The 120,864-nt window shown below is 32.6% G+C and overlaps 11 protein-coding genes, 1 long non-coding RNA gene and 2 other non-coding genes across 28 annotated transcripts; 7 read left to right on the forward strand and 7 right to left on the reverse strand.

The window, feature by feature from the left end:
- The first annotated feature begins 16,640 nt into the window (after nucleotides 1–16,640).
- Nucleotides 16,641–16,759, forward strand: LOC123689894. The gene has a single exon (XR_006750761.1). It is a non-coding gene; the product is annotated as a 5S ribosomal RNA (ribosomal RNA).
- A 3,711-nt stretch (nucleotides 16,760–20,470) lies between these two features.
- On the reverse strand, nucleotides 20,471–20,589 carry LOC123689893. The gene has a single exon (XR_006750760.1). It is a non-coding gene; the product is annotated as a 5S ribosomal RNA (ribosomal RNA).
- Nucleotides 20,590–23,465: 2,876 nt separating this feature from the next.
- Nucleotides 23,466–27,548, forward strand: LOC111000570 (E3 ubiquitin-protein ligase Hakai). Of its 2 annotated transcripts, none has more exons than XM_022270058.2 (8): nucleotides 23,466–23,955; nucleotides 24,183–24,370; nucleotides 24,524–24,598; nucleotides 24,706–24,807; nucleotides 25,397–25,495; nucleotides 25,753–25,893; nucleotides 26,053–26,179; nucleotides 26,902–27,548. In XM_022270058.2, the coding sequence occupies exons 1-8, from the start codon at nucleotides 23,748–23,750 to the stop codon at nucleotides 27,042–27,044; spliced, it is 1,083 nt and encodes a 360-aa protein (XP_022125750.2). In that variant the 5' UTR covers nucleotides 23,466–23,747; the 3' UTR covers nucleotides 27,045–27,548. The 2 variants fall into 2 exon arrangements, with proteins under 2 accessions (XP_022125750.2, XP_022125749.2); XM_022270057.2 differs by having other exon boundaries at nucleotides 23,467–23,955; nucleotides 26,050–26,179.
- Nucleotides 27,321–29,574, reverse strand: LOC111000569 (transmembrane protein 115). The gene is made up of 4 exons (XM_022270056.2): nucleotides 29,037–29,574; nucleotides 28,766–28,961; nucleotides 28,478–28,654; nucleotides 27,321–28,356 (listed from the first exon to the last, which is right to left on the reverse strand). Exons 1-4 carry the CDS (start codon nucleotides 29,545–29,547, stop codon nucleotides 28,134–28,136), a joined length of 1,107 nt encoding a protein of 368 aa, XP_022125748.2. The 5' UTR covers nucleotides 29,548–29,574; the 3' UTR covers nucleotides 27,321–28,133.
- A 165-nt stretch (nucleotides 29,575–29,739) lies between these two features.
- On the forward strand, nucleotides 29,740–31,522 carry LOC111000574 (NAD(P)H-hydrate epimerase). 4 transcript variants are annotated; one of them, XM_022270064.2, is made up of 4 exons: nucleotides 29,740–29,885; nucleotides 30,416–30,627; nucleotides 30,715–31,038; nucleotides 31,222–31,522. In XM_022270064.2, exons 2-4 carry the CDS (start codon nucleotides 30,449–30,451, stop codon nucleotides 31,451–31,453), a joined length of 735 nt encoding a protein of 244 aa, XP_022125756.2. In that variant the 5' UTR covers nucleotides 29,740–29,885; nucleotides 30,416–30,448; the 3' UTR covers nucleotides 31,454–31,522. The 4 variants fall into 4 exon arrangements, with proteins under 4 accessions (XP_022125756.2, XP_022125757.2, XP_022125755.2 ...); XM_022270065.2 differs by lacking the exon at nucleotides 29,740–29,885 and adding an exon at nucleotides 30,034–30,104; XM_022270063.2 differs by lacking the exon at nucleotides 29,740–29,885 and adding an exon at nucleotides 30,050–30,217.
- Nucleotides 31,523–32,127: 605 nt separating this feature from the next.
- Nucleotides 32,128–35,858, forward strand: LOC111000581 (protein tramtrack, beta isoform). 3 transcript variants are annotated; one of them, XM_022270086.2, is made up of 7 exons: nucleotides 32,128–32,592; nucleotides 32,806–32,970; nucleotides 33,305–33,430; nucleotides 33,740–33,909; nucleotides 34,076–34,204; nucleotides 34,675–34,786; nucleotides 35,148–35,858. In XM_022270086.2, exons 1-7 carry the CDS (start codon nucleotides 32,301–32,303, stop codon nucleotides 35,426–35,428), a joined length of 1,275 nt encoding a protein of 424 aa, XP_022125778.2. In that variant the 5' UTR covers nucleotides 32,128–32,300; the 3' UTR covers nucleotides 35,429–35,858. The 3 variants fall into 3 exon arrangements, with proteins under 3 accessions (XP_022125778.2, XP_022125776.2, XP_022125777.2); XM_022270084.2 differs by having other exon boundaries at nucleotides 32,129–32,592; nucleotides 33,248–33,430; XM_022270085.2 differs by having other exon boundaries at nucleotides 32,132–32,592; nucleotides 33,248–33,430; nucleotides 35,154–35,857.
- A 3,020-nt stretch (nucleotides 35,859–38,878) lies between these two features.
- Nucleotides 38,879–41,520, forward strand: LOC111000576 (proliferating cell nuclear antigen). Its single transcript, XM_022270067.2, has 7 exons — nucleotides 38,879–39,034; nucleotides 39,177–39,297; nucleotides 39,532–39,638; nucleotides 40,105–40,262; nucleotides 40,374–40,490; nucleotides 40,643–40,818; nucleotides 41,217–41,520. Exons 2-7 carry the CDS (start codon nucleotides 39,184–39,186, stop codon nucleotides 41,325–41,327), a joined length of 783 nt encoding a protein of 260 aa, XP_022125759.1. The 5' UTR covers nucleotides 38,879–39,034; nucleotides 39,177–39,183; the 3' UTR covers nucleotides 41,328–41,520.
- Nucleotides 41,519–54,671, reverse strand: LOC111000580 (zinc finger and BTB domain-containing protein 17). 9 transcript variants are annotated; one of them, XM_022270077.2, is made up of 12 exons: nucleotides 54,359–54,671; nucleotides 52,147–52,234; nucleotides 51,650–51,972; nucleotides 51,223–51,466; nucleotides 50,712–51,028; nucleotides 50,202–50,371; nucleotides 49,674–49,802; nucleotides 48,906–49,017; nucleotides 48,286–48,426; nucleotides 46,085–46,330; nucleotides 42,935–43,102; nucleotides 41,519–42,392 (listed from the first exon to the last, which is right to left on the reverse strand). In XM_022270077.2, exons 2-11 carry the CDS (start codon nucleotides 52,179–52,181, stop codon nucleotides 42,954–42,956), a joined length of 1,866 nt encoding a protein of 621 aa, XP_022125769.2. In that variant the 5' UTR covers nucleotides 52,182–52,234; nucleotides 54,359–54,671; the 3' UTR covers nucleotides 41,519–42,392; nucleotides 42,935–42,953. The 9 variants fall into 9 exon arrangements, with proteins under 9 accessions (XP_022125769.2, XP_022125765.2, XP_022125766.2 ...); XM_022270073.2 differs by lacking the exon at nucleotides 54,359–54,671 and adding an exon at nucleotides 52,819–53,217; XM_022270074.2 differs by lacking the exon at nucleotides 54,359–54,671 and adding an exon at nucleotides 52,819–53,216 and having other exon boundaries at nucleotides 48,286–48,372.
- Nucleotides 54,672–59,369: 4,698 nt separating this feature from the next.
- LOC111000577 (integrator complex subunit 5) lies at nucleotides 59,370–70,162 on the forward strand. The gene is made up of 17 exons (XM_022270068.2): nucleotides 59,370–59,687; nucleotides 59,884–60,031; nucleotides 60,239–60,349; nucleotides 60,890–61,062; nucleotides 61,321–61,441; nucleotides 61,638–61,814; nucleotides 62,213–62,371; nucleotides 63,250–63,562; nucleotides 64,966–65,143; nucleotides 65,408–65,522; nucleotides 66,032–66,255; nucleotides 67,015–67,170; nucleotides 68,009–68,125; nucleotides 68,581–68,749; nucleotides 69,277–69,416; nucleotides 69,660–69,744; nucleotides 69,974–70,162. Exons 1-17 carry the CDS (start codon nucleotides 59,472–59,474, stop codon nucleotides 70,120–70,122), a joined length of 2,751 nt encoding a protein of 916 aa, XP_022125760.1. The 5' UTR covers nucleotides 59,370–59,471; the 3' UTR covers nucleotides 70,123–70,162.
- A 4,888-nt stretch (nucleotides 70,163–75,050) lies between these two features.
- On the reverse strand, nucleotides 75,051–76,068 carry LOC123689875. Its single transcript, XR_006750746.1, has 3 exons — nucleotides 75,762–76,068; nucleotides 75,229–75,366; nucleotides 75,051–75,067 (listed from the first exon to the last, which is right to left on the reverse strand). It is a non-coding gene; the product is annotated as an uncharacterized LOC123689875 (long non-coding RNA).
- A 189-nt stretch (nucleotides 76,069–76,257) lies between these two features.
- On the forward strand, nucleotides 76,258–79,501 carry LOC111000572 (GPN-loop GTPase 1). Its single transcript, XM_022270061.2, has 9 exons — nucleotides 76,258–76,417; nucleotides 76,490–76,615; nucleotides 76,947–77,114; nucleotides 77,301–77,497; nucleotides 77,846–78,037; nucleotides 78,222–78,274; nucleotides 78,487–78,575; nucleotides 78,833–78,970; nucleotides 79,389–79,501. Exons 1-9 carry the CDS (start codon nucleotides 76,375–76,377, stop codon nucleotides 79,469–79,471), a joined length of 1,089 nt encoding a protein of 362 aa, XP_022125753.1. The 5' UTR covers nucleotides 76,258–76,374; the 3' UTR covers nucleotides 79,472–79,501.
- LOC111000573 (FAD synthase-like) lies at nucleotides 79,493–87,297 on the reverse strand. Its single transcript, XM_022270062.2, has 5 exons — nucleotides 87,116–87,297; nucleotides 84,386–84,460; nucleotides 83,475–83,831; nucleotides 82,795–82,916; nucleotides 79,493–82,306 (listed from the first exon to the last, which is right to left on the reverse strand). Exons 2-5 carry the CDS (start codon nucleotides 84,452–84,454, stop codon nucleotides 82,057–82,059), a joined length of 798 nt encoding a protein of 265 aa, XP_022125754.2. The 5' UTR covers nucleotides 84,455–84,460; nucleotides 87,116–87,297; the 3' UTR covers nucleotides 79,493–82,056.
- Nucleotides 85,700–87,120, reverse strand: LOC111000571 (tRNA (guanine(37)-N1)-methyltransferase). Its single transcript, XM_022270059.2, has one exon. The coding sequence runs from the start codon at nucleotides 87,084–87,086 to the stop codon at nucleotides 85,737–85,739; it is 1,350 nt and encodes a 449-aa protein (XP_022125751.2). The 5' UTR covers nucleotides 87,087–87,120; the 3' UTR covers nucleotides 85,700–85,736.
- Nucleotides 87,298–109,374: 22,077 nt separating the features above from the next.
- On the reverse strand, nucleotides 109,375–119,852 carry LOC111000578 (leucine-rich repeat-containing protein 74A-like). The gene is made up of 10 exons (XM_045631763.1): nucleotides 119,540–119,852; nucleotides 118,905–119,026; nucleotides 117,691–117,866; nucleotides 116,989–117,132; nucleotides 116,000–116,121; nucleotides 114,574–114,718; nucleotides 113,444–113,636; nucleotides 112,298–112,461; nucleotides 110,883–111,052; nucleotides 109,375–109,487 (listed from the first exon to the last, which is right to left on the reverse strand). Exons 1-10 carry the CDS (start codon nucleotides 119,826–119,828, stop codon nucleotides 109,375–109,377), a joined length of 1,638 nt encoding a protein of 545 aa, XP_045487719.1. The 5' UTR covers nucleotides 119,829–119,852.
- Nucleotides 119,853–120,864: the final 1,012 nt, after the last annotated feature.

Here is a 120,864-nt window from a genome sequence, read left to right on the forward strand (position 1 = left end):
TGCATTCCGTTTAAGTTTATTCGCGCGGATGCGGTGACTACTTTATTAAATTTTACTGTCTTGTGAACAGGTAACCATTACAGTTACACATCAAAAGGGTGCATATTGAAAAGATCATGGGAAACCGTTCAAAACCCTAACGGTTTTAATTATGACTTGGAAATAATTGCTTAATACTGTCAGCTGTTTTTATATTTATAAGTCATTAAAAACTTAAAAAACATTTACCGGAAATCAAACGGCAAATAATTGTTATATACTTGCACTACGTACTCAATAATTTTTTTAGAAGGAAGATTGGCAGGAGGCTCATCCGATGTTAAGTGTTACTACCGCCCATGGACACTCTCAATGCCTTTTAGCATTGAGATTGTGTGTAAGTGGGTTGCAGCGTGCTGCCAGCCTTTTAAGAATTGGCACGTTCTTTTCATGAAGGATCTTTAGACGTATTGATTTGGGCAGCCAGTGATCAGTGGGCAGCTAGTTCCACATACGCAAACTTCAAATTTCGAAAAAAGAAATGTTAGTTCAATATTTTTTTGCCGTTTTACGCATCGGACTTATCATTAATATTGAAGTCCCAAATTAGAAATGGTTTAATGACATTTCTAAGAAATTTGTAGTAGTGTGTTGACTCTTCGCCCACGGGCATGTCTGGCGTGAGTCGTGCCCATTAGCCACGTCATAGACCATATTTTTCCTTCCGTGATTTTATTAACACTTACAAACCATGAGGTACACTTTTTTCTGGAATATGTAAACAATATTATATTTCTGATATATTTAGGGCCAGTTTCACAATGTATAGATAAAGTGCCAAATAGCTATGCAACACATAAATTATTCGAAAGATAAAAGTTCCAAATAAGATACTTCGAAATTCATGACGTATAGCGCTATCTGACAGTCGTGAAACACAAAAATACTATTTATAATACCAATAAGTAACAAATAGCTTATTTGGAACTTATCCGGACATTGTGAAACAGGCCCTTAATGTCAAGTTTGCAAGTAGGTATACAAAAGACTAGTGCTGCTAAGGGCAGCGTTTCCTTGCATTATCGACATCTCAAGCTTGTACTACGAATGGTTAGAGCTATGGTAGAGTGTATCTTGTCTTATTGGGCTCTGTATGAAACTTAATACATACTATATTTTATTAGAGCGCAGTCTCTGTCTATTAGTATATAGTTTTCGAGTTTACATCACACCAGATCAATAATATACAAGTCTTTCGCACAAGCTTAGCCTTCTAAAGAAAGAAACAAAGAAAAATCTTCATTATACATAATACAAATAATATTTAGGTTAAAAGAAAGTGCAGTAGCCCCCACACGGGATTCCCTGTGTCATGGGCAGCAATCTCTTCCTTTTCACATGCTAAAAATGGATAAACAAAAAATTCTGTTTGTGTTAGTATAACGATTGTCTGATTATTTACATACTAATGGTTCCGTATCTTGGCATTTTAAGGGAAGCTATGTACTTTAGTACAAAAAGATATTTATCTGTATTATTAATCCGATAATGAAGTTGACGTCTAAAAAGTTCTTTGACCGATGTCTTGCGTCAGCGCAGCCGCAAATAGTCGTGTGTGACTTTGGCAACCATTTTCGTTGCAGGAGAGGTAACTTTCATTTTAGGTACTAAATTTATTTATACGTTTCTCTGTGTTACACGATTTTAGTAAGTAGGTATAATAGTCTACGACTCAAATTCCATTGTAAAAGAGAAACATAGATTTATAGTTGATAGTTCAGCTGCTTACGCGCATACATTCTGTAGGTACTGTAAAAGATATTCTAGTGGATGCAGTGTGGGATTTCCATCCCTGACATCGCAGGTTGAAACCGCTGTGCACCAGACACTCGCTTGTGACATACTTGACTTAAAGTCAATTGGGCAGAGGGTATCCAGCGTAGTTTTCCAGCTTGATCGGTCCTAGGCAAGTCCTGGTCCTCTTAATTAAAACACGATTAGATTGAGATAATGATTAAATGATGAACATGATTTAAAAGTTTTTAACAGTCATGAAATTTTTTAAATGTTATGAGTCTTGAAAATATCCTAATCTAAAAATTGATTATTTTAGTAATATGAATCAAAGACAAAAAAAAACATTTTTCATTGCCACACTGCAAAAAGTAACAATTAACGAACATCCTAATTCTTTAATAGAAATGGCTGACATATGAATAAAGATTATTAATAAAAATACTGTTATAAATATGAGCCGCAGATAAAAAAGATAGTGATTTACAAAACTACTGAAATTGTACGACACTGATAAACCATAATCCTTTCTCTTGACCCAGATTCTGTAATAAAACAAATATCAGTTTTATAGAAATTTCTTGAACATGGCAACATCTATGTTGCCATAGACTAGTTTCCTCCATTAAAAAGTCAATTACGAAGTCGTTGATCCAGTGGCTGTTTGCCAAACGTTACTGGAAATCGCAGGAAATAGTTGCGGTCTTACATGTGCGTATGAAATCTACCATTTTGAGATTTTGGCAAAGATTTTAAAACATTGTTCGCCAGGTTGGCTTTTTTCATATTCTACAATTATAGGTTACGTGCTTCAAACGAGATCTCTTAAATACATTTATGCTTTTATTAGTGTTGCCAGCAATGATGTGTCTCTTTGAAATAGTGACGTTAATCATGTTCCACGCATATTTAAGATTTTTTATATTCAATTTAGAAAAAACATACTATCAATTATTTCAACCACACAAATATACAGTATTTACAATAGTCATAAATAAAACGGTTGCTCCCTGTGGCAATTTACCTTTAATGCTGGCAGCATTTCGTCGCTGTATTGCGAATTGCGTTACTTAGGTACTTACTTCGTTGAGAGAGAAAAGCATCAGCTAGGATCACCGTTAATGTTACCGGTGAACGTTTAATGAATACAAATATGAGGGGTTCTTTACAGAAATTAATTAATACATTCATAATAATTAATACATAATTAGGTATATATATGTATAATGTATATACCTAATTACGTATATATATACCTACGTTATTATATATATATAAGAACCTAGATGTATATATTTAATAAGTAGAATGTTAGAAACTTTGGCTTGACATAAAATCCAGTTTCTGTAAAGCTGTCTACTTTCTTCTCCTAATTGATGAAAAACCACGTGGCTCAATAAACACGGCAAATCGATAATTTGGATGAATCCCAACGAATAGATCTAAAAATATTATTCTTCGCCGAATCCGTGGGTATTCAAAACAAGATATAAACACTATTTTTACAAACAGACTACTTGGAAACTAATACAAACTTTAAACAGTATCCTATTAAGATTTATATATATAAGTACATATGTAACTGACAACGAACTAGAGAGTATACTCCTTATGTCCTTATGTCCAATGTATTTAAAAACTCAGAGAAACTTCTCAATGTAAGGTACGACCTTAAGTCGTCAAGACATATTATGGTACAAGACCATTATTCATACATTTATATTTATTTATAAATGTATGAATGGATTAAAATCCTTAAATTAACAAATATAAAAATCTATAATTAACCTAAACAAGTTACACACAAAAAGTACAAGTAAGTTTTGCACTAAAACGTTCCATAATTATGATCTTTTTGATATAGATTTATGAATAATCAAAGTAGGTAAACTAAGTATATAAACATATTAATTAATTTATAGTACATATAGTTATACCTATTATGAACTTTATGCATAATCATTTCAATAAACAAACGGGTTTTGACAGTTGTAAATACAACTGCAAAAAGTAACAACAAAATGGCGGACTGTACCGCCATTTTGTTGACAGGTGGCTTAGACAGTGGTTTTGGAAATAAATCTTATTTATTTTTGTGACCTGACGGGAGCTATATCGCATCCGTATACAAATATTGTATTTGACGCAATTCATGATTACTTGGGCACAAATCCAAGCTGAAAAGCGTATTCGTACGATAGGCGTCTGGATAAATATCAATTTATTAATTGATTTTCGTGCCTACACAGAACAGACCCTTTAGAAGGCTTAAAGTTTCTCCCTACGTTACCATCATATAGTTACTATATATAAACTAATTACTATATTTTCGAAAACCTAGACCCTTACTTACGAGGTGAGTCGTTTTTGAATATTGAATGCCAGTACACGAGTACCAATTATGATTTAGGCAAAGTGAGATGAGAAGCCGATAGAAATAAAATAATTAACAATGAGGATTGCCTAAATAATTTGTTTAAATACACCTTTATGACTTGTTTTTGTATATAGAGTATTTAACACCTGTTAATTTTTTATTTTTATTTACCAGGATTTTTTTGTCAGTTAGCATTATCAGAACGTTAACTTTATAACAATATATGCAATATGAATACTTAAAATAAAGTTAAAGGCAAATCTACATGTCTTGAACGTTTCCAAAATAAAAAATAAAACGGATCCTACTTCGATCTAATCTTTGTTAAAAATGTTTCTTTAAAAACATCATTAAAACCTCTTTATTCCGAAGCATACATAATAGCAAGATACATAAAATACATTTCAATTTTGGCAAGAATCTTCCTCACACTGTGTTATCGTCATTCAATCCGAAAACAAACGTGTCCTGAATTCCAGACCTTGTGCTGCTGAAAGACGAAGCCAAAAAGGTTGTGTTTATACTTATTATCTACCTTGTAATTAACTTGAAGTAAACATTTAATCAAATAACTAAGAATATATCTTGAAAACAATCTGAAAGGAATTCTTCTTGTATGGGCCCACCTTTATATATCTCTTTTCTTTTTTTATTACTTCCCGTTTTGTGATATTTATTTATCAATGACTCGCAGTTTTACTCGCGTAGATCTCGTGCTATTGGAAAGTCTCCTAATTTAGTTTTTCAGATACTCACTTACATTCATAATCTTATTATTATACAGATTTTACGTACCAACGAATATATAAAAATTTACATTCTACGTAAATAAAATTGTGGACTTTTTAATAGTAAAAGACTGTTCACCGAACAAGCGATGCACACATAGAAAGTTATTATTTCACTACCGAGAATCGAACCTGTGGTCTGAGACCTCATACATAGTATAATTGATAGAAATAGTAAAAGCATGTCCGAAAAGAATATCACGAACACTTCATAACATGTATGGTGTTTAATGCAAATCATATCCTCTTCGTCTCTCATTACCTTGTTCCTCGTATGGTATTTTCCACGTATATTTTGTGTTTTGTAATTGTGGATATTGATAAATAGCCAACTATACGTGTTGGCACAGTAGTAAATTGTTCAACAAATCGTTTGCAAACTGATGATAAAGATACAACAGTCTTTCTTTTCGCTTTGCACCAGTTTATCGAAGCGCGCATCGGTCGTTGTACGCATACTTTATTTTATCTATTGTATACAAAATCCTATTTAGAAAAGAAGTTGGCGTGGTGGAAACACAAACTGAACACAGTTTTTCTGTCCACCAGGATGTCCAACATATTCAAATAATTAAATTATATACCAGCCATATACACTATAACATTATAACCATTAAACCATTAAGTAAATTGCAGGTAAAACGTCACAAAACAATTGAAACATTGACGCTCCATAGATGCAAGAAACCTGTTCTTGTCGAGAATACTCATTCTAATACAGGATGTATTCCTTTCGAATAAAAATTAAATGAAGATGTCTGATTAGCATAATTTTTATTATGCATAATTTATAATTATTTGATTTATGTATTCATTTTTTAATTTAAATTTAATATTGTTTCTTGTTATATTAGTAATCACAAAACAATGAAACCCCACTGCAAAATTAATTAAATATTATTAGCTTTGGGTTCAGTTCATTCACAAATAAAACCTGAATACATAAAAACGTATTTTATTATATTAAACAATTATTAAAGTAGCATGATTAAATTTAACATCTTTGTCAAGAAATCAACTACGTATTCTACACTCGTTTTAGGAAAAGGCGAGTGAAGTATTTCTAAATATAGAGTTACACCTTCCTAGAAATTGTACGAACATAGTTTTGCAATTCTTAAAAGACCAGCAACACACTTGCGAACCTTCTGACAATTATTTAATTTCTAATATAATTGATAATGACTCTGTCGCCAACAATCTCAATCAGTGATGCCCAAATAAAGGGGGTATCAAGATGTCTCGAGGTATTATTGGGTATATTTATTAACGGGATACTTTATGGAATAAATAATTATTTTTTCTTAACAGAAGCCCGATTTTATAAATTTATATGTCGCCTAGTACCCAACGAAAAAACTAAATCAAATATCTGTTTTTATACTGTTTGAATGTATTTTTCATACATATTTCACATCTCAAACCGACAGTACAACAAAAACTTTAGAGGTTTTCAATTAATGTTTAAAGGTAATTTAAGTCGTAGGCAACACTCTGTGGTCGATCACACGAGCGTTTTCGTTTGTCCATTTAAATTATCACCCCCTTGATACCACAGCTTCCTAGAACTGTTGTTGGCTTTTTAAGAACGCTATTTATATGCCCCGATTCTGCATAGCAAATGAATAAAGACAAACAATTGATGTTGAATGTAATTTTCATTTGCATTGTTTTATCGTTATTAAGATTTATCAATACACACGGCCATTCTGGGACATTGCCAGGCATGTAAAGGATATAAATCAAACTCTAACTCATGTTTCCAAACAAACAAAATATACACAGATAACCTAAATCACCTCTGATACCTTGTTTTGCAATAACGTCCTGAATTTAAATAAAATTAACATATGTTTACGTGAAGTTTAGCTCCTTGAACTTCAAAGAAGAATAATAAAATTGATTTTACATATTTACTGACTAAAAGTGAGTATATTTCTTCAAGTTCATTGTCAGAAGCTTGACTTACTTAGTAGGTTGATAAGTTCAGTGGTATGTTCAAGCCGCCTTGGTCTACAGGGCTCTGAAGCTTAGTACAGTTTGAGTTCCTGACTTTGATCTCTGACGAAAGAGTAATTTTCTGTTAGTTAGACTGCAACGTTTTCTAACCTTTTTTGTGCGATGTCCCACCTTACCTTGCTTAAGAAACCTAAGTAATTGGTATAAGGAGGAAATTACTAGGAAATTGTTAACGAAACACGGTAAGTCTTTAAAAAAATCCATTAAACTTTGGTAAACACCATCAAAGTGGTTTGCCGACACTATACCTAGGTAATTAACACTGAAAATGTTTAGAAAATGAAAAACGGCTCAATTTTCCAATACTTTTATTGAATTTTCAAAGTTATGTTTTTGGTCAACTGGCTCAATATCTTTCAAGCTGCTAGTTAAAGAGTTAAGAGGCTAGTCGCTACATTTGTCTTCGTTATAGCTCCAAGCTCATTGGACGATATCGTGATCCGACAGTAGACCCAACAGCTAGCAAATGACTTTGGATCGAACACGTTTCATTACATGCCTAGCCTGTTGATTTTTTATTTAAATTTAGTTCCACTTTCTGTCACCAAATTTTCAAACTGGTGCGGATTTGAGAACGGATTAAAAAACTACAGTAAAACGTGCAAATAGCAGACATAAACATTGCAAAAAACGAGGGAACACGCGATCTCTATCACGTATATAAAATTCGAAATAGAATTGGCTAGGCGCCGTGTGCGTTTAGACAATGTTTGAAATTGGGTCGTGCTGCGTGCATGTGTTACTGTGTCAAAAATGTGCGCACACCATTTTGAATCGTTCATTCTTAATTCTTAGGTCACCATTCAACATTTTTGTTTGAAGATTCTATCGCCTGGTAACTACAGTCTGTGTTTAAAAGAATTTACATATCAAAATGTCTTCTTAAATTTTAAAGTTTATTAATTGAACTAAAAACTGCGTATTATGTTGCTGGATTATCCGGCGTATAGGGCATCCAGGTACGTACTAGAGCAGAAAAAAAAACGTAGCTCTGACAAAAGCTTCATAGCCTTAATAATGACACACCTTGAACACTCTGGAGGATCTATGCGAACGGATAGTTCAGCAACTTCAGGAAATCAATAAAAATTTAATACTTTTGCATTCTGCGACACCGGGTGGTTAAGCATCCGATGAAATATATATATATATATATATATATGCCCAGAAAATGAAAGTAAATACATGTCTATAGTAAAGTCTCTTCTGTGTTAGGGAAGAGGTATAAGCAAATTGATAAAAAATAAAAATTGGACTAAAAATGGAGGGAAATGTTAACCATAGATAAAACAACTAAGCAACAAAAAACAAAAGGACACAGGACGACAATCACGTATTGACTTCATTGCAGAGAAGAATTTTAAAAAATGTTATCGCTAAGAAAATCCTTATACGTATAAAAAAACTGTTTTTGTAATTAATAATGATTCGTATTTTATTACTGTTTTGTTTGTCAACATATAATTTAAATAAACAGCGAATCCGGTAGTAAACGGTACGTATTTTGTCGTTATCTGCTTCCTTTAATCGAAAATGTTTATTACCTACAATGTCCAAAACGAAAATGTTGCAGGAATTCCTGAAGACAAATGAATCTTTGACACTCGCGACCTATTTCCGCGTAATTGAGGCCACTGGCGAGAATTTATATGTCGGCTCTTGTATATCGAGAAATGAAGGTATTTTCTTTCGTGATTGAAATATTTGTATTAAGCAAATTGGATAATATAAAACCTCTGTACAGATAGCATGCGCAAGGATTTCACTAAATTAAAATAAAAAAGTAATAATATGAAAGATCTTTATTAAAGTTTTTTAGAGTTTAAAGTTTAGTTGTTAGTGTGAGAGTAAAGTTTTCCTTGTGATTTCTTCTCCTCATTAATGAATATCACTTAAGTTTCTTAAGTAAGATGGTATTGGCACCGAAAAGGTTGGGAAACTGGAAATTCGTACTAACCTCTGGCCTTGTTTACGACTTAAAAAACATCGGGTCTTGTCGTACATACTTGTACCAAATCCAGGAAGTGCTCGAAAAGGGCCAGAGCAAAAGTACAAATACTTCAAGAAACTGCTCGGTGAATGTCATGATTAAGTGGATGAAGCAAGAGAGGTATGTCAGGATCGCAGCAGGAAATCCGTCGTATCTGCCTTTCCCTTCGTGATAAAGGTGTGATTATTTAAATAAATAAGCAACTATACGATAAACTTCCTCAGTAATATGATAAAATATTTTATAGATTAAGAAACTTTAGTTTTGGAAACGATGTAACCATCACAATTTAATTAATTCTTCAAAAGAGCTTTAGAAAAAATGGAATTGCGTACAAATATCTCTTGTACGACAGATATTTATTTTCCATCAAGACAAATACATATAAAACCCTTAATTGGAATATATGTTAATATTTATAATGTGCCTCACAGCATAAAATGTTGACTATACTATATAAGGGTTACGTTAGGTTTCATCATCTTTGTAAGCAAACAACAATTTTCAACCAGTTTTATGACAAAAGCAAATTCAAAGGTAATATTTGATTCTATGTATTTTTTTTGTTTTGTACCTATTCAGAAAGATAGAAGAATATACATACCTATACATATCCCTTGTATTTAATTTTTTTTTTTCACCAAGTTTTGTCTACCAAAAACCAAACTAGGATTTAAGGCAATCTTCGAAATCTTCGCGAATAAAACAAAATAAATACTAGATACTTTAAAAAAGCATTGTTAGGTGCCTATCTGATACCAAATCTACTGTTATATTTTGCAACATTTATGTTTACCGTAATTGTCATGTATTTTAAAAATGATAGCTTCTAACATATACTTCTACATTTAACATTGTATGTGATGTGGTAAACTTTCATATATACATAAATCAATTGTGCCCTATATCTTTGTGTCACTTACTGAGTCACCAATGGAGTTTACCATAACCGTCATAACAAACTGATGCAATATAACATAAATTTATACATTGTAAAATACATCGTCATATGCAACAGTATAGATGCTATTACAATTGTAGAGAACATAGAAGAAGACTTAATCTTGGGAAGCGCAGACCATAGAGCATAGAACATATTGTCAAGCTGACACAACGATGTCAGATTTTCCCTCCAACTAGAAATCATTATGCAATTAATTCGTCAATGAATAATGATTAATTAGGCCGATATTACAATGACTTACGTTTGTGGTAACAGAACATTGTCGTTACATTGCCGTTGTATTTTCGTGACAAAACACTGCACGTATATAATTTTATTAAAGATGAAAGTTGTCTATGTAATCATCAAAAACCTATTAAAAATACCTAATTCATTTTGTTTTAGGTTAGCTAAGCGCACGGGTAACCAGCAATTACAAAATCTACTAAAATTAAATAAACTACGGGTGCCACAACCTTATTAGGTCTAGACCTCAAATTTGTGTAGGTTTTATGACCCGTTGTCAATCTAACTAGACAATTAGATCATCAGCCTGTGCGTGACAAACGCCGTCAACTTTGGGTCTATGGCATGGTTTAATTACGATGTTTTTTCTTTACCGTTAATGTTAAATGCCCACATAGACAGAAAGTCTATCATTGTACAGCGGGCTCGAACCTTGACCTGAGGGATGAGAGTCGCGCGCTAAAGCCATCAGGCCAACACTCCTCGTTAACAAAGTATCCACTAAAATTACAAAAGTATTTAAACGAAAAAAAATTTACGAAAACGAATTGTTCCCGATGACAGTCGTCGACGAGAAGACTCTAATAACTCTAAATACCGAGAATAAACGCGGAATTACAATTATTTTTTGTGCCAATATTTTGCGAGGCAATATATTTTCACGCCCGTCCTCGAAATCGAAATTTGTAGCTAATGTTTGACGCGTGAAAATAAATCCGCGTTTTGCGTAGTTCCAAAAATCCATTAGAAAAGATTTGTTTAGTTTCCGTAATCGCTACGAAGACTTAAAAGATTTCATTATTATAAATACCGTCAAACATCTTGAACAAATGTCCTTGCCTGCGCAGAAGCGATTTTTAAGTAGTAGTAAGTTTTTTTAGTCAGTGTCGATCGCGTGATTGGTAAATAAGTTGACGTTTGTGACTTGTGTCCCGCGCTGTGTCCACGATCTTTGCCTCTTAGAGCCCGAACCCAATAATTAATCTACAACCTCAGATTGTAAACAATCTGAGATCAGACCGTGACAGTCGATCGATCTCCTCCATCCGGATAAAATGCAAACTCTTCAATGACTTTTTTCTGGCCTCAGATTTCTGTATCTGCTTCATGATGATTAGTCAATCTTCCAGCCGTTCGAACATTTGCGCACATAAAAAGAAAGTCTATTGCTGCATAAACGGGGTTCGAACCTACGACCTCAGGGACGAGAATCGCACGCCACTAAACCAATACTGGTGTATGCAATACACAAAAAATTAAAAAAACTGTATACAGTTTAGTTACAATCGATATTTCCAAGATTCGATATCCGACTTGATTGAAAAAAATTGCTATGACGACTACAAACGACGCAGAATTATTAATAAAAACATATTATGATGTAGCTACCGTAAATAGGACGCCTTTTAAATTTAATATATAAATAAATTGTCTTTGTAATGAAGGCGTGCCGGAAATCGTTAATTTGCCCATAATTGCGCAGCTGAATATATGAATTACTTACGCAAACAAGTTTTGAATTATGTGAATTTTTCGCTTTTCTGCTATCATGGTTCATTTATATTCATAAAATAGATATGCCTCGAGAGTTTTAAGAGGTTATTATAAACGTTGTTTGCGCATCATAATGGGCTAAAAGGCAAAAACTATTAGTAAATAATAATAATTATATGCGAGGAAATCAGCTTCGTATATACTTAACATTGTTACATATTCTGGACAATGTTGATATAGAGATCGCTAGTAGAAATGATTTGTTGCCCTACTGACCGTATTATCGAGCAACAAAGTGTAATTAATTGATTATTTCAATAATTATTATTTATTATTTTGTGTACAAAAATATGATGGTACAATCTAAACTTCGGATATTCTGTATTTGTCTTACATAATTAAAATATCGAATTTTATATAATAGTTACATATTATATTATTGTGTAGTATCGTGCCTAATACCGTGCCTTACGTATGCTTGCCAAACATAGAAATTTAACAAAAAAACAAAAGATGAAATAATTACATGTCAGCGAGATATAGAACGTGGTATGCTAAATATTAGAAAGATACAAAAAATAAGGCACGCCAAAGTTAGTATACTTGCCTTGGTTATATGGTTATATAACCAAGGCAAGAGATGGAGTAGAACACGCTCAGTCACTAAAATGGAGGTGGGCCGGACAAGTGGCGCGGATACGTGACAAGAGATGGACGAAAACGGTAACCATATGGGCGGGTCCACAGGGAAAATTAAAGAGAGGTGGCCTGTGGCTAGCTGGGAAGACGAAATAAAAAAACAGCTGGTCCCAACTGGATCCAAGTAGCCCAATCAAGAGAGGACTAGCTATCTTTGGAGGAGGCTTTCACCTACACAGGAGTTTTTACAGAAGAATAATAGTTTAAAAGTAGGAAAAACTAACACAACTAAATTTAGGATACAAATTTAATTAGAATGTTTCACTTCAAGAATCATTAATAGCACATTTCTTTATAATAATATTGATATGTTCTGCTATTAAGTAGTACACTTTTTAGAACGTATGGCAAACAAAAGACTTGATTAGATTAGCTTCATTTGAATAACCCGTTAAAAATAGTCACTAGTCAAGTATTTTTAATAAATTAGAATCGTAGAATGTTGTAGAAGTATGTTTTCAAAAACTTTTCGCCAACTACGCAATACAAAGTAATTAAGATAATCTGTTTGTAAAATATTTTCAATGAATTATTAAATTGCCAATTATTTTTACGATTCGTGAAACTTTACATACGTTTTTATCATATATTCTTGGTATGCAAAAAAAATTATATTTATCCTGCATATTTACTACACCTAAACAACGTATGGTGGCAATAATATGGTAGTTAATAACAAACCACAATGACATTCCAAGGCCTTCATCTTTGACACACTTGAACTAAAATTTTGTCAACTAAGGTTTTCTTGAATACTAGCTGTCGTATAAAATGTAATGTAATGTAGCAGTAAATGTCATCCCCAAGCAAAATTTGTTTGTTTGTCTTTGTTTTAGCGTTTTAAGTTAAAGGACACATTAATTAATATATTTTCAAAAGAAAAACGGAGTTTTTATTGCTTTATCACGTAATTTATAACGTAATGATAACAGAATAGTAATTCATGGTAACAGAGGTGTTTTACATAAAAGGCAAGTTGAGTTGTTTTTGCCAGCGTGGCATCTGTTTTTTGTATGTTCCCAAAATCTATTATCCATTAAATGATACGATTGAAGAATCCAAAAACAGTAATTCCACTACTTTAGCGAATACAAAGTATATATGTATTAATTGAGTGGAACAAGAAATCTATTTACAATATCGTATACAGTTTTATCTCGGAATCAGATGATGATAAACCTTTAACTGAATTAAAATATAAAGTTTTAGATTAATTGTCTTGTGCAGCGTTTTGTCAAAGAACAGGCAGAGAGCTATTGAGACCGATTGAGTGAGTGAAAAGTGAAAAACTATCTTAACTATTTTTAAGTCTCGAAAATCTAAAGTTTTAGATTTGTATTAATATGAACAAGACAATTAGTTAGTCAAACTACGTAGTAACGCACTTTTTTTCTCAACCTTAACCTTGAATAACTTATTTTTCGACAAAGATGAAATCAGCAAAGAATTATTTTTGCTTGATCCAAATAAAGGTCCTGGTCCAGATCAAATTAGACCAGTTTTTCTTAAGCGTACATATCGGTCATTATGTGCCCCCTTACAGATTATTTTCAATAAGTGTATGTCCAGTGGCACATTCCCTGACTGCTGGAAATTATCTTACATAACGCCTATCTTTAAGGGTGGTGAAAGGAGCGATGTCGAAAATTACCGACCGATTTCAATACTCTCTGCAATCCCTAAAGTTCCTCCCTAAAGTGGAAAGATTAGTTCACCAACGCATTTATTCCAGTCTAAGGCATGTTATTATAGACCAACAGCACGGATTCGCAGCTGGTAAATCTACTCTCTCAAACCTCCTTGTTTTCAGTAATTATATTTTTAACGGTTTAGATAATAACCACCAGATAGACACAATCTACACAGACTTTCAGAAGGCATTTGATAAAGTTGACCATATGATGCTTTTACAAAAGCTGTCTTTTAATGGTATTAAGGGCAATCTTTTAAGATGGTTTACAGCATATCTACATAATCGTGTTCAATCGGTGGTTATAAATGGGTTTACTTCTTCTCAAATAGTAGTGACATCCGGCGTCCCCCAGGGCTCCATTCTTGGGCCGTTGCTCTTTTCCTTATATATTAATGACATATCCAAATGTTTCTTACACTGCAATTACTTGCTCTACGCAGACGATTTAAAGTTATACAGAAAGGTAGTTACACTTTCTGACGTGAAACTTATCCAGGAGGATCTCGATAGGCTTGATGACTACTGCCAAATAAACAAATTATTCTTGAAATATAGTAAGTGTCAGCATATCGTGTTTACAAGAAAAACACATAACACAATCACCGCCAACTTCACACTTGGATACCATGCCCTCGAACGTGTGCGGTCTGTAAGGGATCTTGGTGTCCTTTTTGACTCCAAATTAACCCTAGATAAGCACATAGGCTTAATTATTAATAAAGCCTACCGCATGTTAGGTTTCATAACACGAGTCACCAGACCCTTCAAAGACAAAACCACATACATCCACCTTTATAAGACGCTCGTGCAATCCCAGTTGGAGTACGCCTGTCCCATCTGGAATCCGCATTACGCTATATATGTCGCACAACTGGAGGCTGTACAAAAGAAATTTTTACGCATTTTAAATTATCGGATGAATAGTAGTAGGGCTAATTACAAGGAACTTTTAAAAAAAATATAAACTACCTTCTCTGAGTACTAGGCGTAATCTAATAGATTGTGTCACAGTGAGAAAAATATGCGTAAATGAAATAAGTTGTTCAGATCTCCTTGAACTCATACCATTTAATGTTCCTGCCAGGTCTCTACGCTTACATAGAACTTTTAATTTTCAGACTCCCAGAACCAACATTGGGTTCCGCGAGCCTCTTCACAGGATGTGTTCTTCTCTAGATTCAATTAAAAACATTGACCCTTTTTCGCACTCCACTACTGCTTTGTTTAAGAATAAAATAAAGCAGCTCTTAATGTCAGTCTCTTAAGTCTCTGTCTAATTATGTGTGTTGTTGTCATGTATTATTTTTATGGTTGTATAAGTGTAACCTGTTGTGGATGCATCCAATGTGTTTGTATTGTGTTTTATTTTTGACTTTGTTTTTATTATAAGGATGTATCTGTTTGGTTTCCCAATAAATAAATAAATAAATAAATAAACCATTATTATTATTTTTCATTTTATTTTATTTACTTTACTTTTCCACCAGACTTCATTACTGACACTGCAAAATTTTACTATTTTTTTTTCTTCTAACCATAGTATTATTACATACTCATTCTTTTTATGCGACTGAGGCGCAAACTAGCTGCTGAGGCAGAATGATCTTTACTGCGCACACACATATTACACACTTGAAACGTACCTTGTCCTTAAAAAAAATTATATATCATTCTTTTTTATTATTATTTTTTTATTTTTTTCTGTGTGTGTTTTGTTAGTACTAAATGTTATGTCTGTCTATGTCTTAATGGTTTACGCGCCATCAGAGAAAGTGTCATACGTTAAGACTACGCTATAAATACATTTTAGTCCCATGAGATTGACTAGTCACATAAGACAGTCATATAACAGAGTTTTTTTAAGTTGAAACGACAAAATATATAAATTCTGAAATCAAACACATGTTTAAAATATTCCAAAGTGGTAAAGTTTAAACTTTGTGTCTTAAAACTCCGCAATATTGGAAAATTAAAAAGCTTTCACAGATTAGATAGAGATATGTCAAACAGAAGGCGTAGTGTAAAAGCTTGTTCAATGTCAAGTGTCGATACAAAAAAAAATAACATATTCTTATTTTAAATTCACGTGAGACATAACTCGTGGCTAGAACGGTCGGGATTGAAGTTTATGGCTTCAGTTAAATACCAGTGCGTAATGCCCATCACTCGGTTAACAGGTCAAGGAAGACCAGGTTTAATTTAGAACCAAGGTTTAAACAGCACTATATTACGGCTCCAATTTAGTCTGAATAGAAATCCAACCAATATTGGTAATATGTTAGGGCTAATTTTATATACGTTCTGCATAGGAATTCTAAAAATGGTGGTTATGTAAAATTTAAAAACAAATTTGTTGTGTAATGATTGTTAAGTAATACAAATATTTATTTATATACAATTAAAAACAAAAAGATAACATTACACAGCGTTCCCAGGCCACCCAGCCAATTATGTACCTACTGACTGCGCCCTACGTTGCTTAACTTTGGTGATCGCACGATGACGTGGTATGGACGTAAACGACCTTCATTTGTATGTAAGGTATTATAAATGCGTCGAAAATGAAAATTGCTGATAAAAAAAAGTAGAAGCTATTTATAAATTTCAAAGTTTAAGTCGCCAACGTCCATACCACGTTGAATACACCGGTTCTCGTCCGATCACCGAAGTTAAGCAACGTCGGGCGCGGTCAGTACTTGGATGGGTGACCGCCTGGGAACACCGCGTGATGTTGGCACTTTTATATATTTTTAATTGTTAGGATAATAATCGTAATCGTTATACGACACTCTACATCATTTTAAAACAATTTAAGGTAAACGACAATGTTATTCAATAATGTTTATTTGTCGATGCACTATTGCGTCGCTACGTTTGTCACTAACCTATCTTTATCTTAATAGCCAAGAATAATACACTATGCAAATTGCAAACGTAAATAAATATTGCGTCAGAATAGAGAAATATAGAAAAGGTCAGAAGCACTCCGGATAACATCTCATTATAATATACCTACTATTGTAACGTTTACTTTAACCCTAAAGTATCCTTGAAAAAAACAATAGTTTTTTTATATTTTGTTTATTCAAGCATACTAGTACTTGCACAAATAAATAACATGGTCAAATACAAGTTCTCGTTAAACAAAATACCTACAATCATTTTTAATAAGTTCTTAGGTTCTACATCAGTTTAGAATAGCAGCTTTCTTTCGATAATTTTTTTTGTTCATGTGACACCCACAAGCCAAAATGTAATATAAAATAAATATATAATATATATAATATAAAATAAATAAATAATAATGCTTCAAGCAGCGTTATAATTGCACCATACTTATATATCTTTCTCATCTCTTTGTTTCAGGCGAGAAGTGCTGTGCTTAATATTTATAGGGAGATGCTTTTGTATTAGATAACTCTTCCTGTGGTATTCCAGTTATCTGCTTTTACCCACCGAATCCACTTGAACGGGAATGTTACCTGTGTTATGTACCTCCCTGTACCATAGTACAACCTTGGTACAGATAAAAGATCACAAAAAAACACAAATAAGTCAAACTGCAAAATTTCCGTTCCCAGATTAAGAACACTATATATTTGCATAACTACTATGAATGACCTTATATTGTATTAATAGACATAATTGATTGTTTTTCAATGTTTTTCCTCGAAGAAAACGTCATATATTTGTTAGTCGAGTCGTGTCACCTTAGATAGGGAATTTTAATTGCAGCCAATCTAATGACTGCTAATTTTGATGTTTTTGGTTATGCAATCTTTCTTTTTGCAATAAAAAATCTTGTTAAGATACAACAACACAAATACATATATAATATATTCTTCAGTTTTTAAGAGGGCTAAATACTTAATATTTTTGAAGTGAAACTTCATTGCGCATGAGGGTAAAATTTTTACGTATGATACGCAATAATAATAATATTAGCGTCACGAAGATGTGCAGCGTTTTTGTCGAAGGGTGAGAGCGTTTGAGACCGACTGAGAGAGAGTGAGAAAAATCTCCATGGAGCGAGAGTAGGTATCTAGTCTATCTAGTAGATGCTATCTGTGAGAAAGATCGAGAGAGGGAGTGAGTTTAATTTAAATATTAGAACTTTAGATGACAATTCTGTCGCATAACGTCTGGTGTAGTAAACCCAGATTGTTTATTTATTTATTTTTATTATCACTAGCACGTATACAGAGTGTAAACAGTGTGAATATAGAAATACATAGAGTGATCATATACTGGTCCATGATCATCTATTGGGGCTTTTAGCTTAGTAATAATTAATTTACAAAGAAATGTCACTTCTGACATGTGTACTTTGTACACACGCACTTTTTTTATACAGCAGGAGGAACAGCAGGAGCTTACATGATGATAAGTGATAACCCCGGCTATGAATACTGACACTGCCGGAGGGCACGCAACTTCCTTGCCGGCCTTAATATATTATGTACCTATCTATCCTATATTATCATGATTTTTATTTGTAATGGGTACAAATAAAATAAAATTTCTCTTATTTTAAGATTTATATCTTAGATAAATTTTTATCATCTTTTATTAGGATTTAGGAAATAAAATTACAACAGTGTAATCGGCAAGACATCGTTTTCAAAACAGGAGTGAGAAAAATTAAACAACAAATAAAAGTTGCTTGTGATACAGAATTCTTAAAGCTACGTACACCGTTCTAAAATCAGTGGCGATATCGGGACGGATAATAAAAAATAATAAAATTAGGGTACGATTTGTACACATAAGGCAACCTAGGGTGCTTCCCCCGATATTGCCTCTGATTGGCCGTGTCGACTCGATAGACGTTTCTATCTAGTTTCGGCTCATAAAAAGTTTTTTATAAAGCCTTTGATTTACTCAAACTAGCTTCACGCTTTAAAATTTGCCAACCAGCGTTTTGAAGCTGTCTGGAGGGCGTGTTAAAATGATCTAGACACTCAGGCATTGTTTGAACCCCATTATGACCTAGACAGGAACTTTTTTGGCTTTTATAATGTTTCAGGCGCTTCAGGGCGTCTTTTATACAAAGTTTCATTTGAACTTTTGTATCTAGTATATATAGCCTTCTCAAACTCTTAAGTACATACTGTATGTTACAGTTGAGCCGCTCGGTTCAAAGATACTTTATTACTCAAATAATTACATTCACTTAGCGAGAAAATTTGGAGTTGGTTAGTTATGTACATGTGTTATGAAATTATTTGAAGCTATGTAAAATAAAAATATTAGTTTCTAACAATATGTACATTATTATTTACAAAAGTGCAGGTAGCTCGCATTAATGTTACAACATGCATTTTGTGGCTATAAATAAATGCTAGAAAGGCCTTTATGATGTATTGTAAAAACATTAATAAATATGTTAGTATAACATACATTGATATATGTATGTATTTTAATACTGCCATTTTATAGGTATGTTGTCAATGATATTTACTTTTAAAAGCTTTTTCTTTTAAACTGGATGAAAATGTATTAATTATTTGTGCGCCTTGATACATAATACTTAGTTTTCCATTATTAGTTCTTGGTCGTATTAAATATAATTTATGAATATTTCTAAATTAATATTTTATATCTGATTTCTCTGTAAAGAATAGATTTATATGAATCAATTTGTTAATAATTTTGTGTATTAAAACCTTGATGAATAAAACCGTTTAAAAATATAATGACTTGACACGAATCGTATTATTCTTACTAAAACAACTTTAAATTTCGTTTGTTTGTTTGTAAACTTCTACGTTCCTATCATATCCTCTTCAAACAAGTGATTTTTACTTTCTGTCTTGAATCGTATATTATGATATTAATTGTGATTCCTTTTATATTCTCTTGTTTCAGTTAAGTAATTTAACATTATTGTATTGTATCATTGCACTAGTATCGCATTTCGTGCACTGCCTTCTCCCTTCTAAGATTCTGAAACGAGACTCGTTTGTGAAGTACCCGCAGCGATAAACCTAATAATAATAGACAATAATCGAGTTACAGAGACACTGGATTAATAATAATTAACTGATAGAATGCTCCGTAAACTAATCCGTGATTCTTTAATGAAAACATCGATTTTGATGAAATGTTGAAAAAAAATCAATGGTTTTCCTTTCCATTTCACAAAGTTACACATTACAATGAACCAATAATATTGACTTATTGGCGCCAATATTCTAAAACATCCGCATAACAGTTTTACAAAATTATAAACTGATTAATTTACAGTTAGTGGTTTACTAATTTATTGGTACAGATTCAATTAAGCATTATCAATATTTACAATCCTAGTAGTGTTCCAACTACATAATATAAACTGTATTATCTACTGATTTTGAAAATGTATTGAGGATCATGAAGTTGCAACGTTTTCCGATACGAAGCTGAACTTATGTCAGATTTTTAGTGATAACTACAAAAGTTAAAAAAAAGCCAACATCACGCGGTGTTCCCAGGCGGTCACCCATCCAAGTACTGACCGCGCCCGACGTTGCTTAACTTCGGTGATCGGACGAGAACCGGTGTATTCAACGTGGTATGGACGTTGGCAATTAGAAATGCAAAATTGTCTATCATGTTTTGTTTTATTGTATGTTGAACATAATTATTATTTATGAAAGTTCATTCAATAAAACTGTGTACCTATAGAAATATGTATTTGATTTTGACATCCTTAGTGATAGACCTTATAATATTACCTATAAAACGTATAACGCCTTTAAGAGTTACAAGGGCACTGGATTATTATTAATATGCCATTTTTTACCATTATTAACGGATGGAAACCTCGGTCGGTGACGATCGAAGACCATCAATAGATCGTAAAAAAAATGTATGATTAAGTAATATCCTTACTTCAAATATTGTAAATATTTATTATACTATGTACCATAATTGTACTCCATTTATTTAGTGTTTACTTTAGTTGAACGATTTCGTTAAACATGTAAATAATAATACAAATAATATATAATACATAATACAAAAACATACTTATTTAAAGTCTCACTTTACGGTTAGTCTTTAGACAGTCACAAAACACGCATGTTTTACTAAACACTGACCCCAATGAACTCGGTTACTTCTGAGGAACTGAGCGCATCAGAATATTAATAGTTTTGGCACACGTACATAGTACATTTACACTACTTTTTGACGTTGTACTTTTACAACATTTACAATTATATAGCAAACTAGCTGACATGGCAAACGTGTTATTGCCATCTATATCATTTATAATAAAAAAAGGGGTTGATCGTAGAGGGTTGAAATTTAACAAAAATTAATCTAAAAATTAAAAAATATATACTTAGAGGTGGACTACCCTTAAAATTTAGGGGGATGAAAAATAGATGTTGTCGGATTCTCAGACATACCCAATATGCACACAAAATTTCATAAGAATCGTTCAAGCCGTTTCGGAGGAGTTTAACCACGAACACCGCGACACGAGAATTTTATATATAAGATTTACACATGCTACTCTGTGTCAAGCCAAAGAAATTCTAAACAAATGTTGACATAAAGCGTTATATGTTATGCCACATGATGATTATGTACAGTCCAAACCCGACTTAATCCCCTTTCTCCATTATACGCAATCCACTAAATAATTTTTTAGAGGCATTCTTTAACTAACATGTAACATAATTTTCGGATTCAATTAACCGATCACGAAGTATAAAACGATAGAATTATTATGTTAATAAATTATATATAGCCAGTCATTCGATAAAAACCGTAATTATTAAACGAAGAAAGCAATCGATAGCTCTTGCGCAAGTAGATATGTTCCTCAATCACGTTGTAACTGCTTAATGATTCTGCAAGTGATCGCAGAACACACAATTGATTAAAGACTAAAAATAGATATTTTCCTAAACAAATTTACTCGTAGGTACAATCTATAACTAAAATAGATATTATAATATTCGATACTATCATTTCACGTGAGTTATTTAATAGCATCATCGCGAATGTTCTTTGCTTCAAGGAAGCAAAAGTTTGCCAAAATTTATTTTTATTTTTAACTCGTTATCGGTTATTCATTCCGAACTTTTTAACAACTTCCCGGTTAACTTACGGTTGAAAAATTTATAGTACTTACGACTAGCCCATGCGACTTTAATATAAAAAGAAGATAATCGCAAACTATCCTTCCTGATTGGTTTTAATATGTGAGTATTAAAATCATAACACTCTAAACCGCTCTGGTTTCCCCAAACTTTTTTGTGTCGTAGACCCTTTGCCATGTTTTTCCGTGTTTGGTAGATCCCCTACTTACCTAATATTGATTTCCTCTAAATTTCTAACTGTAATGAAGTTTATTGTTAAAATCTCAAAGTAAAAGCACATGTTCATTTTTACATTTATTAATTATTTTTTTTTGATTTTACAAGTTCAAAATGTATTGCGACCACAAAGCGAATACTTACCAACATCCTACAACTTACACAATTTTATAAACATATATAATATTTTTTTTACTTCATAGGTACTTTTATAAACAATGTATTTGTTTTATAAGATAGTATGATGTAAGTAAATAGGTACTATCAGTGTATGTGTTGAGATCCACTATCCTGGACCCCCATTTTCATTTCATGGACTCCCAATTTTTTTTTTCGCTGACGTAGACCCCTAGGGGTCGATATAGACCACTTTGTGAATCGCTGCTCTAAACAGTATCTGTGTTATAGAATAAATGCAAAACAACACAAATTAACAGATTTGCATACTGCTGTTTTTTTATTTGGCGTCTTAAAGGTTTAGTTGAAACGATTTTAATTAATTCCATTCAAAACTAAAAAAATAATGCCTTACTATATGCAAACTAATATGTCAGGTACTAGTTCATCACGTATAATTAATAACAATTCACATTACCAGCTTGCAGTTTTAGAGCGTCAACCGGCCATGACCGCTTTGTGGTCGCCATCGCCCATCGACCTCTCGCACATCGAACTCTTACGTAACCAATAAAAACAATCATTAATATGAACCTATGCATTCACATCCTCAGTCATAAAAATATATTCCTTATGTGGAAAGTTTATAGTATATAACTTGAGAAAAATATCTATATATTATGCAATAAAACATCAAAAAACTGGATTTTAGCTTACATTTTCTATAGGAGGGAAAACAATAATTTTAATTATTTAAATAGTTCTAAATAACGTCATCTAGCGGCATAAACCAATATTATTATTTTAATTGGTTTCCTTAATCTGTTTATTTAATATTCATTCATTTTCTTTAGTTTCAATCATAATTTTAGAGTATGTAATTACGAACCTTAGAACAACTTTCATAAATATTTACATTTTCCTTTATTTTTTCAGTTTCTGTATCATCATTTTCTTTAATATTCGTCATCTGTCAACAAAGTGAGATGCAAGAATCTGTCAATTGTCAATACCATATATATTCCTTATACTTATGCTAGAGATTAAACATAATATATCTATTTCAAAAAGTATTTTTGTGTTTGTACAAGCTAAAGCAATTCATTATAAATTAATCCTTCTCTTGATTGGATATGAGAATCTACAATCGACATTACTTATTTGAGAACTGATAAAGTCACAACTGTGGTACTATTGACATTACTGTAAACCGGTATAAAAGATAGTTCTTGTCTTTTCGACTTAAGTGTTGTCAATAGTGAGGATATTATCATTCATCGGATTGGACATAAGTCTTAAATGAATAGTGAAAAGAGAAATGCCCGCGGTCGCGGTCGTGGTCGCGGCCGGGGAAGAGGTCGTGGCCGTGGACGAGGTAGAGGGAAAAAGGTACCAAAAGTGATGTCGTCTGATGAAGAAGATTGCTCCATGGAAGAAACTGCACAAGACCAAGAAGAACCAGCACCTGAAGATAGTAAAGATAATGAGGAAAATGAACCTGCTAAATGTAAGTTTCATATTGTAGTTGAATTGTCTCTGAGGTCCTTCAAATTGTAATAAAAATATTGATATAACTTATAGTTAGTATAAATATTCATGTTGTATGTACTGGTACATTTATGTTTAAAATATACAATAAGGTTTTGTTTTAATTCTAAATACAGTCTACATTTTACTATTAACTAAAATACTTAATTTACCTGTGCTTAAGACTAATAATCTAATTTTTTACAGTGGAGGTGCCCTCAGACATATCACAGTTGGAAGCGCCAGTGTTCACTACAATACAGCGAGGACCACCAGAGCCCATGTTGCGACTGGAATGGAATCATAGAGCTAATCTCATTGGGGAGAAAGTTTTGAATCCTATGATATACTGTTGTGATACATGCTCGAAACCTATTCTGATTTATGGAAGAATGGTAATTGCTATCTTACTTTAAATCAATTATTGTAAACTTCAGTGCTTAAACAATTTATAAATAAAATTAGGATATAAGAAGATAAAGCTTTATTTTATTACTTTGATAAAAATAATAAATTATATTTAAAATAACTACATATCTGGATTTCAGATACCATGTAAGCATGTTTTTTGCTTATCCTGCGCCAGAGCAGAACACACTCATTGTCCTCGCTGTAAAGAAAAGGTAATTGTTAATAGTTTTTATCTTTTCTATCATGAAATAGTACAGTAAACAGTTTTCATTGAAAATTGCTTGTTAATTGTCCATTTCTGTATTCAACATTTTTTCAGGTTTTACGAGTTGAACAGACTGGCTTGGGAACAGTTTTTATGTGTACACATTCTGGATCAAGATATGGCAATACTGGATGTAGAAGAACATATTTGTCACAGGTACTGAAATTTTAACGATCATTATTCCTAATTTGTGTAATATAAAATTAATGTTAAACCATAAACAACTGCATAGCTGGCATTGGATTATGTGTCTAGTGTCATCAAACTGTCCTTTTGTTTCGTCCTGAAAAATATGAATATAATGTACACCCACATAATAAAAGAAATACAAATTTGTATTAAAACTTATCAAAATAAAGCCATATTTACAACTTTCATAACTTACATAGTAATAAGAATAATAATAAATAGAAGACTAAAACAAATTAAAAGTTTGGTCCCCGAGGCAGTGTATCTTCAATGCTGGCAGCAGCCAGGAGGTTGGCTTTACTTGCTAAATTGTGATATTTATTACTTAGGCAGGGAAAGAATAAGCTTTTATAAAATAATACAATTTACATATACATATTTAAATCAAATCTCTTTTTGGTGGAAGTGACTTGATATGAATATATACATTTTGAATACTGATTAGATTTTGTCATTATTAAATAATACCATTGACTGATGTATCTATGACTTTAATAACTCTATTGAACCACGCTGTTGCCATTTCTGTACCTCAAATTACATAATATGTTTTCAGAGAGATCTACAGGCCCATATAAACCACCGGCATGTATCAAGTGGAGGTGATGCCAAGCCGGAACCTGAACCTCCTGTTACTATTGTAAAACCTTTATCGGTATGAGCATTTTATTTCGATTTAAAAAGTTATTGTTAAAACTTTTTTACCAAGCAATTCAAACAACCGTGTTGTATTTATTATTGCTATACATTGTTAAATGGCAAACTCGATATTGGAAAAAAAATTCCCTTCATAGTGAAAAATGATTTTTTTCAAAGCTGTAAAATATATAATTCATTATTTTAGATTTTTGTAAATAAAATATTATTCACTCTTATGTATAAATTATTAACTTAGGCTCTTATTTATTGCAGGTACCAAGTAAAGCGGGTGATCCTAGAGCCCATACCACTGCGCATACGCACACAGCAGAACGTCCAAGAGCGTCTCGTGCAAATCTTATAGCAGTTCCAATACATGATCATACTGAACATACATACTATCCATATTATCAAGTGAGTTCCCAAATATTATTTGATACCCACCAACATCACTTAACATTATTATTTTTAGGATGAGTCTGGGTTTCAACAAACATTCCTTTTATGTCAAATATATAAAAGAACATATTTTTGGCTCAACTTTCTTTTAATTTACGAAAAATTTATCAGCAGAGTCCCCAGCCAGTCCCAGCCCCAGCAGTGCCAGTGTCGACTGTGAATGTCTTAACTCACAACATGGCTGTTCCACCTCCATACTATCCCGCTGCGTATACTGGGCCTGCGCCATATGTTGGACCTGGTGAGTTATTTTCCTTATATCATGACCCACATACACACCATCACGTACACACACACACCATTACACAACACAACCAATTTAGGTTTAATTAATTAAATTTAATCAGTTAATTGTATTAAATACCTTGTTTGTTTGTTCCCTTTTTTAAATCTTTTTATTATAATGTATCATGTATTCCGTTTGTGGCTATGTTCTTGGTGTATTTGTTTGTTATTATATGTATTTTGTGTTAGCTGTAGGAGTACTATATAAATAAATAAATAAATAAAGTATTTGATCAATACATATTACATCCTGCCTTTAGGATATAAAGTATGCTAAATAAATAGACAAAAGAATCTGCGTACACTTAGGTTTAAGTACTTGGGAAGCTATTAAAGTATTAAATCTTATCTGCTTTTTGCAATAACAGGTGTGTAGGCAAGTCCCTTGATATAAGAGGTGTCCAGTTATATATTTAACACATTGTTGTAATATACAAAATATCAGTGATAGGTTGTAATATAATAAATGTTGACAAATTGAAAAAAAAATTGAAATTTACTGTTTCAATTGACCAGAATAAACTGTTTATTAAGATTTAAACAATGACGATTAATTTTTATTTGTAAAACATAATATAGAATACAGGGATGTGGGATGTATGTTTTGTCTCATTGTTTTTACTTAGCTTGCATGTGTACTGTACTAAACCGTTAAAAAAATTTATTTCTCATACTCAGGAACAACTATGAGCGCTAATGTAACACCACCAATGGGAACTCCAGTACCATTACCACCCAGTACTCTTGGAGACACAACAAGATGGCCAGAGACTTATCAGCCGCCCACACAACAGTGGCCTCAAAGTCACTATTACAGATAGTATTAGCAAGTATAATATGTCCATGAAATGCCTTATGCCTGTTAGCAGAATATAAATTTTTGCATGGCTGTAGACCAGTTTAAACCAATGTATATAAAATAAAATTAAATCAGGAAATAAAACTACATAGTACATATGGTACAATAACTAATTGAAATAGAAGTGTATAAATATAAATTGCTCTAAGACCTTATTATATGAAACAGACCAATAATTCTTTATTGACAACCTTCATTCAGAATTTAAATGACAAACTACACAAAATAAAAAATAAAATTAATCAATAATTAGTTATTTATTTAACACTATTACATAATATTTACAAACATACCGCACATTTACCATTAACATACACAACTGACAACAATTGAAAAAATATAAGTTTAATACCAGAAATATAAATACATTGAAAGTAATTAAAAAGTAGCAATGTAGGACTTTCTGTGCTCTATTATTTTTATTTCAAAATAAAGTATGTCATGCAGAATCAATTCCCGACTTTTTTAAAAATAACTGTATAGCTTTGTTCAAAGGTTTCTTAACCTATCAGTCCCTATTCACGTCACTGCCAAACATTTTTATCCTACACTGAAACTGAAGAATCTTGAAACAATATATCTAACTTAGAAATAGTATTGTTTTTTATCAACTTTGTGAAGGTTAGCTAATAACAAATAACCTTTTTATATACATTTTCATATAGAAAACAATCTATGGATTTCAATCTTTAACTTTGTTAAAGTGACTAATAACAGAGATAAAGATAATTATTAGCTATAGATAATTTGTGTTGTGTAACAAACCATTTTCAGGAATATGTAGTACTACCAAATCTTTTGATTATGATTTAAGAAAATCTGTATTACATTATTGTGTACTACAATCAAATATTCAATTCATGAGACAAATAATCTGGAAATTGATAATTTTTCTTTGGTTTTGGACAAAACATGTTGTACCAAATTTACTTATATGCAGTACTAGTTATAAAGAACAAAATGAAATGGTATTGACACAGAACTATTGACATTAAAATCAATCAAATTCTGCAAAAAACATGTCTAGTGGATCCAAGACAAGTGACAAAGATCATGAAGTCTTAGTTGTTGGTGGTGCATCAGTGCCAATGTCCACTAAAGTAGCTTCTGCAGGTGATGAACTACTTTCTGGTTCAGTCGGAAACTGCGGAATCACATGAGAGGACTGCATTTTCCTCACAGCATCTATGTTAACTTTTGTAGATAAGTTCTTTTGCCTTGTTTGTTCAGATGTTTTAGATAACCTTTCACTCAAGGCTTTAAGCGCAATTTGCCTAGAAGCAAAAGATTTATGATTAACTTTAGTGCACAGTGGTTTTAAATACTTTGTAATATTGTACATAACTTCATGTTTTATTATTGATTCTTCTAATAAATGTAATTAAAATAACATACCGCCTTCTCTCCATATCCTGTGGTTCAACACCTGGCATTGTGATTGTTACCCCACGAGGACTAAGTGCGAGATGAACTCTCCTCTGACTAGGTGAGCATAAACCTAATCTTACAAAGCAACGATGAATTGGACTTAAAATTCCTCTTAAAACAGGCTGGAGAACAGTAGGGAAGAAGCTGAAATGAGGAAAAGTCTTGATTTAATGTCTAACATTCTATAATGTTAAAAATTGGCTTAAGTAAAAAAAAGTTGAGCTTAGAATTCTTATCTTCCATTTTAATACTCACTTATCAAAACTGAAATTATCAGCCATATCACCTCTGGAACCATTACTATGACGCTGCCAGAATCTTAGATATATCCATGAAAGCAATGTACCACTACCCCACATACAGGGGTAAGTTCCTTCTAAGGCACCCACAGCCCAAAATATAATTGCTAGTATTAGAATCAAGAGTGGAAGTGATCGGTTTGTAAGTTTACCTGAAAGACTCCACAAATTAGAACCGAGGCTGAATTCACTGTATAACAATTATTTAACATAAAAATAATTAATACCTAAAGGGGTTTTAATCAATAAATGGTCTGGAAGTATTTGTTTCACAGCTACACTCACTGCTGCTAAATATCCTGCGAGTCCGTGTACGTGTATATCGAAGAGATACGATGTTTCTTGGGTCCACATAAATATCATCAGATAATAAAACGTCGTCAGGAATGCTACACCAATATTTGTTAACATAAAAAACTTCATCATCTCTATTTGACCCCATAACGGTTCGATCAGTTTTCCGCACAAACCTACCGTTATTACATCTATAATCACCTCCCACAAATGTATTTCAAGAAACCAAAAGGTAAAAGTGGACCATAATTGAAATGAGGGAGGTAATAAATAACCAGGGGTAACGCTGAGCACATTGATGACATCCTCGGAAAATGATAATATGTAACCTATTACTACTACAACACAAATAAATTTAACTGAAGGCGATGTATTTCCTAATAATGCTGAAAATTGTTGGCGTAAATATGGTATATTACGACTAAACGCTCGCAGCGTAGCCATTTTTATAACAAATCATATTTGACACTGACAGTCCATGTCCTACGTTGCATCAAGTTAAAGTAGATACAGATTAAATGATAAATTATCAATTGAGGAGAAAACTGCCAAACCTTGCCGCTAGTATCGCTGGTATCGCTTGTTACTTGACTTTACAAATGTAAACAAAGGTCAAATCCCCTACTTTTTTATTTAAAAAAAGATAAACATGATTCCGTCGTTGGTATAAGTTTTTACATATGTTAAGGATTTCATTAATTAGTATTTTCTATTTTTCTCGTAGTGTAATGAATATAAGCTAACTTATTCTATTGGTAGTGGTAAATAAATCACCTAACAACGTAAGTTATTTTGATTTATTTATTATAAAAAATATACCAAGGTAAAAACAAAAAAAAACCAAAACAAATATATATATAGGTATTAGTAAAGTAAACAAGTACACTTATGAACGTCAAAAAATTAATCTCTCTCTATTTTATCAACTTTACTTCTACATACTTGATCTGTGCAATACTAAAAAGTAAAACCAAACAAACTATGAGCAGAGTGCATACCAGGTCATAAAATTATAATAAAATAAATATTAAAAACACAGAACTCAAAAGTTATTTGTCATTCTTGTGTACTAATCTCAATGTTATTTAATAAATTAATTAGACCCGTTTTATTGGTACGGAGATTTGTTTATTGAATACTTAAATATTATATTATTTATTATTGTAGGACAATTATTAGATTTCAGACAAGAAGAATAACAAGGTTCTCACTATTGTAACCAATTTAAGATTAGCATGTTTACTTGTTCATAAACATTTATTGCATGTGAATTTCAAAACCGTATATGGAATTAAATTGTATATTATTCTAGGTAAGGATTGCAAATACTTGGAGCTACACCAAAATGGCTTGTACTGGAGAAACATGTAACCTTACAAGAAATATGTCTTATTTAAGTCAAGAAGATGCTGCAGCTTTAGATCAAGACTTATTCAATGAATATAAGTTTAGTGTAGATCAACTTATGGAATTAGCTGGATTAAGTGTTGCAACAGCAGTAGCCAAAGTTTATCCAGTGACTTCGTAAGATACTATATTAAGAACCATTACTTTTTTTTAAATCAACTGCAATAATTTAACCTATTTATTAGCATTTATATCTTTTTACAGTTGTAATACGGCACTAATTGTTTGTGGACCAGGCAATAATGGTGGTGATGGGTTGGTAGCTGCTCGACACTTGACATTATTTGGCTATTCTGTAGCAGTATACTATCCAAAAAGAACTCCTAAACCCTTATATGATAATTTGTTATGGCAATGTGAGAAGTTTGGGGTTAATATTGTAGAAAACCTGCCTCCATCTAATGAATTAAAGAATCATTACAAACTGGTTGTAGATGCATTATTTGGATTTAGTTTTAAACCACCTGTGAGAGATGCATTAAAACCAGCTTTAGATGCCTTAATTTACTGTGGATTACCCGTTTGTAGGTATGTTTGTAGTTTAGAGTTTACAACTGTAAAACCCTTTTTTATAAGCTGAATTGAACAATACTTAACATCAATTAAGTTATTTAAATAAGACTAAGAATGTAACATTTAAAAAGTATAAAGCTATTAGGATTTTGCTATAATTAAACATTTAGATGTTAAAAAATTTTCTTTGTATTTTAGTGTGGATATCCCAAGTGGATGGGATGTAGAAACGGGTCCTGATTCAGATGCTGCATTGAAGCCAACATTAATTATTTCCCTATCTGCCCCAAAGAAATGTGCGAAGCCGGAATTTATCAAAGGTGCTAGACATTTTTTAGGTGGCAGGTTCCTTCCTCCTGGTATTATACAAAAATATAACTTAATTCTCCCTCTATACTCTAATCAAAATCAAGTTGTTGAATTAAGCTAACATATTATGAAATTATCTGAAAAGTAATCATGAGCCAATACAAGATCATATTAAACTTTTTAATACAAACATGTAAAATTTAATTTATCACCTTGATGGCTGGAAATCTTCCACAGTCCGTTTTACAAGGCATTTTATTTTGCGAACTAGCGAACTGTGGATAGATTCCCGGTCTTCCCTGAGAAATACGACATTCAAAATTCGAGCGTGCTGCTTTCTCAGAGGCTGGAAACGCACCCACGAAAAATGGGTGTCTATGGGCATCGATGACTGCGCTGTAACTTTCGATTGGGTCAACCAATTATGAATTTTGATGATTCAAAGGTCCAGTTCTGACAACTAAAAAGCGGTTTAGTTTATTACGGTATATACGGTATAAAACGTATATTTACAGTATTAAAAATACAATTATTTAATAGATACCTATTTGTGACGTTTATATTTGGTCGGATTCGTGCTAAAAACATGTACGATTTCAATTTACCAGAAAGTAATAATGAATATATTAAAAAACCCTCTTCACTCTTAAAAAAAGTACGGAAATCTACGAATTTTTCTTATAAAATTTATATGTACTAAATCAAATTTCTAATCTGGCCTACGTAATTTTCAAATTCCGGGTTGGCAACACTGCCGAAATGTGCACAGGCAATCTTCATAGTGTTCATAGTTCATAGACTTCGTAGTTCGTTCATACTTCATAGTCAGTTCACGGCTTTACGCGCATCAGAAAGCGCGTACCTATTGTACACGCAGTATGAGTATGCGCGCAGAAAAATACGCTAGACTTTAACCGCCCTATAAATCATTTACGGATACAGTAAACTAGACAAGGAAACCTTATAAAATGACATCGACTGACACATATCAGTTAAAATGGAATTCTCACAGCTCCCATTTAAATGGTTTCCTAGCATCGTTGCTATGTTCGGAGCGATTCACGGATGTGGTCCTTTGTACCATGGATGGGTCTCAGATACCGACCCACAAATTCATCCTCAGTTCATGCAGCGTCTACTTCAGCGGTCTTTTCGAAGGACAACGTTCAGTGACGCGTATGGGGGAAATACTATACGTAGTACTCCCGTCGGAAATATCTACAAAAGCCTTGAAGATTCTCGTAGAGTACATGTACAAAGGTATGTAAATTTATCCTTATTTTTAAAAAGAAAAATTAAAAATAGAATGCTGAAAAATTTAAATAATAACCTACCGTTTTAGTTGTAAATTAATAAACAATCAGGATCTGCTATAGTTTTTCTTATTTAAGCTTCACCAAGTATATTAATTTAATATAATAATTTATTTTTTTATTAACATTTGCTGGTTTAATTATAAATTAATATTTGCAGGTGAAACCACAGTCTCTAATGGAGTGTTAGACATGGTATTAAAAGCAGGAGAAGTGCTAAAAATTAGGGGATTATGCCGACAGACAGATGAGATTGGAGGTGATTCTACATCTGCTGAGAAGACTACTAGCCCATCATCTAAGCAAACTGAAAAAACAAAAGAAGGTTTCAAAACATTTAATCCAATACAGGGTCAGGGTGGGAGGTGTGTCATTTTTGTATGAACTTGTATCTGTTTGTTGTCTGTTCTGTTTATATCTGTTTAATGTTATATGACATAAACAAGTACATTATTAATATAAATAAATAATGTGTACTAAATAAATAAATATTATAATAGTTTTAGTTGATGTTATTTTTATAACTAAGTTTTGTAAGATAGACTTAAAAATCATGATATATCTGGTACACATAGTAAGAAATGAACCTTGTGCAATTGCAGTAGAAACCACTACATCCACTATCACAATGCCCACACCAACTATCAGATTGGCTTTAGATGATACCGAAGAAGGACTTCCAGCTAGGATTGTAAAAATAAATGTTGTAGAAAAAAAATATGGAAAGAAACAAAAGATGGAGACTTCTGAAGAAAGTAAGGAAGATGCTGGCTCTCATAGTTCAAGTAAGCTCTATTCATAATGTAAATAAGGCTTATAATAGAGGTCTTTATATGTTAGTTCAACAGGGCAACCGGGGCTACATCCCTGAGGCCCCATAAAATAGAGACTGTTTTTTTTAAATTTCTTTTGTACATACTTTAGGGCCACCGGGGTCTGCACTCCTTTGTTGCCCGGACCCCTCCAGACCTATTAATGCAGATCTGTGAATGACTCCAGTATGTCAAAAATGGAGTTTAACATCTCATAGCTTTAATAATGATTCATATTTTTATACACTACATATTCAATTGAAAATTTAAAAATATTTAAAGAGAAATCAAGTCAACGTAACCCGGTTGTGGAAGTCCATGTGAAAGGAGAGCCAGAATGGGATGCAAGCAGCATGGAGGAAGAAGAGAGTTCCATCGCAGAGATGTGCCTAGCTGAGATGAGTATCAAGTCGGAGCCATCTGATGGTGTAGATGTAGAGGAAGAGCGACAGGTAGGATTTTCTATAATGTAATATTTTTACTCATATGGTCTACTATACTCGGCACGGCCTATATAGGCTTTAAAGACCCAAGACCAGTTAGTTTGTATTTGATAAATAATGAATAAAACAGGCCCAGAATGTATCCCTTGCATTAGGAAGTCTTATTTAATTTCAGCTCTACAGACCACTGTCATGTGAGCTTTGCGCTGAAGTGTTCTCGGTTCCCGCTGCATGGGTCAGGCATGTGCAGCATCATGCGGAAAATGATCATCATCATGCTCGGAAAAGGAAGCGACGATCAGATGTTAGTGAGAGTTGTTTATGATTTAATGTTTCAAGCTAAAGATGTATGTTTGATCCCGTGTATCTCAAGAGATGATATAAAAATTTAATAATTTTTTTTTTGAGATTTGTTTTTATAGAAACACTGTAACATGTAATTTTTGAAGTTAAACTTCTCTAGGCGCGTGACGGTAAAATTTTTACGGACCGAAGAGGTAGCGTTTTTCTGGAAGATAATGGAGAGAGCGATATATAAGTAGTAGTAAATATAAGGAAAATCGCATAACGTTTTGTGCAGTAAACGCAGATTTTTATTTATTTATCTTATGGATATAGATTAACAAATAAGGTCATAAGGTACATTATCATCTATTGGGGCTTTTACCTTACTAATAATTAATTTACAAAGAAGTTTAACTTTTGACAAGTGTATGTTGAATTACTATACGATATTTAATTGAAATTTAAGTCAAAACGAAAAATAAATTTCAGAGTGACGACACAGAAGAAACGACAGCTTTACTCCGCTGTGACCTTTGCCAGAAACATTTCCCGAACCCAGCCGAATGGGTGAGACACGTACAAAGCTCGCACACTGAGACAGGTAATTATAAAAACATATATTTTTTACGATTTACCTATGGAATATCATAATATGGCAACGTTCTTTTTTTTTCAATTTACTTTAACCTTTTCCTAGCAAGGAAGAGACTTTATTATATACTACTATGTACTTTAATTTGCTGGAACTATATTCCATGGGATGCTTTTTGCATTTTCTGCCTTGGAACATAAATTTTCTTAAGTGCCCGTTCTTTTGTAAAATAGCCAAATAGATGAATTTCTCATACCGAGATGATCATTGTTAACTTCTAAAAAAATATTTTCGGTATATTATAATATAATATTCCTTAAAAAATTAATCAGTCTATGCCGTTTTAACTTAACAACTCTCTTTTCATCACCGATAGATCGATCGAAGGTACTGGAGAGGCTTCTTCCTGATCCTAATGAAGTCAATCGATGCAGTGTTTTGAAAGTGAAGCATGAACTCACCAAAATAGAAAAGACCCGAACGAGGCAAAAGAAAGTTGGAAATATCATGAAGGAATACACCGAAGTGGCAAGAAAGGAATGCAAAGGCTGCAAAGCCCTGAAAAAGAGAGTGCAGACGATTTATGAATGTAAGCAATGTGAAGGTTCTCCAGGCTTTTGTACAAAATGTTTCTGTCAGGCACACTCATAAGTTTTTTATTGTAATCTAACTTATATCTACATCTATATATATATACTATAAAAAATTACTTCATTAGGAGCATGAAGGTATTTTTTTACGGATGAAACGAAATAATAATATTGGCGTCACGCCGGTGTGCAGCGTTTTTGTTGAAAAGGGAGAGAGCGATTGAGAGTAAAAAGGGCAAAGGCATTCATTAATGCATTCATGCTACCTTTGCCCTTTCTCACTCTCAATGAAATTGCTTCAGAAAAGAGTCATGGAGCGTTAGTAGGGAGTAAGTAAGTGAGAAAGATCGAGAGAGAGAGAGAGAGCGAGAGGTGGAAGAAAGTGAGACAGGAGATCGATAAAAAATACACGCTATTGATAGATGTATTTGTTTAGTTACGTATTATAACTTTAGATGACAATTCTATTATATAACATTGTGCAGTAAACGCAGATTTTTTTATTTATTTATATTACCAATAGCGGGTATACAGTGTGTAAACAGTCTCAATATAGATTTATAAATACATGAAGTGATCATATACTGGTACATGATCATCTATTGGAGCTTTAACTTTTGTAATATTTAATTTTCGTACTTTTTTGTGTAGCTAACTCACCGTCATTCAGAGATACATTTTTCAGTTAAACTTATAATTAAGTATAATGTTTTTGATTTCATTTTCGATAATGTTGATGGTAATGCTACTTTGTATAGATTGTTTTATATCTTCTTAAATAAATAATTCTCCAGATGCATATATTTTATTTACTTACTATTTAATTTTAAGTCACCAGATGATGAATATTATGACATTAGCACGCAAACCTCTCTCGCGGAACAAATATCTATAATACTGCCATCCCTAGCTCTCGTATCCGGCACCCGGCGTTGTATGCCGACCGCGGGATCCGAAAAATGTTTTTTGATACTTATGAACGTCAAAATAAGAAATATACATTAAATGCTTCTAATTTTCCATTTACTGCCAGTTAGTTCTCAAGTCAAGGGCGAAGAATAGAATAGAAGAACTGGCAATAAACTTTCCACCACTCTTTTTAATCGCCAAGTTTTTTTCTTTTACACAACGTTTGTAAGGAGATGCAACCTTACATTACACCATGTTCCATATACATCTTGAGTAATAAAGATTTATAAAATAAAATAGAAACAAAGATTTGTCCACTTTCAGCAGGAGGATCACACACTTACATTCTCTCGTGTACCCCCTTGCAGGTATCTAATTTGAAGCATCCATAAAGTTATTCTTATCTGTTTTTTACTTTTTACTACAAATCATGGAGTTTCACTCCATCATCAACTTATGTTAACATTACGTTCCTCAAAATATTCGATATTAAAGATAAGTACAATAAACATAATGATAGCGTTCTGAAGAAGCTGAAAAAAAGTTCAGAGGGTGCAACCTGGATACCATCCATCATCAGTCATCTGGTTAGGGGTGTTCTATTACGGGCCAACTGAGGTTCATTTTTACGAAAAGGGGGTCAAAACCAGTGCAGAAGGGTACCAAGATCGGATCTGCTTATTTTGATAAGCAGATCCGATCTTGGTACGGTAATTAAACAAAGACCTGTACGGTAATTGCGGGACATCACTTCGTGTTCCAGAAGGTCTCTGCGCCTACACACAAAGCCAAGACCACCCAGGCCTATTTACTATACCCATATAACATAATGGAATATTAAGGAAAAAAACAACATTTATTTCAATAGATTCTTACATTACTAAAATATGTTTGAAACCCTACAAAATAAACTATACTATGCTAATGAATAATATTGTCTACAAACAATTACGTCCTTAACTTTTTAAAATCTAATTTAAATTTTCAAACTTCAATACCAGTTTTTCATAAGTCAAACTAAGTTTTTTATTTCTTAATACGAAATGTTTGCTGTTTTAATTTAAATGAATTATTTAATGAAATAATATTCTATATAAAATAGCACAATGCTTCTTAATATAGCAATGGGCTGTCAGAAAATGAAACGTTCCATTCCTTTAAGGTACTAAAATCATATTATAACAAAAAAACATAAATTATCATATTTATTCATTTGGATCGAGAACTGTAACGTTTTTATTATTAAATACAAATAAAAATATTTGTTACTATACAGTGTCTTAATTTTTTGATTTTTTGCAATCTTTAAGTATGCTTGAACAAACATATTGCACGTACGAAACGCGGTCGAGAGTGGAGGATCACGAAAAATATTACTTGCAAACTTTCGTCGAATAAACAGTCGGATAGCAGATTTTTTAATATTGGTATGAAGATTGTATATCGAACTTTAGATATTTATTTTTATTTATTTCAGAAATACACACCTTACAGCCTATGCTAATACGATGTCGAGAAACATTTAATAAAATATAATAAAGTACATAAAAATGAAACACAAAATATACACAATATCGCTACTGTGAATTCACTCTGCGAACATACAAATATGTCGATAGTGTCGGAACCAGCATTCAGTAGGCGCAACGTCCTGGATAACGGGGATCTGTGCAACAGACTGGTTCTTGCCTCTGGTATCGCAAATAATCTAGGCCTTCGCCGTCGCACATATCCCATAGGTACTAATAAACCCAGTTCTTTGAGTACACTCGGGTTGCACACTACACCCCTCAAGACTTTCAGTAGTTAGTAAGTCCCGTCTGGTTTACAATTTATTGTACCCCACCATTCATATGGATCAAACCAAGATTGATTCCGCAGCAGCCGCACACAATTTGAGGCTCGCAAGCGGTGGTTGCGCGCAGTCACGCTGTAAACCAGTGAAGATTTGAATAAATGTTACACCTATTGATTTTTTTAAACTAGCTAAATCAGCTAGATCTTCAATAAAACTTTTTTTTCCATTACAATTATATCTATTTATGTCGTATTTATACACACATTTATATAAATACCATTGTGTCTAATTAAATGTATACATTTTTTAAAGACGTTTTACATCTAATATATGTATAACATATATTATGTTGAAAAGAAGCGAACTAAGCTTGAAGAATAAGCGAACTATTGTTAATCGTAAGATTGTGCCGTTAAGCCCAGATTTTGAACCAATACAATTTTCGCTGTATTGGTGTTTGGCATTTCGTAAATCCAAAAATTTACGACCTGTATAAGGTATAAAAATATCAAAAATACATATCGCAAAGAGATGAAGCAGAGGTGTAGTGCTTTTGTATTATTGGTACTTATTGCAAAATAAGATTGTTGACAGCGATGTAATATGTGGATAATATGCAATGCAATTTATATTTATATTTAGTGTGTTTTTAGCCGGGTTAAAATTAAAAAAAAAACACAACAACTTTTACGGTTGATGTTATTTGTTTGAGGCTATGGGGTGCCGTAAAGTAGCATATTTTTAATCAATCAAATAGCTAATGACAGTGACATATTTGATTATCTGTCAATTTATGATTTTCGCGGTATTTTTTTCCCGCTGTCAGCAAAATCCGGCATCTTGGCTCTTGCACATTTCTGGCATTCGTTTTGTAATTTGTAAGCGACCAGCGACTCTAGTTGGAATTATTCATTCTCAGTAGCTATTGATATTTTAAGATTATAAAGTTTAACAATAGACGTAAGTATTTGTTAAAAGTGGTTTATAGTGTAGTGGTAAAAAACTTTTACCAAACTTTCTTGCATTTTCCGTTACGCCTTTAGTTACACGTCCATTACCGCGTTGTGAAATTACGACTTAAACAACATTTCTTCTATTACAGAAACAAAATGTTCGAAGCACGCTTACTTAAAAGCTCTATTTTGAAGAAAGTCTTAGAAGCAATCAAAGATCTTCTCACTCAGGCGACATTTGACTGCGATGACAATGGAATCCAATTGCAGGTATGCACCGGTTTAAAATATGTACAATCAAATTAATCTTAAGATTTAAATACATAATCTACAAATTTTAGAAGCGCCATCTAATGTGGTTGTTTAATTTTTACTATTTATTTATTAGCCATTTATGGCTAAAATAGTGGTTAGATGTTTGTATTCCTATACAAATTGCAAGCAACAAAGTTAAGTTGCCTTTGAAGCAAATATTTTATTTGCATAATCATTGTTATTTTACAGGCAATGGACAACTCTCATGTCGCATTAGTATCACTATTATTAAGGGCAGATGGATTCGACAAGTACCGGTGTGATAGAAATGTAACAATGGGCATGAATCTTGGCAGGTATGTTTAACAAAATATTTTTAGAATGTATGCATTTACGTTTTTTACTTTTAAATGAAGCTCATAATTGATGAAGATTTTATTTACATTTAAAATATAGCAACTGGCCCTGAAATAGAATAAAAGTTCTTAAATATAAGAAATTGGTATATGTAATTGTTTGTAAACATTACAACTTAACTAGTATATTTAAGTGTTGCTTAACGGGCAGCACATTTTATTGCAAAATAGAGATTTGTAGGTAAGTTTATGAAAAGACAAAACATAACATTTCTTTTCATAATCAGAGTTTCTTAAAGTAATTAAAGGGATTAAATAAATCAAGTAACTTCTTTATTCCCTAACATTGTAATAAAATGATATTCTTTATGCCCTCATTATCTAACAAGGATCTCAATCTTTTTAAGTGTATTTAAAATTGTGTTTGGCATATACATAATATGTATAAATAAATATTATGTTGCAGTATGACAAAGATCTTAAAATGTGCTGGGGACAAAGATACAGTTACTATGAAGGCCCAAGACAATGCTGACACAGTTACATTTGTCTTTGAAAGTCCAAACCAAGAAAAAGTTTCTGACTATGAAATGAAACTAATGAATCTGGATCTAGAGCATTTAGGTATATTTGTTTTGCTTTAAATATGTATATACATATAAGAGGGAAATATCCTTTCAGTACATTTGCACAGCTTTGGTATAATTAATTGTTTTTTAAATTATTTTTCTACAGGTATACCTGAGACAGAATATAGTTGCACAATTCGTATGCCCAGTGCAGAGTTTGCACGCATGTGTCGAGATCTCTCACAGTTTGGAGAATCCATTGTTATCTCATGCACCAAAGAAGGTTTGTAAAATGTTTTTATGATTTATCAACATGTATAATATTCTTATATTGAGCCAATATGCTGTATAAAGTTTAAGCAAGAGTTCTGCGTTTTTTTAATGGCAAATTGGTGGTCAAGCCTTAGTACTTAACAAAATTTATTTTATTTACAGGTGTAAAGTTCTCAACAAGTGGTGACATTGGTTCTGCTAACATAAAGTTAGCTCAGACAGCATCCATAGACAAGGAAGACGAAGCTGTCATTATAGAAATGGATGAGCCTGTCACACTTACCTTTGCTTGTCAATACCTCAATTATTTCACAAAGGCTACTTCACTCAGTCCTCAGGTAACTATGTTAATTAAGTATCTACTCAAAGGAGAAAAGTCCTCTTTAAATCCTTCAATGGATAGGGTTGTCACATTGATCTTTTAAGACAAACAGGTTATTCAAATTATACAGCTATAAGTGGAATTCTATACACAGTATAGACATTAATGAGTCTTAGGGTGACATTCAGAAATGTGACTTAGCACTAAGGATGACTTATAATCCAATATTATCTGCTTAAGTTGCCTGTTTCCTTACAATATTTGATTTTGTTTTGTACTCTTATAGCAATTCCATTGCTCCACAGGTGTGATTTACACACAATTATAAGGTTGAAAGTAAAAAAAAAGAATGCTTATTTCACTACACACTGCTGTGAATAAAATTTAGTATGAATTTTTATTATTTCCTTACAGGTACAACTATCAATGTCAGCCGATGTACCCTTAGTTGTGGAATACCGTATCCCAGATATTGGACATATCCGTTACTACTTAGCTCCTAAGATTGAGGAAGATGATAACTAGACGACCATCATGTTCAAGGCTGATAACGCTGTCATTCCACTTCTAATACAAATCATATAATTCACAAAGTTAATTCATATTAAATGAAAACTGATTTCCTCTTTTATAATCTACTTTGTGAACCTGATTCAATAGTACTAAGATATCAATACCGCAGTGCCTATTGTCTATGATAATAAAACAATTTTTGTAATATCTGACTTTTATTTCTCTTCGCTATTTTATAAAATAGTACAAATACATGTTAAACATGAGTATTAAATTAAGTACCACACATAGGAATGTAAGAACATAAAATAAGTTTCTTCAATAAAATTAATGTCCCTATGACGAAATTAAAATCTAAATGTCACTTATCACTTAAAATATTATGCAATTGTCTCATAAATTTAAAAAAACAGTTGACATTCGTTCAACAACAAAACAATTCTTTGGATATTATATTAAAACCAATGTTTACCTAAAACTATATTCAAATGACTACTTGTCAAAGAAATGAGATCTAGTAGACTAGATATAAAAATAATTTACTCTTAAAATTAAAAGGGAGGAGGGGCAGTTAATTCCCGCTTTTACCTTGAGACACTCACGATTAAGTACAGTACAATTAAAAATCGTTTCGATTTTACCAAAGTGCATTATTTGCTTTAAAATTCTCAGTATGTATTGTATCCTAAATGGATTAAAAAAAACATTACAGTACTCATAAAAAGTTGATACACAATCTATTAATTCAATTAATAGTGTCACATCATCAGATGCAATCACAGATATGAATAAGACAGTTTTTCTTGAAGTTGTGAATAAATTTAAATGGAGTTGAATAAGCATACTTTGACTATGATTAGTAGTTTAATTTAAAACAAAATATTAATGTACGAAATGAAATGAGCGTCTCACGGTACTAGCGGTGCTATTTCCACTTCTTGGCGGAGAAGAGAACGGCTCGCTGCTTGAGGAAGAGCGAGTAGCTCTGCTTGCGAAGTGCGCCGGCGTCGCCTCGGCCCACGCCGCCTTTGCGGCCTGAGCTCAGCGCCGAACGCGGCGGACGTCCGCGACCTCTGCCTGTCATACGCGTGTTTATTAACCGACTTCAACACAAAAGAGGAGGTTATCAATTCGAAATTTATTATCGATTCAAATGGAGCATTATTTTACTGAATGACCAATATGATTATTATATATTTTAAATCTCCCAACAATTTTATTAATATTTTTTTTATATTACACTAGCTGACCCGGCAAACGTTGTTTTGCCATGTTTTTGTGCCAAAAAATTAAAGTTTATAATTAACAAAAAAAAACATAAGGGATGATTGTAGAGGGGTGAAAATTTAGGGTTGCATGTATTTTTGTATGGTGTATCGTAAAAAAATAAAAACGAAAAAAATTGTCTAAAAAATAAAATAAAAAAATTTAGGGGTGGACCACCCTTAACATTTAGGGGGATGAAAAATAGATGTTGTTCGATTCTCAGACCTACCCAATAGGCACACAAAATTTCATGAGAATCGGTCAAGCCGTTTCGGAGGAGTTCGGTTACTAACCAAACAAGAATTTTATATATAAGATATAAAAAGATGTTTAAGACCATAATGTTAATTTACCTGCCCCTCCTCCCCTGGCTCAGGTCTCCTTCTTCAGCTCTGAAGGTCCAGCTTCATCGAGCTGAGTGGGGCTCACCACTTGGTCGTGTAATGTACGCAGGTGACGCAACAGGTTGGATTTCACGTTGAAGCCTTTGTTGCAGAGCCCGCATACGAATGGGCGTTCACCTGTCAAATTTTAAATTTATTTTATTAAATACATTTTATTATAATAAATCAGTATAATTGGCCTTTTATAGAAAGTTGTTTCATCTCTTTCTGTGAAATTGTGGTTTTGCTATGATGAAAAGAAAGAAGTAAGTTAAACCGGGAAAGACTGATTTTTTAAGCTGATACAGCAGCAGCTTTTAAGGATTTTTTTTTAAATTTATTAATTAATTAATACATACTAAAAAAGTTTTTATGTTATAAATTAAGTCCAAAATTTAAGATGTTTCTATGCATAATGCGTTTTAATATATTAACACAAGTAATACAATAATTAAATAGAGTGTGTGTACTTATGTACATGCGTTAGAAGTCATTCTTCTTTGGCGTATGGAAAAAATAACTAAAATGCACTAGTGATTAACGAAATATTAAAATTAATCAAAAAGATTTTTTTTAAATAAAAATGGTTTTATTAACGTAAAAATAACAACACAGTAAAAATTTACAATAATTAAGGCAATGAATCAAATACATTAATAAATATTTCAAATAAACTATTTTATGTTCGTCGATTCTTCTCGTAGTACCTTCATAGGCACGTGAGTAACAAAAGGTTTGTAAAAACTGTAGATAAGTATCTTGTAAATAATAGTGTATTTAATGTACACGTGTATTTTATGTAATACTGCCGTTGCCATGCAGTGTCGTTGAAACTGAATTGGTTTATTCAGTTTATGGTAGGTTTGGCATCGACAATCGCAAGCATGTAAACCGGGCGTTTGGCTTGGCTTGCGTGGGCTTGTGCCGGCTTGCTTCCGATCCAGTCGAGTGTCGGTTTTTTAACGCAGATCAAAGGGCGTTTGCGGCAAGCGCTTGCGATGCATTTACAAGTTGGTCCGCGTTTAGAAGCCATTGTGATCTATTTATTTTATTTTATTTTAATGAGGAGAGTCTTTCGTTTCTGGAACATTACCAAATGGAACCATGTATCTGGAATCCCATGTAAAAAAAGATCATATCATAATATGATATTATGGTTTGATGATGTTTCAAAGTACGTTAAACCAAATGTAATAGCCGTCACAAGTTCGGTGTCCGCCATGCTTGGATGTATATTGCAGACTGACGCATTCACAAGCGTGTAAACGCCATCCAAACGCCAAACGAGATTTGTGGAGGCTTGGCACAGTTTGCAGTTTGCCAAGGCTTGGCAAGCGTGTAAACCTACCATTAGATGCGACTTAGGGCAGCTTATGAATGTCAAAAACGTTTACAAAATTCGCGAAAGAACAAGACTACACGACTGCAGTTGAAGATTCGTCCATGAAAAAATATTTTATCATTGTCTCTTGTATCGTGATAAAGCGACATAAACTAATAATGAGGGATGTTTTTTAACATTTTCATAGACAATTTCAGGGTATGTACTCCTTTGCGACTTATGAATACCACACCATCACGTGCATACCCTCACTTCTACACCATCACAAAAAACAGCCAAATTAGGCTTAGTTAAATGTATTGAATACTTTTCGTTTGTTCCCTTTTGTAAATCTTTGAGCATTTTTGCAGTAAAATGTATGATGTATTCCATGTTTGGTTATATTTTGTGTATTTGTTTGTAATTTTATATATAATTTATGTTAGCTGTAGGATTACGAAATAAATAAATAGGTAGGCAAATAGGCACTGCTGTATTACTAATTTGATGCGCAGCTACTTTTCAAGGGACTTCTCTTCGATTTTTTTGACCAATCTTCAATGAGTTCGTCTCTATCATCATTATATTCTAATGCTATCCTACCAACAGCCCCTTTTGCTAAGCCATCAGACATGTCTATATTTGTTGTTCATGTAGTGACGATTACCACGAATACAGTTTCGTAAAATAACCCTCCAGTATTAAATTCTGACATTTTGTGTAGTTTTTGACGGAAAGAAATATTTTGCTCTGCCGAAGTAAAACCCGTGAATACTTCTCGCTATTGAGATCGTCTTTTCTCGTGGAAGATTTAAAATTTTACTATTATATCTTGTTACTGTTTCTTTTATTTCAATCGGATCCCATGTGGACATTTACTTTCAACTAAGAATAGTTACAAAACGTGATTCTAATAAGTTTAACTCGACATCGTGAAGTTGTTCACCATTTCCAATTTTAGTTAAAACTTTAGAGAACTGTTGATTTGCTTATCTCATTACTTCCTCGAGTTCATAACATTTCATTCGACGCCACAATACAGGTACAACAATACCAAAGTTGGGGTAGTTCTAACAGGTGGTAACTGACGTAAATCTTCAATTATTATGACATCTATACTTCCAAAGTTAATATTAAAATTGCCTGTAATCTGTTTTAAACGACTTCACCTTGCACAGTAATGCAGTCGTGAGTGTTGTGTAGTGGACGACGTTGAATCTAGAAGTGAGTGAAAATTATGATCAACGTACTTCTCCATATTATAAGTGGTATTGTATTGTAATATTTTTAATAATCAATATTATATTAAATAATTAAATGTAACATAATTAAACTAAATTCAGAAAATTAGAATTGAAAAATTTAATTGAAGTTATACGTCTTTTGGCGCAATGGAGAAAAATTATGAGAATGTGAATTCTTACGATGCGCGCCCACACCAACACCTAAATTCGACATCGTAAAGTTAGGTCTAGGTGGAAATCGATAACAATGTTCAAGTTGTATATTCTGGAATTTTTAATTTTAGAACACGTGTTTCGTAACAGTAAGTACAATTAAACAGTGTGAATAAATAAATATTATTTTAGTGTTTTTAAATAAATTTCATAAGACGGTATAGCATTTACTAAAAAATAAATTTATTTAAATAAACTCTTTTTCATTAATTTTAATATTTATCGTTAATCTCTACTGCATCTTATTTATTTTTTCCATACGCCAAAGAATTATAACTTCTAACACCTGTACATACACACACTCTTTTTTATAATTATATAATTATTTTTTATTTATTTTACCTGTGGTAATAAGCTGAGGTTCTAACGTCATTTGCAAACTTGAGTTTGATGGTATATAAATAGCTTCGTTATTTGATTGTACTTGTTGTGCAAGCAATTTTTTTCGTTGTCTATACTGTCGACACTTTTCAGAGTTAGTTTTTTTTATTACTACCCTCTGATTTGGATTTGCAGATTTTTTTCGTAAACGATATTTTTTACAGTTTCGTGCATTTCTTTTAGTAATATCTTCACACATCTCGGAAACTAAAACAGAAATTGAAATTTAATTATGTAGTAAGTATTATTAGTTTCAAAGAAACCTGAGAAAGATCATAGAAAGATACGAATTAGAATAGAAAATTATTTATATGTTCTATTTAAGTTTTTTTGAATTTTAAATTTATTTATTAAATATTTATTTAAGTTTATTTATCAGAATTTGTTTTTGATTATTTCAACTACTACTTTAATAAATTGAAAATATATGTTTATGTAGGTAAATAGCATGTTAAGCCGAGTGCTCGTTGTTTTTAGAGTTATTTAATAAAATTTGTTTTTTATAACAAGAGTATGAAAAATAGTTAAAATATCAATAAATCAAATTTTAACTAATAATTGAGATCAAAGATGGTTTAAACACTCAAATTAATTATTATTTTTTATAAAATACATAAAATTTGTCCAGATTTCTCTGTTTGCATACCAGAAATAAAACAAAACGTTTATTTTTAGATAATAATGTAATAATTTTTAATTAACGATGTAAATGAAATATACATACCGACAATTAACCTCAAATCTATAAATGCACTCAAAACAGTTTATTCAAATCAGGTAAATGTATTCATTTTATCACTTATATTCAATATATATAGATATACTAATAAATTATTAGTAAATACTATCACCGTCGTATATGAAGTTGATTTAATAAAAACACCAAAATAATATTTATTTATTCACACTGTTTAATTGTACTGTTACAAAACACGAGTTCTAAAAATAAAAATACTAGAATTTACAACTTGAACATAGTTATCGATTTTCATGCCACCTAGAACTTTACGATGTAAAATTCAGGTGTCGGTGTGCGCGCGGATCGTGAAAATTCACTCTCATCATTTTTTCCATCGCGCCAAAAGAAGTATAACTTCAATTATAACAATGTTTTAGTTGACGTTAAGTCAAAATATCGCATTTAAAATAAAAATACGGAAAAAACAGCGGAATTATTTTTTATAATGTTTATAATAAATCTTTAATCTGATTTTGAATCGCGTAGAATTCTGACAACTATCATTTTATGACCTGTCAGATATTGCAAACCTTTTTGGCCGGACACATTTTTCAATTTCAATGCGAGTCTGAACATATACTATACGTACATTATATTTCTAAATGAATGTATCCAATCACCATTCGTTTTAGGGCGAGTGATAATTACGTCCTTTTTCTTCACAAACAGTAAAAACGCAGAAGTAAAGATAAATTCCTTTTTTTTAAGGTTTACTTAAACCGGAATTAGTAGGCAGTCATGCCAGCTAAATAATAGAATAAAGTAATTAAAGTTAATTCAATAAATTGTTTGTATTCACCTTGTATTCAGTTGTTTGTGGTCCCTGAGTAAGTAAATTTTTATATTTACCTTTTTATAAATCATAAAAAAATACGTAGGATTTTATTTTTTATAGCCCACATTTGTCCAAAATTTGTTTTTCGGTGGAAAACTTTTTTAGTAACAACACTTATATTGCTATGAAATTTCAGAATTCTACGGAATTAAAAATGATACTTCAGAAGTGCGAAGATATCGTTTGAATTTATACTATAGTATTATTTATAAATATACTATAGCACAAATTTCTCATACCGACGTGATGTAAGAAATTCCAGTACACGTGAACGTGTTTATAAGTTTGTTTGTTAAAGAATTATAAAGTTTATTAGTAATGTTATATTTATTGAAGACTTATTTTATATAGTAATATTAAAAACAACAGCAATTTCTTACATTAAAATAATAATATAGTCTATTTTACAAAGGGACGGGAACTTAAGAAAATTTATGTTCCAAGGCAGAAAATGCAAAAAGCATCCCATGGAATATAGTCCCAGCATATTAAAGTACATACATGTACATAATAAAGTCTCTTCCGTGCCAGGAAAAGGTTAAGTAAATTGAAAAAAAAAGATAATGAATGAATAATAAATATACGAACCCGTGTGCGTGCGCAAGTGTATGAGCATGGAGGCATGCGACGGGAACATCTTGTTGCATTGTTCGCATTTCTTGTTTTGCTCGCCGTCTGTGAAACGATTGTGACGTTTTGGTGGTTCACTGTTGTTTGATAAGGCCAATTCTGGACAACCCAACATCCGACGCTTTAGGACCACTCGGGCCAGTGTTGCCATCTTATTCATTACTAGCAGTATTCAGTGTAATATGGCAACACTGGGAGATGTTACCGTTTACGAAAATTAATTACATTAATCAATGTAAAATGGCAACACTAACTGATTTTGCTATCTTATTAATTATATTACCATTTAATTTATTACGGACAAAAATAAATGTAAGGTGGCAACACATGTTAAACATAACTGAAGTGATTATCATTAGTGTCAAGAATTGGCCACATAACAATCAGATTTCAGCCATGTTGTATTAAATTATTAATATATTGTTTTTTGATAAAGCTAGCCATAGTTTCTACATATTTAAATAACAATTAACTTTTTTATTTGTGCTTTTACACTTTTAGAATATTGTATATAAAAACGTTGCCATATTATGATATTCCATAGGTAAATCGTAAAAAATATATGATTTTATAATCACCTGTCTCAGTGTGCGAGCTTTGTACGTGTCTCACCCATTCGGCTGGGTTCGGGAAATGTTTCTGGCAAAGGTCACAGCGGAGTAAAGCTGTCGTTTCTTCTGTGTCGTCGCTCTGAAATTTATTTTTCGTTTTGAGTTTGATTTCAAACCTTTAAAAAAAAGTACTCTTATTATATGCGCGTTTTTCACTGTTTGTGATGAAAAGGGACGTAATTATTGCTCACCGTGAAACCTCTTTTAATGTGGAGCACAATAAAATGGAGACATTAGCAAATAAAATGTATGTATAGACGCAGATGTTCAGACTCATATTGAAATTGAAAAATGTGCCCAGCCAAGAAGGTTTGTAATCTCTGACATGTCAAAAAATGATAGCTGTCAGAATTCTATGGAATTAAAAATCAGAGTATAGTCATAATCTGATGTGTTCTCTCTTTATGGATTATACTGCATGGCTCTGGCTAATGTTCCAATGAACATCATGCCTGATTCAATCACAAGTCCAACGTTAGAAATTATTTTCTTCAAGTCTAATTACATCTTCTCTTCTCTAAACGTCTATTAAGTATTTTTTTAAATCTATGTTTTGTTAGACCTTTCGTGTTCGAAATTAAAAAAATTTTTTTTTTCAAATTAAATTTTGGCTCTTCCTTCTCTTCTTCTCTTCGTTCCTATTGTTGCTTAATTAATGTTAAAGCAGATAAATGGATTACATATATCATAAGCATTTCAAATTAAAGTATTAAATCATAATAAAATCTCACTAACATCTGATTGTCGCTTCCTTTTCCGAGCATGATGATGATCATTGTCTGCATGATGCTGCACATGCCTGACCCATGCAGCGGGAACCGAGAACACTTCAGCGCAAAGCTCACATGACAGTGGACTGTAGAGCTGAAATTAATTTTTTTTTAAGTCTTTGCAAGAGACATATTCTGGACCTGTTTTATTCATTAAATTATTAAATACAAAATAACTCGTGTTTGATTTCTAAAGCCTACGAGAAGCGATAGGAGAAAAAAAAATTCAGTATAGAAAATTTGTTTATGCACCGAGAATCATAGGTTTGGAATTGTCTATGTATGCATGTTAAATGACATTGTATTATGATGATCACCTACTTTCCTATTAGAAATAATAAACGTTCAAGAAACTGGTGCCTAGACATAAAAAGTAGTTAGGTTTTTTTCTGTATGAAAAAACATTAGAAATTTAGTTATTTAGTTAGAAACACTATTTTTATTTATATATTTCAAAAAAGTTATGAAATACGGTAATAATAAATAATCCTACCAGTCCCTCTTCCTCAACATCTACATCATCACATGGCTCCGACTTTACACTCATCTCGGCTTGGAACATCTCTGCTATGGACCTCTCTTCTTCCTCAATGCTGCTTGCATCCCATTCTGGCTCTTCTTTCACATGGACTTCTACAGCCGAATTACTTTGACTTGATTTCTCTGTAAATATTTTTAAATTTGGTCATTGAAAAATAAAATTGAATTATTTGTATTGCATAAAAATATAAAACATCATTATAGGTCTGAAATATTTTAAACTTGAAGATGTCAAATAAGAAAAAATTCAGTCAAGTTTTTCAATCATTGTTAAACTAAGATTATTTACTTATTAAGAAACATATAAAATATTCCAAAGGAAAAGTTGTTTACTATTCGGAATTAAAAAGAAATTTTAAGTCACTTTTATAGCGGCCTCTTTTGTTGGTGGCCTCAAAGGTGCCTTGGTTACCCTCCGCTAATGAAGTAACCCGGTCTTATTAACATTTTAAAAAGAGCTTACTTGAAGTAACAGAGCCTGCATCATCATCCTTAATTTCTTCCAAAGGCTCCACCTTTTGTTTCTTTCCATATTTCTTTTCTGCCACATTTCTTTTTACAACCCTAGCTGGAATTCCTTCTTCGGCATCATCTATAGCCAAACTGATAGTTGGTGTGGGCATTGTGATTGTGGATGTAGTGGTTTCCGTGTTAGCTGGAGCTGGGGTCACAAGTATAGTCTGACCTTTGGTTCCTGGTACGCCAGGTCTTATAGCTGCTTGAGTAGTCCCATCACTTGTTTTGATGAAAACCAACTTTGGGGGGCCAATAAACATTGGTCTGAAAATTATTGCACAAGGTATATTTCTTACTGTTTGTAGCAGATATATCATGATTTTTTTCAATATAACAAAAATAAGTTATTAAATATTACAAAGCAACTAAAACTATATAATAATGTATTATAAATGTACTTTTTCAAGTTATGTAACAATATAAAGATATATATTATAGTACATAAAAAAATTACACACCTCCCACCCTGGCCCTGTATTGGATTAAACGTTTTGAGAATTTTATCATCTTTTTTTAAGGCTATTTTGGAAACTTCTTTTGTTTTCTCAGTTTGCTTAGCAGATGATGGGCTAGTGGTGGTCTTCTCAGCAGGTGTAGAATCACCTCCAATCTCATCTGTCTGACGCCATAATCCCCTAATTTTGAGTACTTCTCCTGCTTTTAATACTATGTCTAACACTTCATTAGAGACTGTGGTTTCACCTGCAAATATTAATATTAAAAATAGATAATTATATTAAATTAATATATTTTATGAAGTTTAAATTAGTAAAACTATTGTAGATCCTGATTGTGTTTATTAATTTACAAGTATTTGTTCTGCAATTCATTTATTATTTTTTTTCTAATTATTAATTAAACAAACATTAAAATAAAATTATATACCTTTATACATGTACTCTACGAGAATCTTTAAGGCTTTTGTGGATATCTCTGATGGCAGTACTACATACAGTATTCCCCCCATACGCGTCACAGAACGTTGTCCTTCGAAGAGATTACTGAAGTAGACGCTGCATGAGCTGAGGATGAATTTGTGGGCCGGTATCTGAGACCCATCCATGGTACAAAGTACAACGTCCGTAAAACGCTCCGAGCGTAGCAACGATGCCACTGAACCATTTAAATGGGAGCTGTGAGAATGCCATTTTAACTGATATGTGTCAGTCGATGTCATATTTAATGTTTCTTTCTCTAGTTCACTGCATCTGCAAAAGATTAAGAATATTTTTTTATTTACAACAAATGTTAATCACCAACATCCTAAGAGATATACAGTTCGAAGAGGTAGAAGACACAATAAAAAACTTCACAAGAATATCGACAGATGATTTTTATTACTTGAAAAACTGGATAAAGCCAATGGTGAAAAGAATGGGTACCCGGCTTCAACACTTGGTGTACACTTGTCTTGCATAAAACTGAAGTCGTCATAACCAAACCATTTTGATACGTAAATACTGTCCCGACCTGTGAACAATCAACCAATAAAATATTAATAAATTAACTGGAAAAAGAACTTTACAAGAACTAAAAGTAGCTTTTATTTAAGTGACCTAAAAAGATGTAAATCCGCCACATTTGGTTTAATGTGATATCATACTATTTGTAGTATTCTACTTAGTAAGCTTATTTAATATCCATATTCCATATTGCGATTTGCGGTAGTGCAGAAATAAATACCAGTCCGCCGTCTAGGTAATCCGCCATATTGGATTTAGATTTTAGAATAACATAATAACATAGTCATAGATAAACATTGCATTGTCATCTAAACAAAGTGTGTATACAAAATTTCAGCTTAATCGATTGAAGATAACTGGTTCAATATTAAGTTGCAAGATTCCACCCGGATAAAAATACATAGCTTACAAGTTAATAGAAAGCTTGTAATAATGTATATGTGAATTTATATTTATGTTTCGGTTAGAAAACATAAATATAAATTCTATAATCCTACAAATATTTCAAAACAAAAATCAGCTAAATCTAAAAAACCGTCATTTTGAGTTAAGTAACAGTTTTAATTTCAAATCTGTATATCTAATAATTACCAGAACCAGTGATTTGGCTTTTAGATATTCTCCATTTTTCTCTTCTGTACGATGATAGGAGCACAGTCATTTTTTTCTTTAATTCCGGCATAGGGACTCCCATTTCACTACTGATTTCTCTCCAAGCCTCTTCTCTAAGCGATTTATTATGATACGAAGAACTTTTGCTATTCCACAGTAGTTCTTTTGTACCATACAGTCGTATTAATTTTCGGCAACTTTGGTTATCCATAATGGGGAGCGCAACAAACACAAAAAATACGATATATCCGTCACAACTGGCGCGCGTGCCACGACTGATGCAGGGTAAAAAACTCGACACCCGTCGGAACCGACCGCTCCGCGCTCCAGGCGCTCCAACGAACACATTGGCGCGCGTAGCAAACCGTATGTATTCGGTTCTTAGTAACAAGTACGCCATCTAGTACCGAGTAACGAAACGTTACACGCAAATATATTTCGTTACTCGCATTTTTCGTAGTATGAGTAGATCGTATGTTTTGCGCATGCGCGAGCATACTCGATGAATTTAAAAACATACGTTACAAAGAGCTATGTTTGTTTATTATGTGGAGTATAATTTGAAAATTCATCGTCGAAGTTTTTACTGTTTAAAGGTATTGTAACAAAGTTTTAGATTGAAACAGAACGATGGTAAGAAAGTATTTTTTACAAATTATAAATATGTGTTTTTGTTTTTTAATATCACGTATTTTCACGTTTTTTTTTGTTTGTTGTGCACGTTAATTATCAAATATTGTTAGTTGTTTATATTCAATTTATTATTATTTACACATATTATTTTTTCATTTTATATTTTATCATTAGAATGCCTTTCAAGTATTATTATCAATTTCAAATTTTTGTCAATATCATCAAAAATGTCAAGTGTCATCAGTAATTTGATTGACTAACAATATGCCGAAAATGGCAGCCGATGGCCCTATACAATTATAATAGTAACATCAACCGTAAAAGGTTTTTTTGAGAACACACAATACTAATTATTTATAACCAATATATTCTTTCATAAATAACATTGCATACTATCCACATTGTTTATCGCTGCCAACAATCTTATTTTGCATAAGTACAAATAATGCAAATGCGCGACGTTTGTAGCGACAACACTGTTTCATCTATTTGTTTAATATTTATTTGAACTGTACAGGCCGTAAATTTTTGGGTTTACAAAATGCATGAGAGTGCGGTGTAATGTTTCCTTACACCGCACGAGCTTGTATTCATTGCAAATTGAAAAATGTATTGGTGCAAAGTCAGGGCTTAAACGCACGATCTTACGATTACAAATCGTATGCTTAACCACTAAGCAATAATTTTTCATTATTATAAATAAGTATACAATGTCAAAAACCTCTTTGAGTGTAGAAATATTAAAATAAGTAACATTTTTTTAAATGTTTGTTAAAATACATAATATGTATACATTTAATTAGCCACAATAGTATTTAGAACAAAATGTGTGTAAAAGTACGACATTAATACATAAATAGATATTATTGTAATTAAAAAAATTTACCTTTTGAGTTTTAATGAAGATCTAGCTGTAGCTTGTTGAAAAAAATCAATAGATGTATAATAAATTAAAATGTTCACTGATTTACAGCTTGACACAAGTAAACTGCGCGCAACCACCGCTTGCGACCCTCAAATTCCGTGTGCGGCGGCTGCGGCTATGAAAATCGATGAAAATGGTATTGATTTAGCGCATAGAAGCGGGGTTGCGCGTTTATCTTATCGATCGATGGTTAGCGTCGCGATTCGTGTTTATTCGGCAGGGGCAACGCAAAGCGTCGGATGCGCGCGCGTGCGCGTACCATAGGGCACGCCACGCGATCCTCGAAGCGGCAACAGCGCCCGCCTAGCCGCGCCGCGCTGACACGAGTCCATGCGCAAACTCTAGTCTCTATTTAATTTTGAAGTTTAAGATAGGTCACACAATAATATAACTTTTATATTTTTGCCATATTATAATTAAATATATATATTTTATTAAATATAATTTTTTTTTTTTTTTAGAATTGAACCTTTAAATTATTATCATAGTTGATACTTTTTTAATAAAAAAAGTAATTAATGCGTAAAATACAGATAATAGAAATTATAATAGCACGATTTGCCCAATTTTCGATTATTGATTTTTAATGGTTGTAAAACTAATAAAAAGGTCAATGAACTCAAAACGCGCGCGTGATTTCGTTTACGCAGATTTATTATTTATTTTCGTTATGAAAATTTATAACAATAGCATAAAGCCGAAAGCTTAATATTAATCATTAGAATGAATACATACATTTTAATTGAAACGGCTCAGCACTCAGAACACATGTTTTACTAAAAGATACGAGTAAATAAATATAAACGAAAATAACAATTCAACTTACAAAGCAGTTACAGCAGTATCTAGGACTGCATTCATAAACAAAGTTCTAATATTAGTTTTTATTCAATTAGTTTTAATTTAATAATTATTAGCATATTTTTTAGTAAAGTTAATTGGTAAATTTTATTAAAATTTATAAAAGCATATATGATAGAAGCTTAGAAAAAATATTAGTATTAATGTAAACTGGCGCCAAATACAAATAGGTATCATAGGTATCTTATTAAAATTTGATGGCCTTCTTTTTCTTCTTTAAAGCTACTTAATATTAAATTAATTGATGTATTAATATTTAATTAAAATATAAATTTCGTATTTTAATAACCACAAAATTACTTTAATTACGAAGGAAATACAACCAAAACTTGAAAGCACTAAGGCTTATATTTCATATAACCAATTATTGTTCTCGTTTCTGTGCTTGGAAACCATACTATTATGTATATTATGTGTGGGCCGACGCAGTAAAGCGAATATGAACTTTACTTTGATTTTAATAATTTATTACGGCTAACATCGTAAGCATATGGATAATGGAAGTAAAGTTCTTATCAAAGACATTTGTAGATTACTGTGCTCTTAAATTATTTATGACGATCGCTAGCGGTTACTTGACAAACAAATTTCGAGTCGTCATTTTTAATACCTAAGACAATGATCTAATTCTGGGTTCAATGAAACAATTTTCATTCTTATATATCTCAAGATAATAGTAAACGACTATACTATTTTCTATACGTATATATCAAAATAAAATACCTAAAACTGTCACTTGAAGCCTGAAACAGATTAATGAAACAAGTAGTAGATGTAAAAATACGCAGATTTGTATATTTAACTCATTTTAGCATGACATGTGGATTGGAACATTTTTGTATAACTACGACCATTTGTAGATTACTGTGCTCTTAAATTATTTATGACGATCGCTAGCGGTTACTTGACAAACAAATTTCGAGTCGTCATTTTTATTACCTAAGACAATGATCTAATTCTGGGTTCAATGAAACAATTTTCATTCTTATATATCTCAAGATAATAGTAAACGACTATACTATTTTCTATACGTATATATATTCTGCAGTAATGGTGAGGTAGTGGAATCAACGAGGGGGTGCGTTGGTGCTGGGTTGTGCGGTTTGGGGGAAGGGAGTGTAAATCAATAAACTCTGCGCACGCGATTCACGGTGCCGCCTGTGAACTATGAGAACCCTATTGTGAATAAATATATATGTACTGTAGGGGTTTTATATTTTCTAACCGGGATGTCGTGTATAATAATCCTTGCATAACATTTTGAAAAACAATTTTGAGTCTGCTTCATTTAATATTATTTATAAAATAATCAGGCATATTCTTCTACAGATAATCTAAAAAAAACTTAAATAATTCTTTAAAACAAGGGCATATGCCATACCTTGAAAAGGAGGCGTTTGCGTTGTTGTTGCGTTTATAATGTTACGTTTTATAATGTCAAAACCACTTAACCATTTTCAGTGTAACTTGCCGATAAAGTATGTATAACCTTGATTTAAGGTAAGGTAATAATACAAATGTAATTAAGTCAGACTATGTCGTTTATTTTTTAGCGATTATCTAATAGCTATGATTCTGTATTGTCTTTCTAATAAAAAAGTTCGAAGCCTCGTGCGACGCAATAAAAAAAATTATACCATAATTTTTATTTTTCATTGACCAGCACAAACTCGTGGGCGGTAGTCGAAGTCGTCGGATTAATTACGAGTGTCGAACGATTTGTTCCATAAAAATTCTAGTATTTTTCGACAGTCCATAAGAGGCGGTAGTGTCATGCCATACTTCTCTAGTGCGACAGAGCCCGCCATACCGACACGAATGCGTTATGCGAAAGAAAAACTGCATAGTTCGTGATGCTGCTGTTTACGAAAATCAACACTATACTTTTTGGACGGTTCCAAATACCGCCGAAAATGAACAAATTTTTTTGGCATACGTTTTTTAATTTTTTGAAATTATATGATACAATGTGACCATTATATTATATTTGCCTCTAAAAGAGGGAAAATGGGGCGACATACTTGATAAACTTGATTTTTCGATGGGTTTTCAAGGTGCAAGACATAAACCGAATACAATGATGCTATATTGTATTCGGTTCGTTTGGATGAAATTCTACATAAAAACAATTATCCCATACTGTAACCATGGGTCGGAAAATTGTCACACTCGAGCAAGATATAAATTAATAATAAAATTGGCCCGAATTGTTACAGTATCAATAATGTATTTATTTATTCATTTATTAAAGAAATCAAACAGATACATCTCTATACAGTAAAAAAATTAAGTAAAACATAAAATAAATACATTCGACATATCCAAAAGAAGTTTTACTGATAAAAAATATAATACAAAGCCAAACAAAACATGACAGCACAAAATTTATAAATTAGGACAACGATAAATGTACTAGTAGCTATAATAATGAACAAAGTCTTGGAACATTAATATTTTTACATTATTCTTAAATGAAGCAGTAGAGGAGTGCGAAAAACGGTTGATATTAGAGGCAGAATTCAAAGTGGAACACATCCTGTGAAGAGGGTTGTGGAACCCAATGTTGGTTCTAGGAGTCAGAAGGTTCTGTTCGACCGTAGAGATAGACTGACAGGAACATTCAATGTTATCAGTGCAAGAAGATGGTAACAAGTTAGTTCATGTACGCATATTTTTCTAATAGTGTCTCAATCTATTTTAAAAAGTTCCTGGTATTTAGCCCAACCATCATTCATGCGATAATTTAAAATAGGTAAAGAATTATTTTGTACAGAATCCAGTTGTGCGAGATATATAACGTAATGGGGAATCCAGCTTCGACAGGCGTACTCCAACTTGGACTTCACTGTGTCTTATAGGCTTGAATGTTTGTCTTTGAAAGGTCTGGTGACACGCGTTATGAAACCCAACATACGCTTTACTAAAACGTAGGCTTTATAAGCAGACTGGGCCAAGCGTTGCTGTGGCTTAGGTTTTGGTTATAATAGTAGTAGGTAAACTATTCAAGGGAAACGGTAGGAGAACTTACTTGGAAGGAATTGCTTATGTAAAACGTTGGTACTTTTAACACAGCGCTATCTGTTAGAATTGTATCAAATAATAAACAAATATTTGCAATAAAATAAAATTGCGACTATACATAATTAAAGATCTAAGCTATCCTATCTCTTAAGTTGGATCAAACTGCTCACGGTGTGCCAATTTAATTTAAAATCGGTTCGGTAGTTTAGGAGTCCATCTCGAACAAACATCGTGACAGAAGATTTATATATATTATAAGATTAAGCCTATGTGCTTATCTAGGGTTAATTTGGGGACAAGGTGGACATCAATCCCCTACAGAGCACAGACTTTCAAGGGCATGCTAATGTATACAATTAACATCTGGTTATAACACAAGATTGCCGCCACTTAGACCAAACTGGTACAAATCGTTCAAACTACGAAAGAAATCTTACAAAAAGAAAAAATATTGTACACATTCGCCACTTCCCGCAGGAATGGAATTATCAGAATTCTATTTATTATCATACTGGGACTGTTGAAAAAAAATTAAGCTGGTACAAATATTTTGCAAACAAAAAATTTCTGATTTTCAGTGGAATGGCGGCCATTTGAGGCCGTCCTAAAAGTATGGAATGGTATTTTCGTAAATGGCTGCACGACGATGATAAAAATTGGACTTAATTTTTTCTGCAATGATTCGCGTCGGGATGGCTGTCGTAAATCACTAGAATTTTTATAGAAAAAATCGTTTGACACTCATAATTATTGCGACGACTTTGACTAACGCCCACGCGATTGGGACAGGCTTTGGCCATCATTCTTCTTTTTTTCGATAAAATATTCGATAGCAATCAATGAATTATTTGAATGTGGTTTCGACTGCCTCATCAGAGTGAATGTTTACGTAGCTCAAATTCCTAATTTCGATTCATATCGCCATCGGAGTTAAAGAAAAAGTCTATAAATTCTAGGTCATACAGGGTGTATCTCTTGCTTACAACAACAAAAACAACTCTATGTAAAATGTTTAATTATGATAGCCGGTGCTACTCTGTGGTAAAAAAAAAAGTTCGCACCCAAAGACTACTGGCTACAATATGTCAATATAATGAAGGTGTTGACTGGTCGTGTTTGTTTAGATTTTACCTAAGTATTAGAATCTAAATAAATTTAACTTTAAGCACATTTGTTGGACAATTTTTCAATAATGAATAATCCAAGCAAATCAACATGCTTGTCCAGCGATCTGAACAACTTTATTTACGGCGTTTCACGAAGAAATTTTCAAAACTCCCCAGAGTTAACAAAAGTTGCATTATCTTTGTTAAAAACTTTTCCAGCAGCTAGAGATGCTGTGTTAGAGTATTTTGCCATGGTTTTTCACGATGCTGTTAATATTGCGGTTAATCCTTCGGACTATGATGTAAGGAATTTCTTATAAACACTGGCTTATCACGAGATGCTCCTTAAAAAATTTCAACACTGTATTTAAATGCCCATACGACACTAGTATTTGTAAAAATAGTTGGTAAAATATCACTCCATACTGCCACAAAGCTTTGTATTTATATTTATATTTATTTCTTTATGTATATAATAACATTGTAAGTTTAAAACAGGTAGACTCAAGTACAAATGGTTCGTTGGAAGCTGTCAGCATGATTGGTCCAGAGCTTTGTAGCCTTGGTGAAGCATGGGCACCCTTTATAGCTCCATGGTGTATAAAATTGATAATGGATATAGCAATAGACAAAGCCAATTTGCCAAGTTAGTCAATATATTTATTATATAAATTAATTAAAAGTACAGTTTCCAGGGGATATGTTTAAGAAATATTCAATTTATTTTAATTTAAACTTATTTAAATATACACACATACATATTAAATAAATAAATATACTTAAATATTGTTAACTTTCAGTAGTTAAGATATCTCCTAAACTTTATATTTATTCAATTAAATTTGTGTTATAGATGCAACTCTTCAAAACATAGATCCAGTTAGAGTATTGCTTGATATTACTACTCAAAATTTGATGCTCCTCAATGCTGAAGAAAGGGCAAAATGCATTGATATGATGTTAGGTAAGATTTAGCTTTTTTGGTCATAGTGGATATTTAATTTATATGTATAATTACAGAAACCATATATGGTATTTGGTAGACTGCTTGTTTTGTTCTATTAGTTCTCTATAGAATCTGAATAAATTATTTTCAATATATTTGAAAAATTATTGAAACAGGTTAACTAAGGTTGTTAAGTAATTTACATAATAGATACAGATATGCAGTTCCCAAATTCATATTTAATACAAAACTTGCGATTCCAATTGAAATATGTATAACAGAAATAGTAATAAGTGCAAGTGTCACACATTTAACAGAAAAAAACACTATAAAATTGCCATTAAGTGTTGCTCTTTACAAATATTTATTTTATTGTTCTGTAATGAATGTTTTTATTAGAATTAAATGCTTAAACATTTCCTTTACTACCAGAAAAACTCACCCGCTCATTTTTATGGACTAGTTTTATCTTTAACAAGAATTTTTGTAAGTTGCTACAACCACTTCCACTGTATAAGCATTTGTGGAAGGCTCTTTCACACAATTAATTTTTTTTAGGATGTCGTGCCTGCTCATGGGCAGTAGGTTGGGTTGGTAGAGCAGAGCCAGCTTTGGTAGCTCCAAGAGCCCTTGCCTTAGGAGCTGATGCGGCTCGTGCAGTCCTAGCCCATTTAGCCAATCACCCACCGGCATTGCTTCATGTCCGTAGAGCACTTGTGAATTTGTTCCAGGTTAGTAAATTAAACATTAAAAACTCCTATATTAAATTTATTTTTTACATGTAATTTGTGTGTTGTATCTTGCATTGTCATACCTGACTAAAATATAAAGACCATAAGGTTTATATGAATTATTACTTTCTATCAATGTCTCTATGTGTAATCTTTTGTCCCTTTCTGTCAAATTGTGTTTACGTTGTAATGAAAAGAGACAGACTAAAGTGATATAGGTGCATTTAAAAGTAATAAGTTTTTAAATATGTTTTCCAGGAAGCTATTGATGAAGACCTACAGTCTGATAAGAAACGAGATGTTATTCCATATTTGCTTAATCTAGCATCTAAATCTGATATTGTACTCAAAGCATTAATCCAAGACATTGAAGATACATGTAAGTATTATTGATATATTTTAGGGTTTTTTGTCCAGTTTAAAAAAAAATATTATAATATGAAATAGATCATTAAAAGATATCAAAGAAATTTGTTTTATAGATTAATAATTTTAATAGTAATATCTTTGTGAAGATGTGCACAGATTATTATATTTAATGACTGACTTATCAAATGATGTTTTTAAAATTTTAGTGACAGATGAAGTAATGGATCGTCTGAACGTTATATGCTCTATGTATAGACACAGTGGTTCGTGGGAAGGAGTCGGACCGGCTTCCCTAGTGACTTTGTTGTTACGCTCTGATGTTCACTGCTTCCTGTTATTGCTTAAACACGCACAGAAAAATCTCTTTTCTCGACAGTTGCTTGGTAAGTGTTTTAACATATTATGTTCATAATAAAATTATTATAATTTTCATCTATGGTTTAAGATTTCGGTTAGCAGGGTCAAGATTTAAAGGACGCTAAGTATGGCTTTTGTATGTCAAAACGCGTTGGATTTTGACATACGGGGGTACATCTTAACCTACATGTATGCGAGGGTGGATCTTTGTTATTACACTGATTTATTAGTTCTCAGTTTGGAATTTTTGTTTTACCTAATTATCAATTGTAATAAAGTATCTCTATGATTCTTCTGTTTTGGCACTATGTAATAAAAAAAATATTAAGTCGTATAATAGAGACTTGTGCCTCTAGTATGTTAAAGACATAATGAGTTCCAATAAATTATTAATAAAAAATACTTAAATATTAAATATTTTTAGAGTATTTGTTGCAAAAGTTAGAAAATGAAGTGATGTTTCCGGATCGCAGTGTACCGCTTCTGATAAGTACAGGGGAGGAAATTAACATTGTAAGAGAAAAGTTATTGGATGGAAATCAACTAGAGCAGTATTCTATAGCGCGAATATTGATACTAGTATGTGAGTATTTCTTGATATTTTTTTTATTTGACAAGTAAAGTGTTGTTAAAAAAACATAAAAACTCCTTCGGTTTATTTGACGTTAGAAATGGCGGGATCAGTCGCTTAATAATGACTTGACATTTCGATAGGGTTGTGCAGTTTATTATAGAAAAATATATAACAAGGTGGTTTGGTCTATAGACTAGCCCTAACGAATAATAATTACCGTAATTAATAAAAAATATCTCATTAGAATTCTTCGCGATTATAACGGATTAACCAGTATTTATCCGATTGGATATATTAGCTAATGGGATGATACATTTTAAAGATTTGCTGGATTTTTTTGTAACATTTATGTTTATTAAAATGTTCATATATTTTAGAAAATAAAGCTTGTATTATGTACTGTAAATGTCTGTCTTCAATAAAAGTTATTCGCTTAGCGCTTTCATTTCTTAGGCTGTCCTGTAAGAGTAGCCATTATTTATGTTTTTTTATGTTTATTGTTTGCATATCCAATTTCCAAATAATTGGTTCCATTTGATAAAATTCTATACACAAATCCATACTCCACTCCATCTGAATTTGAAATGGCGCGCGTCCTTACAGTAGTTAACGACAAAGTAAGCAAGTGTGAGAGTGGTTGATGCTCTCGCCTCGCGTCCACATGTTCTCTTGTGTCGCAAGTCAAGGGCGTAGAGCGGCAAGAAGAACTGGCAAGAAACTCTCCGCCACTCTCTTTAATCCCTCAGTTTTGAGTAATACAAATTGTTTGAACTAGAGTAAGTCGTAGATTGTAAATAGTCAAATTTATAAAAATATTGATATATTTACGTTTAACGGGGTTAAAACGTAATAAAGATCATGAGTTCGAATAAACCATTTTATTTTAGGTTACAATCAGCCGTCAGAATTCATTAGTACAATCGCCTATCTCCTACTATATTCGAAAACTGATGCTACCCTGGCGTTATTAGTGCGCATTATATCTGGTACGATAACAATGCACACACCGAACGACTCGACCGATATTAATATGGACACAGAGAGATATCAGAATTTCATTAAATCGGGGATCGAATATGCGTTGAGGGATGCAGTGCTGTCGGATCAGCAGATAAAAAAGTGTTTTATAGAGGATAGAGTGCCAGACGGACAGGACACATATATGCATCAGTTTTGTTTGAATATCGTGAAATTGTTGAGGTAAGCAATTATTAACCTAATATTGATAAAGCATTTTTTTAAATTGTTTAGGCGCATGATGGTATTCTTTTACGGATGAAACGTCACGAAGTTGTGCAGCGTTTTTATAGAAAGGGAGAGAGTTATTTAGACCGATTGAGAGAGAGGGAGATAGAGAAAAAATACACGCTATTGGTTGATGTATTCGTTTAGTAGTTGATATTAGATGGCAATTCTGTCGCATAACGTTTTGTGTAGTGAACACAGATTTTTATGTATTTATATCATTAGAACGTGTACAGAGTGTAAAGTGTAAATATAGATGTACAAATACATGGAGTGATCATATACTGGAACATGGTCATATATTGGGGCTTCTACCTTAGTAATAATTAATTAACAACTAAGTTACAATCCTGACATGTGTACTTTGTACTCACGCTTTTTTTATATAGAACAGGATGCAAACGGATACCGCTGTCCCTAGACACCTTGAGAGCGTTGCTTTTATGAAATTAATACTTAAAATCTTTTAGATCTTGGCGTAATGTTTCTTTGTTTCGTGTAATTAACTCGCTCGTTAGGCGAAGGAAAGATATCGTAAGGAATGTCCTTGTAGTCCACAGCGTATGTCAGGCACAGAAAGCTGACCAAAGATTATAGAGATTAGAAGAATAGATACGTGAGGCCAATTTCAAGGGTTGTGGCTTTGGTTTTTTGCCAGAGCACATATCGTGCAATGAAATATTAGATATAGTATATCTAATGTTTTCTATAATCTCCAATATTAGTGTGAATTAGAATATTTAATAAAAAAATCATGCTCTTATTTCTTTTTTTACACTTTGTGACCTTTTATAAAAACACTAGCAGACTCGGCCAAGCGTTGCTGTGGCTAAGGTTATGTTATATTACATAGTAGTAAATTAATCAAGGGAAACCGTAGGAGAACTTATGTGAAACGTTGGTACCACGACACGGACCTAAACTAAACTACCTTTAACTCAGCGCCATCTGTTAGAATTGTATCAAATAATAAACAAATGTTAATGTTATCGTAATTTTAGTAAGGATGCCTATTTTTTTTGAAAATGAAATATAGCCTATGTCACTCAGGAATGATGTAGCTTTCCAACAGTGAAAGAATTTTTCAAATCTGCCAAGTAGTTTCGGAGCCTATTCAATTCATACAAACAAACAAAAAATCAAACCTTTCCTCTTTATAATATTAGTATAGAAAACATACATATAAAAAACAGGAAACATATTGTTAGACAACGGGCCATATCTAATAAGCTATACGGCCGCCATAGCTTATTAGATATGGCCAGTTTAATATATATTTCCAGGCAACCCTAGAAACAGCTACAGAGGGTAAAGTTTTTATATGTAACAACAAACATCACTTTGATATATAATTCTAGATGGGAGAATTCAAATCGCGTGTCAGCGTTGCGCACGCGCAGTATATGTCGGGCGGTGGAAGGAAATTTGTATCGAATTGGAGCCGCCCTACAACGATATTCGTGTATACTCCGACCACGAATGGAATGCACTTTCACTGCGTTACCAGAAATGCCTACTTGTCATGCGCTTGCGCAGGTATTGAATAACTATTTAATATAGGGTTTAATTTATCAATGTTTAAAAACTTCATGTTCTATAAATGTATGTCTGTGACGTCATATGTCGAATGAATCGATTTTGATGCAGTTTTCAAGTTGTTGAATTCTCGCAATCTGCTCTATTTTGTGGCTTATTTCATGAACCACTAAGTTTCCCTGATGATGGACTATCGAAGGTTTATATTTTATTGTTTATACACCTTATTAAAATCTACAAGTATTTAATTGTAATAATTTCCAGGTGCTGGATAGAGTAGACATGTCTGGTACAAAGTCACCTCCGCCCAGTGTTGAGGTCATACTGAAAGTTGTTCAAGCCGTTGTTAAATATTTCTTCCGGTGTTTGCACGAGGAAGGTCAGTATAAGCTTAGGTTTTTTAAATACAGATTAATGATAACAATAATCATCATCAACATTATCATCATTATTATAAACATGATCATCACCATTAACGTCACCATCACCATGCTCAACACCATCATCATCATGGTCATCATCATCATTATCATCATCAACAACCTCAATAGCCCCTTTTCTTGGTCTATTTCTAGACGTAGAAAATGTATAGGTCATCGTGGGTCGCAGCTGTTGTCGTGACCGCCATCTTGTTTTACATTATTACTCAACGCGCTGGCTTTCGGTCAGACAGATAGTTTAACGTTTAACGATGCTGCTTTATTTCAATCAACATGCTAGCGACTTGATGGAATATCGATCTTCAATAAACTGTCTAGTGATTCAATCAATTCTCTAATTTAACTACTTTCTGCGATGGTTATATGGCCGGTATATTATTAATCAATCTGAATGATGATCTGAATCACTTTCTTTGCAAATAATATTTTTTGAAATTAATTATTTTAGATATTATGGCGAAAATACGCGGAGTCCAAACGGCGAGCAGGCTTTTAAGGAAATTGTGCCTACACAGCAAATTGGCCAGAGCAGTGGCGTTGAGAGATTTACTTGAGACCGCAATGTTTAGAGAAGACAAGATATTTGGGAGTAAACCGGTGATACCAAATCTTCTTTCTGCATCCAAGGAATGGACGAATGATGATTTGTTGATTTATATGAATCAGAAACATGTAAGTTGATTAACACTTAACTTGCGTCAAACTTACGTTACTTACGTAAGTTTCAAAGTCAAAGTCAAAAATCAGTTATAGGTAACACATTGTAAACTTATAAACGTCAAAAAAAGAAATATAAATTCAATGCTTCTAATTTTACATTTACTGCCAGTTCTCAAATCAAGGCCGTAGAACGAAAGAGAAGAACTGGCAATAAACCCTCCGCCACTCTTTTTAATCGCCAAGTTATGTTTTTTTTGTTATTCACAACGCTTGTAAATCTGCAACCATTACACCATGTTCCGCAGGTTAGGTTATCTTAAATAATAAATAATAGTATAAATTAAAAACAAAGATTTAGATAAGGAAAAGAATTAGATATTCTAGTAAAACACGAACAAGAATTTAATAAAATTCTATAGTAGAAAAGGTATGCAAAACTAATTATTGAGCTGATGAATCATAAATTTCACACTACAGAAATATAACCTGAGAAATCTCCGCGTTGTAGTATAAACCGCGTTATACGACACCGTATAACAAGAGGGGTACCGGGTTGTCAATATATTCCATTAAAACAATGATATTTTCTGTAATAATCCAGTAATCTTGCATAGTTTTTGACATTTTACGTACCTATATATATAAAACCGTTTGAATGTATTTGGTCGATTGCTTCTCTTTCATTACGCGTTAAACATGTAAATGAACTTCCTTTTAGACATTTACAAACAAAAACACACACTTCTTGACTTAACTGTCCGTTTAACCCAGGGCCCAATAACACAACTCACTCAAAGTCATACGTCCGTGTTCCACGCGGGCGTGATCGGCTCGGGTGTACGCAAACACAGAGGCGGAGACGATGACATCCCGCCAATACTCACAACTAACAATGAACTGCTGATGGGAGCACTTATGTCCTGTATGGTGAGACTTTATTTTGACAATTTGCATGCTTTGGTCTATGTGTCGCAGCCAACTAGCTTAATTAGCCGTTTAACTAACGGCCTAAAAGATATTCAGCCGTAGCGTTTGTTACAATGCTTAGGCCGTACGATAGAGTCATTATTTGGCAGAAATAAAAAAAGATGTAATACATACAAAATATTTCATTTTAATTAAATTGCTTGAGTCATATGACATTATTATTGTCAGTACACTCTTACATTGTACTTGTTATCTTGAAACTTTGGAAAACACCATCAAAGTTGTGGCTTGCCGACGCCATATTGACAGTTTGAAGAGTTTTGTTTCGAGTTTGAGTTTGAGTGGCAGAAAGTGGAAGTAAATTTAAATTAAAAGTCAACAGACTAAGCAAATAATGAAACGTCATTGATCCAAGTCATTTGCCTAGCTGTTTAATTAACTGGTTGAATATCCTTCAGGCCGTTAGTTAAACGCCTAGGCTGTTAATTGAACGACTACTTAAGCTGCGACATATGTAACACTTTCATGGCAAATAAAGATTTTTTAACATTGAAATTTGCATAAGATCGGAAATCGCTTTGAATATACATTATTTTTTCTGAAACTACAACATAAACAATTTTTGATATCACAGTATTAAATAGATGTACGCCAGAAAAAGCTTGACTTATTGTCCCGTTACGTCCATTGTCCCGTTACGCCCATTGACTCGTTACGCTCATTGTACGCTTGCGCCGCAGCTTTCTCTCTGATTCTTCTAATTAATTAAGTATGCAATCATTTATGTTTTGTTATGACGTGATCACGTTAAAGTTTTTGGGACATCGTTTCTTTTCAGGATGGCAATAGTGGTATAGTAGAGGGCGCCACATCCGTGTCGTTATTATTAGTTGAACTAGTGTCGCCAGATGTTATGTACAATGGTTTGCCTTGGCCCGATGAAGACTTTACTAAGGTATATTTTTTTCGTCGATATGTTTTTTATTTGATCTTTTTAAGTCCCTATAGTTATAAAATAGAGTGGAAATTCAACCAACAATTATCAGTGGTTCCTTTTTGTGGTTTTACCTTTTTAAGTCTCATTCTGTATCAACGATGATCATTATTTAGAAAGTCCATTGGTGCATCGCCGGGGATCGAATCTACGTCCTCAGGGATGTGAGTCGTGGGACGCACTAGGACGACACTGCTCAGTGGAAATCCGAACACCAGAAAGTATTCTAAATGAAAATCACGAAATTATATATAAATAAATTGTTAGTAAAATTACGTTTCATTTATTAAATTTGTTAATTCCGGTTTCAAAACTCTTGGATTTGGAGAAATCCCGTTGAATATAGCGGGTTCGATTCTCGAATGAATAAAAAAATTATAACTTAATCAGAATGTTATTCTGTATGATTATTTCAGCAAGTCAGTATTGAACGGGAACTGTACATGCGCGGCGCGGTAGAGCGTTGTGCGGTTGCGCGGGCGGCTCTTAGACGTGTCGCCCTCGCTAGGCCTGCCCTTTGTCTTTCCTCGGCGCTGTTGAGGGCCTCTGCTGCTACGCTTTTGCATAGGTTGAGGGCACATCTTGGTGAGACATTTTAACACTGATTATTTATTTATTGAATTAAATTTAAACCTTCCCTGATCTTCCATAAATATTTCAAGATTATCATTAGACATATTTTTTGAGATTTTAGCGAAACAAACAAACGGATTTTTTTTTATATGTTATATAGACATTATTAATAAAATATCAACGAAACAGATGCAATCTGTGGTTAAGACTCAGGGTTTTAGCGTCCGTACATTAATATATTACTTAATCTAGCAATATCTATAAATATTTAGTCTAGATAAAAGAGATAAAAATTTATACACAGCAAAGATAAATACGGAATTATGCATGACCGCAAGCATGAATCGTATCCATTAAATAATTAGTTTTTATGTGAAAAGAAATTAATATTATTTAATTGTAGTAAGTTCTGTTTTCTATGGTTTTTTCTTTATTTACAATATATCATTCGACGAAAAGGCACGATAACTGTAAAATAATTTAATTTTTAATAGTACATATTTTCCTAAATATTTTTATAATTAAAAAATAATTCGCAGATCGTCACACTCAATCCCCGGAACTTAGCCGAGAGCTTTCAGCTCTGACTGAACTGTTGAGTACGATGACTTTGGGACAATTGCTGCCACACCCATTGTGTCATATACTCGAATTGGCGCCAGAACTCACAGCAAACGAAGTAAGATGTTTTTCCCACTTTTTTCTAAGTTTTTAGTGGTTTTTTAAAACACATGCATCAAACCGCAGGTTGAAATTTCTTTGTTCTAATTAAAGGTATTTTTTAAATTATATATCAATCTTATAATTATTGCCATAAAAAATTGACACTATTATTTATATATTATTTGTTTTACCAATTCTAAATATAATAATAAAATAATAGAGATAATTATAAATATCCTAGTTTTTTATTTTATTTTAGCTTGTTCAAGTATTACGGGACTGTTTATGGAACTACACAAGGGATCATGTCCCATCACCTGCCTTATTCACTTGCGACTCTACAGGTAATACAAATAAATAAAAATTAATCTCAAAATACATATCATGTTGCTGAAAATTCGAAGACCAATTCATCATAAGAATCAGAAAAAATATTTTGACAGGTCTTGAATTAAGTATGATGATTGTTAAATGCTAATATTGGTACTTGTAGTAGTATTTTCCAATTAGACGCTAGAAGCCAGCGCTTTCCAGAAGAAAATATCGGTATTTTTTGACATATCCGTTTTTCAGGACTACATTGGCGCGATCCGTCAACGTGCAAGCCGCCGACGACGTACACAGACTCATTACGAATCATTTTACAAAAACGTATATCAACTTTAGGTCATATGTATCCAATAATGTTTTTAAATCTTGATAAAGACTCGCAGTTAAACTAGACTAAGAGTACATAGTATGTTAATAAAGTGCCTGGAAATACTTCTGTTTTTTATTTCTATTTATTTAGAAAAATATTATAGCATACTTAAATATCATACAAAAAAAAGCAAAACGCTAATCAGAAGGTTACATAACACTAATATGATAGTATTATTATTTTATATTTTATCAAACAATTATGGGGGAATTCAAAATATAATGTGTTGAAAAAAAATCGTATAGTGCATGTATACGACTTTTTTAAATATAACAGAAACTGCTGGCAGTGGGGTATTTCTAGTCCATGACGATTCATAAATTCATTTCGAGCAGCAGAGCATTATTGGTGAAAAAACTCGTAAACTCGAATTATTTAAAGAAAAAAGAAGGAATTATGTAATAAGCAACAATAAACCGAATTGAATTTTTAGTTATTATTAATTATTTTATTACTATTATTATTAAATTAGACCGGAGATTTTGCAAGAATATCAATCCTTAGCGATATAAGGACGTCTTAACTCCATCAATTTAACTAGGCTAGCTTCAGCTGATACAAAAGATCAAGCATTTCTTAGTGATGAGGTCACTAAGAAATACACTAGCTCCCAACCGAACCGAACCAATAAACCATAGTACGTTCATTTAAAAATGTCACTAAATGCCAGGAATATCGTAGGATCAGTTTAATGCTTAATAAATGCTTTTTTACCGCATTTAGGCTATGTTAACTTATAATGATTTAACATAATTTTAAACTTTTTCCGTCGTTTACAAGAAGATTCCTTTTGCATTTAATAACAAAATTTGGCCGAGCTGTTTCTCTTCTCAAATTTAGTTTATACTCTACATTACAAATTGAAGCACTCATAAATAATTGTTGACAGTGGACATCCTTCGCCTTAGGACTTGTCATTGACAAGTATAGTGTATTATCTATATTAATATCAATTATCAATCAAATAAGGAGAGTTTTGGCGGGAACTCTAAATGTGGCGGTCGATTTAATTTTTTAAAATTGTTTTTCGTTAAAATATCCTGTGTAAATAATACTAAAACTTATTTTAATCAGTGTAAATAATTGTACATTTTGTTAATTACTAAAATGAATGAACCAGAGGACCCAGGTGGAACCCTGAAACGACCCAAAATTGCTCGTAAAAGAGGCGCGAAGGAATGTGGACCTGAAATAGGCGGCGGTGAGGATGACTTTATTCCGTTTTTTAAGCCAGGTTATCTGAGACTTTATCCTGAACATTGTACTAATACCGACTTCAAAGTTTTTGTTGAAAGCCAGGACCAACAGGTTAAACTTGGAAATAAAAGCCCAGTTTACTTAAATAATATTTTTACTTCGGAGGTGAAAGGAGTGGTAGTGTTACATAGAGTAAATGCCAACAAAATTGCGGTTGTTTTTAAACAATACAACACTGCAAATAATTTCATCACTAATACGGACTTTTTAACAAAGCACAACTTAAAGGCACATATTCCAGCAGCGCAGATAGAAAAAACTGGAATTATTCGATATGTGCCTACCAGCATTTCGAACAAGGAATTGTATACGAAACTGTCTTCGATTTATGAAATTATTTCAGTGAGAAGATTTACGAAGAAGGTCGGTCAAAGTACTGTAGGTCTCGAGACTGTCAGTATAACTTTCTTGTCAAATGTTCTGCCCGACAGCATCCAATATGATCTATTTTCGTTCAGGGTGTTTGAATATGTCCCGCCCTTGCAGCAATGCTTCCGGTGCTTCAAGTTCAACCATCCTGCAAAAATTTGTAATGGTAAACAACGATGCTCGATATGTGCTGGGGAGCATAATTTCAGAGATTGTGATAAAAAAGAGAACTTATGTTGTGTTAATTGCAGTGGCCCTCACTTGGCCATATCCAAATCTTGCCCAATAAAAATGAAAAAAATACTTGAAAAAAAGGGTAACATTACTTATGCCTCTGTGGCTAATACAATTACATCAACTGATTTTCCGTCTTTACCTGCACAGTCGAGCAACGTTGTTAAGACTCTACCATCAATAAGCCAAAATGTACATAAATATAAAAATAAAAAAATTGTAAGTAATGTAAATAAAACAATGCCTGAACCCGACTTGAATCAAGCACAACTCAAGTCTGAAATTATAAATAATAAGAATATTCTGATGGCGATGGTTCAAACATTAGTTGAATTGGGTAATAAATCAGACAATGAGCCAGTGACTACTCTGTTCATTAAAGACTTACTTTTAAAAAATCTGTCACATTAATGGATAGTAAAGTACAAAACATACAGCAGTTATGTATAGCTCAGTACAATATTCAAAGCATACATGGGAAAAAACCGGTATTGTCTAAATTCTTAGCTGAGCAAAATGTTGATATCTGTCTACTCAATGAAACCTGGCTGAAAGATACTCAGCATTTTAAAATTTCTGGATATAATTCCCACTATCATAATGCCCAAAACAAGCATGGTGGAGTAGCAATTTTGATCAAACCATATTTTAAATATAACATTATTCAGACCAGATTTTACCAAGAAATTCAGACTATAGCATTATCATTATATGTAAGTGGTAATCACTTAACGATTTTATGTGTATACTGTCCTCCCTCGAATGGTAGCTTCAAAATAAATAAATTGCGTGATATAATTAGAGATTTGCCTAAGCCAATATATGTGGCTGGTGATTTCAATGCACATCATGTGGCATTTGGGTGTATGACCACGAAAAGTCGGGGTCATCAGTTATACGATTTAATTGATGAATTTGATCTATGTGTCCTTAACAATGGTAGCTTCACTACTATTAATTATCCTAACCGTAATCCATCAGCTATTGATGTCAGCTTTTGTAGTGCTCCAATCACCCCACTATGCGAATGGTGGGTGCACGATGATTGTATGGGTAGCTATCATTTTCCTACACTTACTCGTGTTTTATTGTCCGTTGATAGATACCAAATTAATCCTCCCATTGAAAAATTCTTATACAACAAGACAGACTGGGCAAAATACAATGAGCTATCTATAATTGCGTTTTCTAATTTTGAAGTTAATAATGAGAATCCATTACAGTCATATGACGAATTTATCGAAAGGCTTGATACACTTAAGAGGGATACTGTGCCAAAGTTTGTCAAAGCTAATAACTATCGTTGCAAACCTCCAGCGCCTTGGTGGAATGACACATGTGAACAGAGTGTTATTAAAACTTATTCAGCTTTAAAACAGTACAGAAGTGATCCAACCATTGATAATTACATTAATTACAAAAGACTTGATGCTGTTAAGAAAAAGACAATTTCAGAACATAAACGCAATGGTTGGGCAAACATCTGTAATACGTTTAACAGAACTACACCAATTAATATTATTTGGAAATACATCAAGTTATTTAAACGAATGAAATGCAATAATAGAACATATAAAGACGAATTTGTTGTCCCTCTTTTAGATAAATTATCTCAAAATGAATGTAGGGTTATTGATAATCTAGAAAGTTATTTTCAAATTAATAATAGCCTTCAGAAGTCCAGTTTTCTCATAGAACCCTTTACTTGGAGTGAGTTTTGTACAAGTTTACAATCCAGACGAAACACAACCCCTGGTTTAGATGACTGTCCATACATTTTGATCAAAAATCTAAATAAGTCCGTTCAAAAGAAACTATTAGCTAATCTTAATGCTCTTTGGCACTTTAAAAAAATTCCAGAATCTTGGAAAACACAGTGTGTAATACCTATACTTAAGCCTGACAAACCACCTGAAGAACCTAACTCTTATCGTCCCATATCATTGTCATCTTGTGTTGGAAAGCTTAATGAAAACATGATAAAGATGCGCCTTGAGTGTTATGTAGAGGCGAATAACATCATTCCACATGTTCAATATGGCTTCCGGAGAGGGCGAAGTTGTGCTGACAGCTTCATCTCTCTCTTGTCAGATCTGAAATATGGCAATAATAATAATAAGTCCAGTGTTTGTGTTTTTCTGGATGTTCAAGGTGCGTTTGATAATGTAGACCCTGGCATTTTGGTTCAAGTTCTTTCTGACATTGGTATACCAGGCATACTTTGCCAGTGGTTATTTAATTTTTTAACAGATAGAACTTTGTATATAAGGCATAATAATAATCTTCATGGTCCCAGAAGTGTCTCTAAGGGTACTATGCAGGGAGCTACATTATCTCCATTGCTGTACAATATATATACTAGTCAAATACTTAATTTTGTAAATATAGAAGGTGTAAATATTTTACAATTTGCGGATGACCTTGTATTATATTGTACAGACCATAATGTAGATAGAGCTGTAAATAGTATAAATAATGCTTTAGGTCAATTGTACATATATTATAATGACAGGTTGGCTCTACAGATTAACCCCAATAAAAGCAAGACCATGATTTTTAGTAAAGATTTTCCCTCTAATGGCATACTTTACAATAATCATCCAATTTCAGTTGTATCTAATCATAAATTCCTGGGTGTTATCATTGATAACAAACTTCGTTTTGATATGCACATCAATCACATTATAACCAACTCTCTTAAGGGCTTAAATATTATAAGATGTTTAGCTGGTGTGAACTGGGGTGCAGACCCCAAAGTTTTAAGTATGTTATATAAGTCTATAGTCAGAAGCCACTTTGACTACAGTTGTTTAGCCTACTCAAATAGTAGTTGTATAAAAAAACTAGACATAATTCAAAACAAAGCTCTGCGAATAATTTCTGGGGCTATGTGTTCAACTCCCATACGAGCTATGGAAGTTGAAACCAAAATAATGCCACTTTGTTTTAGAAGACTTCTGCTAATAGAGAGATATTTACTAAAGCTGTTATCTGGTAATGATAATGTTCTCAAAAAAATAGTACCTTTTCCTGTACAATGCTCGGCCCAGCTGACTTCAGGAGGTGAGCTCTTACGAGGTTATTTCCCAGTTCTACCTCTCATTGTACTGCAAATGAATGAAGATTTTAAAAAAGTTATTAAACAATCAAAGTGGACATGCTACTCATACTCATATTCCTGTATTATATTTGAGATCAATAATGTTACTAAAAAAATTTCTAACAATTGTGAATTATTAAGTTTTCTTTCTGAAAATAATTACTATACTTTGTATACAGATGGTAGTAAAAGTGAGCTCTTTGTGCGCAGTGCTGTTTATGATCCCCAATCCAAGTTTGGTCAAAGTTTTCTTCTGGACCCTAAATGCAGTGTTTTCACTGCAGAGGTATATGCGGTCCTCGAGGCCTTGAAGAGGATCGCACATATAAATAGTTTTAATAATTTCTTAATTTTAACAGACAGTTTAAGTATAGTCCAAAGTTTAACCAATCTTAGATTTGACTATAAAAAAAACTATATTTTGTATAATGTTAAAAATTTGTTATTTAGTTATGAACAAAAAGGTATACAGGTCTCTTTCATGTGGATTCCATCACATAGGGGCATAACAGGAAATGAGATAGTAGATAAAATTGCACGTGATGGAATCAACATGTTGGATGTTAGCTCCATAGTAAAAGTACCTTTGACCGACTGTTATCAATCTATTAACAACCAGGTTAACAGTTTATGGATCGAATTTTGGAAACAAGACCAAGAACAGAAAGGTAAATGGTATGGAAATATTCAAGCAAATCTACCTGTGGCACCATGGTATAACAAACTGAAAATGGCCAGTCGCGACTTTATTACGACTATAAACAGATTGCGTTTTGGTCACTCCACCGTCCCGGCCCACCTGGCTAGGTTGGGCATAGTGGCGAGCAGCCACTGCACCTTCTGCAATAATCCTGTTGGTGATATCGAACATTTCATATTTGTATGCGAGTGCTTTTCTTTTGACAGATTGATTCTTGTAAGTGAAATTAATGACATAGAGAAAAATCAAGTGATAGTGCAAGATCCCTCCCGCCGCCTGAGTGATATGTTAAAAAATAGATCTTATTACGTGCCTCTATATAAATTTATCAGTGGGAAAATTATAATAAACCAAATAAAACTACTCAAGACTTGGCCTAAAGGTCTAGATACCAGGCCATAAACTCCAAAAAAAAAAAAAATCAATCAAATAAGAAATTATACACAGTACACACTCCGAGAATATTTATGAAAACAAATTACAAGCAACAAAATTTAAAAGCTATATTCAAAATTTAGTTTATAAATCGTTTATACAAACGAATAATATAAACTATACAGTTTATATTATAATTGAATCAGTGAGAAATACTATATAAATAAAGATCTTGAACAATGGAGGAAGAGGCCAAAAAGCCAGTGTGTTTAATAATTTTAGGTTAGATTGGTGATTTTTAAAACAAATTGTGTAAAATTGCTGTATTTCTGATTATATTTATAAAACTTATAGGTATGGCAGGAGCGGGAAAAACATCGTTTACAAGACGATTAGCAGGAAAAGTCATTAATGGTGCAAGGCCCTATTTAATAAATTTAGATCCTGCTTGTCGAGAAGTGCCATATCCAGCTAATATAGGTAAGATCCTTTATTGTCTTACTAGGGTTCCTGTAATAATAAGAAATAAAGCAGGTTTAATCAGCTTATATCTTTTTTGTGTTGTATGTTGTAACTGTTGGTTGGTTAGGGTAAAAGTTGATGCTAACAGCCTATTTGTATGTAAATGTAATTTTTTTTGAAGTTGTAACAGATATAGCTATTAAATTATGTTGGAGGATATTGAATAGAAATATGAAAAAAAACAAAACATACTGTAAATAGTATATATTTGAATTATTACAAAGTAATGAAACATTTTACCAAAACTATTCTGCAGTCCAGTTCAAGTTTTTGTTACTGATTGTTTCAGATATAAGAGACACAGTAGATTATAAGGCAGTTATGAAACAGTATGGATTAGGACCAAATGGTGGAATAGTCACTGCTCTGAATTTATTCTCAACTAAGTTTGGACAAGTTTTAGATCTAATAGAAAAAGCTGGCAAGAAACATAAATATTGTGTTATTGATACACCAGGTAGGTTTAAAATATATAACTGTACATACTTAGGTTTCTATATATCTTAAAATAAGGCACATTCATGTGATAATTTTTTATATTAATATCAAATATATTACCATTGCTACATTAAAATGATGTAGCCTAACACTAAACTTTCCAATGCCTGATTATAATGTTAACAACCTAAACATTCATTTGCAGGTCAAATCGAGGTATTCACATGGTCAGCATCAGGTACTATAGTTACAGAGACCTTGGCATCATCATGTCCCACAGTAGTAGTATATGTAATGGACACAGTAAGAAGTGTATCACCTGTCACATTTATGTCTAACATGTTATATGCATGTTCAATACTGTATAAGACTCGATTACCTTTTATTGTTGTTATGAATAAGGTATGTGTTATATTAATACTTTTTCTACATCTTAAGAGCACTTTAGACCTTTCTTTTAATTACGAACCCCATGAAAAGATAATACTAAGATTATTATAAAAATATAAAAAAGAAAGATCTTTGTGAGGGGCTGTTGCCTAATTTAGGATTATGTGGTAATAGGTCACCAGCTTTGACTTATAACAAGCAAGCTCAAAAACAGCATTGCCTTCAATTATTTGGTATTTTTTAACAGCAATACACATTTAAAATAAAGTAATCTGCCTCAACTTTTGGATGTCCTTAATTCTTTAAATTATCTTTATAATTATCAATAAGTTTTATAATATAAAATAATATTAATTTCAGACAGATGTAGTTGATAATGCCTATGCAGTTGAGTGGATGAGAGATTTTGAAGCTTTTCAAGAAGCATTAGATTCAGAAGATACTGGCGAAGGCAGTTCTTATGTAGGAAATCTCACTCGGTCTATGGCACTTGCACTGGATAATTTTTATACTGATCTAAAATGTTGTGGAGTCAGTGCTCATACAGGAGATGTAAGTAGATCTTTTGTGACTAAAGTTAATTTTGTAGTCTCTGTGCCTTAGTACTATTATCATAGTTGTGATTGAATAAATTATTCTTTTAAAAATGTAACAATGAAAACCAGTACCCTTACAAGATGCACTTGATGTTTAAAGTGGATATATGTATTAATGTATAGTTTTGTTAAATTTTCAGGGAATAGATGAATTTTTCAAGTTAGTTGATGAAGCTGCAGAGGAATATGAAAGGTAAATTATCAAAACGGGCTTAATTTTCATCTGATTATGGATATAGGTACAGGATTATATATCTTAATATCTGCCTAAATCTAACAATCATCTAATAGGAATACAATTTTAAAGTGATATCGGAGTAGCACAATAAATGTTTATGGTTATTGAGATATAATATGATATAAACATGGGCGTGCAATAATTTTAAAACTAACTTTTATTTATAGAGATTACAAAGCGGATTGGTTAAAAATGCGTGAAGAAAAACTTGAAGAAGAGAAACGAACCGAAGTAGAAAGAAAAAATACCACAGACAGTAAGTATAAGAATATATTTAACATTTGATTTTAAATGCATATTAGAAAAGTTGGTTGATTTTCATGTCAATACCGAATGCTCTTAAGGCTTCCTGTGAGCTTACGAACTCAGCCCCATACAGGGGTAATGGGAAATTGAGTAATTTTGTTGGGAATAATATCTTGAACTATCCCAGATTTAACAAATCCAGAACTTTGAACAAAGAAATCAAGCTTTGGAGTATTTTTATTCAGATGAAATATTATTTTATTCCAGCTAATGATGCAGTCATAGGAAAGAGCAAGCTTATTGAAGAAGTGATGGGCGGGAGGGAGATAAGTGATATGTATTTGAAGCATCCGGGAAATGAGAGTTCCAGTGATGAAGAAGGTGAAGAACACAAACCAGATATTGGTGAGTTTGAAACTTTAATTTGACCATATTTACATTTTAAAATAACTTGGCCGATGGCTATGTTACTTAGGAAATCTGTAGTCACATGATATAATAATAATAATAAGTCTTTATTCATTTAAGTTGGTACATCTTTCTCTTCATAGTGTAAGATTTGGGAACCCTTTTAAGTAAATATACCTGTGTTAGGGTTCCCAGCTCTTCCATAACAAACTTAATTACTTAAAATAATTTAACCAATTCATTTCCTTTTTATTTTTTACTTTTTTAAACCGTTATCATCACACCTGATTGTGTGCATGAGTAAGTGTGTGAGAGAGTGAATGAGTGAGTGAGTGAGTAAGTGAGTGAATGAGTAACGTGTATTTAAATGGGACATGAGTTAATAAAAATAAACATATTATAATAACTGTTTCAGATGACAAACCAGAAGATGTCCTAGCATTTCAAGAGTTTATTAATAAGCATGTAAAACCTAATAATAGTGAGAGCAAAACTTGAAATATAAAATAAAATATGACAAAAGGTAAACTAATTTTTATTTAACAAACACAGAATACATATTAAACAATTATATATAAATAAATTAAGATAAAATTAAATATCAAACTGTAATAACTAAGCCTTACAATAAAATAACTCTAAAATAGTGTAAATTAAATGTGGCGTACTTTTCGCGCCATTGACATGGTATCAAGCATCCTATATTTAAATTCTAGGTTTTTTTTCACCTTTATAGCAGTCTTATGCTTAAAAGCTGCCTTATGTTATTTTGTTTTAATTTCCACAATTTATAGGATGAATATATTTACAAAATACGCATGAGAAGGAATTTAGGTCCTTATTTAATTTATTATTTGTAGGGATATTTAAATACTTATACAATTCATGACATGACATTTCGTATAGTCATTTGGCATTCAAAGACTATTTTGGCTATCTGTCAAAATTTGACAAACAAACATTTAAATTTAGTTTTACTGTTATATTGGGCGTAAATATCGTTACTCAAATAGTAAAAATATAAGAAAGGAAAGACCGTAAATTTATAAAAGCACAAACATAGAACAACACTAAGATTCGAGAGCAAATAAATGAGTACAAAAATTTGTTTTATGTGGCAATAACTATTTATTCAATAGGTCAAATAAATTAAGCATATTTCATGTATTGTGAAGATTGTAATATTCTTTGTTCGATTAGATTTGTATGAACAATTGCTAAGTCACAGACTAATTACTATTTCTGCTATTTTAAAAAATCTAAAAACTATGATTAATTGTGACAAAAATAAATAACACAAAATAAAATTAATTTTCGAGTATTCTTACATACTAAAACCTGTCATCTAAGGCTTATCAAACTTAAATCTCGTCTCAAAACTTATCATTTAGGCTTGTAGTCCAAACAGTTTTAAGTAAATAGTCTTGAGCACTGTCAAATATGACACGATTTGATCTTCCTTCCTAAATCCGATCCCTAAGCACAATTCATCTTGGAGTACAAACAAATAAATAACCATTAAGTAACGCACAAGGCAAGCTGCCAAGAAACCTCGATTTGCTAGCAGATTAAGAGATGCAAAGGGAAATGGATAGGCCGAACACTGCGAAGGAATCCCAATTATATTCTCAAGCAGAAGCATGGCTGTTCCAGGCAAATTTGGCACAGTTGCAGATGAGACAGAGAGCCTGGAAAGTCTTATAAAAAGATGAAATACGAGGTTCAATGCCAAACTTGATGGAGACTCACTGTGGACGCCGTCTGTCCTAAGGGGTTATAGAACCTAATGCCAAAATGAGTCACAAGGCCCATATTTAGAAGCGTGTCTCAATCTTGTCCTGAGCACTATTAGATTAAGATAAGGTGCTTTGACACTTCGGACAAAATTAGATTTCAATTCGCCTATGAGCAAGTTTAAGATACCTTTAAAAATACCTGCCTGTCTTATTGAATCGCTCATATTTAAAACGGGTCTCAAGTATTGAATCTACAATGACTTAAGTTAGATTGACGTAATGATAAAACAAAACATCAAACGCGTAGAAAGTATTTCTTATCTGTGTGATAAGACACGCCTATATCTACATTGATAACGCGGTTTAAAGGTCAAACAACGTAAGTTTCGACCTTTTATAGAAACTGGGATTTATTTTAGAAATGTAACTTTTTTTTTATTGTCTATTCATTAACCAACTTCGCTACAATATTTTATTGACTTTAAAAAGCATGGATCATTCGAAGTTACATAGATACATACATAGTAACCATGGTTACAGATGCTGTATCTTTATTTCACGTTTTATAAATAACCTAAGACGAGATGTCACAATTGGTTTAAATAATGAATACACTTAATAAATATTTTACAAGGGATTGAGAGTCAAAATGAAAGCAAAATGTTACATATGTCAAAATTGAGTTTGACACACGTACTCTTAAGACGTGTATGTAAATCAAAGCTATATTCATTTTCAAAGGCTTTCAAACAATGTATTCTGTATGACATTTGACAGCGCTCAAGGCGAGATTCATACTTGAGATGCGAATAATCTGGAGCATCAGAGCATTTCATAGGTTACGTATATAGTGTATAGAAATAACTCAAGAACAAAGTAATTATCAAAATTATTTTTCAAAATATAATTCTAAAGATTGTATCAAACTGATTCAACATTCAATATAAGATTACACCCTGCTATAAAATCACTGCGATGATGTCATACTCTGAAACGCTCTAACAGAGTAAATTCGACTAAGATATATACTTCCAGAGTCTAGAAAATCCCTATTAGGTAGGAGACAACGTTTGCAACCCTTCTACAAAATCTTCTAGAATTTCTTTTAAATCTTCCAAGTATTATATGAAGAAAAAGTCCAGTTATAAATCAAATCCAGATTAGTGAAAGGTTCTTTATCGATTCAGATAAGGAAGTATCTCAAGGTTTAACGACCTAATCAAATTTTCTTTAAATATATAATTTGTCAAAGAAAAATTCTTAAGTCAGGTACTGTGTATTTAGCAAAATATCCAATAACTTATCACATAGATTTCACTATAATATAAACTAATAAAATTTAAGTATTTACGCCGTGTTAAGTGCATTGCTGATAGAATCAGTTTTATCTGCTTTGCAAGCGTGTCCATTTACAGATTCACTCATGACATCCACCCCATCCGTCAAACTCCGGCTTTTGACAGCTGTCATTCTGCCGTCGCGTTCCATTGTTGGATCGTCAAGTAGCCACGCCGGCTTGTATGCAATGTGTCCGCTAATATTGTATGCTAAGGACGGGTTAGGACACGTATTTTGAACGCTACCAATTGATGTGTAACTGAAAAAAAAAATAATATTTTTTTAATTATTGTACAGGTAATGGGTATTAGATACAAGACTTGTGCGTCTCCCATATGTCAAAAACGTAAGTAAAATAAACCATTTATAGTATTATATGAATCATTTCGATTATATTATTTTGAGATGAGGATGAGATGAGATGTTAAACGCGACACAACATAGCAATGGTGTAAGTAAAAAATACAGTATTAAAATAAATGAAAATGTGCTTGTTAATATTATAAATACATTATAAATTATAATGAGTAAGATATGGCAACCCTTTTAAGTAAATAATACCCGTGGCAGGGTGCCCAGCTTTTCAGCAACCTAATAGTTATTCCTTTACCATATTTTTTAATTGTGTTTTCAATTATTATTATTTTTCAACTGTTAAAACTACCCTTTATCATAACTATACTTTTATCATACTTGATCGCTATAGGTTTTGATAGGTATTAATGATAACTGAATAATAAACCTCACCCAATATCATATAAATTGCAGTATGGAACGTGACGCTGCAGAATGTAACTCCATATTTGATGATAGCTCCAGTTGAGAATTGGAAATACTCGTACTACTTGGGGCCAGGATGAATCTGTCTTCTGAAAAAAAACGCACTTTGAGACCCATACTCGTACCAGTTGGACGTTTCTCGTATATTTTATGTTTTGCAATAGGATTGCTATTCAAGAGATAAAAAATGCCATAGAATATAAATATGTAATTAAAACCTCGTGTCCACATGTTTTAGGGACGACACCGCTTTTAATATTTTTGTATGTATGTTAATTTTGTCATGTTTTCCTAATTTTGTGGTCCAGATTAAAATAAATAAATAAATAGTAAAATAAATTCTATTACGTTAAATTTAAAGCCCGCATCCTATCCGAGCTGTCAATCTGAAATCGCCGTGTGACATTTGACAGCGCCCAGACTATTTTTCTTGGGATACAAATTAGGACATATAATCTGTATCCAGGTTTAGTCAAGATGCCTTAAAAGTAGTGTATGCAGAAAGTCGAAAATTTGATTTCTATGAAAAATTATCCGCACGAAGTCATTTCAGTCATTTTGTCTAAGCCCCCAGGGCTTGAAAGTAGACAAAATTAAACAGGCGTACACAAAATCGTTTGACACTGGAAAAATCAATTAAATCTTACCTGCATAAACTTCAAGTTCTGACTATATGGATCAGTCCGTCTAGTTCCCATAAGGCAAGCTTTCAATCTCCTGTCGCTTTCTAATATATTTTCTAACGCAGTCTTCATTTCACCCTCAGTCACAACCAATTTAACTTTATAATGCGCTTCAATTTCTTCTATAAAAGACTCGATTTCTCTAAAAGGACCCTTAGTACGCATGTATATGACTTTCAGATCTTTCGTGATATCATCTTTTTGATGAATATCCTTTAATACGTTTATTGTAAGGTCTAATAAGACCGTGCAGTCTTTCCCGCCATTGAAAGACAAGAAGACCTCGTCCAGTCTGAATTGTGAGAAGCATTGTCTTAAAACCTGTGTACAACATAAAAAAATATCCAATATATAACTACTTATTTGTCTTATAAAACTTCAATTAAACATTGTAGCCACGTTGCCTTATACATTCAACTAATGAAGCAATCAAAAGTTCAAATCAGCAGAATTTTCCAAATTCCGTCAGCCAAAACTAAACTAGGAGTTCAGGTTCTTCATTCAAATTTTTCGTGAGTGTAACAGATTAAAAAGCAGTTTCCGGAGCTGGTATATCCGGGAGTTGGCTGATACATTATAAAGATAAAAAGATAATTGTTAAGAGCCTACTCATACATAATCCACTATTTTGCTGGTAATTTCTTTTTTGTTTAATAATAACCAAAAAGAATACTAGATTTTTTTGTAACATTTATGTTTAGCAAAATCGTCGTATATTTTAGATAAGATACTTTGTAAGATATACTGGTACTTCCGAATTAACGCTACCGCGGCAAAATTTTAATAAGATATAGTATTATATTGTAGTATGGTAAACTTCAATAAATAAATAAAGTATATTTCATTAAAAGAAGAGGTCCACAAAAAGGGTTTACCTGCTCAGATTCTTTAGTGACCTCGGCGATATCTTCAAAATTCATAATAAACTCGTTAGGCTGCGGCATTTCTCGCTGTAAATTGAAATATATTTTAACAATTGGTTATAATTAAAGAGGAACAATTAAAAATTCATTGATGCTTTAACTGAAAACGATAATTACACACTAGTGTAGAATCAGCAAACATCCATCTAAAACTTCGAACAATATAATATTGTTTTTTCCGACGCTATTTACCATTTGCAACATGGCACGATGAGTTAATTCTCATTTGATCGAGAACAACGCAACCTTCATATAGCATAAGCATAGTAGGAAGTAATTATAGCTCATACATTAACAATTACCAATTTAAAAAAAAGTAATTAATGTTTTGAGTGTAACTTTTGAGATAACAACAATCCTGTATCTAAAGTATCACCGCGTAAACCTCTTAGGTGGAGGTTTTTAGGCAAAGACACTTATAGAATAGGTTCTATTAGTTTAAAATAATAATCTAGTGGCGCTCCACCCCTATTTGGTCTTGGCTCCAGATTGCACCCGTTTCTTTTATCATTTTTATTTTATTAATCTCTCACACGTCGTTGATTTTTGTAATGGAGACATGACGATTTCCTCATGTTTTCCTTCAGCATACCGGGGATCGAACCTACGACCTTGCACTGGCCACTAGGTCAATACTGCTATATTTTTGAATTTGATTATCTAAATATGTATTATAATTATACAATCAGAATTCTAGTTCATTGATAATATAATGAGATTCTTTATTTCGGTATTTTTTAAATATTAGAAATTAGTATAATTATGATTATTATGAGTTTTTTTATTTAGAGATATACAGCAGTCCATTAGTCAGTAAAAGGGTGCCTCTTGACCAATGTTGATGCTTATTGCTTGATGTAACACAGCAGCCAGCAGTAATGTAACTTCAAATTATTTACCAATAAAGATTACAAATCAGTTTTATTGTGATATTATGACAATTATATAGATGACATAGATGATCTTTCTGCTAACAAGTAGTCAGAAAATATTTAGCCATGCTCTTTCAAAAGTTCTGTACTAAACCTTGGACGTGTAATTTATTTATACAGTTAAGTCTGCCATTTATAAAATTTGGTATTATAATAATTATTATATATCATGACATTGTGACTATTACCTACTCTTGCCCAATTAATTCCCTTTCTAGTCTAATAATATTGCATAATTTTTATTTTATTAATTATTATTTAAACAGATTGAAAAAATTTCTTTGTTTTCATTGCTTTAACTTATTCAAAGTTTTAAGAATTAAATACAAGTAAGTACATAAAATTATGTATATTTATACTTATTTACAGATTCATACACACAGTTTTTTAATAGGTGGCTCATCATTTTGAGCTGACTTTTTGCTAAACAACACTTCATTGCTTAGTTTGAATGTCACTCTCATCATTTCTTTTTTAGGTGATACATTGCGCACATTAAATACATCAATGATATCTTTTGAAATATCAAATCCAATATTTTCAATTACTTTATCCTTTGATATTTCTACAGGGTTATCACCTACAGCAAAACAGTACACATAAACTATGATGTCACACTTAATGTTGCTAGAGAAATCTTCAATACTTAGTAAGCCATTGAAATTATTAAGAAATTCAACTGCCAATGCCGGTAGATTCATAGTAATGTGGATTTTTGCTTCATCTTTTAATATCTTGTTGCCTTTGAAAATATCTGTGACATAATCTTTAAATACGGTATTGATAAAATCTTTTCCATCTTGATTATACAATTTCAGTCTAGTCATGTCAATTTTATTACTTTTAGCATTGTGTTCAAGCCATTTGAAGGAATCTGGGTTAAGATCATTTGCAAAAACTTGGCATTTTCTTTTTGCAGCTGGTATTGAAAATGGACCTACACCACAGAAAACATCAAAAAGTACATCATCTGGTTTTAAAAATTCTAAAATTCTTTCATGTTCCTTGCATAAACGAGGATTCCAGTAAACTTTGGAGAAATCAAATTGGAAGTTACAGCGGTTCTCCTTAACTGTGACTAAAAAGTCTTCTTCACCTGCAATTACTTCCATTTTGAAGTTTCTGTAGGTGTTGTCTATGATATTGCTTTTATTTACCACTGTTCTGCAAGTTTTAATTTTGTCCAAAAGGACTTGACCGATTAAATAGCGATATTCAAACAAATGTTCTCTCAAATTTAAGTGAATAATATGACCAATTTGAGAAAAACTACTTACAATTTCTTCATTCTCTGGCAAAACAGCTTTAAATATGATATCAAATTTGAAGTTATCATATGTTAACTGTAGTGTGTCAAATGTAAAGTTAGACTCATCAACCTCATAGTTTTTAAGGGATAACCTGTGATTATCTGCTATATCTGACCAACATTTGATTTTTTCAGGGTTGAAATAAATTCTTTTTCTCCTAAAGTTGTCGTCCGTCACATAGTTTTGAACTGGCTTGAAATTTTCCAATTTCAGAAAATATTGCTTCACTAGTGAAGTGGTTTTTGCCAATTTATCTTCAGCCACCTCAAGCACTGGAACACTCACGTTTCGTAAGAATTTTTCGCGGTCCAAGATTTTCATACCACGCACACCAACTGGGGTCAACGAAACGTTCACAGACATCGTGGTAAATAATTTTTGAAAAATATTTTGTATTTGGGTTACGGTCATAACTTACACCAAAATATTGAAATACTAACCTAATTCCAGGTCAGAGAGTAAATATGTGGTTTTCCATCCATAGAAATGCACTACAATAATTTGAGAATTGGTGGTGTATCAAAAGCTATAATTTGTACATTTTAAAAACTAAAATTAAAGCCAACCACATTCAATCATATTGACACGCGTGACACTAGCTCATTCATTGCATCATGCAATACTTCAGTTCAAATTGTCAAATTTATGTAACGCATATGATGACATAAAAGTGTCAGCAACTGATGTTTGAAAATTGAAAGAGATAGATATATATATAAAATATCCATAAATAGGAAATATTATAGGAGGTATATAATCATGTTATTACTCATATTTGTGTTGTACTTAAACTAACAATAGAAAAACCTAAAATGCTTACTACTGGTAACGTGTTGCTTTTTTGTGACGGTGTGCGCGCGCATAATAAAAATTCGCTTTCATCACTCGTAACGTGCAAAAAGAAGTAGTGTGGCTAACGAAAAAGCGCGACAAATTAAAAAAAAAGTTTGGTATCCTTAAAAGTTTGATATATTTTGTGGATTAAACTTACTTGATACTTGGTTTTATTTTATTATATTTTACATTGATAGTAACTGTTTTTCTATGAAATTAAATGCTATATTGTATTTAGCCTTTTATATCTTTTAATCAATAGATAGAATAGAATAGATTCATCAGAGTCATTGCTGTTATCACTGTTTCACACTGTTTTGTTTTTATTTTAGTCGTAGGAATTAAGCTACTACTAGGATTGTTGTGTTCTCTGACTAACTCTAATGTAACATTACTACAAAGTAGGTTTTAAATGTAATATTATACGTATTGTATAATAAATTTACCTACGAAGTTTTTTATAATGTCATACTTAACTACACCGTGCTGAAAGTAATCAGATTTATTCACATTCACGTTTATTACTTATTTATGCCGTCTGTGCCAAATTCCCGCGACAATTTGGCGGGAATTTATGTAATTTATTCTGCATCGAAAAGTCAGTGTTTGTTTATGTGTGAGGATTATTTATTTTTAAAATTATTTTTGCTCTTCGCAATTCGCTCGCCAGTTAACGAATGTTTTATTGACGATGTGTAAATTGTGTGTTACTACGTTTTCTGTTGGTTTACTGTATTATGTAAAATGGCGTGATATAAAAAGTGTGTATACCAAGGCATAAACAATGTTACTTATATTAAAATTATTATCTTTAATTTCTTTTAAAATTAGTGTTTAACTAAATAAAAAAAATCGTATTTGTATCTGTTCTCGTTTACTCATCAAATAACATAACTACTAAAATGGCTGACTAACCTAACCTAACTCAACACTGAATTTGAATTATTAATTAATTAAACATTATCTATATTAAGTATTAATTATTTAGAAACGGTGACATAAAATGAGTGACTTTTGATATTCTATGCAGAATGCCAATTGTTCGTTGCTTTCATTCAGAATCAAAAACATACCAATAATGTCACTATAGTCTATGTCACTCAATAACAATTAAGATTTTTACGGTTTATTGTTTTTGAGAGATAGACTATAGTGACTATCTAAATCTCTAGTTCCATACATTGCTTACAAACAAACTTAAGAATACGTATTTATATTTAAGATCGTGCGTGACGGCCTTAAACAGTGTTTGGTACTAACTCACAACCTTAAAACAGCAACGTACCCAATTTCCTTATAAAAATCTTTATTGCATCAGTAAACCGTAGAATGTAAACGCGGGATCGAACGTAAAAAAGTTTATAAAAGCATTATTGTGGCTTCAAAACGGATACTTTCGGTAATCCAGGTAAAATGAGTTTGAAGATCTGGTTGCTGTTTACCAATTTTGTTCGTTAACTAGCTTTGAAAACTTCCATGTTCAATCACAAGATAAACTAAAGCAGGAATTGCTAAAACAAATTGCTTCATTTCTTCTGTGTCGTCGTCTGTTTATTGATATTTAATGATTTTCTGAATTCTAATCTCTGAAGTATTTCCGAACCAATTCCACTTAGGGTCCTTCAAGAAAAGAGCGTACCAATTCTTAAAAGGCCGGCAAGCCCTCTGGCATCAAGAGTGTCCATGGGGGCGGTATCACTTAAAATCAGGTGAGCCCCCTGTTCTAAAAAAAACTTATTATATCCGCTCAATCAAAATTTAATCACAGCGTAAACAATATGGTAGACGACGATAACTTATGCAGTTTTCATAAATAAGGTTTGAATGTATTTTGTCGATTACAACTACACAAAAAAGAGCCAATGCAAGTGCCTGTTTTATCAAAATGTCATCTCAAGAGTCAGAATTAGACGCATTTTCATGCTCTCAAAGTAAATTAAGATACGTTAAAGAAATATCTGACATAAATTTAAAATATATTGTTTATTACATAAAACTTTTCGAGTTGACAAGTACAAAGATCTAATACAAAATTCAACTAACCTTCTGACCGTATCCTTTGCGCGTTTCTTACATAATATCATCTTAAACGTATTCCCTTAGAGGGTTTACCTCTTCCTAGTGATTAAATACTATTTTGTCGCCCCTAGAGACCGAAAGTTATCATAACTTATCTCTCTTACCCAAAGCTGTGTTCTATTTAATTCCGCTTTAATTAATTGAATAATTGGTTGCTATTTCGTAGTAAATATATGTCTAACTAGCTGACCTGGCAAACGTCGTCTTGCCAAACTACTACCTTTAACTCAGCGCCATCTGTTAGAATTGTATCAAATAATAAACAAATGTTAATGTTATCGTAATTTTAGTAAGGATGCCTATTTTTTTGAAAATGAAATATAGCCTATGTCACTCAGGAATGATGTAGCTTTCCAACAGTGAAAGAATTTTTCAAATCTGCCAAGTAGTTTCGGAGCCTATTCAATTCATACAAACAAACAAACAAAAAATCAAACCTTTCCTCTTTATAATATTAGTATAGATTAATTAAAAAATCTCTAGTTAATTAGAAAAGTTAACGGACCGGTTTATTGTACGTCTAATGAACTGACAAAACTGATATTATTTGTTGGTGTTATTTCTGTTCTATTGTTAGTATAATATATAGTTTGGTGATTTTCTTAGTTTGTGGCTGCCTGTGTCTTATAACCGACCCTGTTTTTATCTGCATATCATTAAATGTATATCAATAAAAGGTATAGATGAGAAACTGTGTTTGTTGTGGAACGTCTATAAACCTTACATTTAAAAATAAGCGTGTAATTTAAGAAAATATTTTACAATAATAAGTGGCACTGCCACCCTCAGTCTCAGATTTCTTTATCTATTTTGTAATATTTTTTCTAAATGGGCAACTAAATAATCTGTGCCTAGTCGCCATGGAATTTTGGGTTGTCTGCATAGTTTTACGTCAGTATACCGTGCGAGTGATAATTGCGCAAATAGAAGGTAAATTCCAATGGAGCCCCACCGTGATTTGAACTTACGACCTCTGGGTTAAGGATTGCCCGCTCAAGTCACATTTAACGTGAGTTTGGTTTGACGTTGTGGTTTATGATGTTTTCCTTGAATTGTAATGTAGAGGGAGGGTAAAACTTGCTGTGTTTCTTGCCCGTTCATCTCAGAACAAGGTCACGTGGTATTTATGCGAACGGATGGTGTAGTCTTGCTCTTTCGCGAATTTTGTAAACGTTTTTGACATTCAAAGGAGTTGTCGAATTTTTGGGTCTAAGGCGGATTGGTTTCCTCGCAATTCGCGCGAATGTTAATAACGCACATATAAAGAAAATCTATTGGTGTACACTGTACAGTCGGGTATCGAACCTACGACATCACCTCTGGCCCGATAGGCGCACACTTAAGCCACTAGCGCGACATTGCTATTAAATTTTTAAGAAAACGTCATGAATTCGTATTAAATCGCGATTTAATAATACGAACTAAAGTCGAAAAATTTTATACTTTCATCTCTATGTAAGCCGTCAATTGAAAGGCTTTTTCGATTACTTTTTCACACGCCACAGAGCTTGTACTAAAAACGTTGATTCATTTCAATAAACGCCCGCAAACAGTACAAAAAGCGGCGAGCAATATTGCCCCGTGTCAACATTTGCGGAACCCGTTGCACTGCTATGAGTTTCCTCTAAATAAACAATATGTGGTTCGACTCTTACAACGTAATGAATTACGTGATTTTGTTACATTAAGTTGGTTTTTGATTACACCGCTGTTTGTCTATGAACTTTAACTCCTACCATACTTTGATTATGTCGGGAGTTTTTCGTTAGGTTTAATACCTTTTTTAAAGCCACATAATAATATGCACTAACCCATAACATTTCCAATGAATCTATTTCAACCGGAGACTGATTGGCCATATAAATTCAACGGCAATTACACGTGCTTCCGATTCATTTAATCGGAAAGGGTTCGTTAGGTCTTGAGATTGTGGTTGTTTCAATGTGGTCTGTGAGAGGCAGTAATATCGTGATTATGCGGTTACATCCACTGCACCACATAGATGTATTATTCTTGATTTTTATGCTGTATGAGCAGTTGACCCAGTGGCTTCAGCGTGCGAATCTCATACCTGAGGTCGTAGGTTTCATACCCGGCTGTGCACCAATGGACTTTCTTTATATGTGCGAATTTAATTTATGCTCGAACGGTGAAGGAAAACATCGTGAGGAAACTGACATGTCTTAGACCCAAAAAGTCGACGACGTGTGTCAGGCAGTGGAGGCTGATCAGCTACCTGTCTATTAGATTTAAACATGATCTAATCTAAGAAAATCTAAGAAATGCACGGTAATAATAATATATCTACAAGATTTAGAAGAGTTTACAGAATTTTCTGAGTCTGAGTGATCTGATTAATATATTTTTTGAAGGTGACTTTAACCTGTATAAATATAATAACCAACTCGAAACGATCCTCCAAAAGATCCACTCCTTATATGATATTTATTCGTTGACTACATCCAGCATCACCAATAATAATTGACGACAATTATAACATCCAAAATTGAGGACATGTGTCGAACTTGGGTGATCACTTAATTGTCGAATGTAAAAATTATCTAAGAAACCTATATAACCTGAGATTAAGGATTGTAGCGGCCAAAGATTATTTCTAATATTTATTATATTTGAATCACGTAGGCCGAATTTAAATTTAAAATTAACGGCTGTATACTTGAACAAGAAACAATGAATAAAACAAAGTTTGAGGAAAGACTTATTGTAGCAGTGTATTTAAAAAAAAACTCTTAGCGTATTACCTATATTACGTACAGCAATAAACCAGAAACATCTTAAAGCACAGCTCAAGGGTACTTTATGCCGGACCGTCATTAGACAACTAGTCCGAATCGTAGGCTCGGACATTTCAATTTGTGCGCTCATAAACATAGTTTACGAGGTCCCTGACAAACGGTATATCATGTGAACGGGAAACTGCTAACAACGTGTAATACATTCACAGTTCCTAATATACGCATGTAAATTGTTAATCTGTTTACGCGGGTCGAACCCCTTTTATAGCCCCTAAGATATTTGAAGCTTCAGTTTGGGAACGTCTTGTAATTATTTCTGTATAGGTTTTGGATATTTTGGTATAAATATAAAGGGAGATGAGGCTTACATTTTAGGAAATATTTCCTAAATCGAATCGAAGGCGAGGCAAATGAGCAGGCAAGTGTGATTCTTTATTCGATAGCACCTTTACTAAACTATGGACACAAATCTTGGGGCTTGTAAGGTGTTGCCAACTATATTCCTATTATTCCTACTTTATTTAGAGTTCCATTTCCTCAAAGGTTGGCAACACTCCTAGAAACTATTTAATAAAGGATCACACTTGCCTGCTCATTTGCCTCCTGTCCCATAAAATAAGTTTTGTCAGTTCTATGACAGTAATTATAAATTTAGAAAAAGAAGAATGTGACGTTTATTGACGTCTACCAACATTGTTTCTGCGCAGGCCAGATTTGTTGTACGCCCCTAGTATTTAAGTTTCATATTAATTGTAAGTTGGAATTGCATTACATCATGTGGGGTAAAAGAAACCAGACGGGACTTACAGTTGACCTACTATATACCGAAAGACTTGTATGTGATGTGCAGCCCAAATATACTCCAAGAACTCGGTTTCTGTGCACAAAAGCGATATGTGTGACGGAAGGTCCAGAACTAGTTTGTGCAGATCCCCGTTAAAAAAGACGTAGTGTCGGCTGAATGCTGTCTCTGACACTATCGACATTATTATGATAACTGGCTAAATATTTTAAAGTTTAGGAAAGCCTTCAGTTCTTAAACAACATTCATTTTAATAAAGAAGTCTCTTCATTTTTGTAAATGTAAAGCCAGTCATGTGAACAGCGCTTAGTAAAGTTAAGAAATCCAAGCTCAAAGGAAATAGCTTGCATTTTAATATAACAACCGCAGTGAATCTTCAAAGTACACCTCATGCAAACCGCATTTTATATTTACGTTCGTTATGTGGGACCTTTGTTACTCGCACGCGATTCTAAAATGGTCAATACTCAGCCGTGCACGAAGTCTATGTGCATCATAGACAGATTTGGCAATATGAACCTGAACAATATGGACTAGGAAGTCAAGGTAAATTCTTTATTCCAATTAGACCACCTAAAATGGCACTTTTGAACGTTAAATAAAATATAAATACATATAAGAAAGAGAAGAAAGGAAAAGAAACTCTACACTTACTCTTTTAAATTCGGTTTTACAATATTTTATATACATTAGTTAAATAATTATATGTATAGACAATGCACTTCTTGAATAACACTACTTAACAAAAATAATTTTATTCATAAAGGTAACCAATAACACTAACGAACATCAATAGATGTTAAAGTGATTCTAAATGTATACTTAAGAGTCCGCACGTCAAGGGCGTAGAGCGGGCAAGAAGAACTAAGAAGAAACGCTCCGCCACTCCTTTTTCGTTCCATAATTCGGAGTGGAAGAGGAAGAGCTGCATTTTAAATGAGCATTTGTACATGGGTTGTAATCGTATCTGTGAAAGTTATTGAAAATGATCTATTCTACGTCTGATGTTACGAGGCTTCGCTTAAATTATCTTAAATATAATAAACAATAACACAAAAGCTGTTATAACCGTACCCTCAGCCCACAAGTTGCCGATAGAGAACACTTAGAGTGGGCCAATTCCCCAATTAATTACAGACCGCAATGAAATTATTACGTACGGCCTGGGCCGTGGGACGTGGGGTCGTCTGTTGAAAGAATTAATAGAATGTTATTTGTATTAAGCACTTTAGGTGTACAATGGTTCCATTCGTAATGCCCCTTTATTCTTTACAAAAGATTTATTAACGTACCTAGGTAACACTGAAAATGTTTAGAAAATGAAATACTGCTTAATATTGAAAGTTGCCAATACTTTTATTGCTTTTCAAAGTAATCTCCGTTCCTGTCTACGCATCGTCGCATTCGATGGAACCACTTAGAAAGCAGTGGGCGCATTCTTCTTTAGGGGTCTCTTTTATGGTAGTCGCTGTTAAAGGACGTCCCTCGCGCGACGACGCGGATTATCATTATAGAGATTTCTACGTCAACGCTTAAACTCGTTAAACCAATTGTAAATACTGGCACGAGAAGGAGCTTCATTAAGAAATGTTTGCAGCCTATCATAGCTTTAAAATTGAAATTAAAAAAAATATATCTAGCAATGTTTCTAACTGGCAAGTTCTAAACGTTTTCAGTGTTACCCTAGTATAAAGGCGTACTTATTATAAGTACATTACCACTGGTAGCTTTACAACAGTTATGGTAAGCGACCACGACTTCTGTAAAGCACTCGGTGCTTGGAATTATTTAAAAATGGAAATTCAATATCTCTCAATTTTGGAAATGGTTTTAGTAAAGATAAAACACTATAATTTAAAAACTACTATCAGTTACTTCGTGACCCTTCTTTGTTTTATTAACAAAGGATGCTAAGGTTTTTTGGTCGTTAAAGCATACAGAGATACTTAGATAAACCTGTGGTGACTGGTGGATTGAAAGATACCAGACCCTCAGTCCAATCCTATTGCTAGACCAACCAACTTAAGATCCTTTTAGTATTACACGGGCGCTTAAATATGACGAAGACAGGGGGACTTTCAGTTACAAAGTAAGAGTGAAAGAAAAGTCAACAAATATACATAAGGGCGATAAAATAACCTGAGATTCCTTCGTATCTCTAAAACGTTAAAATGAAGAACGTACCTATATACCCTACAGAATATTATACCTTTTCATAATACTAAATATCATAGTTGATGTTACCGTACTGAACCCATATAGAAGCATCTGATACCAACTTTTATCGCTGTGATTTATACAACCATTAACATCGAATAAAAATCATAGACGCCGCCTTTGTTTTAATGTAAATGGTCCGTTTTTATTGCGATACATTGCGCATGAATAAATATTTTCATATGGCTTGATTTTCATATTTAGCATTTTGGAGATTTATGGTGGCGATTTAGGTTTGCTATTTAACTACTTTAGTACGTGTAGGAATTTTATATCTTGGTTTTGAGTTTAAGAAACGAACAAACGATATTGAATAGGTCTTAACAAGACAAATTTTTTACTTAAAATTTTTTTTTCTCATTAAAAGCATGAAAACATTCTTATATGACAAAATATACCAATACATTAGTATTATACGCTTATCAACTAATTGTATTTTACAATAGTAAAAGTGCAACATCAGGCATAAAACCGACTTATAAGGCAAAAATACAGCAATTCCACTTTTTTTACAGTTTCAACACAAAAAACAGATTACAAAAAACAACAACAATGAAATACAAGTAATTTTACAAATAACACACGAATTCAATTAATGAAATAATATAATACATCTTATCTATTATAATTTCAGTAACTAATACATAAAGATACCTAGTTATGGATTGTATACCTGGCTCCGCAATCTAAGACTTCTTATTGGTTAGGTTTTTCCATATACTGTGCAAATCCAAATAATAGTATATAATATGTGCTACGAAGCGTAGCAACAAGCTACGCTGGAAAAGATCTACGCTTTTCTCATTACAAAATATATATAAAATAACATGACGCGAAAAAAAATCAATTGGAAGTTACGAGATAACGTGACAGGATTAGCGAACAGAAGAAGTTGTTAATCAAGATGACACGACGGTGACTTGTATCGTTAATAGATAATGATAAAGTAGTTAGATCACGCACGGACAATTATTTAGCCCGGGACGAGCAAGTTTTCAGACAGTTGGACGTATAGAATTGTACCATGTTTAAATGCTACTACGTGATACTAATTATTACTAACGCGATGGAACTAGTATTAAGAGGATTAAATTGCTTTTAAGTGATATATCGCTGTAAATATCAAAACTTGAATTTGAATGTTCTATTTAGTTTTTTTATAAAGCTGTGTGAGTAAGTGTGAAAGTGTGTGTAAAATCAAAACATACTAGGTAAGTTAAAACACAAATTTTAACGTCAGTGAATAAATTGTGCGTCTAAATTAAGATCTTAAATGAGGGGTGTATTATAAAGAAAAGAATTTACAAAATAAGTAAAAAGAATTGAAGAGATAAAGCAGGCTACGGGCTTTGTATAAAACAAAATAACAAAAATGATAAGGGGTTGGACGTACCATAAGAGGCGATACATGGAGCACATTGTAACACCATGGCAACCAAGAGATCATAAAATAAACAGAGGAGGAATGTAAACGTTGGGCCGATGCTATCGTGTAAATGGCTAGAAATACCTATACGAGATTGGTATGCAATAAGGAAAAATAGACAACGAGCGTATACAGATGAGAAGAACTGGCAATAAATTATTCGTCACCCTTTTAAATCGTCAAGGTCTTTTTACTACATGTTTATAACCTGTAATCATTACATCATGATCTTCATCAAAAGTTAAAACCGTTATTTATTGTAACTAATGAATATTTTAACTATAATATAGAAGCATTTAGCATTTATCATGTATTTCTTTATGACGTTTATAAGTACATATATTGTGTTACCTAAATAAATAAACGATTTTGATTTGATTTGGTGCAGATAGAACTAAAAAATGCTATATGTAAATGTTACCTAAAATAATATTCAAAAAATGTTGTTATTTTCATATCAACATTTTAAATATTAGTTGCAATATCGAAATGGAACCGCTAAACGTTTCGTTGGTTACCAAATATTTTTCCCAACATAGACCATATTGATATCACTTGCGAAACTTTTCCAATATCCATTAATTTAACTAATATCAGAAACCGTACATTTTAAATTTCCTGAAGTTGGATATAGTTCTGATTTGATTATAGTTTATAGATAAACGAATGAGTGGGTTTTATATAATACATACAGGACAGCCTGATGAAAAAACTGTTTTAGGTAATTATAAAAAATCTAGTGTCAATCAGTGGTGGCTGAAGTATATGACGTGGTGTGAAGTTAAATGCTTAAGATAAAGGCAGTACGCACTGACAACATCGCGTACCCGACTTTGGGGATATTTCTCTCTTTAATCGACAGCCCATGTCTTAGCGTCGTGGACAGCAACGAAGCATCTAGACTCTAGAGCGGTCAGACCGCTGGAAACAGATAGTAAGCTCTAGATTCTAGAGCCTACTATCTGTTTCCAGCGGTTTCGATTTATGACAGTACAGTTTTGAGGTCGATGACCCTTTCACTTTATCGATCCATCTGTTTTTTGTTATTTCGCTCTGTAGTCCACCCCGAGACACTGGCACAGGAATTCGTGCTGAGATAGGGCCTTAACAAAACTATGCTGTCATACATCTTATATCTTTAAACGAGCAATTCTTGTATATATATATATAATTGGAATCTCGGAATCGGCTCCAACGATTTTCATGAAATTTAGTATCTAATCGAATCGATAGGAATCATTTCTAGAAAATGTAATTTTATTCGTGTTTTATTTTTTATTATTCTGTCGGTAAGATGGAAAAATATTATTCATATTTCATCATTTTATTAGTATGTAATTCGTACTTAAATATAATTTCCAAAAACACAATTTATAAAAAAAATACCGAGCAAGGCTCGGTCATCCAGGTACTAACATATTAAACGAAAACGTTACTTCTTTTCACTAACTGCAATGACATCATAGGAACCGAAGGAGGAATTATATAAAAGTTTACAAGATGGCGTGATTTAGTATTAGTTGGTAAATAAAAATAACTGGTTAAATTTTGTTTGTCTTTATATAAGCTAAGTATAGGGATATTTTGGCACGTGGGCAACGTGACATCCCGTTGGTGCACGTGTTTAAACAATTTTGTATTCTGCATTAACCTCAGCTTTATATCTTAATATTCTATTTAACTAAACCATACACGTTAAATATTTTAAGTTTTGGTAAATATTTTGGTTTTTCAATTGAGTGTACATACATAAGTTTTCAATGGTTTTCTTACAATGAGTCTGCCAATTAAGTCTTTGTGATGAAATGTGCGTGTCAGTAGGCTGATCATCTTTGTGGATTGGCTTGTGTCCATAAAAATGTTCAAGGTACAGACACCAAAGTTTCTGGGTCATTAGTGTTTTTCAATTACTTTAGTTTTTGATTTTTCATTTGGTTCGTAGTGTACAGAAGCGTACACTGTCCTAGTCACAAAAAAGAGTCCCTGGTGCAGAGGTTATTTCAGAGCAGAGGAATCAGTCACCCACGTACTCCTGGAATGCGCGGCTGTGGTTTCCCAATGAACAGAAATCCTCAGAGCAGTGAGGTCCACTCCATGTAGCCTGCGAAGTTCCTAGGACACTACTAAAAGGACCTATGCTGGCTCCTTTAGCCAGGACTTTATGCAGAACGGAATAAGCATCTAATTGCAGATATTGAGCCTCCCTACATATTTAAAAATATTAAATATATTTCAATATTTGCAAGTTTCTGCTTTTGGTTAAACGCAACAAGTATGAGTAGGTATATTATTGTACCTAAATCCCGGATCGCATAGGATTTCCCAGGATTTGTCCCCTTATGACGAGAGCGGGATGGGATTTACTTAAATAGGGACGGCCATCCTTCAACATAATCCTGATGTATGAACGTCCTAGTATGTAATTGTATAAACTGTTTATTTTGTTTGACAAAAATACGAGTTTTATAAGGCAAAGGCTGTATATGATTTAAGACAATCTCCGTGTATTCGTTGGACGTTATGCTAACAGTTTACATGCATGTGTGTATGTTTTGTGTTTAAATATTAATGAGAAAAAATTGAAACCATTATTTTGTATATATTTTCCTGTTATAATAATAAAGCCAATTTAATTACATTTTATTTTAATAACTAAATTCTCATTAATATGATAGTTTCATAATAGATAGCACGTTTATAATAGCAGCTTTCAGTAGTGGTTTTGCTCCGACATATAGAGTGGCCAAACAGTCGTGGATCAAACAAGTAGATATGTACTTCAGGGTCACTTTTCGGTAGACTATTTTTTTCATAGTGAGGTCCGAAGTAAACAAAATATTATAATTTGAGAAAATTTTATAACGTATAACTTAATATTATCTTTAGTAAACTGAATAAACAATCATAAATAGCATATCTCTCGCAAGGAGTTGTCAGTACAGATCTAGTGGATATTATGAAAAAGATACAGGATGTATATTTTTTCGACTTTTAAGAATACGCAAAATAAATTATATCTCTGCAGGGGTTGAGCTGAAGGACCCCCCGTAGAACAAGTTTTTGAAACTCATGACCATCTAACCCCTAGTCGCATTTGATTCACGAGTTTTTAGCCATCCTGTATAATAGGGTTGTTATGGAAAAATCTTTTATAAATGGAAAAAAAATCTTTTAAAAATGAAAAATAACATTTACAACTAAAGTAAAAGCTTTATCTATGTTATACCCGTTGGATATCTAATACGAAAGCGTTGTTGTGATAACTCACACGAACCAATTAAAATGCTTCAACTTTTTCAATTTCCCAACAGCTTTCCAACTAACGCTTACAGATTCGTGTACATCTAGTGTACGGTATACTCTAATCGAATGCTATTAAAGTTTGTTATATTATGAAACATGAACACATTTGATTATAGGTAGAAGAAGTTTATTAGAAAAAAAGGATTCCAGATTCAAAAAATAGGTGCAACCTTGACTTGGTTTTAGAGTTCTGTATCTCTTTATGATATTCTTTATTAATAGGCAAATAGATCACACGCCGTCGATTATTGGGTGAAAGATATGTCTTCTTACGATGGTTCGCAACATAGAAATATTAGTCAATTGGTGCATTAATTAAAAGACTAAGGAGCACGTCAAAGTCACAAGGTAATAACTACTATGTATAGTGTACAAAATTCTTTATTCAACTGTTAGCTATTCATTCAAAGTTGTCCTTGGGCAACAGCGTGCGTCTCGCTTGAGGTCGTAGTTTAGATCCCCGACTGTGCACTGGACAGTCCACATTTGGTAAATGAAGACATCGTGAGGAAACTGGCATGACTCAAAAATAAGTCATGTGTTTTACCTTTACCTACTTGTCTATGAAATAAAATTGATTAAAGAAACGCATACGGTCTTTTAAGTTTAGAATTATTATTATTATTAATTGCACATGTCCAGTGGCAAAGTAATTCAGAATATTCGCTCTAATTCCTACAACTTCTAAGAGATTTCAACCAATATCATTGATATTTTATGTATAGGTTTTTTCTTTTATGCCTGACAGATGTTGATTTTAGATGTCAGACATTGCCGATCTCGCGTTTCTTTTCTTTGCCGTTCGAACAAGTGTTAATTACCCACATTGATCATTTCGCAGTCGGAACTCGGCCATAGAACAGGGTAACGAATAATGCTTTGTAATTTTTCTCTAAGTATTTTAATCCTCATGTATTATTGAGTCATCAATTCCTCTTCTATCTTTTTTTTAATGTAATAGGAGGCGCACCTGATGGTAAGTGATACCGCCGCCCATGGACCCTCACATTGCCGGCCTTTCGAGAATTGGTACGTATTCTTGAAGGACTCTAAGTCGAGTTAGTTCGGAAATAGTTCAGTGGGTAGCTGGTTCCACATAGAAGTGGTACGCGGCAAAAACTGCCTTAGAAAACGCTCAGTTGTGGAACAATGGACGTCAAGGTGATACTGATGGTATTCTGTATTTTGCCTTGACGTCTGATGTTGAAGCTCTGCAGGTATTAGACCGAACAACTCCTCTGAACCCTCTCCATGGTAAATGCGGTAGAAGATGCAGAGACCCCACATCTCTACGCAACGCCAAGGGATTAAGCCGCAATCTATCTATTTAACTATTTTAGGTCAAATTTAAAGTTATAATATTTCATTCCCTAAAATATAAGCATATAGACAACACAAGACATAAATAAGTTAGTAATGTTTTATTTTATACATAAATAGAATATATATGCATATGTTCTATTAATTTTTGCTGTCTTCACCTGTCTTTCTCCTCCGTCATCGCGATTTCGTCTATCGATCTGGTACCAGGCTTCTTGATGTGTCTTGTGGCCTCGGCTATTTCACCAGTGCTTGTCCACTGTCATCGTTCTGCCTGGCTTCGTATCTAGCCATTTTGTTTCGATATCGTTTCCTTTGGTCATTTTGCTTGATACCAAGGTATATATTATATAATGACTTAGTATATAGTAGTGTAGTGGAGTGTGGTGTGGGCTCACGTTTTCATAATTTATCCAGCTCCTTCGCAGGCTTCACGGAGCAATCTGACCTGACTTTCTTTAACCATAACGATTTTAAAGCTATATTTCAATACAATATAATAACGAAAAGTTACGCCGATAATATTTCTTCTAAGTTAAAATTAATAACTTCTGAGCTGCACGCTACGAAAGTTATCAGCTATTACTGAGATTTAGTGCAAAAATATAGTAGTTTGATAGAATAGTTTGAACAACAGTACTTCAACAAGCACCAGAAACTTAGATGGGAATTCCTTTATACTTCGATTGAAAAGTTCAACGCTTCGACGAATTTAAATCATTGACAAGGTAGACTGGGTTTACAGGCAAATGATTTTCTATTTAGCCGTTAATTATATAAAAAAGTAAGATCGCGTTGAACAAAAGATTCTGGAAGATTTTTATTTCAAGGCCAAGAGTTTTTGGGTCGCAGAGTGAGTGATTGTGAAATTTACATTACCAACTCATATCAAAGGTGTACAGCGGGTGATATAACACGTTTAAGTTTTTTTACAATGAATTATTTTTGTTTCTCCTTAAGATCAATTAATAAATAATTTTTAATTAAAAAAATATAGCAGGAGCAAAAGGGTAGAAGGCTCACCCGATGTTAAGATATAACCCGTGGACACTCAATGCCAGAAGCTCGCGAGTGCGTTGCCATCCCTTTAAGAATCATTCCGCTTTTTTCGTGAAGGTCGAATTGGTTTGGAAATACTTCAGAGCTGCAGGTAGTTACAAAACCTGCGTTAAAAAGTTGTGGAACGATGTCAAAATTGTGCAAGCGATAATTAAAATAAAAATAGATTTATTCGTTACATATTGTATTAGAGTTTTTTTCTGGTACAAGTTTTCGTTAAATACATTTGGGTACACAACCAAAAAGTCGAAGTAAAAATCATACAAAAGTATAAATTACAGTGCGTAGTTCTCGATCTTTTTTTTATAGAACAGAGGGCAAACTGGCAGGAGGCTCACCTGATGTTAATTGATACCGCCGCCCATGGACACTCGCGATGCAAAAGGGCTCGCGATCTATTGGGATTTAGCAATTACAAACAATATGTTATATAAATATTGTTTTAGTGAACAATTAATTAATTAATGTTAACAAGACTTGTATTTTGTTTGAAATTCAATAACATAAAATTAAATGACTTCAGGCTTAATCTGTTCAAATGATCCTTTTTGAAATAAATTTATCGTCAGTACGTACATTATCATAGACATAATATAAAGATATTAAAGGGTATAATGGGGTTGTTTTTATTCCCCCCAGGTAACATCAATTAGGAGCAGATGGCTATAGGTGTGAGGCTAATCTACACAACTTATATGGAAACCACGTTGGGGACAACCTCGATTTTATTTCTCTAGAATAGACAATTTTATACTTGTGGCGAAAATTTGAATTTGGAATCATAAAAATATGTTCTAAAAAAAACAGATTTTATCGCTAAATTTCCAATAATAACTTAATATCTAAATGAATAAGAGATTCGGATTATAAGTTATAATAAACTTATTTTATTAAGATGTAGATAAAAGTTAATAGATAGATATAAATTTCAGTTCAAAAAAACATAACATTAAAAATTATTTTTAACCCAACAAATGCATAGGAAAACGACTATACCTTATCGGTATTGCTATAAATTATTTATCCATATTTCTTTGTTTTTATTTATAACAAATTTATCTTATTTATAGTTGTTACATTACCTGACCACCACAGACAACGTTACAACTCCTCTTCATACAGTCTGAAACATTTTTAGTAAAATGTAAATAATCAAATAACCCATATCCGGAATTTTCCCAGCAAATTCCCTTCACGTAAATCTATATCTAAAAGTCACAGGTTCGGGGCGACTTATTAAAACGGTCGCTTTAAAATATGTCACGTTAGGGCGCCTCTAGGGCATAAATAATGCCTGCTGCCGCTGGGTAACTCCGCTATCTGCTACTATGTACGAAAGAATAGAGTGGAATAGCCCTGATTTTTAAAAATAAATAATAATCGTTTAGCGCTATAACTCTTTCTTCCATACTCCGTTTCATTAAAATAAAATACAAATAAAATAGGTTTATTTTGGAACATAAGATCATCATGGTATCACATATACCACGTCATTAAATTCGAACCTGTTGACATCCCTAAAATCCATTTGTCAATTAGGTGATAGAGAAGTTGGCGATTCCTTACTATGTTAGCCAACATCATAATAATAATAATAATAATAATAGCCTTTATTTCCAAAAAACTTTAACATTTAGGGATGATAAAACGTCATTCAGTTAAGTTTTGGATTGTCCACTGTTGGACATAGGCCTCCTCCTTCCGGTTCCACTCGCGTCTATCGCGGGCCAGGCGCGGCATATTCATTATATATCTTATTTTTTTCAGTTATAATATAGTTATTTCTCTTTATCCCTGTTATTATTGGTAACTTTTCGACACTGGTTTTAATTCGATGTATAATATTATTATATTGTTCTTGGATATTTTTAGATATTTCAGTGTGTTGAACCGAAAAAATATTCTTAAGTGTTTCTTGTTCTAGTGGGTTCAGTCCTGATTGTCTGCCTTTAAATTGTTTTCTACTTTTAATTTTTGCTGAAATTTTCACTGTTGCCCGAACCATACGGTTGTCTGTTGGGTGGGTGGTATTAATTATATCTATATTTTCGACGGTATGATGATAGGGTCTAATAATAAAAATGTCTATTTCATTAGCGGTTCGAGTATCTGGTGATAACCATGTCCATTTATTTTTGGTGTTTTTCTTGAAATAAGAGTTCACAATAAACAGTTGTTTTTCTAAACAAAAGTCAATAAGTCGTTTGCATCGCTCGCTTCTCTTACCGTGTCCCCATAAACCCATAACCAACTTTCCATCTGGAGTAGCTCAGCCTATTTGTGCGTTAAAATCTCCAAGTACAATTGTGTATGACAGAGAATTTACTAGTGCATTATTTAAGCTATCATAAAAAATATCTATGTTTTCTTGGCTTGACTTCGCTGTGGGGCATAGACTTGAATTATGTTAATCTTATAATTATTAAAGGACATTTAAAGTTTTGCTACTCTGTCTGATAGAACCTCTAAATCTACAATATTTGATTTCAACACCTTTTTAACCATAAATCCTACACCATTTCTTCCACTTTCTTTCCGGTGTATAAAAAGATGTAGTCTTCGTATTCAATAATGTGTGTTCCCTCTTTTCTAATATCAGAGAGGCCAAGAATATACCACTTTTTGTTTTGCACACCATGTTCTAATTCCTTTTGACGGCCGTTGCCTACGAGCGACCTTACATTCATTGTACAAATTCGTGTGCCTTGAATATGGCGAGAGTGTTTTTTTTTTATTTTTTGGGTGGAGGGTGGTGGTCTACTGCCCCCACGGGGACCAGCCGTATTGGGGGAGATTGTTCTTATTATTTTATTTGTTTTCTGGGTACCAACACATGGTTGCTATGATCTTTTATCAGAGGAAGTAGGTTTAGAAAGAGAGTTCGATCTGGCCCTCATCACGTCAAAAGCACTTGTTCGATTAGTTTTAGACGGAAGAAGTGCCTGTTGTTTTTTTGGTTGAGCCATATGTTCAGCTTGTGGAGAAGCTGATAATTCTCTCTTCCTTTTGTCTGTTTTAGAAACATTTTCCTTGACTATAAGTTGGTCGTATTTTAAATATGCAATCTTGCCATTCTTTAGTTCTTCTATTAATTTTAGTTTCAATAATTTTCTTTTTTCTAACACTTCTTTGGAAAAGTCTTCAGAAATAAACAATTGCTTGAACTTTCTCTTATTTTTTAAGATTTCCTGTTTCTTCCAACTATTAACGAAGGATATTAAAATCGGCCTTGGTTTTCCTTCCTGTTTTGTCAGTTTTCCGATACGGTATATTTTATTTACCTCTGTTTTTTCGAGTGTTATATTTAAATCCGCCAGACATTGCCTTTGGACATTCTGCAATAACTCGGTACTACTACATTCCTCCTCTTTCAAGTTAAAAATGACTAAATTGTTTTCCTTTTTTTCTCTTCTTAAATGTTCGACTTCGTTTTCTAAGGTTGCGACTTTTAATTTTAGGTTTTCATTTTCTGCTAAGATAGGTTTTAATTTCTCATCAATTCTATTTATTATTTTGTTAGTTAACGATTCTTCCAATTTTGTATTCTGTTCCTTCATTTCAATTCTCATTTTCTCAAACAACATTTGAAATTGGTCTTCCATTGTTGTTTAGTGGTAAAAAAATAAAAAAGTAACCTTCGCTTCGTAGGTAGGAAAGCGACAGGATTCGATCCGGAAGCCTCAATGTGTACGATGTTCTCAACGACTCGTCGCAAGTGCCAACCGACTAATTACATAGCTTGCAAATAAATCGTATATAACACATATGATATTGTGATTTATTTAAAACAGTGCTTAGGATTTTAGATATTTTTACTGGATTTGCACAAAACACTTTTAAAAGTCACTTCACTACACTTCGTCAGTTTTTTGCAGCAATTGTCATTTTTAACCATGTAACTGAACGGGAAATATCCAACGCGGTATGGCGGATAGCAAATTGTTTGATCACGGCTAACTAACTACTGTTTAATGCACTGTATTTATTGTTCACATTTGCTGTGTAAATATGTTGCTTAAAATATCATAGTTCTCGTTTTTTAACCTTTTTTACGCACCGATTCTATTTTATTTTTAAATAATTATACAGAGCTCAGCCAACATCATAGGCACATAGAAAGTACAATGGTGCACAGCCGTGATTCGCTGCACAATCAAACAATAACTATCAAAATCAAAGAAATAAAATAAAAATACTAGACTACGCGTAGACATGAAAAGGATCTTACTAAGTATAGCATACACATTAAATATACAGACGCAAATTTCTCGACTGTTCTACTGTATTAATCCGTTGCGTAATTTTAATTGTAACCAATATTAAAAAATCTCCTCCAAAAAAAATTAAACCACATAGTTCTTAATTGAAAATTGTAGACTAATTTATTGTTATTAATGGGATGTAATTCTGCTGACTTATAATACAAAAATGTATGACGTAGGATAATCCTGCAGGTCCATAATAACATCGCCGAGTTACCCAAGTAGGATGACCGTTCACACCGCATTAGAATTTACAACTTGCCCCGTGATATACCTAATTCAATTTGACGCCCAAATTATGGCGATCGACGCCTCGGACCAGCAGCGTTGTAATATTAATCCATCCTTCTTGGAATATATTTTTACTACGTGTAATGTCTACCGAAAGTTACTAAATTAAAAATAATTTGTTAACTGTTTACAGATATATAGGACAAAGGACGTTTCATTATCGAAATGACCCCTCGATGCACGTTTTTAAGGCAGTTTTTGCTATGTACCACCACTATGTGACTGCTGCCTTTTAAAGTATTTCCAATTTTTAAAAGGCTGGCGACGCACTTGAGAGCCTCTGGCCTTGAAACTGTCCAAAGGTAAACCTGCCCCATTATTAAAAAAGAGTTTTGTAGCTAAGCCTGTACTTCCTATCTCTTAATAGCGATAACAATTGCAGTCCCGACAATTTGATATTGGGATTCGATTTGGGAGCTACAACGAAATTGCATACAAAATGTTTAATCTATGCATAGCGTATTGTCCAAGTGGTCTAAATGAGAACGCTTAACGAATGACTTGTAACAAACATATGGGTATTTTAATTAAAAAAAATGGGTCAAAAATCATCTTCGTTATGGAATTGTCATAATGAAATGCGAGTATGGACACAATCGTCTCTCTTTATTATTTTTAATGAGCGCATTTCAAGAACAATAAGTCCATTTACCTCAATGTGCTTGGCAACATTTCATATGGATTCGCGAAAATTGTTAATTTTTATGAAGCCATTATTGAAATATACGAATATATTGCTTTAAAAAACTTTTCAATGTTTCATTAATTAATTATGGCAAGCTATCCAATATCCATGGTAGGTTGGATCGGAGTATATGGATAGACCTTTGTATGAAAATGACAGTTTAACTGTGCCAATATACTAAACTAAGATTTTAACTTACACCAGTTTTTAAAATAATTAAAAAGCTACATGATAAGTTTTAAACATAGAAATGTATATTTCAATATTATTTGTACGGTTTTATTTACTTTATTTGGTTTATATTGATTATCAAATATGAGTGTATAGACCGAAGTGATTGCATTCTATCCGTGCCAAAAATGGATTGTCTTCGTAGGGTTTGGTTATTGGTATGCAGGAGATCGATCGACTGTCACGATCTCAGATTGAAAACAATCTGAGTGGATTAGTTATTGAGTTCGGGCGTGAGCTTGTCTTCCATACTGATACACTGTGCATTACATTACAATAAAAACAATTGTAATATAGTACTTTTTAAGATGATAATATTAGTAAAAACAGCGCAGCTGTGTACGTTCTTTTGTCGCTTTATTATCGTAGCTCATACGATCATACGAACTTTTTAAGAAATTCCTTATTTTTTGTAGGTATATTAGATCTACATTGAAGTTGACAAGTAGACAACTGTCTGCTTACAACGGCTTCACTCACAGATAAATACATTTTGGATTCAGCGAGAAACAGTGAGGATCAAGAACAAGGAGTCGAAGTAGAGAGACAGATGAGGCTGAGCCTCCGCCGAGCATTACAAAAGCTCTGGTAGCAGCTACATTATTGGCAAAAATACTTCCTTTATCCTTATGACTCATTATCGCAAGATATGAATGAAATAAGTAAACAATACAACAAAATTGGTGCAGCAAAAGACGTCAAACAAAATTTACAGATTTAGGCAATAGCATTCAAAAAAGATTTTTTTAATGTACTAGCTTGAAATAAACTTTATATTTTTTCCAATTCTGATTTCTCTTCTAGTTATTTAGTAACGACTCCCTATAACGCCATAAAATACACCGTCCCTATAGTGTATATAGACTACATTGTATATAAAGATATATATTACAATGTGTGATAGATATAAAAGTAAATATTTATAGTATGTCTATGTAGTCCATGGGCGGCGGTATCACTTAACATCAGATGAGCCTCCTGCCCGTTTGCCCCCTGTTCTATAAAAAAAACATTTCAAAAGTCATTCGATAAATAAAAATACAACACATAATTACTTCTAACCATACTATGCTGAAAAAAGTTGCTTCCCCTGAACGCGATCTCTTGCTAATTGAAGGCCGTAGATTATGTTTTTGCCTCCCAGCATAATAATTACTCTGAGTGGCTTAGCTCAACTTGCCGAGCTGTCTTTATGGGTCGTTAAAATTCTATAGAGATCTTGTTTTAGTTTGACAGTTATTACATGTATTAAGGAGAAGCGTCAAAAAATATTAAGAACTTTACAGATTAAAACGCATTTAGTTTTCATTAATTGACTTTATTTTTTTTTCTAAAATAAACAAAGACCACAAACCCAAATCAACTTATTAACTTAAAGGAAATTGCACTTAAATTATTCTCTATATCTTGGTAAGTCTTGAATTAATTTCTCTTTTATTTGAACTTCTTTTGGCCTTTTTTAACAACCGCCACCGGTGCTTGCTGTGGCGGTGGCGTAGGTGGAAGTTTCTTGTCTGGCCATAGTCTCTTTATCATATCTATGATACCTAAAAATATATAAATTTAAATATATAAATTCAAATAAATTAAAATAATAATAATAATTATTATTATAGTTACTATAAAATAAAAAGACACATTTGTTGTATTTGACGTTGATTTGTCATTTGTCAAATGTCAATTGGGAATTTTCTGTTAGGCGGGAGATAATAAAAGTATAATGGTGGTATTGTTAATTTTTATTATTAAATTTTTTCATTAATATTTTGTTAATATTACTTTTGTTCCACTAAATTATGGATTTTACTTAATAGCGAAGATAACATAAGATATTCCGATAGCCTTCAGACAAATATTGGCGGGAATGAGCATACATCGATTTACCGTTGTTTAAAACAATACATATTTACACAATACAATAATTTACACAATAGATAATATTATGAAATAAATTAATAATAGATAAATTATAAAATATTAGTAAATACAATTACGAAATTGCATAAAAATATCGACTTTTGGATTAAAATAACCAACTTACATACTTTCTATAAAAAACATAACTGGTGAGTGAGGGAAATAATATTTGAAATAATTTGACAAAAATTATATGCTAAGGGTGTACTCCTGTGTGTAATCGGTGTTTACAGATGTTGAAAATACCATTTTTAATGAAACCGTATATCACACGTAAACTGCAAATTAAAAAAGCGGCGCCAAAATCATAATAAAAAAATTCACAAGCCACGTTATTATTCATGAAAATGAATATGCGATAAAGTGGAAATTGTTAAAATAATGACCCCACGGAGTCCGGTCCGCCATTTTTATTGCCCTAAATTGTTTTAAATTTGTTCCTTATGAATTATGTCAATTTCTCTTCAATTACTATTTAATAAGTGAAATGATTGTTCAAATTAGATAACAAATTAATTTCCGTAATGTTTTGTTTACAAAATTAATAAGCGAAACATTGTTTTGGACTTAAACTGACCATTATAAAAATATTACTTAGTAACATTAGTCGAATATTAATAAAAAAAATTTTTTTTCAATTTATCCCTAGTGGGAAAGGCAAAGGACTTTAGTCCATACAGCCAAGTCCGAATATTAATAATATTATATATATTACGTTTGAAATAGATCACTTCAGAATACTAAAAGATATTGAATAAGGATGTGCCCATGTTATATCAACATTAAATTAATGTTACATCAACATCAAATTTAAATTTGATGAAAAACAGGACTTGAAGGCCCGTGACTTTTTTTTGGCGAACTTAGCTCGGCCGGCATGTGCTTTGCGTTACAGGACGTAAGCGCAGGGTTTTTAGCCGTAGATTGTAGGTGGCTACAGATTTATAATTATAATTTATTTGCAAGAATGTGATACTAATCTACAGTTTGTACATTAGATAAATGAATACGAGATTTTTAGTCACCATCCAGTTTTATAGTCTTCGTTCCTTTATCTATAACTGGTCCAGGAAATGTATCGATGAGCTGGTTGACCAGGTCTTCGTCGACAGGAGTCCCCGCGAGCTTCAGGTCCCGTAGGATATCCCGCGGTTGAACTATATCAACTGATTTTCGAAGTTGTAAGAAGTAAAGCCTATAAACACAGTCTTAGCACTATTATTATGAACTGAACCGGCCTAGGCACTACTAAAACCAAGAACAATATCAGAAAACTAACTGACGGGACATTCGCCAACGGGATGAACTGTCAAACTTATATACTGTTAGCAGTGCTTTCTGAACGACACTATTGTACGCTTTTATAGATAAGAGCGTACCAATTCTTTAAAGCCGGCGACGCATTTGCGAACCTTCTGACAATGAAAGTGTCCAATTAGTATCAGGTGAGCCACAGGCCCGTTGCCGACAATATGCTTTTTAAATAGATAAAGAAAGAAGACATCATAGAAAGTTCACATCACCGAATTTAACTGCGTTCCAATAAAATAAAGTTTTTAATTATAAGATATTAGAGATCACAAATAGAATGGCTAAGCTTTAATTATCTATATTTTATTTTAAAAATCTATAAATAATCACACAGATTTGGACGCATCACGCACCAATTGTTCTCTGTTCTATAAAAAAAGACAAGGCTACTACTACTAATAAGACGATATTTCAGTTCAGCGAAAACCACTTGATCTGCCGGAATCGAAGTGTTAACAAAATAGCACTAAGCACTCTTTAAACGAATTACATACGGTAGGTACCCTAATGAAGATCGCTGACGTTGCAGCATGTGTATGGTCAACGCGCTGGCTTCAAGAAATCGTTTGCGTCTCATCATTTACCGCGTTTTATTAATTTCAATTCAATGAAATACGTTAGCATTATATTCGTGTCTCCAATTGATAACGAATGTATTCTTTGTAATTAAATTATAAGGTTATTAATAAATAGTTATATAATCATTGTTTTTTTTTGGGAGTCCGGGCTGTCGAATTAGTAATTAACGAGACCTAGCGAGCGTTAGAAAAACAAATGTCATTCTTCCATTCTTCATGCTCTCGTCTCGTCTCTTTTTCGAAATTTACCTAGGTTGCGGAAGTAACATTTGTCATAGCAAATGAAAAGCTGTATTATTTTTTAACAGAAATTTGAACTAAATTAAATGTTGTATAAATTTAAAGTCATCGTAAATTCAAAGGTGTCAATCCTGTCTTGACGCCCACAATTCAATCGATTAGCTTTTTCCAAAGTTCACCGACATCAATAAAAATAAACATTAGTTTCATTATTTATGAAATTCCATATCACGAAATAATTCGGCGAAGTGTGGAAACATTTTTTTACAATTAAATATATGGCTGGATAATGACATAAATTTCGGTCTTACGCGATATCCAGCTTAGTTTTCTTCCCCTTTTGTGTGAGATAGTCCATTCTTTTCATTATAAGGGGTCGTATATCTGGTAATGAAACCGTGTAATTGTGTAGCACTTCGCCGTGTGAAACTTTTGTATTTTTCCTATAAGGTAGTTGTAATATTTCTTCTTTTTCCTGTAATTATATAATTTTGGATCTCGTCGTAGGAGAAAATTTACATGTGTTACATATTTACATGTAAGCCACTTGTGGGCCCTTTTTTTCGATGTTCATGCATTAATTAGCTGATTTGCACCGTTCATTAGATATATAGTTATTTAACTAATAGACGAAATATTAGGGTTTTTGTATATTTATAAAAATGACTGTCCCGTATTCAAAAATTCTTTTAAACGAATGCTATACTATCCCTGAATAACATGGAATTTACTTACAAAATATTAAAAAAAACGTAAAGCCTTTGAAGGAACAAGCTACTGGTAATTAGTCTAGTAATGAAAATAATAAACGAGTTTGAAATCTTAGAATTAACAAAATAATAGATGATTTTAGATGTCAGATCCAAAAATCAACGATTATCTTATCAGCCTTAATTAACTTGCCTTTATAACCATTCAGAACAAGAAACGAATAATTATTCAGCACCAACTCCCAAAAATGCCCTAATATGATCTTCAAACCCCATTTCACATAACTAATAAACATTATAATTAGTTATAAAGTTCAGTTATTAAAAGGATGTTGTCTAAAATGCTGGCAACGCCCTGGCGAGCTTTCTGGCAATGTGATTATAAACCTAAGTGACCAAGTGACTATAGGCCCGCCTCTGTTATAAAAAAAAAACTAAATCTTCATGAATTTTGATATTTTTTTATACATAGGTGTGTTGCGCCATTCATAAGATTTCACTACTGAATGAATACTTCGTACTAAAATACATGAAGTTTTGTTTTATTAAAACCACATTTAAAGACACACATTTTAACCAGATTGAAGCTATGTATTATTATAAACTTATAATTATTTAAAATAATTTTTAATTTTTCCGACGTTTTGTGTGCTTTACAGCGTGCGTGGTCACGGTGACTGAAGACAAAATGTTTGTTTTCTTTAAATTTGTAAAAGCTATGTTAATAAAAGACAATACTATCACTACCTTAAGAAACTCCAAATCCACGGTAATATTGTCTATATGCAAATTAAGTAATTTTACAGTTGGCTTTCTCAAGGTTGTTAGAATCTTCAACGCATCACTGGGACTGAGTGGGTTGCAGGATAGGTCGAGTGTATGAAGTCGTCTAGCTTTTAATAGTGAAGTTGATATAACCTTTGCAGCTGTACCTGATAAGCTAAAATTAAATTTACAATAATTGTTCGATATAAAGATATATTACCGATATATCGAACAAAAATAAAGCCTAGCTTTCTTTTTAAAATGGATAAACTTTAAAATTAATATATTTGTCGGAGCAATGGCCCTGGTATCAGCTGCCATTTTCATTTTAATTTAACCTGTATTTACGAATATTAATAGATCTACAAATTAACGACTATTTGATAGTCTGTAGTAATTTTATAGTCTTTAATATTTATGTTGAAGCATAGTGTTAATGTCAGTTAATGTCATTATAGTTTTACGTCAAAGTCAAATTGGTTTATTTAATTTATGAATCAACGATCTATAAACTAACGACTGTTCAATGGTGGATAATAGTAATGACGCCATAGACAAATAAAGACTATATTTATGGTTCACACCATTGCTTCAACATAAATAATAAGGATTTTTAAACTACTACAGACTGTCAATTACTTGTGATTTGTGAGATCTATTAATATTGGTAAATATATGTTATTGAATTATAATGAAAATGGCAAAATAACCCATCAGGTTTGGTTAGGTTAGCTGACACACGCCTTTGACATTTCTTGGGTTTAAGACATATTCGTTTTCTCTCTTCCTTCACCGTAAGAGCGAACTTCTATCTACGGGTAGACGGAATTACCATTAGTGCACAGTGGGGGATCAAACCGGAGACTCAGGGGAGAGAATCGCACGCTAAAGCCACGAAGCCAACACGGCTCAATTATTTATTGATAATTTATTATAAATACTCATTTATACAATTATTGATTTCTAAGAAATCTTTTCTATCTATAATTCTAATATCGATTTAAATACCATGACGCCTTTGATCAATTAATCTATAGTTGTTCGTCGAATTTTCATATAAATGATTTTATGTAATTTTTGCATTCATATATTTTAGATTTTTTCTTACTAACCTGTTGTTACTTAGGTCAAGTAATTTAAGGTTACGGCTAGATAGCAATTTCGTAAAAACTTTATTAACTTTAAGCGCGTTCCAAGACATGTTTAATTCCACAAGCACCTTGCTATCGCCCAGTTTATCTAGAAGGTCATTTGTGCCTGAAAATAATCTAATTAGAGTAAAGAACAGACTTTTAATCTTATTTTATGAAGACTGCGTTGGTGATGGAATTAAATTAATTATAATTTTGAAGTGCAAAAAATATTGATATCTAGTTAAGTAGTAGATAGTACTTTCCAACCTACAATTTTAATCTTCTCTAAAAACAAAAGATAGGTCTTAGAAATATTTATATTAGGAACACGATAGGCATAGAGGACATTGCAAAGAGTATTGATAAGGACCAGTGGACAGTACAAGTGGTGGGAACATGAATTAAAAATGGTTTAAGGTATTAAGTACACACTTGTGAAAAATAGAAAATAATGTTAAGACTTAATTTACATTCACTACGAATTGCCAAAGGACGGTGCGGACGAGACGAACTGGCTAGTTCTCTGCCATTATTAATAATCACCTAGTTTTTGGTTCACAAAGAATTTGTAAGGAACTGCAACTATTACCATGCATGTGTGATATTGAAATAAAATAGTAAAAAACTTGTAGTATTGGAGCGTTGTTTGAAAGCAAACATATTACAGTCTACATAAACGTTCCAGACATCCAAGTAAATCCATGATCCAGGTGATATAGCGCAATCTATTTTATTTTCCCACATAAATATTTAGCGAGAACGTTCAGACTTTATTCCACACAGCCTGAGAGCTCTGTATACTTTATACCAGTTATTAAATGTTAGTTTTACTCATTCTAGTTGCAGAGGGTTTTTAGTCGAGCACTTTTGTCTTACGGTTCGTTTTTATGTTTAAACTATTTACGAAACACGGAAGATTGGTTCAATGATAAATGGTAAAAGAAATGATTTCAATTGCCAATTCCTTCTCTATTCAAATACTATAATTAGTATATGTAGGGATCTCAGGTCAAAGTATCAGATATTTAATATTCACCAAATAGTGAAATTAGAATTTTATATAAGAATACTATTAGTAAATAAAGTATATAATTATAATTATTAATTAATAAGCCAGAAGATGTTACATTTATTTTAGAATAGCTTAAAAAAATTAAACTGCTACTTCGGGACATCTAGTTGATATTAACTTTCCTTCTAATTAAACTTTTCTTTTGTTATTGGAATTATAATTTATGATATTGGGACTGTTTAGTATTTGTTTTTGAAAATAATTATTTTATATCGTGTAAACACGTCTTTCTTTACAAAAGTATCACAAAAAAATAATTTTACAGGATTAAAAATGCCGACGGTACAGGTCATTAAAATTAAAAAAAAAAACAGTGTTACATATTCAATGTACCTTTTAATGTTGAAAATTTATTCCATGAGAGATCAAGATGAGTAATTTTATTATTGACTTCCAAAACTCCAGCAAATACCAAGGCAGATTCAATCCCCAAATCATTGTAGCTTAAATTTAACCTACAACAAAATTGCATATTATGATCATAGACGTTACGTCTTAGTTTTAGAATTAAGCTAATTTTTTTAAATAAAATGAAAATGAGTTTATTCATTATAACAATGCATTATAGTGTATATGACTGGCGAACCCTTTTAAGTAAAACATACCTGACTCCAGCTCGCAATAAAATGCGAAAGTATATTAGAAAAATAAATCAGTGGCGTTACAATCTTGTTTTGTGACACACGCCGTAGACTTTTTTGGTATAAGGCAAGCCGGTTTTCTCACGATGTTTTCCGTTCGAGCGAATGTTAAATGTGCACACAGAAAGAAAGTCCATTTGTGTACCACCGGGGATCGAACTTACGACCACAAGGATGAGAGCTGTACGCTGAAACCACTCTGCCAACACCACTCACAAAAAAAAGAAATAATTTTTTTTTAAACTGTTTACAACAAATTATGTGTATGAATGTGTAACTACATGTTCGGTCTCAGTATCGTCACAACTCTACGTGTGTGTTCAAAAGTCAGTCCATTAATCGTTTTTTGAAGGCTTGAAGTTGAGGCTTGTGAAGTTTTTGTATGCAATTTTGATTTAGCTGAATAATATGAACCGAAGTTGCATATTTCATATAGATGGTGTTTAGGTGTTCAAGACATTTTTCAATATCTACCTAAACAAAAAATCCATACGATTTATCTGTTTTTTTGACCTTGTCTCTCATATACGACTTAGGCCTCCAAGAAAAGAGTACCATTCCCTGTAAGTTCGGCAACACAACCGCTAGCCCTTGGCGCTGCAGGCCCTGGGCGTCCGTTATCACTTTATCCAAAGTGCATTTTTGCCACAGGTCCCATAAATAAATATATTTATATGGTACCTTTTTACAATCGCCCCTAAAACAAATTGATCGGCCAGATATTTAAAGCCCTCATCTCCAATATTGTTTTTAGATAAATCCAAAACTTGCATCATACGTTTGTGTAGTTTCGCGACGAGTCTCTTCGTGCCACTAGAATTAATTCTGTAAGCACCATATATTTAGGACATTTTTTTAAAATATATATTCAAAATCTTTAATATCTTAATCTAATACCATATAGTAACTTAAATTAAAATAATGTGTGTCCCTTGTACATATTACTGCATCTGGCACATAACTCTTCCGTTGCTTATAAAGTAATAAATAAATACATATGTGTATAGAAATCATAATTGAATTGATCAAGTAACATTTATTTGTACGCAATTCAAGCTTTAAATGGAACGCATCAGAGGTAACGCCGCGCCGCGAGGTAACGCCGCATGAGTCACGTTTTCGTGCGTGCATCCGGCTCCATCGAATTATAAGACGTTGTCACGTCAAAAACGAATATACGTGCTTCAAAATTAATACCATATAAAAGGCAAGAACAGAGCAACAATAGGGTTAATACGCGTTAATTACTATGCAAAATGTAAGAAAAAAGTCTCAACGAAAAACAAGATACACATACATAATATCAAGGTGTTACTGACACTACATTAGTAAATATAAATATATAAATAAAAAAAATACTAAAAAGCAAAACTTAACAATTACCTGCATCCCGATAGTACAAGTTCTGTAATTGTCATATTTTCACCAAGTAATTGACCAAGGTGATAACAGGCGTCATCGTCCAAAAAATTTGACGTGAGGTCTAAGCGTACAACATGGGGATTGACATCAAGTGCTATGCACATTGCCCATATGCTTGGTTGACTTAAACCATAGTACTGTATATAAAATATTATTATAAATAGGCTGACAAACTTTGCTTGAAAAATCCGCCCTGGGATATGGATAATACTTTTTAATATTTACAAGTTTTGATTTTGATATTGACTTAAATCTGCTTATTTATAAAAATACAGTGGATTTGCAGCCCTATAAGGGTTTTAGTATAAAATAATACATCTTTCTCTCTGACCCACGTGAATTTAAATATTTAGAATTTAAGAAATGCCGATTTTCTCACGACTTTCCTTCATTCAGTGTTAGATGTACATAAACGATGAGTTCGAATCTACGACCTAAGCGATGGAAGACTTTCACTGCAATCATAGGTCAACATTGCTGCTTATTCTTCTCCTAACTTTAGGTAAATGATACTTTACGTATATTATGAAGTAATTATCAACATTAATGATAATAAAAATAATGGCATGGATTTCTTAGGCATTGTGTTTTTTATGAATAAGTTTGAATGCACGGTTTTGAGTTCGTAATTATAATATCTGTTGCACCAAACCAAAACTAAAACTATTAGAAAGTAATGGAGGAGGTACAAAGATGGGATTTAATGTAATAACCATTATTTTCTTATTACAACTAAAGTTGATGTGAGCAGTATTGGCTTAAGCGCGCGACTCTACTTCTCCTCCTTCAAGTGGTTCGAATCCGGCTATGCAGCTATAGACTTTCTGCCTATATGCCCATTTAACATTCGCTTGGACGGTTAAGAAAAACCTCGTGAGGAAACCGGTATGCCAGAGATCGAAAAAAATCGACGACTGTTTGACTGTATGTGGCAGGTAGAAGGTTAATTACCTTCTTGCCTACTAGAAATTATCATGGAACAGAGCTACAAGGTTGCAGACCTACATGGAGCATTAGCTAATTGTGAATAATTCAATGATAAATAATTTACTCATTCATAATGAGATAATGCACCTTTCATTGTCAATTTTAAGCAAAATAAAAGGCTTATCTATTATACATATATTTAAATAAAATGGTCTCTTAACAATAGAAAACTAGATTCAAAAACTCACTTTCAGGTCGATAGTATGCTGCAACAAACCGCGGTGAAAATATCGAACTGGGATTAATTTCATCTCCTCACAAACTTGTAAGTACAATTCTTGACCGTCCAGTGGATAGGATTTTCGTTTCTCTGTAAATATCAGTTTCGGTTTGTATAACGCGGCAACAGACTTCTATGAGATGTGTTACATCATTTTATTTAGATATGAACACAGTGTATGGTTTCGTCTAAAGATTCTGCAGATATAAAAAAATATTTAATATGTTCATTTGACTAACTATTCAGTACATATGCGACATTCTGCATTAAAAGTACGACTTAGTACATTATTTTGAAAAAACTCGTAGGGTTCGGCCTGCGTTTGCAATGTAATCGATCATATCACATCTCTTATAACCGAATAATATAATAGAAAAGAAGAAAATATATGGTTTGTTTACGAATTTCAATACATTACACAAAGTTTTAAATATTTTTTACTTAGACGAAACTCCGGCAGCGAAAATCACTTGGAGGTGTTCCAATCAAGGTCCCCCAAGACACCTACATATTAAGTATCATCAAATTCGTGTATATGATTTTAAAACCGTTACTTATGTCTTTAAGATGTCTGAAGATTACATAGAGATGTAGTGAGTGTACCTGGTTCCAACAGCGCCTCTAAAATTCCAGGGTTAACAACAGATGGATAGGCGTAATATGGATGCCTTAAAATAGAACTATCTGACATCGGTATATACTTTGTGCATATTTCTCCACTTCCAGGTTGGTATTTGCCCTCTTTGAAAAGTATCATCTTTGGGCTAAGTTCAATAGATGCGGACTCCAATGATGACCATTCTTCTCTTGGTGGATCTTCAGAAGAGAAAGAAATATTTGATTTTACAAACACTTCGTGGATAGATGGTTCGTTAATAATTGAGTCCGACATTGTTTGTTTTTGTTAAATTATTAACGATGTCAATACAATTATTTATAATTAATAATTAATTGGAACGTTCTTGATACATATATTTAAAGTTTATTGCTCATTTCTAGTGTCATTCCACCAATGACAAGCGATCAGAGTGTGTTTGATCTAATACTAACCAAATAGTTTTTATTTAGGTAAACTTATAAAAAAAATGTCAATATAATATTTTTTTATTTATACGTTTACCTAAATAAAAACTATAAGTAAAATCTATGGAGCTACATAATTTGTAGATACGAACAATTATATTTTGACTAGATTTTTATTATATTTTCTTTTATTTATTTTTGAGACTGTCGGCCAACCAATGGCCTCTCCATAGCTCCAAAAGGACTTCAATCTCCACAGCAAATATTTACTACAACCGTTTAAATCATAATTGTCTAATCTTTAATAAACATACATAGATCAATATAAAAAGTGCGTGCGTACAAAGTACGAATGTTAGAAGTGAAAATTCTTTGTAAATTACAAAGTTTTTTTGAATTCATTATTACTAATGTAATAGCCCCAATAGCCCCGGACTCCGGAGCAGTGTTGGCCTAGTGGCTTCAACGTGCGACTCTCATACCTGAGGTCGTAGGTTCGATCCCCGGCTGTGCACTAATGGATTTTCTTTTATTTATGTGCGCATTTAACATTTGCTTGAACGGTGAAGGAAAACATAGTGAGAAAACCGACACGTCGTAGACCCAAAAAGTCGAAGGCGTGTGTCAGGCACAGGAGGCTGATCACCAACTTGCCTATTAGATTTAAAAATGAGCATGAAACAGATTCAGAAATCTGAGGTCAAGACCTAAGGAGGTTGTAGCGCCACTGATTTATTTATTTAAAGGCACCAATAGATGATCATGTACTATCACTCCATTTATTTGTATATTCTTTATTTATCGTGTTTTTATGTTTAACAAATCGCCTAAACGTAGTTTTGCTTTTGAAGAATGAATTTGAGAGAGAGAAAATTAAACCGTAATTTTTTATTCTTTTCTAACGA

This window comes from Pieris rapae, chromosome 16 (assembly GCF_905147795.1).
Source record: "Pieris rapae chromosome 16, ilPieRapa1.1, whole genome shotgun sequence".
Lineage (NCBI taxonomy): Eukaryota > Metazoa > Arthropoda > Insecta > Lepidoptera > Pieridae > Pieris > Pieris rapae.

What these genes read in the sequence shown, in the direction of transcription:
- LOC111000576 (XM_022270067.2), top strand. Translation starts at nt 39,184, where the DNA reads ATGTTCGAAGCACGCTTACTTAAAAGCTCTATTTTGAAGAAAGTCTTA. An exon ending in TCTGGATCTAGAGCATTTAG is followed by an intron (nt 40,263 to 40,373) that starts GTATATTTGTTT and finishes ATTTTTCTACAG; the next exon opens with GTATACCTGAGACAGAATAT. An exon ending in TATCTCATGCACCAAAGAAG is followed by an intron (nt 40,491 to 40,642) that starts GTTTGTAAAATG and finishes TTTTATTTACAG; the next exon opens with GTGTAAAGTTCTCAACAAGT.
- LOC111000570 (XM_022270057.2), top strand. Translation starts at nt 23,748, where the DNA reads ATGAATAGTGAAAAGAGAAATGCCCGCGGTCGCGGTCGTGGTCGCGGC. An exon ending in GGAAAATGAACCTGCTAAAT is followed by an intron (nt 23,956 to 24,182) that starts GTAAGTTTCATA and finishes AATTTTTTACAG; the next exon opens with TGGAGGTGCCCTCAGACATA. An exon ending in GTCCTCGCTGTAAAGAAAAG is followed by an intron (nt 24,599 to 24,705) that starts GTAATTGTTAAT and finishes ACATTTTTTCAG; the next exon opens with GTTTTACGAGTTGAACAGAC.
- LOC111000577 (XM_022270068.2), top strand. Translation starts at nt 59,472, where the DNA reads ATGAATAATCCAAGCAAATCAACATGCTTGTCCAGCGATCTGAACAAC. An exon ending in AGACAAAGCCAATTTGCCAA is followed by an intron (nt 60,032 to 60,238) that starts GTTAGTCAATAT and finishes TTTGTGTTATAG; the next exon opens with ATGCAACTCTTCAAAACATA. An exon ending in CAGAACTCACAGCAAACGAA is followed by an intron (nt 69,417 to 69,659) that starts GTAAGATGTTTT and finishes ATTTTATTTTAG; the next exon opens with CTTGTTCAAGTATTACGGGA.
- LOC111000569 (XM_022270056.2), bottom strand. Translation starts at nt 29,547, where the DNA reads ATGGCTACGCTGCGAGCGTTTAGTCGTAATATACCATATTTACGCCAA. An exon ending in ATTGATTAAAACCCCTTTAG is followed by an intron (nt 28,962 to 29,036) that starts GTATTAATTATT and finishes GGAGTCTTTCAG; the next exon opens with GTAAACTTACAAACCGATCA. An exon ending in CAGGATATGGAGAGAAGGCG is followed by an intron (nt 28,357 to 28,477) that starts GTATGTTATTTT and finishes TTTTGCTTCTAG; the next exon opens with GCAAATTGCGCTTAAAGCCT.
- LOC111000580 (XM_022270073.2), bottom strand. Translation starts at nt 53,050, where the DNA reads ATGGATAACCAAAGTTGCCGAAAATTAATACGACTGTATGGTACAAAA. An exon ending in AAGCCAAATCACTGGTTCTG is followed by an intron (nt 52,235 to 52,818) that starts GTAATTATTAGA and finishes GATTGTTCACAG; the next exon opens with GTCGGGACAGTATTTACGTA. An exon ending in ACACCAAGTGTTGAAGCCGG is followed by an intron (nt 51,973 to 52,146) that starts GTACCCATTCTT and finishes AATCTTTTGCAG; the next exon opens with ATGCAGTGAACTAGAGAAAG.
- LOC111000578 (XM_045631763.1), bottom strand. Translation starts at nt 119,828, where the DNA reads ATGTCGGACTCAATTATTAACGAACCATCTATCCACGAAGTGTTTGTA. An exon ending in AGCATACTATCGACCTGAAA is followed by an intron (nt 117,867 to 118,904) that starts GTGAGTTTTTGA and finishes TTTTATATACAG; the next exon opens with TACTATGGTTTAAGTCAACC. An exon ending in CTTGTACTATCGGGATGCAG is followed by an intron (nt 117,133 to 117,690) that starts GTAATTGTTAAG and finishes TGGTGCTTACAG; the next exon opens with AATTAATTCTAGTGGCACGA.
- LOC111000571 (XM_022270059.2), bottom strand. Translation starts at nt 87,086, where the DNA reads ATGACCGTAACCCAAATACAAAATATTTTTCAAAAATTATTTACCACG.
- LOC111000581 (XM_022270084.2), top strand. Translation starts at nt 32,301, where the DNA reads ATGACATCGACTGACACATATCAGTTAAAATGGAATTCTCACAGCTCC. An exon ending in TGCTGGCTCTCATAGTTCAA is followed by an intron (nt 33,431 to 33,739) that starts GTAAGCTCTATT and finishes AAATATTTAAAG; the next exon opens with AGAAATCAAGTCAACGTAAC. An exon ending in AAAGGAAGCGACGATCAGAT is followed by an intron (nt 34,205 to 34,674) that starts GTTAGTGAGAGT and finishes AATAAATTTCAG; the next exon opens with AGTGACGACACAGAAGAAAC.
- LOC111000574 (XM_022270063.2), top strand. Translation starts at nt 30,182, where the DNA reads ATGTTATTTAATAAATTAATTAGACCCGTTTTATTG. An exon ending in TAATTAGACCCGTTTTATTG is followed by an intron (nt 30,218 to 30,415) that starts GTACGGAGATTT and finishes ATATTATTCTAG; the next exon opens with GTAAGGATTGCAAATACTTG. An exon ending in AAAGTTTATCCAGTGACTTC is followed by an intron (nt 30,628 to 30,714) that starts GTAAGATACTAT and finishes ATCTTTTTACAG; the next exon opens with TTGTAATACGGCACTAATTG.
- LOC111000573 (XM_022270062.2), bottom strand. Translation starts at nt 84,454, where the DNA reads ATGCCGCAGCCTAACGAGTTTATTATGAATTTTGAAGATATCGCCGAG. An exon ending in TCACTAAAGAATCTGAGCAG is followed by an intron (nt 83,832 to 84,385) that starts GTAAACCCTTTT and finishes TGTTGTACACAG; the next exon opens with GTTTTAAGACAATGCTTCTC. An exon ending in TGCAATTTATATGATATTGG is followed by an intron (nt 82,307 to 82,794) that starts GTGAGGTTTATT and finishes TTTTTTTTTCAG; the next exon opens with TTACACATCAATTGGTAGCG.
- LOC111000572 (XM_022270061.2), top strand. Translation starts at nt 76,375, where the DNA reads ATGGAGGAAGAGGCCAAAAAGCCAGTGTGTTTAATAATTTTAG. An exon ending in TTATTGTTGTTATGAATAAG is followed by an intron (nt 77,498 to 77,845) that starts GTATGTGTTATA and finishes TATTAATTTCAG; the next exon opens with ACAGATGTAGTTGATAATGC. An exon ending in GCTGCAGAGGAATATGAAAG is followed by an intron (nt 78,275 to 78,486) that starts GTAAATTATCAA and finishes TTTTATTTATAG; the next exon opens with AGATTACAAAGCGGATTGGT.